The sequence below is a fragment of the Macaca fascicularis genome, chromosome 11 (assembly GCF_037993035.2).
Source record: "Macaca fascicularis isolate 582-1 chromosome 11, T2T-MFA8v1.1".
Taxonomy (NCBI): Eukaryota; Metazoa; Chordata; class Mammalia; order Primates; family Cercopithecidae; genus Macaca; species Macaca fascicularis.
This window is the reverse complement of record NC_088385.1, coordinates 60,033,750-60,170,930: the sequence shown is the minus strand read 5'-3', so window position 1 is coordinate 60,170,930 and position 137,181 is coordinate 60,033,750. Positions and strand designations below refer to the sequence as shown.

At 50.6% G+C, this 137,181-nt stretch overlaps 7 protein-coding genes across 31 annotated transcripts; 2 read left to right on the top strand and 5 right to left on the bottom strand.

Moving 5' to 3' along the window:
• The first annotated feature begins 32,327 nt into the window (after positions 1–32,327).
• On the top strand, positions 32,328–42,173 carry SP7 (Sp7 transcription factor). 2 transcript variants are annotated; one of them, XM_005571004.5, is made up of 3 exons: positions 32,328–32,570; positions 33,033–33,100; positions 39,300–42,173. In XM_005571004.5, the coding sequence occupies exons 2-3, from the start codon at positions 33,080–33,082 to the stop codon at positions 40,572–40,574; spliced, it is 1,296 nt and encodes a 431-aa protein (XP_005571061.1). In that variant the 5' UTR covers positions 32,328–32,570; positions 33,033–33,079; the 3' UTR covers positions 40,575–42,173. The 2 variants fall into 2 exon arrangements, with proteins under 2 accessions (XP_005571061.1, XP_065380341.1); XM_065524269.2 differs by lacking the exon at positions 33,033–33,100.
• Positions 42,174–47,146: 4,973 nt separating this feature from the next.
• Positions 47,147–61,861, top strand: AAAS (aladin WD repeat nucleoporin). 7 transcript variants are annotated; one of them, XM_005571001.3, is made up of 16 exons: positions 47,147–47,364; positions 47,949–48,076; positions 53,451–53,506; positions 53,837–53,928; positions 54,123–54,169; positions 54,743–54,841; positions 55,150–55,293; positions 59,603–59,723; positions 60,043–60,167; positions 60,304–60,364; positions 60,506–60,596; positions 60,793–60,886; positions 60,972–61,039; positions 61,188–61,269; positions 61,391–61,472; positions 61,604–61,861. In XM_005571001.3, exons 1-16 carry the CDS (start codon positions 47,242–47,244, stop codon positions 61,826–61,828), a joined length of 1,638 nt encoding a protein of 545 aa, XP_005571058.1. In that variant the 5' UTR covers positions 47,147–47,241; the 3' UTR covers positions 61,829–61,861. The 7 variants fall into 7 exon arrangements, with proteins under 7 accessions (XP_005571058.1, XP_005571057.1, XP_073863071.1 ...); XM_005571000.4 differs by having other exon boundaries at positions 61,388–61,472; XM_074006970.1 differs by lacking the exon at positions 53,837–53,928 and having other exon boundaries at positions 47,147–47,236; positions 61,388–61,472.
• Positions 61,862–62,143: 282 nt separating this feature from the next.
• Positions 62,144–70,276, bottom strand: MYG1 (MYG1 exonuclease). 2 transcript variants are annotated; one of them, XM_045365340.3, is made up of 7 exons: positions 70,025–70,276; positions 69,716–69,828; positions 65,873–66,032; positions 63,319–63,471; positions 63,060–63,182; positions 62,459–62,640; positions 62,144–62,349 (listed from the first exon to the last, which is right to left on the bottom strand). In XM_045365340.3, exons 1-7 carry the CDS (start codon positions 70,238–70,240, stop codon positions 62,166–62,168), a joined length of 1,131 nt encoding a protein of 376 aa, XP_045221275.2. In that variant the 5' UTR covers positions 70,241–70,276; the 3' UTR covers positions 62,144–62,165. The 2 variants fall into 2 exon arrangements, with proteins under 2 accessions (XP_045221275.2, XP_073863075.1); XM_074006974.1 differs by lacking the exon at positions 65,873–66,032.
• A 250-nt stretch (positions 70,277–70,526) lies between these two features.
• PFDN5 (prefoldin subunit 5) lies at positions 70,527–75,016 on the bottom strand. 3 transcript variants are annotated; one of them, XM_005570998.4, is made up of 6 exons: positions 74,920–75,016; positions 74,617–74,719; positions 74,283–74,314; positions 72,373–72,447; positions 72,147–72,252; positions 70,527–70,708 (listed from the first exon to the last, which is right to left on the bottom strand). In XM_005570998.4, exons 1-6 carry the CDS (start codon positions 74,989–74,991, stop codon positions 70,632–70,634), a joined length of 465 nt encoding a protein of 154 aa, XP_005571055.1. In that variant the 5' UTR covers positions 74,992–75,016; the 3' UTR covers positions 70,527–70,631. The 3 variants fall into 3 exon arrangements, with proteins under 3 accessions (XP_005571055.1, XP_073863076.1, XP_073863077.1); XM_074006975.1 differs by lacking the exon at positions 74,283–74,314; XM_074006976.1 differs by lacking the exons at positions 72,373–72,447; positions 74,283–74,314; positions 74,617–74,719.
• Positions 75,017–77,866: 2,850 nt separating this feature from the next.
• On the bottom strand, positions 77,867–104,434 carry ESPL1 (extra spindle pole bodies like 1, separase). 4 transcript variants are annotated; one of them, XM_005570995.4, is made up of 31 exons: positions 104,299–104,434; positions 103,858–103,950; positions 102,627–103,688; positions 102,230–102,334; positions 101,944–102,064; positions 99,837–99,973; positions 98,516–98,709; positions 96,677–96,916; positions 96,309–96,453; positions 95,934–96,072; positions 95,582–95,721; positions 93,375–93,509; positions 90,894–91,013; positions 90,080–90,251; positions 89,274–89,402; positions 88,994–89,150; positions 88,058–88,167; positions 85,062–86,050; positions 83,585–83,954; positions 83,227–83,388; positions 82,630–82,843; positions 82,339–82,529; positions 81,725–81,852; positions 81,466–81,588; positions 80,477–80,632; positions 79,620–79,790; positions 79,392–79,496; positions 79,104–79,219; positions 78,840–78,923; positions 78,528–78,692; positions 77,867–78,232 (listed from the first exon to the last, which is right to left on the bottom strand). In XM_005570995.4, exons 2-31 carry the CDS (start codon positions 103,936–103,938, stop codon positions 78,031–78,033), a joined length of 6,363 nt encoding a protein of 2,120 aa, XP_005571052.3. In that variant the 5' UTR covers positions 103,939–103,950; positions 104,299–104,434; the 3' UTR covers positions 77,867–78,030. The 4 variants fall into 4 exon arrangements, with proteins under 4 accessions (XP_005571052.3, XP_005571051.3, XP_045221270.2 ...); XM_005570994.4 differs by having other exon boundaries at positions 104,368–104,434; XM_045365335.3 differs by lacking the exon at positions 104,299–104,434 and adding an exon at positions 104,048–104,199.
• A 15,070-nt stretch (positions 104,435–119,504) lies between these two features.
• Positions 119,505–122,673, bottom strand: MFSD5 (major facilitator superfamily domain containing 5). Of its 6 annotated transcripts, XM_074006965.1 has the most exons (3): positions 122,280–122,673; positions 121,869–122,199; positions 119,505–121,094 (listed from the first exon to the last, which is right to left on the bottom strand). In XM_074006965.1, exon 3 carries the CDS (start codon positions 121,075–121,077, stop codon positions 119,725–119,727), a length of 1,353 nt encoding a protein of 450 aa, XP_073863066.1. In that variant the 5' UTR covers positions 121,078–121,094; positions 121,869–122,199; positions 122,280–122,673; the 3' UTR covers positions 119,505–119,724. The 6 variants fall into 6 exon arrangements, with proteins under 6 accessions (XP_073863066.1, XP_045221267.1, XP_045221265.1 ...); XM_045365332.1 differs by having other exon boundaries at positions 121,841–122,673; XM_045365330.3 differs by lacking the exon at positions 122,280–122,673 and having other exon boundaries at positions 121,891–122,197.
• Positions 122,674–126,638: 3,965 nt separating this feature from the next.
• Positions 126,639–132,559, bottom strand: LOC123567519 (uncharacterized). Of its 7 annotated transcripts, XM_065524264.1 has the most exons (4): positions 131,896–132,559; positions 131,737–131,804; positions 131,253–131,433; positions 126,639–128,383 (listed from the first exon to the last, which is right to left on the bottom strand). In XM_065524264.1, exon 1 carries the CDS (start codon positions 132,534–132,536, stop codon positions 132,018–132,020), a length of 519 nt encoding a protein of 172 aa, XP_065380336.1. In that variant the 5' UTR covers positions 132,537–132,559; the 3' UTR covers positions 126,639–128,383; positions 131,253–131,433; positions 131,737–131,804; positions 131,896–132,017. The 7 variants fall into 7 exon arrangements, with proteins under 7 accessions (XP_065380336.1, XP_045221269.1, XP_065380338.1 ...); XM_045365334.2 differs by having other exon boundaries at positions 131,737–132,559; XM_065524266.1 differs by having other exon boundaries at positions 126,639–127,348; positions 131,737–132,559.
• Positions 132,560–137,181: the final 4,622 nt, after the last annotated feature.

The window sequence follows — 137,181 nt, the reverse complement described above, 5'->3', positions numbered from 1 at the left end:
ACTTCCGGGCTCAAGTGATCCTCACACCTCAGTCTCCTAAGTAACTGAGACTACAGGCACTCACCCCCTGCACTCGGCTAATTTGTCTTTTCTTTCTTTTTTTTTAGAGACAGAGTCTCACTCTGTCGCCCAGGCTGGAGTGGGGTGGCACGATCCCAGCTCACTGCAAGCTCCGCCTCCCAGGTTCATGCCATTCTCCTGCCTCAGCCTTTCGAGCAGCTGGGACCACAGGCGCCCGCCACCACGCCCGGCTGATTTTTTGTATTTTTAGTAGAGACGGGGTTTCACCATGTTAGCCAGGATGGTCTCAATCTCCTGACCTCATGATCCGCCCGCCTTGGCCTCCCAAAGTGCTAAGATTACAGGTGTGAGCCACCACGCCCAGCCGCAAGCGGCAAATTTTTGTTTTATAGAGATGGGGTCTGGCTCTGTTGCCCCATGGCTGGTCTTCAACTTCTGGCCTCGATATCCTTCTGCCTTGGCCTCCCAAAGTACTAAAATTAGAGGTGTGAACTGCCATGCCTGACCCCAACAGTATTAGTTTTATTTAACTTTAATTTTTTTTTTTTTTTTTTGAGATGGAGTCTCGCTCTGTCACCCAGGCTGGAGTGCAGTGGTGCGATCTTGGCTTACTGCAACCTCCCCCTCCTGGGTTCAAGCAGTTCTTTGCCTCATCCTCCCTAGTAGCTGGGATTACAGGCACCCACCATCACACCTGACTAATTTTTGTATTTTTAGTAGAAACGGGGTTTCACCATCTTTGCCAGGCTGGTCTTGAACTCCTGACCTCGTGATCCACCTGCCTCGGCCTCCCAAAGTGCTGGGATTACAGGTGGAAGCCACCGCACCTGGCCTTAATTTTTACTTTTTGAGGCAGAGTTTCACTCTGTCACTTAGGCTGGAGTGCAGTGGCACCATCTCGGCTCACTGCAACCTCCACCTCACAGGCTCAAGGCATTCTCCTACGTCAGCTTCTGGAGTAGTTGGGACTACATGGGTGTACCACCATGCTGGGCGAATTTTTGTATTTTTTGTAGAGAGAGGGTTTCACCGTGTTGACCAGGCTGGTCTGGAACTCCTGGCCACAGGTAATCTGCCCGCCTCAGCCTCCCAAAGTACTGGGATTACAGGTGTGAGCTATTGCACCCGGCCATTTTTAATTTTTTTTTTCTTTTTTTGGAGATGGAGTCTTGCCCAGGCTGGAGTGCAGTGGCACGATCTCAGCTCACTGCAACTTCCATCTCCTGGGTTCAAGCGATTCTCGTGCCTCAGCTTCCCTAGTAGCTGGGACTACGTGTGCACACCAGCACGCCTGGCTAATTTTTTGTATTTTAGTAGAGACAGGGTTTCACTGTGTTGCCCAGGCTGGTCTTGAACTCCTGAGCTCAGGCAATCTGCCGGCCTCGGCCTCCCAGAGTGCTAGGATTACAAGTGTGAGCTACCGCACCCAACCCATTTAAAAAAAATTTTTAAGACAGAGTCTCGCTCTGTCACCCAGGCCAGAGTGCAGTGTCATGATCATAGCTCACTGCAGCCATGTACTCCTGGGCTCAAGCCATCCTTCTGCCTCAGCCTCCCAAAGTGCTGGGATTACAGCTCTGAGCCGCCACGCCTAGCCAAAATGTTTAAATTAAATAATAATAATCATAACAATACAAATCCCCACTGGCTTCTTTCTCCTTTCACATCACAAGCCTCAGGCCCATGGCCTCCTTTCCTTTTCGCTGGAGTTCAGCACCTTCTCAGCTGCCCTCTTCTCTTACCCCCTTGCCAAATGAGCCTGTGGCACAGAGCCAAGGACATGCCAACTTTTGCCATATATGTCAAGGCTTACTGGTTTAGAGAAGGGAAGTAGAAGTCCGAGGCTTCTCCCACACAGTGCCTCTTTAGAATCGGTTTCTGGGTTGGGTGCAGTGGCTCACGCCTGTAATTCCAGCAGTATGGGAGGCCAAGGCGGATGGATCATCTGAGGTCAGGAGTTTGAGACCAGCCTGACCAACATGGTGACACCCCGTCTCTGCTGAAAATACAGGAAGTTAGCTAGGCATGGTGTCAGGCACCTGTAATCCCAGCTACACAGGGGGCTGAGGCAGAAGAATCACTTGAACCTGGGAGGCAGAGGTTGCAGTAAGCCGAGATTGTGCCATTGCACTCCAGCCTGGGCAACAAGAGCGAAACTCAAAAAAAAAAAAAAAAAAAAGAATGGCTTCTGTGCAGTAGTAGTAGAATTTAGGTGAGACCCTCTCCCCCATACTGAAGACATCCATGTCCCAGCTAGTCAGCATCTATCACACTGTGTGGCTAGTCCAGAGAAGGAAAGGACTCAGAGAAAATTGAGCAATCCTCCATAGGTCAGACTTTTGACTAAGGCTGAGGAGGGAGGGAGTAGCCTGGAGAACTTCCTATCTTCCAAGTGGTGTGATTATTTACACCCCCACCATTCTCTGCTCTCCTTACTACCACCCCAGACTAAGGCCACTCTTGACTGATGTTCTTTCATCAATGTTGAACATACTGTGTGCAAGACATTGTGCCAGACACTAGGGAAGATGAGGGGGATGAGACATGGCCCTGACTCATGGCCTACTAGAGGAAGCAGATGCATACACAGGTAATCATAATCTACTGTCCTACTTGCAATGAAGGAGATACATACACAAGTTATCCCTTTTTCAGGGAACTTCTGTCTGGTTTACTCCCCAACAAACTTCTACTCTCTCCTTCTCAAACTTCCATCATCCCCGTCACAGCATATGTAATTAGTCATCAAATCTCATCAATTTAAAATAAAATAATAAATAAAAGAAGGCTGGGCATGGTGGCTTATGCCTGTAATTCTAGCACTTTGAGAGGCTGAGGCAGGCAGATCACTTGAGCCAAGGAGTTGGAGACTAGCCTGGGCTACATGGTGAAACCTTGTCCCTAATAAAAATACAAAAATCAGCCAGGCGTGGTGGCATGTGCCCGTAGTCCCAGCTACTCAGGAGGCTGAGGCAGCAGAATCGCTGAACAGGGAGATGGAGGTTGCAGTGAGCTGAGATGGTGCCCCTGCACTCCAGCCTGGGCAACAGTGAGTGAGACTTTGTCTAAAAAAGAAAAGAGGCCCAGCACGGTGGCTTATGCTTGTAATCCCAGCACTTTGGGAGGCCGAGGCAGGCGGATCACGAGGTCAGGAGATGGAGACCATCCTGGCTAACATGGTGAAACCCCATCTCTACTAAAAATACAAAACAATTAGCCGGGTGCGGTGGCGGGTGCCTGTAGTCCCAGCTACTCAGGAGGCTAAGGCAGGAGAATGGCATGAACCGGGAGGCGGAGCTTGCAGTGAGCTGAGATCGTGCCACTGCACTCCAGCCTGGGCAACAGAGTGAGACTCCATTTCAAAAAAAAAAGAAAAAAAAAGTTCCATCAATTTTATTCCATGAGTATCTTTCAGACCCATCTCTTCTGCTCTCTCCATACCCCTAGTGACTGCTTTAGTAATCCACAAGCCCTAACCCCCTCATTGCTTATTTGCATTGCTCCTGTGTATGCATTTAACAGATTCGTTGTCTCCCGGTTGATCTTCTTCAAAATAGGCACCACATTGTGGCCTCAGGGACTCTTACTGAACACCTGAACACAGACCTCATCAGATGGTAAAATGAAATCAAGGCTGGGCGCGGTGGCTGACGCCTGTAATCCCAACACTTTGGGAGACCAGGGTGGGCAGATCACTTAAGGTCAGGAGTTTGAGACCAGCCTGGCCAACATGGTGAAACCCTGTCTGTGCTAAAAATACAAAAATGAGCTGAGATAGTACCACTGCATTCGAGCCTGGCAACAGAGACTCCGTCTCTTAAAAAAAAAAAAAAATAGACCAAGTGCCTTCCTCTGTGACGTTGCACTGATGCACACAGGTGTGCCCTTCTGGAGTGCCCTTCTCTTATATGTCAAGAACTCACCTTTCTTTTTTTTTTCTTTTCTTTTTTTCTTTGAGGTGGAGTTTCGCTCTGTCGTCCAGGCTGGAGTGCAGTGGCGCGATCTCAGCTCACTGCAAGCTCCACCTCCTGGGTTCACGCCATTCTCCTGCCTCCGCCTCCTGAGTAGCTGGGACTACAGGTGCCCGCTACCAGGTCTGGCTAATTTTTTTGTATTTTTAGTAGAGATAAGATTTCACCGTGTTAGCTGGGATGATCTCGATCTCCTGACCTCGTGATCCGCCCTCCTCAGCCTCCCAAAGTGCTGGGATAACAGGCATGAGCCACTGCGCCTGGCTGATAAATTTTGTATTTTTAGTAGAGATGGGGTTTCTCCATGTTGGTCAGGCTGGTCTTGAACTCCTGACCTCAGGTGATCTGCCTGCCTCAGCCTCCCAAAGTACTGGGAAGAACTCACCTTTCAAGTCTTAGATTAAGCTGCAGTTCTGGAGTACTTTCCAAAAACATCTCTTTTCTCTTTGAATTGGCCACACTACTGCAGGAGCCCCCATTGCAACCTCTACTGTCTTATTAAGCATGCAACTGTTAACACTTTGTTGCCCTTACTAGTCTGTACCTTTATACACACAGTGGAGGCCTGGCACAGTGGCTCATGCCTGTAATCCCAGCACTTTGAGAGGCTGAGGTGGGTGGATCACCTGAGGTCAGGAGTTTGAGACCAGCCTGGCCAAAATGGCGAAACCCAGTCTCTACTAAAAATACAAACATTAGCTGGGAGTGGTGGTAGGCACCTGTAATCGCAGCTACTTGGGAGGCTGAGGCAGAAGAATGGTTTGAACCTGGGAGGCAGAGGTTGCAGTGAGCTGAGATCGTGCCATTGCACTCCAGCCTGGCGACAGAATGAGACTCTGTCTCAGAAAAATAAATAAAATAAAATAAAAAACACACAGTGGAATGAAGTGAATCTAGGTGGTGGAGCCACAGGTCAAGGTTCACATCCAAGCTTATTTATTTATTTATTTATTTATTTATTTATTTATTTATTTGAGACGGAGTCTCGCTCTGTCGCCAGGCATGATCTCAGCTCACTGCAATCTCTGCCTCCCAGGTTCAAGTGATTCTTCTGCCCCAGCCTCCTGAGTAGCTGGGACTATAGGCGCGCGCCACCATGCCCAGCTAATTTTTTGTATTTTTAGTAGAGACGGGATTTCACTGTGTGAGCCAGGATGGTTTCGATCTCCTGACCACTGAGCCACTGAGCCCGGCCATGTTTTTATTTTTATTAAAAAAAAATTTCTTTTTAACTGGACATTGTGGTGCACACCTGAAGTCCCAAGCCACTCCAGAGGCTGAATGAAGTGGAACGGTCGCTTGAATGTGGGAGGCAGAGGTTGCAGTGAGCCCAGATTGTACCACTGTACTTTAGCGTGGGCGACAGGGCTTTTGTCTTAGAACAAAAACAAAAGAAAAGCAAACAAGGCCGGGCGCGGTGGCTCAAGCCTGTAATCCCAGCACTTTGGGAGGCCGAGACGGGCGGATCATGAGGTCAGGAGATCGAGACCATCCTGGCTAATACGGTGAAACCCCGTCTCTACTAAAAAATACAAAAAACTAGCCGGGCGAAGTGGCGGGTGCCTGTAGTCCCAGCTACTCGGGAGGCTGAGGCAGGAGAATGGCGTGAACCCGAGAGGAGGAGCTTGCAGTGAGCTGAGATCCGGCCACTGCACTCCAGCCTGAGTGACAGAGCAAGACTCCGCCTCAAAAAAAAAAAAAAAAAAAAGAAAAGAAAACAAACAAACAAAAATAAATAATTTGTTTGTTTTTGTTTTTGAGATGGGGTCTCACTGTGTCACCCAGCCTGGAGTGCAGTCGTGGGATCTTGGCTCATTGCAGCCTCCACCTCCTGGGCTCAAGCAATCCTCTTGCCTCAGCCTCCCAAGTAGCTGGGATCATGGGTGCCTGTCACCACACCTGGCTAATTTTTTTTTTTTTTTTTTTTGTAGAGACAAGGTCCCACTGTGTTTTCCAGGCTGGTTTTGAACTGCTGGGCTGAAGGGATCCTCCTGCCTTGGCCTCCCAAAGTGCTGGGATTACAGGAATAAGCCTGCCCAGCCTTAAAATGAATTTTTGAGACAGGGTCTTAGGTGTCATCCAGACTGGAATGCAGTGATGCAATCATGGTTCACTGCAGCCCCGACCTCCTGGGCTCAAGTGATCTTTCTGCCTCAGCTTCCTAAGTAGCTGGGACTACAGGCGCAGACTACCACACCCAGCTAATTTTTAAAATTTTTTTCTAGAGATGGAGTCCCAATATGTTGTCCAGGCTGGTCTCAAACTCCTGGACTCATGTGATCTTCCTGCCTTGGCCTCCCAAAGTGCTGAGATTACAGACATGAGCCACCACGAGTGCCCAGCCAAATGTTTTTATTTTTTTTGTAGAGATTGGGTCTGTGGGGCCGGGCGCGGTGGCTCAAGCCTGTAATCCCAGCACTTTGGGAGGCCGAGACGGGCGGATCACGAGGTCAGGAGATCGAGACCATCCTGGCTAACACGGTGAAACCTCGTCTCTATTAAAAAATAGAAAAAAACTAGCCGGGCGGGGTGGCAGCGCCTGTAGTCCCAGCTACTCGGAAGGCTGAGGCAGGAGAATGGCGTGAACCCGGGAGGCGGAGCTTGCAGTGAGCCGAGATCGTGCCACTGCACTCCAGCCTGGGCGACAGAGCGAGACTCCGTCTCAAAAAAAAAAAAAAAAGAGATGGGGTCTGTGCTCAGCCTACATTTTTTTTTTTTTTTTTTTTTTTTTTTTTGAGACGGAGTCTCGCTCTGTCACCCAGGCTGGAGTGCAGTGGCCGGATCTCAGCTCACTGCAAGCTCCGCCTCCCGGGTTCACGCCATTCTCCTGCCTCAGCCTCCCGAGTAGCTGGGACTATAGGCGCCTGCCACCTCGCCCGGCTAAGTTTTTGTATTTTTAGTAGAGACGGGGTTTCACTGTGTTACCCAGGATGGTCTCGATCTCCTGACCTCATGATCCGCCCGTCTCGGCCTCCCAAAGTGCTGGGATTACAGGCTTGAGCCACCGCGCCCGGCCTCAGCCTACATTTTTGTATTGAATTGTTTGACTTAAAGAAGCTTGTTATGGCCGGGCGCAGTGGCTCAAGCCTGTAATCCCAGCACTTTGGGAGGCCGAGACGGGCGGATCACGAGGTCAGGAAATCGAGACCATCCTGGCTAACACAATGAAACCCCGTCTCCACTAAAAATACAAAAAAATTAGCCGGGCGTGGTGGCGGCGCCTGTAGTCCCAGCTACTCGGGAGGCTGAGGCAGGAGAATGGCGGGAACCCGGGAGGTGGAGCTTGCAGTGAGCCGAGATCGCGCCACTGCACTCCAGCCTGGGCGACAGAGCGAGACTCCGCCTCAAAAAAAAAAAAAAAAAAAAAAAAAAAAAAAAAAGAAGCTTGTTATGTGTGGCTGGGCACGGTGGCTCACGCCTGTAATCCCAGCACTTTGGGAGGCCGAGGCAGGCGGATCACAAGGTCAGGAGATTGAGATCATCCTGGCTAACACGGTGAAACCCCATCTCTACTAAAAATACAAAAAATTAGCCGGGTGAGGTGACAGGTACCTGTAGTCCCAGCTACTCGGGAGGCTGAGGCAGGAGAATGGCGTGAACCCAGGAGGCGGAGCCTGCAGTGAGCCGAGATCGCTCCACTGCACTCCAGCCTGGGCAACAGAGCGAGATTCTGTCTCAGGAAAAAAAAAAAGAGCTTGTTATGTGTATTATATTAATTATTTGTTTAAAATGTGACAAATATTTTCTCCCTGTGGATTGTCTTTTTTGAAATTCCACACATACTGCAGGTGTTGTTGTTGTTTTGTTTTTTTTGACACGGAGTTTTGTTCTTGTTGCCTGCTACCACGCCCGGCTAATTTTTTTTTTTTTAAATTGAGACGGAGTCCAGGAATGCCTCTAAAAATTGTATTTTATCTACTGTTCCTTGGGTAAGAGCATGTACTTATTATAAATCCTGCCCTTAGGTCAAGACCACCTTGACCATGAATCTTGCCCTTAGGCAGATTCACAGAACATTCTTGCCTTTCCTGTAGAGGTCAACTTCAATTGTCCTACACATTCCTTCCCTATGGTATATAAATTCTGGATCTGGAGATTAATGGCACAGGGATACACTGTCTTGTCTCAACGCCGCCAGAGATACAAACATGGCTTCTGTTCGTAAGTCTCTGTTGAATGTTTCTCCCTTTTTTTGAGATGGTCTTGCTCTGTCACCCAGGCTCTTACTGCCTCAGCCTCCCCAGTAGCTGGGACCATAGGCAGGTGACACCACACCCAGCTAATTTTTTTTTTTTCTTTTTTGAGACGGAGTTTCGTTCTTGTTGCCCAGGAGTGCAGTGGCACAATCTTGGCTCACCTCAACCTCTGCGTCCTGGGTACAAGCGATTCTCCTGCCTCAAGCTGCCGAGTAGCTAGGATTACAGGCATGCACCACCTCACGTGGTTAATTTTACTTTTTTTTTTTTTTTTGAGACGGAGTCTGGCTCTGCTGCCCAGGCTGGAGTGCAGTAGCCAGATCTCAGTTCACTGCAAGCTCCGCCTCCCGGGTTCACGCCATTCTCCTGCCTCAGCCTCCAGAGTAGCTGGGACTACAGGCGCCCGCCACCTCGCCCGGCTAGTTTTTTGTATTTTTTAGTAGAGACGGGGTTTCACCGTGTTAGCCAGGATGGTCTCGATCTCCTGACCTCGTGATCCGCCCGTCTCGGCCTCCCAAAGTGCTGGGATTACAGGCTTGAGCTACCTCGCCCGGCTAATTTTACATTTTTAATAGAGACAGGGTTTCTCCATGTTGGTCAGGCTAGTCTTGAACTCCCGACCTCAGGTGATTCACCCACCTCGGCCTCCCAAAGTGCTGGGATTAAACAGGCGTGAGCCACCGTGCCGTGCTTTTTTTTTTTTTTTTTTTGAGACAGAGTCTCACTTTGTCACTCAGTCTAGAGTGCAATGACTTGATCTTGGCTCAAGGCAGACTTTGCCTCCCGGGTTCACGCGATTCTCCTGCCTCAGCCACCCATGTAGCTGGGATTACAGGCACCTGCCATCATGCCTGGCTAATTTTTGTATTTTTGTAGAGATGGAGGTCACCATGTTGGCCAGGCTGGTCTTGAACTCCTGACCTCAGGTGATACGCCTGCCTCACCCTCCCAAAGTGATGGGATTATAGGCGTGAGCCACTGTGCCTGGCCCATACAACCTCCGCCTCCCAGGTTCAAGCAGTTCTCCTGCCTCAACCTGCCAAGTAGCTGGGATTACAGGCATGTGCCACCTCATCCAGCTAATTGTATATTTTTGGTAGAGACGGGGTTTCTCCCTGTTGGTCAGGCTGGTGTCCAACTCCTGACCTCAGGTGATCCGCCCACCTCAACCTCCCAAAGTGCAGGGATTACAGGCGTGAGCCACTGCGGCCGGCCTGGATGTTCTTTTTTTTTTTTTTTGAGACGGAGTCTCGCTTTGTCGCCCAGGCTGGAGTGCAGTGGCCGGATCTCAGCTCACTGCAAGCTCCGCCTCCCGGGTTTACGCCATTCTCCTGCCTCAGCCTCCCGAGTAGCTGGGACTACAGGCGCCCACCACCTCGCCCGGCTAGTTTTTTGTATTTTTAGTAGAGACGGGGTTTCACCGTGTTAGCCAGGATGGCCTCGATCTCCTGACCTCGTGATCCGCCCGTCTCGGCTTCCCAAAGTGCTGGGATTACAGGCTTGAGCCACCGCGCCCGGCCGTGGATGTTCTTGCTTATATGTGGGACCTAAACATGGACATAAAGCTGGGGACAATAATCACTGGGGACTCCAAAAGGGGGAAGGGAAGGAGAAGGGCTAAAAAATACCTGTTGTGTACTATGCTCACTGTTTGGGTGATGGGATCAGTAGAAGCCCAAACCTCAGCAATATTTTTGTTGTTGTTGCTGTTGTTGTTGTTGAGACAGGGTCTTCTTGCTCTGTCACCCAGGCTGGAGTGTAGTGGCATGATCTTGGCTCACTCCAATCTCCACCCACCAGGCTCAAACAATCTTCCTATCTCAACCCCCGAAGTAACTGGGACCACAGGCTCACACTGCCATTCCCAGCTTTTTTCCTTTTTCCTTTTTCTTTTCTTTTCTTTTTCTTTTTTTTTTTTTTTTTTCCTGAGACGGAGTTTCACGCTTGTTGCCCAGGCTGGAGTGCAAAGGCACCATCTCGGCTCATGGCAATCTCCTCCTCCTGGGTTCAGGTGATTCTCCAGCCTCAGCCTCCCAAGACTGGGGTTACAGGCGTATGGCACCATGCCCAGCTAATTTTTGTATTTTTTTTAGTAGAGATGGGGTTTCGCCATGTTCACCAGGCTGGCCTGGAACTCCTGACCTCAGGTGATCTGCCCGCCTCGGCCTACCAAAGTGCTGGGATTACAGGCATGAGCCACCACACCCAGCCTCTTTTTTCTTTTTTTGTATTTTTAGTAGAGATGGGGGGCGGGTCTCACAATGTTGTTTAGGCTGGTCTTGAACTTCTTTTTTGTTGTTGTTGAGACAGAGTCTCGCTCTGTTGCCCAGGCTGGAGTGCAATGGAACAATCTCAGCTCACTGTAACCTTCACCTCCCGGCTTCAAGTGATTCTCCTGCCTCAACCTCCCGAGTAGCTGGGATTACAGGCACCCGCCATCACGCCCAGCTAATTTTTGTATTTTTAGCAGAGACGGAGTTTCACCATGTTGGCCAGGCTGGTCTCATACTTTTGACCTCTGGTGATCCACCCACTGTGGCCTCCCAAAGCGCTAGGATTACAGGCGTGAGTCTTGAACTTCTCAGCTCAAGTGATCCACTAGCCTCCCAAAATGTTGTGATTACAGTCATGAGCCACCGTGCCCGGCCAGCATCATGCAATATGCCCTGGTAACAAATCTACACTTGTACCCCCGAATCTAAAATTAAAAATAGCTGGGCGCAGTGACTCACGCCTGTAATCCCAGCACTTTGGGAGGCTGAGGCAGGCGGATCAGGAGGTCAGGAGATCAAGACTATCCTGGCTAACATGGTGAAACCCCATCTCTACTAAAAATACAAAAAATTAGCTGGGCGTGGTGGCAGACTTCTATAGTCCCAGTTACTCAGGAGGCTGAGGCAGGAGAATGGTGTGAACCCAGGAGGCGGAGCTTGCCGTGAGCCGAGATGGCGCCACTGTACTCCATCCTGGGCGACAGAGTGAGACTCCGTCTCAAAAAAAATAAAAATAAAAATAAATTAAAAATAAAATAAAATGTTTCAGTAGGTTGCAGTGGCTCACGCCTATAATCCTAGCACTTTGGGAGGCCAAGTGGGGGACCGATCATGAGGTCAAGAGATTGAGACCATGCTGGCTAACATGGTGAAACCCTGTCTCTACTAAAAATACAAAAATTAGCCAGGCGTGGTGGCATGTGCCGCCTGTAGTTCCAGCTACTTGGGAGGCTGAGGCAGGAGAATCACTTGAACCCGGGAGGTGGAGGTTGCAGTGAGCTGAGATCGTGCCACTGCACTCCATCCTGATGACAGAGCAAGACTGGACTCTGACTCAAAAAAAAAAAAAGTTTCATCCAGCAAAAAAAAGATTTATCCATGTTTCTATAGGTATATCTAGTTTATCAGTTCATTTATTTTATTTTTTATCGTAGAGATGGAGTTTCACTATGTTGAGCAGACTGGTCTCTTAACTACTGGCTTCAAGCAATCCTCCTGCCTCAGCCTCCCAAAGTGCTGGAATGCTGGAATTGCAGGTATGAGCCACTGCACGTGGCCTAGTTTATCACTTCTTTTTTTTTTTTTTTTTTGAGACGGAGTCTCACGCTGTTGCCCAGGCTGGAGTGCAGTGGCGCGATCTCGGCTCACTGCAAGCTCCGCCTCCTGGGTTCACGCCATTCTCCTGCCTCAGCCTCCTGAGTAGCTAGGACTACAGGCGCCCGCCACCACGCCCGGCTAATTTTTTGTATTTTTAGTAGAGACGGGGTTTCACTGTGGTCTCGATCTCCTGACCTTGTGATCCGCCCGCCTCGGCCTCCCAAAGTGCTGGGATTACAGGCTTGAGCCACCGCGCCCGGCCTTTAGTTTATCACTTCTAACTTTTGCATAGTATTCCCTGCAAGATGGAGAACTAGCTTCTTTTTTTTTTTTCCTTTTGAGACATAGTCTCACTCTGTCACCCAGGCTGGAGTTCAGTGGCACCGTGTTGGCTCACTGCAACCTCCATTTCCTGGGTTCAAGCAATTCTCCTGCCTCAGCCTCCCAAGTAACTGGGATTACAGGCACTCACCACCACGCCCGGCTAATTTTTATATTTTTAGTAGAGATGGTGTTTCACCATGTGGGCCAGGCTGGTCTTGAACTGCTGTCCTCAGGTGATCCACCCACCTCGGCCTCCCAAAGTGCTGGGATTACTGGTGTGAAGCCACCATGCCCGGCCAAGAACTAGCTTCTTGAACCAGAAAGCTGTCGTGAATATTCTCAAACATGTTATCTTACAGTTCTGTGTAATACTTTCTCATGGTGACGATTCTGATATAAAAGTCTGGTCATTTCACCTCCCTACTCCACATCCTTCAGTAACTCTTAATTCCTTTTTCTTCTTTTAAGTTTCTGTGGGCTTTCTGAGAACAAAGATTAGACCTTGAGTGCAGTGACAGGACGTCAGCTCACTGCGACCTCAATCTCCCCAAGCTCAGGCGACTCTCCCACCTCAGCTTCCCAACTAGCTGGGACTATAGGTGGATGCCATCACGCCTGGCTAATTTTGTGTGTGTGTGTGTGTATTTTTACTAGAGGTGGGGTTTCACAAAGCCTTCCAGAGGCCAAGGCTGGGATTACAGACATGAGCCACCGTGCCCAGCCTCTTTTTTTTCTTTCTTTTTTTTCTTAAGACAGGGTCTCGTTGGGTGCAGTGGTTCACGCCTGTAATCCCAGCACTTTGGGAGTCTGAGGTGGGTGGACCGCCTGAGTTTAGGAGTTTAAGACTAGCCTGGGCAACATGACGAAACCCAGTCTCTACCAAAAATACAAAGAAATTAGCGAGGTGTAGTGGTGCACACCTGTGATCTCAGCTACTCAGGAGGCTGAGGTAGGAGGATTGTTTGAGCCTGGGAGGCAGAGGTTGCAGTGAGTCAAGATTACACCGTTGTACTCCACCCTTAGTGACAGAATGAGACCCCATCTCAAAAAAAAAAAAAAAAAGAGGTCTCATCATGTTGCTGATCTGGAACTGGGCTCAAACTGGACTCCAGCAATCCTCCTGTGGGACTATAGGCATGTGCGAGCACATCCAGCCCTTCTTTTCTTTTCTTTTGTTTCTTCTTTTGTTTTTTTCTTTTCTTTTCTTTTCCTTCCTTTCCTCCCTCCCTCCTTCCCTTCCTTCTTTCCTTTCTCCCTCCCTCCCTCCCTCCTGCCTTCGTTCTTGCCTTCCTCCCTCCCTCCCTTCCTTCCATCCATCTTGCTGTGTCACTCAGGCTGGAGTGCAATGACATTATTATAGCTCACTGCATGTTTGAACTCTTGGGCTCAAGGTCTCCCCCTGCCTCTGCCTCCAGAGTAGCTGGGTCTATAGGTGTGCATCACTGTGCTTAGCTGCCGGCTCTTTATTTATCTTCATTAACTCTTGTTTTTTTTTTTTTTTTTTTTTTTTCTTTTTGAGACAGGGTTTTTGCTCTTGTTGCCCAGGCTGAAGTGCAGTGCTGTGATCTCGGCTCACTGCAACCTCCGCCTCTCGGGTTCAAGTGATTCTCCTGCCTCAGCCTCCCAAGTAGCTGGGATTACAGGAATGTGCCACCACGCCCAGCTAATTTTTTGTATGTTTTTAGTAGAGACAGGGTTTCATCATGTTGGCCAGGCTGGTCTCGAACTCCTGACCTCAGGTGATCCACCCGCCTCAGTCTCCCAAAGTGCAGGCATTATAGGCATGAGACACTGTGCCCAGCCTTATCTTCATTAACTCTTATAACTTTTTTTTTTTTTTTTTTGAGACGGAGTTTTGGTCTTCTTGCCCAGGCTGGAGAGCAATGGTGCGATCTTGGCTCACTGCAACCTCTGCCTCCTGGGTTCAAGTGATCCTCCTGCCTCAGCCTCCCAAGTAGCTGGGATTACAGTCGCGTGCCACCACACCTGGCTAATTTTGTGTTTTTAGTAGAGATGGGGTTTCACCATGTTGGTTAGGCTGGTCTCGAACTCCTGATCTCAGGTAATCTGCCCCCCTCAGCCTCCCGAAAATGCTGGGATTACAAGCATGAGCCACTGTGCCCAGCCAACTCTTACAACTCTTGAAAGAAGTTCCTAACAGGTGCTCACCAAATGCATGTTGATTTGAGGAGACAATCCAGACCATGCTAGCCTCCACTATGGGAAGCTGGGCCTATCCTGTCCCTGTGCTGGTGAAGTAGGGCGTGTACATTCATCTTCTCTAGAGTTTTGTCTGTCTTACTCCTCCTGGCCCACTTTCCCCTACCGCTACCTTTTCCCCTCCAGACTGTTATGCATCTGCCATTCATCTTTCACAGTTCTTTTTTTTCTTTTTGAGATGGAGTTTCGCTCTTGTTGCCCAGGCTGGAGTGCAATGGCACGATCTCAGCTCACCAAACCCTCCGCCTCCCTGGTTCCAGCGATTCTCCAGCCTCAGCCTCCCAAGTAGCTGCAATTACAGGCATGCGCCAGCACACCCAGCTAATTTTGTATTTCTTATTTATTTATTTATTTTTTTCGGAGACAGAGTCTTGCTCTCTTGCCCAGGCTGGAGTTAGTGGCACGATCTCAGCTCACTGCATCCTCCACCTCCCTGATTCAAGCGATTCTCTTGCCTCAGCCTCCCGAGTAGCTGGAACTAAAGGCACATGCCACCACGCCCAGCTAATTTTTGTATTTTTAGTAGAGACGGGGTTTTATCATGTTAGCCAGGATGGTCTCGATCTCTTGACCTCATGATCTGCCTGCCTTGGCCTCCCAAAGTGCTGGGATTACAGGCATGAGCCACCGCATCCGGCCAATTTTTGTATTTTTAGTAGAGACAGGGCTGGTCTCGAACTCCTGACCTCAGGCAATCCGCCCGCCTCAGCCTCCCAAAGTGCTGGGATTACAGGCATGAGCCACCGTGCCTAGCCTAATTTTGTAGTTTTAGTAGAGATGGGGTTTCTCCATGTTGATCAGGCTGGTCTCAAACTCCAGACCTCAAACAATCCGCCCACCGTGGCCTCTAAAAGTATTGGGATTATGGGCGTGAGCCGCCGCGCCCGGACTCATCCTTCACAGTTCTACACAGTGGTTCCCTTCTCTGAGAAGTCTCCTCAAGACTGAGGTGGGGACTGCTACCCCAGCATTGGCATTTGTAGTAACTGCCACGTGGCAGGCAATGACCTTTATGTTTTCTCCTTAGGCAGTGAATTTTTTTTTTTTTTTTTTTTTGAGACGGAGTCTCGCTTTGTCACCCAGGCTGGAGTGCAGTGGCCGGATCTCAGCTCACTGCAAGCTCCGCCTCCCGGGTTTACGCCATTCTCCTGCCTCAGCCTCCCGAGTGGCTGGGACTACAGGCGCCCACCACCTCGCCCGGCTAGTTTTTTGTATTTTTTAGTAGAGACGGGGTTTCACCATATTAGCCAGGATGGTCTCGATCTCCTAACCTCGTGATCCGCCCGTCTCGGCCTCCCAAAGTGCTGGGATTACAGGCTTGAGCCACCGCGCCCGGCCGGCAGTGAATTTTTATACATCATCTTAGTCTACTATTAAGGTGTTCTACCCCCATTTTATACACAAGGAGACTGAGGCTCAGATAGATGGTGCAACTAGCAAGCATTGGTACTTTAATTCACACCCTACTCTGACTTCTAAGGGAGTGTACTTAAGCACTACTCAAACTGACTCTCAGTGTCATACAAGTGTAGTGTTTACCAAGCTCTCTTCCACTAGGTTGCACACGTCTTGTTAAATGCTATATTGTACACTTCTAGCACATACCTGGCACACAGTAAATGCTTAGGAAATGTCTGTGAAAGGCAGTCAGGTAGGCTAGTGGGGCAGGAAATAGACCAGCACTTGCTGAACTCTGATTAGGAGTCAGGATACCTTGTGTTTGCCCTCTCTGTACCAAGACTGTAGGGAACGATAGAATTAAGTACCATAACTCTGAGACTTTTCCCACCTCAGCCCTTGCCTCAAGCGCTGACAACTCTGCCACTGTCCCCCCGCAGAAAAGGTGGCAACACTCTGCCTCCCGCCATGAGCTCCAAGCAGTCGGTAATCGGTGTTGTTGAGCGGCTCACTTCTGCCACCTGGTGGTAGTAATAAGCCTTCCTCATTCTCCAGGGCAGTGGACCCAAGGGAAGGTCTTGTCTAGAAAAGGGTGGAAGAAGCTCTTTGCACACTGCCCGTTCCCCTGAGGGTTTCGTTTTTGTGGAATCCTTTCTCATTTGCAGCACGCCTTGACATTCCTGTTTTCCGATATGCTGAATTGGATAGAGTTAAGACCCTTAAAGATCCTAAGCTCTGAAAAGATTATGGTGCACACCCCCACCATGAGGGCTTCAAGACAGAAACAATACAAAAAGCGCGGCAGCTCACGACTGTAATCCCAGCACTTTGGGAGCCCGAGGTGGGCGGATCATCTGAGGCTAAGAGTTCGAGACCAACATGGCGAAACCCCCGTCTCTACTAAAAATACAAAAAAAAAAAAAAAAAAAAAAAAAAAAAAAAAAAAAATTAGCTGGGCATGGTGGTGCGTGCCTGTAACCCCAGCTACTCAGGAGGCTGAGGTAGCAGAATAGCTTGAACCCGGGAGGCGGAGGTTGCAGTGAGCTGAGCTGGTGCTACTGCATTCCAGCCTGGGCAACAAGAGCAAAACTCCGTCTCAAAGAAAAACAAAACAGGCCGGGCGCGGTGGCTCAAGCCTGTAATCCCAGCACTTTGGGAGGCCGAGATGGGCGGATCACAAGGTCAGGAGATCGAGACCATCCTGGCTAACATGGTGAAACCCCGTCTCTACTAAAAATACAAAAAACTAGCCGGGCGAGTTGGCGGGCGCCTGTAGTCCCAGCTACTCGGGAGGCTGAGGCAGGAGAATGGCGTAAACCCGGGAAGCGGAGCTTGCAGTGAGCTGAGATCCAGCCACTGCACTCCAGCCTGGGCGACAGAGCGAGACTCCGTCTCAAAAAAACAAAACAAAACAAAACAAAACAGGGCCGGGCGGAATGGCTCACACCTGTAATCCCAGCACTTTGGGAGGCCGAGGCAGGTGCATCACGAGGTCAAGAAATCGAGACCATCCTGGCCAACATGGTGAAACCTCATCTCTACTAAAAAAAAAAAAAAAAAAAAATACAAAAATTAGCTGGGCGTGGTGGCACGCGGCTGTAGTCCCAACTACTCGGGAGCTGAGGCAGGAGAATTGCTTGAACCCAGGAGGCAGAGTTTGCAGTTAGCAGAATCCCGCCACTGCACTCCAGCCTGGGCGACAGAGAGAGACTCCGTCTCAAAAAAAAAAAAGATTCAGACACCTACCCACTGCAAGCTCCGCCTCCTGGGTTCACGCCATTCTCCTGCCTCTGCCTCCCAAGTAGCTGGCACTACAGGCGCCCGCCACCACTCCCGGCTACTTTTTTTTGTATTTTTAGTAGAGACGGAGTTTCACCGTGTTAGCCAGCCAGGATGGTCTCCATCTCCTGACCTCGTGATCCACCCACCTCGGCCTCCCAAAGTGCTGGGATTACAGGCGTGAGACACTGCGCCCGGCCTCCCTACCCACCTTCTTATCCCTCGCTCCCACCAACTCTAAGAAAACACATTTCAGGCTGGGCGCCATGGCTCACACCTGTAATCCCAACACTTTGGGAGGCTGAGGCGGGTGAATCACCTGAGGTCGGGAGTTTGAGTCCAGCCTGACCAACATGGAGAAAACCTGTCTCTACTAAAAATACAAAATTAGCCAGGCGTGGTGGCACATGCCTGTAATCCCAGCCACTCAGGAGGCTGAGGTAGGAGAATTGCTCGAACTCAGGAGGTGGAGGTTGTGGTGAGCCGAGATTGTGCCATTGCACTCCAGCCTGGGCAAAAATAGCAAAACTCCGTCTCAGAAAAAAAAAAAAAAAAAGAAGAAGAAAAAGAAAACACATTCCACTTTCAAAGAAGGATCCTAAAATGGTAATCTCTATCATTTGTTGAATAGCCATCTTTTTTTTTTTTTTTTTGAGACGGAGTCTCGTTCTGTCGCCCGGGCTGGAGTGCAGTGGTCAGATCTCAGCTCACTGCAAGCTCCGCCTCCCGGGTTTACCCCATTCTCCTGCCTCAGCCTCCGGAGTAGCTGGGACTACAGGCGCCCGCCACCTCGCCCGGCTAGTTTTTTGTATTTTTTAGTAGAGACGGGGTTTCACCGTGTTAGCCAGGATGGTCTTGATCTCCTGACCTCGTGATCCGCCCGTCTCGGCCTCCCAAAGTGCTGGGATTACAGGCTTGAGCCACCGTGCCCTGCCAAGAGTAGCCATCTTGACTTTTATCAAATGTCTTCTTAGCATCCATTGAATTGATGATGTGATTTTTCTTTTCTTTTATTTATTTATTTTTTTGGAGACAGAATCTCGCTCTGTCCCCCAGGCTGGAGTGCAATGGTGTGATCTCAGCTCACTACAACCTCTGTCTTCAGGGTTCAAGCGATTCTCCTTGAGAAGAGCAGCTGGGATTACAGGCGCCTGCCACCACGCCCGGCTATTTTTTTTTTTTTTTTTTTTTTTTTGAGACGGAGTCTCGCTCTGTCGCCCAGGCTGGAGTGCAGTGGCCGGATCTCAGCTCACTGCAAGCTCCGCCTCCCGGGTTCACGCCATTCTCCTGCCTCAGCCTCCCAAGTAGCTGGGACTACAGGCGCCCGCCACCTCGCCCGGCTAGTTTTTTTGTATTTTTTAGTAGAGACGGGGTTTCACCGGGTTAGCCAGGATGGTCTCGATCTCCTGACCTCGTGATCCGCCCGTCTCGGCCTCCCAAAGTGCTGGGATTACAGGCTTGAGCCACCGCGCCCGGCCATATTTTTTGTATTTTTAGTAGAGATGGGGTTTTGCCATGTTGGTCGGGCTGGTCTCGAACTCCTGACCTCAGGTGATCCACCTGCCTCAGCCTCCTAAAGTGCTGGGATTACAGGCTTGAGCCACCACGCCCGATTGATTTTTCTTGCTTAACATATTAATGTGTTTTATTTATTTATTCATTTTGAGATGGAGTCTCAGTCTTGTCGCCCAGGCTGGAGTGCAGTGGTGGGATCTGGGCTCACTGCAACCTCCGCCTCCTGGGTTCAATCAATTCTGCTGCCTCAGCCTCCTGAGTAGCTGGGATTACAGGCTCTTGCCACCACGCCTGCTTAATTTTTGTAGTTTTGGTAGAGACGGGGTTTCACCATGTTGGCCAGGCTGGTCTCGAACTCCTGACCTCAAGCAATCCGCCCGCTTGGGCCTCCCAAAGTGCTGGGATCATAGGCATGAGCCACCGCGCCCGGCCTATTTTTATTTTTTAAGACAGAGTCTTGCTCTGTCACTCAGGCTGGAGTGCAGTGGTGCAATCTTGGCTTACTGCAACCTTTGCCTCCTGGGTCCGAGTGATTCTCCTGCCTCAGCCTCTTAAGTAGCTGGGACTACAGGTGTATGTTAACATGCCCGAATAATTTTTGTATTTTTAGTAGAGACAAGGTTTCGCTACGTTGGCCAGGCTGGTCTTGAACTCCTGACCTCAGGTGATCCACCCACCTTGGTCTCCTAAAGTGCTGGGATTACAGCCGTGAGCCACCATGCCTGGTCTAATATGTTCTTTATTAACTAATTCCTGTGGTAAATCAGAAAGGGACCTAAAAGATCATGGAAACTAGTTGTTCTCAATTAGACATAGCCAAATTACTACTTCTTCTTTTTTTTTTTTTTAGAGATGGCCTTCTCGGAGGTTGCAGCGAGCCAAGATTGCGCCACTGCACCCCAGCCTGGGTGATCTGTCTCAAAAAAAAAAAAAAGTCATGTTGTGCAGGCTGGTCTAGAACTCCTGGCCTCAAGCCATCCTCATAACTCAACCTCCTGAGTAGCTGGGATTACAGGCACATGCCACTACGCCCGGCAAATTCCTTCATTTTTGAATGAGGAAATAGAGGCATTGAGAAGTAAAGTGAGTCATCTATGCCTTCAAATATGGTCCCTAGTTTTTTCTTTTCTTTCTTTCTTTTTTTTGTTTTTTGTTTTTGTTTTTTTGAGACGGAGTCTTGCTCTTGTCACCCAGGCTGGAGGCTGGAGTGCAATGTCGCGATCTCGGCTCACTTCAACCTCTGCCTCCTGAGTTCAAGTGATTGTCCTGCCTCAGGCTCCTGAGTAGCTGGGATTACAGGCACTCGCCACCAAGCCTGGCTAATTATTTTGTATTTTTAGTAGAAACGGGGTTTCAGCATGTTGGCCAGGCTGGTCTCAAACTCCTGACCTCAGGTAATCCACCTACGTTGGCTTCCCACAGTGCTGGGTTACAGGTGGGAGCCATTACGCCTGGCCCCTAGTTTTTTCCTGTATCTCTTTTCCGTAACCACACTACTAAACTCCTAAAGAGCAAGGACTGAGAGTTGTATGCAGCATTTTCTCTATAGTATTTCACCCAAGGGGCCACTCAATAAATGCCATTGACTACCAAATTGATGAATAGTCTTCTGTATTGGAGCTACAGCAAAAAGTTACAAGCTGAAAGGAAGATAGACAATGATGGTTATACCACATAAAGGACTTCTGGGCAAGGCATGGTGGGTTATGCTTGTAATCCCAGCACTTTGAGAGGCTGAGGTGGGAGGATCGGTTGAGCCCAGGAGTTCAAGACCAGCTGGAGAACATAGGGAGACCCTGTCTCTACAAAAATATAAATAAATAAATAACTTCTGGATAGTTGGAGGCAAACCATTAAACATGTGAGTAAAGCTGGCTTGAGGTATTGCCTCCCCAGGTGAGCTTGGGAAAGGAAGATATACCTTCTAACAGGGCTACAAAACTGAAGAAAGAACACAAGGACTTTTGGCCATCCTGATTAGCTTTGGTTCTTATGATTATATAGTCAGTCCCTCATCCCTTCATGGTAACCATGCATCCCAGATTTTCTGGAACTTTCCAGTTTCAAATATTTCCCTAAACCAGTGATATGTTCCAGGAAAGAGGAGACTATGTATCTCCATCCTCAGCTTTTCCATAGCTCTGTTCCATATTGTATCCATGCACAAATCTGTGCCCTTTCCAGCAAAGGACAAATGAGGGATGTAAAAATTAGGGTCATCAGGGCCGGGTGGTGGCTCACATCTGTAATCCCAGCACTTTGGGAGGCCGAGGTGGGTGGATAACCTAAGGTCAGGAGTTCGAGACCAGCCTGTCCAACATAGTGAAACCCCATCTCTACTAAAAACACAAAAATTAGCCTGTAGTCCCAGCTACTCGGGAGGCTGAGGCAAGAGAATTGCTTGAACCCAGGAGGTGGAGGTTGCAGTGAGCTGAGATCATGCCACTGCACTCCAACCTGGGTGACAGAGCAAGACTCCATCTAGAAAAAGGAAAATTTAGGGTCTTGTACTGGAAATGTGCTCGGATTACTGGCAGAAGATAATATGGTTGAAGAATGGGCTGAGCTGGGGGCACAATCCCTATCCTCTTCTTAATCACCAGGGCTGAGATATAAGAGATCAGGAGGATCAGTGTTGGGGGCAATATGTCACCAGTAAGACCATAAAATCCCTAAGGTTCCTCTCTGTCCCCAGGAGTTACTCTGGTTCTCCTTTCTCCTCCAGGCTCTCAGAGCTCCCTGCAGCTGCACACATTATTCCCCTTTCTTTGTCCTTTGGCTGCCATGAGTGAGCCCACTAGACATCGTATGCATCTTCTCCAAGAATCTGGAAGCAACTAGAAAGTCCTCTGAAGGTAGCACTTGAGAAGAAGCCCCCACAGCTTTCCTCTACCCCAGTTCCCAGGATCCTGGAGAGATGGGTTAGGCAGGCCTGAGCACCATCTAGAAGTAGAATGGAATGGTGGGTGTTGTCTGGCTGGACACATTAGATGTCTCTGTCTCCTCTGTTAATTGAGGTCCTCCTGTTATCCTGTGCCAGTGTTCTTGGATTCCTAAGGTCTCCTTATCTGGCAAGGAAGGCCTAGGGTCCAAGGACACTTTAGAGGGCCAGGTAGAGAGAGAGTGTGATCATCTACGGGTGTGTTAACTTGACCTGACCTCTGTGGTTCATGTGTCCCCATGATTGCCCATGGTGTGACTGTGACATGTGGTATATGCCTGTGTCAGCCTCTGTGTGTCAGGGCAGGGGCTCCTGTGGTGTGCATATGTGTTGGGAGGGGGTGATGGTGAGAGTCTGGCTCCTTCTCCTCCTCCCCCATCCCTGCTCCCATCTGGCCTTGATCAGCCGGTCCCTGGGGAGGGAGCCGCGGTTTCGGATACAGGAAAATGTTCCAGGAAGCGGCCACTGTGCTGGGCCCTGCTCTGGCTCCCCCAGCGGAAATTGTTCCAGGAGGGAGGGAGGAAGGGAGTGTTGAGATAGGATTAAGGGAGGAGGGGGTTGGCTCTTGGCTCCCCTTTCCACAGGATAAAGCTGGATAAGTTGATAGGAAGCTCAGGTCAGCCAGGAACCTGGATGCTGCCACTGAAATCATTGAATGCAGGAAAATGGGCCAGCAAAAGAGGGTCCCCTTGACTATCTGCTTCTCTTTTTAATTAAGTTTCAGGATTGGGACGAGGGTGGCCCCTGAGGGTCCCTCTTCTGGCCTTGCTATCATGTACACAAGCTGGAGACCAGAGCACCTGGGTTTTGTCTGAAAGTAGTGTGGCTTGGTGGGGAGGTAGGGGGCATATGATTCAGCTCCCTTTTCTCCCAACTGAGGGGGCTTTGAAGCTTGGATCCAGGACTGGGAGGGCTGCCTAATTGGGATAATGGAGGTTAATGGGGCGCCTGGAGGGGGTTGCCACGCTCCTAGATCAAAGGAGCCAGCTCTTCTCAGCCACCACAGCTGGAGATCACAGCTGGAGGGGGAGGGGTAGGGACTTCGGGCCAGCCAGCAGGGGGTGCTCTGGCCCTGGAAAGCCCGTCCTCTGCGTCTCTGACCTCCTTCTTCGCTTGGAAGGGCTTTTGCCTAGAGAGTGCGTTGGGGAGCGGAGGATACGAGAATCGGGGAGCTCTGAGATCCTGACTCCTCTCTGTGTGGGTTGATGGGGAAGAGAAAGGGCATGAGAGACTGGCAGGCTGGGGTCAACGGGATGTTAGCACCGTCGGGACCTCGGGCACTGCAGGATCCGGAGGAAGAAGCTTGGATGCAGCCTCGAGAAAGCTACAACCGAAGACGCAGGACTCCAGTCCTGGGTTCGGGCGGCTGAGAAAGGACTGGGCCGGGCAGCGGGGGGCGCTGGCTGGGCGGAGGCGAAGGGGCATCCGGAGCTCCCCCGCCGCCGCCCCCTCCCCCGGGCTGGCGCTCCCTCTCGGGCTCTAATCGGCGCGGCGGCCGCAGCGGGCAGAGTCAGCGCCGCCAGTCTCCGGGACGCGACTCCCAGCAATTGTGGTCGGGACCGCAGATATGCAGCTGCCTCCTGCCCGGGCGCCTGGCCCGGCCGGCCCCGCCCGCGCCCCGCCCCCCGGCTGCCCGCCCCTCGGCCGCGCGGGGACACTGAGGCACGGGAGGGAGGCGAGATCCCCAGCGGCCCTGAGCCGGGCCTAGGCCGCGAGAGACCTCCCAGCAGCCCCGGAGCTCACGACCTGTCCTGTCCGTCTGAGGGTGCCTATCTCTCCCACAGCTGTGGCTGGGGGCTGAGACCGCCCCCATCCTGCCTCAGCTTCAACTGTGCTTCTTGCCTCACACGTCCACGTGGGGTTGGGGGTGGATGGGGGACGTTGAACAGTGCTTTGAAATCCAGAGAGGGGCGTCCTATTGAGGCTGTGCGGGGAGGAGGTAGTAATGTTGGTAGCTGAGTTCCAAGGACCCTCATTAACTGAGGCAGTGGAAAAAGGAAGGAGGGGAAAGAGTGGGCCTAGGTAGGCTTAGAACTTACAGCCGGTTCCTATGTAGGGGAGGTGATGGAATGTGGGGGGAGGGAGACATGGGTGAAAAGGGGGAAAGGAAATAGTTCAGGAGGGATTGGGGCGGAGGGCAGAGGCGGGGGTTCTTCTGGGAGACTGCAGGCCAGGTCCTCAGATACTGCCCTGGCCCTTCACTCTGTTGGCCAGATCCAGCAACTGTCAAGAGCCATTCTCAGAACTGAATAGACATACCCCTAAAATGCCTGCACCTCCTGTGTGCAAGTGCACACATCAACACATAGATCAAGGGAAGTGTCGTCTGTGACTACTCACCCCTCACATCCAATTGGACACCAAGTCCTCTCCACCTCACATCTTCAATATCACCCCTTCATTGACATTTTTTTATTTTTATTTTTTTGAGACAGTCTGGCTCTGTCGCCCAGGCTGAAGAGCAGTGGCGCGATCTCTTACTCACTGCAACCTCCGCCTCCCAGGCTCAAGCGATTCTAATGTCTCAGCCTCCCAAGTAGCTGGGATTACAGGCATGTGCCAAAAATTGGCACAGCCAATTTTGTATTTTTAAGTAGAGAAGGGGTTTCACCATATTGGCCAGGCTGGTCTGAAACTCCTGGGCTCAAGTGATCTGCCCACCTTGGCCTCTCAAAGTGCTGGTGTGAGCCACCATGCTGGCACCCTTCATTGACTTCTGCTCATCCTCTCTGCTACTACAGGCCACACCTTCCCACATCTTGCTTGGACTGCTGCAACAGATTGTTTCCTTACCTCCAATTTTGCCCTTCTCCCAACTGTGACAATACTGATAGACACCATTTATGGAGAAACTACTAAGTGCCAGACACTGTGCTAAGAACTCTACATGTATTATTGCTAATCCTTGTAACAACCCTGGGAGGTTACCATATTACATTGTCCCTTTCAACAGGAGAGGAATCTTAGGCCTCAAAGGTTAAATAGGTTACCCAAGCTTGCACCATTGTAAATGCCTGATTTACCCAGAACCGCCTGGCTCTAAGCCCCTATTTCATTCTCCTCTCTGAAGTCAGTTGTTTCTCTAATATACAAGTATTCTCCTATGTTGCCTTTGGATCAAGTCTAGGCCCCTTGCATAGCTGATTAGAACTTCTCCATCAGCCTGCACTCTGTGTTGCACTCACATTCAATTTTCAGCATCTCGAAAGTTGTTAATCCCTCGTACCTCTGAGCCTTTGCATATACTCTTCCCCCTGCCTACAACACTCTTCCTTTTTTTCTTTTTCTGAGACGGAGTCTTGCTCTGTTGCCCAGGCTGGAGTGCAGTGGCCGGATCTCAGCTCACTGCAAGCTCCGCCTCCCAGGTTTACGCCATTCTCCTGCCTCAGCCTCCTGAGTAGCTGGGACTACAGGCGCCCGCCACCTCACCCGGCTAGTTTTTTGTATTTTTTAGTAGAGACGGGGTTTCACCGTGTTAGCCAGGATGGTCTCGATCTCCTGACCTCGTAATCCGCCCATCTCAGCCTCCAAAGTGCTTTACAGGCTTGAGCCACTGCGCCCGGCCCTTTTTTTTTTTTTTTTTTTTAGACAAGGTCTCATTCTGTCACCCAGGGTATGGTTTTTTGTTTTGTTTTTTGTTTTTGTATTTTTTGTAGAGACGGGGTTTTGTCATGTTGCCCAGGCTGGTCTCAAACTCCTGGACTCATGTGATCCACCCACCTCAGCCTCCCAAAGTGCTGGAACTACAGGCATGAGCCACTGCGCCGGGGCCACGCTTCCTTTTTTTACTTGATAACTCTGATTCATCCTTTAGTTTCTTTACTTAGTCATCCTTTCTTCCAGAAGTCTTCCTTAATTCCACCCCCCGTCCAACAACTGGCTTAGGTTTACCCTTTTGTCTCCTATAACATCCAGTACTTATTTTTTATTTTTATTTATTTATTTATTTATTCATTTATTTTTGAGATGGAGTCTCGTTCTGTTGTCTAGGCTGGGGTGCAGTGGCATGATCTCGGCTCACTGCAACCCCCGCCTCCCAGGTTCAAGCAATTCTCTGCCTCAGCCTCCCAAGTAGCTGGGATTACAGGCACCCGCCACCACACCCAGCTAAGTTTTTTTGTATTTTTAGTAGAGATGGGGGTTTCACCATCTTGGCCAGGCTAGTCTCGAACTCTTGACCTCATGATCTGCCCGCCTCAGGCTCCTACAGTGCTAAGATTACAGGCATGAGCCACTGCGCCCGGCTCCCCTTATTCTATCGAGGTACTTCCTACTCTTCTGTATTAGCTGCTGGTTAGTTTCTGAGGTGAAGGGATGAGTCTGTGTTGCTTGTTATCGCATGCCTAAGTCTAGCCCAGTGTGCTTGACACAAAGTAGGTGCTTTCTGAACATTTGTTGAAAGAAAGAATGTTCTTTAGGTTCATTCCACATCCCAAAAATCTGTGCTCCCACGAAGAACACAGCAGGCCAGAGAAAGCGGGGAGAGGTGTGTATTTAGGATTTTTTTTTTTTTTTTTTTTTTTTTTTTTTTTTTAGATGGAGTCTCGCTTGTCCCCTAGGCTGGAATGCAGTGGCGCGATCTCGACTCACTGCAACCTCTGCCTCCTGGGTTCAAGTGATTCTCCTACCTCACCCTCCCGAGTAGCTGGGATTACAGGCACATGCCACCACACCCAGCTAATTTTATTTTGGCCAGGCTGGTCTCGAACTTCTGACCTCAGGTGATCCACCCACCTCAGCCTCCCAAAGTGCTGGGATTACAGGTGTGAGCCACCTCACTCAGTCTGTATTTAGGATTTTGAAGGACCATCCCCTTGAGTTGCTCAGCCTCACTCCTAGGGATGATGTGATCAGAACTCCATCACCCCAAGTTCTTCTTATGAAAGACACTAGTATATTTCATGGATCAGATTCTAGGGTCATTTTTACAAAGGGTCATTTTCTAGAGATGACTAGGTTCTTACTTAATTCAATGTTGTCCCATTTTAGACACAGGCATCCAGGACAGGTCCCTTGTTTCAGAATCAGACCTCAGTCTTCCCCTTCCTTTCATTTTCCTCTTTGTCCCCTGCCATCCAGTTTCCTTCCTCCTCCTTACATGGTACTTCTGTTTCTGATTCTGATCTGCCTCTCCTAAAGCTGCTGAATTATATCAGGGCTCAATATCAATGAAGGAACCCAAGGTTCAGGGAAGAGGGGAGCCAGAGCCAGTCCCAGAAGTCCTGCCTTGTAGCCCTGGTGCTGGAAGAGGGGATGGGGAGACCTAGTAGAGAGGAAGGAAAGTTGTAGTCTGTCTGTACCTGTAAATTTGTGTACATATTTGTTGGGATGAGGAGCTGCTTTTCCAAGCTGTCCTATACAAGTTTGCCAGCCTCTTAAAAGCTTTCCTTCTACCCCGTGTCCTCAGCTTTGCCTCCTAAAATTGGATCCTCTTCCCCAAGTACGCTGAGCCTAGTGTCAGAAATGCTGGGTCAAGGCACTCAGCAGTCTCTAAATCCTGAGGCCATGAGTGGATGTTCCTTCCACCCAAGGAGCAAGCTTTCCTGGTCATCAGCCCCATTGCTCTTGGAAGACCCAACAGACTAGTAGCTGATCCTCAGGGTCTCTCATCTGTATGCCCACCATTTGTTTCCTCTTTGTCTCTCCTGTGTCTTTCTGTTTCCCTGTCTCTGGGTGCCTTCTTCTTTCCTGTCCCCTCTATGTTCTCTGTCGCTGGAGTATCCACTGGAGACAAGGGCTGGGCTGGGTGCATGGGCGGGTAGTGGCCAGACCAGGGGCCCGGGACATGAGCGCAACTTTCCAAGCTTCTCTTCCAGGCCCCTGTGGTTGGGGAGCTCCACAGAGGGAGAGATGAGTCAGCGGGGCCGCAGAGCAGCGGGGGCCTGGGTGGGGGTAGGGATGCTGGGGTTCCCCAGGGCCAGGGAGTTTGCTGGGCCATCTGCGTTTCTGAACTCTGGTGTATGTGTGTGGAGGATTGGATCAACAGTACCTAAAAGTACACTGGAGCTTCTTATACTAGTAGGAGTTGGAGGCAGCAATTTGCAGGACTGGCATTGGCCTCCATATCACCCTTATCCCCAGATCCTTATAGGGAGAGGGGTTCCCAAGTGCCCTTTAGGAGACCTCAGAGATCTCCAGAGCTGTAAAGTTGTAATGATAGCCCTGGGTGTATGTATGTGACATTTGCCACATGTGTAGATGTGTGTGTTGATGGGTGTCTGGGAGTCCATGTGGGGAGTAGTCTAGGTGGCTGTGAGTCTGTACGATGTATATATATATACTGGTGTATGCATTTTTATGATTGGGGGTTAGGGTGTCTTGGGGTAAGCATTATTTGTATATGTATATATCAGTGTCTATCAGTATGGATGCCTGCATAGTACAAATGTGTATGAATTATGTGTCACCTTGTGTGTGTGCAAGTATGCAGATATGAATGTGTCCCTCATCAGGTATGTATTAGTGCATGTGTCAGTCTCTGTTTCAGTGACTCTGCTCACTATTCTCTGGTGATTCTCCCTAGGATAGTCAAACCTTCTATAACAGCAACAATGAAAAGTTGGGAGTCCCTTTGGACGAGGCTCTTAGAGACAGCCCAACCTAGAAGAGTGGTAGAGGGCGATGGTGTGGATGACGGAGATAGCATTCCTTGGGAGTAGGGGGTACAGGTCTCCCACTCTCCCCAGTTTTTTTTTTTTTTTTTTTTTGAGATGGAGTTTTGGTCTTGTTGCCCAGGCTGGAGTGCAATGGCGTGATCTCAGCTCACTGCAATCTCCACTTCCTGGGTTCAAGTGATTCTACTGCCTCAGTTTCCCAAGTAGCTGGGATTACAGGCACCCGTCACCACGCTCAGCTAATTTTTGTATTTTTAGTAGAGACAGGGTTTCACCATGCTGGCCAGGCTGGTGTCAAACTCCTGACCTCAGCTGATCCACCCACCTCGGCCTCCCAAAGCGCTGGGATTACCGGCGTGAGCCACCGCACCTGGCCCCACTCTGCCCAGTTTTCATTCTGTTTTCACCCCACTGATCTTTCCAAAAAGATCTAAAATCATTTGGAGAACTGAGGCAGGTGCCAGATTCAACCCCCTCTAACCTAGAAAGCCCACCCTGATTCTCCTAGGGGAGGGCGGGAAGGGAGTGGTTCCTGTGGTTCAGCCCAGTCCTGGCATTGGGATATCAGAAAGGCATCATCCCACCCCTTCCTTCTGGGGCATCCATCCCTTGGAGCTCAGCGTCTGGGTGGCCGTGGGCGGAGGCTGAGGGGCCCCCAGGGTGGTGGGGGGTGGTGGATAGAAACCAGATGCCTAGGGGGTTTATACTGGAAGGACCAGAGCCGCAGCCTCTACCCGCCCCTGCCACATGGCGCCTCTGCCGGGGGCTGCCCCACCCCCTGGGAGGCTGGGCTGAGGGGAGGCCTGAGAGGGTGGAGGTAGGTCCTTGGTTAGGACTTCCAATTGCTGCCCCCAGCCCCTCAGGGCCCTGGGAAGGAAACTAGGGAGCTGGACCCAGGAACACCAGAGCCTCAGCTTGGCTGCAGGACTATTTTTTATTTTATTTATTTATTTATTTTTTTTTTTTGAGACGGAGTCTCGCTCTGTCACCCGGGCTGGAGTGCAGTGGCCGGATCTCAGCTCACTGCAAGCTCCGCCTCCCGGGTTCACGCCATTCTCCCGCCTCAGCCTCCCGAGTAGCTGGGACTACAGGCGCCCGCCACCTCGCCCGGCTAGCTTTTTGTATTTTTTAGTAGAGACGGGGTTTCACCGTGTTAGCCAGGATGGTCTCGATCTCCTGACCTTGTGATCCGCCCGTCTCAGCCTCCCAAAGTGCTGGGATTACAGGCTTGAGCCACCGCGCCCGGCTGCAGGACTATTTTTTAAAAGGACATGGAGAAGTCAGAACCCAGGGGGTCCTGAGGGCAGCAACTGGGGACTTCAGGCAGCCCCTCTGCCTATCTTTGGCGCTGATCTCTGGTGAGGAACAGGCTCTGTGTCCAGAGGGTGTCCTATGTTGACACATCAGGGGCCCTGGCTCACATCTTCCTGGGACTCTGCTCCTCCTTTTTATTTCCCAAGCACTCTTAGGATCTGCCCCTTCCCGGGTAGGGTTAGGGATTAAAGCCCACACGGGGAGTGAGAAGGTGACCCTTCCTTCCAACCCCTCTCCCCAGCCCTGTCTGTCCATTCATCTTTCCATCCTTCCTCCTTTTCCCCTTCAGTCTCTTTCTTTCTTCCCTCATCTAATCTGAGTCCCAATCCCCTCCTCACCTGCTATCTCTTCTTTAGAGTCTAGACTTTCTCCTCTGCCTCAGTTTCCTGCCTGATCTAACTGGGCTTGGGCTTTTCTGCTGGTGATACAGAATTTCTCTAAAGCTTATCTTTCCCAACTTCTGAGTTCGGGGCCCCGGAAATCCATCTGGCACCTTAGTCTCAGACTCCCCCCACAAGGGGGAGACCGCGAGGTCACAGGGACACCCCACCACGGGCACTTCCTCTCAGGCAGACGGGTGGGGTGGCCCGTGTAATCAGCGGACACAATTATGTGCTATTTATACTCCATCCCCGCCCCCCCACCTGCCTGGCAACACAACACAACCACCCTCCTCCTCCTCCTCCTCCTTCTTCTCCTCCTCCTCCTCTGGACCTGGCTATGCCTCAGGCTATTTTCCCTGTCCTTCCCAAGCCATTGTCTCCCCATCTTTGTTCCTCTGGGCCTGTTTCTTTACCTTTTTAGTTTCTTTCCTGCTCTGTTTTTGTTGTTGTTGTTTTTGTTTAAAGCCACACATCTGACCTTCTGTTTTCTTCTCTCCTCTATCTTTCTTATACCTGGTGATATCTCTTCTGATTCTCTTGGACTGTTTCATTTGCTCTGTTTCTTCTTTTGCTGCCTTTTCTCTGTCTATCAGTCACCTGGTTCCCAAACCCTTCCCCTAAACCTTGGGTTCCCAGAGTTCCTTGGGGTAAATCAAATCATGGGGCTAGAATCCAGAACTCCTGGGCCCTACCCTGAAATTCGTCCCTGCCTGCTGGCGAAACTGCTGTGCAACCCTCCCTGGACCTCCATCTGCTCCTGCCACCTACCAGCTTTTTCTGTGGAGATCTGGGAGAGCAAAAGGAGCAAGGAAGTAGGCACTCCGAGAAAGTGAGGGATGGTGTTGCGGAGTGAGGAGAGTGGAAATGATGGGGCTTTATTCCCCTGACAGGCAGAGCTGGGAGGGGGAGAGGTGTGTGTTAAGGAATAACCTGCAAAACAACCCCAGCAGGCTAAGCCCCCCTGTGGGAGAGCTGCCGGTTCTACCACTTAGCTGCCCAGTCCTCTCTCTCCCATAAACACCTCAGGGCCCAGGGCCCAGGTTTCAGGTAATAGACTTTTTGGGTTTCTCTTCTTAAGACCTTCCTTCTCTTATTTCCTATTTTGATGGGAAGTCAAAGTTGGGAAGTCCTTATTAAGTTATAACTTCAGCTCTTTCTGTGGAAGAGGGAATTGATGTATGGCAATGAGAAAGGGAACCCGGAGTTCCCAGGAAAGTCAGATCACTCAGGAGAACTGTCCACCAAAGGATGGAGATTAAACCCATGGCCTCTAAGAGATGGTAACTTGGTTACCCAGGGATGGTAACTGACAAGGAATGATGGCTGTTAGGGCATTTCTTTTTGGGGGAAATAATCCAAAGGGGCTAGGTGTCGGCATGAATGAGTTGACCCAATGACCTTCTACCGCCACCCTCACTCCTGCCTGTCTTAAATTTTCTCTTCATCAACAAGATCCAGGTTCTGCCCCACAAAGTGAGGTGGGCCTAGGTATGACCTCCAAACAGTGAAACTGAGGCACTGGAAGACTGAGGGACCCCCAAGCCAATACCAAGCCTTTCCCAACTCTTCAACCCTTCCTCCAGGCCTTGCTCTGGAACCTACCTCAGTGACACTAAATGTTTAGGCAGCAGAAACCTCCACCTCAGAACCTTCCATCCCTCTTCACACAACATACACAAACACACAACATGCACACACACACGGGCACGTACACACACACAGGGGCACGTACACACTGCTGTCCTGACCTAGAGGCAGGTGGGTGACTGGGGAAGCAAGCCTCTGCATGGTCAGCTGGGGCGGGTGTGGTGCGTGTGCTTCTAGTGTGTCACTGTGTGCATTTGCGTGTGTCTGTCTGTGTTCATTCATGATAGTGGCTGTACCCATGTGAGTGGTACTGTGTGTACGTGTGCATGCATCACCCCTGTGTTTGGCCATGAGTGTGTATGTCAGTGCGTTCCAGTCTCTGTGTGTGAGTGTCGTCCCCAACCCCCCATCCCCCCCCTGGATCTCTAATTAGTGGTTTGGGGTTTGTTCCTTTTCCCTCCTGTTCCTTTCCTCAGCAGCGGCGGGCAGCAGCAGCCTAGGCAGCAGCAGTAGCAGAAGCAGCAGCCGCCGAGCAGCAGCAAGGACTCTGGAGTCAGAGTAGAACTGTAGGACCGGAGCCTGAGTGGGAACAGGAGTGGAGCTGGCCTGGGAGACAGCGGATCCCTTCCAGCACCTTCAGGCCACCCGTTGCCTGCACTCTCCCTGCCAGACCTCCAGAGAGGAGAGACTCGGGACAGCCAGCCCCAGGTTCCCCAGGTACATGACACTGGGGAGCTCTGGGAGGGGTGCCCACAGATGCCTATGGGACTGCTGCCACGTGTAGGACACCGGGGTCCACCATCCCTTTAACCTCTCCCCTCAGCAGCCCCCCCCCCCACCGAGGAAGCCCTGACAACTTGCCCGTGTTGCTCTCCCCTCTTCCTGCTTCCCACCCCTTCCATGGGTGCCCCTTTTTCTCCTCTCCCTCCCTGATCCCTTCTTTGGGGAGCTCAGCAAATGGAGCAGGAAATTTGGACCCTCTGCCTCCCTCTCTCGCCCTCCTCATTGGATCCGGAGCCTTCTCCACTGGGAAAGCTGTAATTAGAGGGTGGATCCCTACAGACAGAGAGCAGCCCCCCACCCCCCACCCCCCACCCCGGTCCCTTCTAACTTTAGATCTCTTCTCTCCCATTCTCCCATTCTCCCTCCCTCTCCCTTCTCTCTCTCTCCCCGGCTCAGCTCTCTCCATCTGCCTGGCTCCTTGGGACCCGTTCCCCAGCCTCAGGATGGCGTCCTCCCTGCTTGAGGTAACTGTCCCCTCTTCTCCCCAGGAAACCAGCCACAACATTAATGGTCCTAGTCCTTGCCCACCTACCTCCTCCAACTCACATAGGTAGTAGCTCTGGTGCTTGTCAATTCCAGGGGTCCTTCTGATGCGGAGAGAGGAGTGGGGTCCAAGAAAGGGGAAGCAGAGGGCAGGAGAAAAGGGAGGGAAGAATAGGGCCAGGGTTCAGAGGGCAGTGAAAAGAGGGTGAGAGGGGATTAGGTCAGAAGACGGCATGGACCCCTACCTAAGGTCAGCTAAGCACACTGACTGTGAGGAGTGGAAAAGGGATGGAGAAAGGAGGGGGAGGGGGACGAAGGGTAGTGAGGAGAGAGAGGTAGGAAATTCATAAGCTGGCAGCAGAGATAGAAGGCAGAGAGGACTGGCTGAGTGGGCACAGAGCAGCAACTGGGTATAGCTCTTTAGGGGTCCTGTCTCCTGGGACTCATAGCCCAGGCAGGATCTTGCCTGGTTGTGTGGGGAGGGGGCTGGGCCTGTGAGCTGGTGTGTGGAGGAGAGGAGGCAGGCTATGAGAGAAAGGAGGAGGCCAGCCTGTGCATGTGGGGGGGCTGACCAGGGGAACTGAGCCCAGGCCTGAGAGGGAACCAAGGAGGAGGGACGGGGTCTGAGGCCGCTTGCCCGGCTCACAAATATTTAGCTTTCAGCCAAAGACAAACTCAGCTCTATTTTGGGAGTGGGAGGCTCCAGGGCGGACTGGGCCACTTCCCCTCTGGGCTGGGACCCCAGCATCCCTTGCCTCTGGCACTGGGGACAAAGGGAATTGGGGTACTATCGGGGTCAGGGTTTGGTGTCTTGAGAAATTTCTGACTCTACCATGGCTTCTAGGAGACCCAAGGCACAGAGTTGGGAAGGGAGGGCTCACAGCCACTCAGGGCCAGACTCCTCCCTGCTTCTGGGTCTCTGACACTGTTCTTCTGTCACCATCTCTGTCCTGCTTTCTAGGTCTCTCTGCAGAAATTGAGGGCCAGAGGGCCCTCCCCGAAAGTCAGCCCCCTGCAGTAGCCTTGACTCTGCCCTATTCTTGGGTCTCACATCTCACTTCCCAGTGCCCTAGCTCAGACCCAGGGGTGCGGGGCCAAACAGGAAGCCGACTCACTCAACCTGTGGGAGAGGTGTGTGTATGAGAGATGGGGCAGGAGTCTTTTACCACCTGTGTTCATTGGCCGTAGTATAATCGTTAGGGTGCAGTTGAGTGTGCTGCGGGCTCTGAGAGAGAGAGAGAGAGAGAGTGTGTATGTGTGTGTGTAAGTTGGGCCATCTGAGTGCTGTGAGTCCAAGTGATAAATGGTGTGTGCACAAGGCTGTGAGATAGTGAGTTTGTGGCTGAGTTTGGGGGAATAGCATGCAGACCAACCAGATGGACACCATGTCCCTTGTCACACTCTGTATCCAGCCAGGGGTCTACCTGCAGATGCAATGGGTGCAGACTGTTGTCCTGCCACCTCCCCAACAGACTCTATTTTGAGCCATCGTTGAAACACTGTGGTCTTGAGGAATAAGATGCATGGAAATCCTGGGTCCACCCAGGGCAGGGACAGTGTCAGTGGGCGTGGGCATCATGCCAGTGTTGCCAACGTGGCGCTGGTGCCTTGGGAGGGACTGGCCCAGAGGCCTGCTGGAAAGACATGGGATTGGGATAGTGCATGGCGAAAGGAGAGTGTCGTGGAAGCTAGGCTTTCATGTCCCCTCATTCCTGTGAGCTAGAGATGCCTGCAACACAAAGGCACACCAGTCCCTCCTATCCCTCGACCACCTGCACCTAGTTTTTGGGTACCTGGGCCCTTAACTTCCTCCCCACCTCCCCAGGAACCTCTCTGCCTGGTATGGGTGGGCTCTCTGGCAGTGGGAAGAACGTGGGGGTTCAGAGAGGGAAGCAGCTGCTGCTTGATGAGGGGCTCACCTCGGCCAAATGAGATGCAGGGAACAGGGAGGGGGAAGAAATGGTTGGGGGCCTAGGTGGGAAAGGAGAATTGGGAAGCTGGGAGAACGAAGAAACTTGGGAGAAGGCTGAGAAAGTTGAGAACTGGAAAATGGGAACCTAAGGCCAGTCAGCCCTGAGATGTCTAGTGAGCATTTCCACTGGGAGGCCAGGCTGGGCACAGCACCACGAGCTCCCTGGGAGGAGGGGTCCCCCTCCCCTGCTCCACATCTGGGTGAGAGTTGGGACAGCTCCAATCTTGTTCTTTTTCCAAACACTCCCACTTCAATACTTTAATTCTGTTTGTTTTGTTTTAAGGGTGGTGGGGTGGAGGTCGGGAGGGAACAACTCGAAGGTGGGACTGCTGGGCCCTGGAAAGGGAACACATTTGATCAGGTATGGGAACACATACTTAAAACTCTTAACCAGGACTCTTTCCCTGAGTTCTCAGGAGAGAACAATCAGCAGGAGAAGGAAACTGAGGCCGTGGTGAAACTTCACCACGTGCTCAGCCCGTAGCCCCCCCAGCACTGGGGTCTGGTTCCTTGCTCCCCCTTCCCTGCCTTCAAGGGCCCTCTGGGCCTCCACTCCCCAGGGCTGGGGTCTCCTGTTGGCCTGGGGCTGGCTGCCTTCTTTCACCCCTCCTTCCCTCCCCACAGCTGGGTGGGGTCCCTGGGCTTGGCTGAGGCCCCTGTGGCCGCAGTGTGAGGGCCGGGCGGGGGACGGCGTCGGCGTTTTTAAAAATAAACCGACCGCAGGGAAACCATCGGAGCCGGGCTGGGCAGAGGGAGAGGGGGCGGTCAGGGGGGAGAAGAAGGGAGGAGTGGCCTGGTCTGGGGGTTTTCTGGGGCCCAGCACCATGGTGGTTTTCTCTTAGGTAGGAAGGCTGCCTTCTTCCTTCTCCCCCACTTTTCTTTTTTCCGCTCCTTTCTTTTCGTCTCTGCTTTTCTTTGCTTTTGTAGCCCAGTCTCTTTTCCATCATCTCTCCTTCTTAGTTTGTGTCTTTTTACCTTTCTGCTCTTTTAGGTCCCTGCCTATTTCTGCCTCTTTTTTGTTGTTGTTGTTGTTGTTTTTGAGACAGGGTCTTGCTGTGTTGTCCAGGCTGGAGTGCAGTGGAGCAATCATAGCTCACTGAAGCCTCTAACTACTGAGCTCAAGTGATCTTCTCATCTCAGCCTCCTGACGAGCTGGGACTACAGGCATGCACCACCAAGCCCAGCTAATTTTGAAATCTGTTATACAGATGGGGTCTCACTATGTTGCCCAGGCTGGTCTCAAACTCCTGGCCTCAAGCAACCCTCCTCCACTTGACCTCTCAAAGTGCTGGAATTATAGCTATTTCTGCCATTCAATGCCAGTTTTTCCTCTCAGGTCCTCCTTTCCCCATTGCTATGGGTCTTTTACCTCAATCACACCCTACGCAGGTTCTTTGTGCCCCATGTCTCTGGGTATCTACATCTCTCCTTTGAACTCCATGTTTCTACCTCTTCTTTCTGCTAGGATTTGAGTCCTCCCCATCAGCTGCCTTGCCATAGCTCAGCAACTGCTTGGAAGATCAGGGGTTCCTGGGAAATCCTGACTAGGAGGAACCGTGAGTGTTCACTGTGGTTAGACTGGAGAAAGCTTTTGGTGGCTCAGTTTGGGAGTCAACAGGACCTTCGAGAGAGGTAACTGCGCAGGAGGAGCAGCAGGTTTGCACTTGGGGAGCAGTGCAGGAGTGGGGACTGCACACACACCTCATGGCAACCCTAGGGCCTCAGGCCCACCTCTCAGATTGGCATCGTACACATACTACATGCTAAGAGCTACCAGGCAGGTGTGAGAACTCTGAATTCTCGAGTTCTTTTCTCAGCTTTACTGGGAAAGGATCAGGCATATCAGTTTGTGAAGAACCCAATCCTCAAAACATGTTCTTCTAGCCCTTTCATACCCATATAACTGTATAGGGGTAGATGTTGAGGGCATCTTTTTTGGTGGGATTCCCAGCAATGAATGAATGTCTATGCCAGCCAGCAATGCTGTAGGGCATTTCCTCCTTGGATGCCTTCCCCAGGGAGAGGTACCATGATTTCCTGAGAGGCGGAGATCTTGAGAGTGGTTTGGCATGGTAGCAGCAGCATGGTGGGCATTAAGAAGATACCTTTGTATTTCTTTTTTTTCTTTCTTTTTTTTTTTTTTTTGAGATGGAGTCTCGTTCTATAGCTCAGGCTGGAATGCAGTGGCGCCATCTCGGCTCACTGCAACCTCCACCTCCCAGCAATTAGTAGCCTCCTGAGTAGCTGGGATTACAGGCGCCCGCCACCACACCCGGCTAATTTTTTTTTGTATTTTTAGTAGAGATGGGGTTTCACCATCTTGGCCAGGATAATTCTGAACTCCTGACCTCGTGATCCACCCACCTCAGCTTCCCAAAGTGCTGGGATTACAGGCATGAGCCACTGCGCCTGGCCAGAAGATACCCTTGCATTTCTAAAAGACTCCCAGACACTACATCCATGTCTTCCTTCATTCACGGTACTAGAAGGGCTACATGTTAGGGGATACTGAGGCATGAAGCAGTGTGGCTGTGGGCCAGTGTCTTAGTCACCCCATTCCTTGCCTTGGAAGGGCATGATGACTTTGGGCTCTTCCTGCCTCTCAAAGGGGTACCAGCTGGCACCACAAAGCAGGAGGTGCTCACTGCCTGCTTGAAAGGCATTCTTGTCTCAGCCACAGTTCGGGCTTGGCGGCAGCCCTGTTCCCTCTCAATGTCCCAGTGTCTCCACCATCACTTCCTCTTGCTCCCCAGCCCGAGTCCCTGCCAAGAGATTCCTTACCAGGGACATGAGGATTGGACCTCAGGGAGACCAGACCACTGCCTTAGTCAGGAGCTGAAGCAGCGACAGGAAATGGAATATGGGGTATGGGATGAAGCTGGGAAAATCTGTCATGGGAGCAAATATAGTCCCCTAATACTTTGACCTTCTTCCTACACTGCTCTTCGAGCCTCATCTTTCCTCTCCAAGGCCCTGACCATGGCCTTGGTCTGCTCCAAACCTACTTCCAAGGGTCAGGATCCCCAATTCTCACTTCACCTAGCTGCTGTCTCTATCTTCAGTTCTTCTCACAGCCATTTTAAAAGAGCCCCTGGCATGTGCCTGTAGTCCTAACTACTCTGGAGGCCGAGGGTGGGAGGATCGCTTGAGCCCAGAAAGAAGTTTGAGGCTACAGTGAGCTGTGATGGTGCTATTGCACTCCATTCAGCTTGGGAGACACAGTGGGACCCTGTCTCTAAAAATATTTTTTTGGCTGGGCGTGGCCGCTCACGCCTGTAATCCCAACACTTTGGGAGGCTGAGGTCAGGAGTTTTGGGTCACTTGAGGTCAGGCGTTCAAGACCAGCCTGGCCAACATGGTGAAACCCCGTCTCTACTAAAAATACAAAATAGCTCAATGTGGTGGCGTGTGGCTGTAATCCCAGCTATGCGGGAGGCTGAGGCAGGAGAATTGCCTGAACCTGGGAGGTAAAGGTTGCAGTGAGCCGAGATTGGGCCACTGCACTCCAGCCTGGGTGACAGAACAAGACTGTCTCAAAAATATATATATATATTTTTTAAATGAAAAGAAAAGGCTGGGCGCAGTTGCTCATGCCTATCATCCCAGCACTTTGAGAGGCCAAGGTGGGTGGATCACCTGAGGTCAGGAGTTTGAAACCAGTCTGGTCAACGTGGCGAAACCCCATTTCTACTAAAAATACAAAAAAAAATTAGCCAGGTGTGGTGGCAGGCGCCTGTAATCCCAACTACTTGGGAGGCTGAGGCAGGGGAATCTCTTGAACCCGGGAGGCGGAGGTTGCAGTGAGCTGAGGTCACACCATTGCATTCCAACCTGGGCGACAACAGCGAGACTCCATCTAAAAAAAAAAACAAAAACAAAAACAAAATGAAAAAGAACCTCCTGTTCCTTGGAGGCCCCTAGTACACCCCTAGCAACTCCAGAATGAGCTCTGCTTCCTGCCTCCCGGGCTGGGATACTGAGCTGCAGTCTTGGGCCTCTGCTCTTCTTCCCACGACTCCATGTGAGTCTGCCCTGAGGTCCAGTTCTCACTGGCCAACCTCTTTTACCTGTAATTCTCCACCCTCTTCAACTCTTGCCTGACCCCTCTGTTCTGCTGTGGATGTCTCTAGGTCACAGACCTAAAGTGTTGCCCTTCATTCTGCACCTCTCCTCTCCTCTCCCTAAGCAGTGCGTCCCTCTTTCCACAGGAGGAAGTTCACTATGGCTCCAGTCCCCTGGCCATGCTGACGGCAGCGTGCAGCAAATTTGGTGGCTCCAGCCCTCTGCGGGACTCAACAACACTGGGCAAAGCAGGCACAAAGAAGCCGTACTCTGTGGGCAGTGACCTTTCAGCCTCCAAAACCATGGGGGATGCTTATCCAGCCCCCTTTTCAAGCACTAATGGGCTCCTCTCACCTGCAGGCAGTCCTCCAGCACCCACCTCAGGCTATGCCAACGACTACCCTCCCTTTTCCCACTCATTCCCTGGGCCCACGGGCACCCAGGAGCCTGGGCTACTAGTGCCCAAGGGGCACGGCTCTTCTGACTGTCTGCCCAGTGTCTACACCTCTCTGGACATGACACATCCCTATGGCTCCTGGTACAAGGCAGGCATCCATGCAGGCATTTCACCAGGCCCAGGCAATGCTCCTACTCCATGGTGGGACATGCACCCTGGAGGCAACTGGCTAGGTGGTGGGCAGGGCCAGGGTGATGGGCTGCAAGGGACACTGCCCACAGGTCCAGCTCAGCCTCCACTGAACCCCCAGCTGCCCACCTACCCATCCGACTTTGCTCCTATTAATCCAGCCCCCTACCCAGCTCCCCACCTCTTGCAACCAGGGCCCCAGCATGTCTTGCCCCAAGATGTCTATAAACCCAAGGCAGTGGGAAATAGTGGGCAGCTGGAAGGGAGCGGTGGAGCCAAACCCCCACGGGGTGCAAGCACCGGGGGCAGTGGTGGATATGGGGGCAGTGGGGCAGGTCGCTCCTCCTGCGACTGCCCTAATTGCCAGGAGCTAGAGAGGCTGGGAGCAGCAGCGGCTGGGCTGCGGAAGAAGCCCATCCACAGCTGCCACATCCCTGGCTGCGGCAAGGTGTATGGCAAGGCTTCGCACCTGAAGGCCCACTTGCGCTGGCACACAGGCGAGAGGCCTTTCGTCTGCAACTGGCTCTTCTGTGGCAAGAGGTTCACTCGTTCGGATGAGCTGGAGCGTCACGTGCGCACTCACACCCGGGAGAAGAAGTTCACCTGCCTGCTCTGCTCCAAGCGCTTTACCCGAAGTGACCACCTGAGCAAACACCAGCGCACCCATGGAGAACCAGGCCCGGGTCCCCCTCCCAGTGGCCCCAAGGAGCTGGGAGAGGTCCGCAGCACAGGGGAAGAGGAGGCCAGTCAGACGCCCCGACCTTCCGCCTCGCCAGCAACCCCAGAGAAAGCCCCTGGAGGCAGCCCTGAGCAGAGCAACTTGCTGGAGATCTGAGCCGGGTGGAAGGTCTCCCACCCCAGGGCTGTCCTGCCAGTCTCTCTTGGCTCTCTAGACCACTGCTTGCCAATCACTCTCTTTATCCCATGCATGCCATCCTTCAGGGCTCTCTCTCTCCCTCTGTCTCCCTCCTGGCCATTCTGGGCTTGGGTATCTCCTTGCATGCCTCCTCAGCTCACCTCCCTTCACCATGAGACTGGCTTTCTGCAAACTCTCATCTCAGGCCCTCCCCTTGTGCCTGATTTCCGCACCCCGGCTTCCTGGACTCTGGCCCTGCCACATCAACACACTTTCTTTCAATTTGGGCTCCCAACACAATTTCTCCATCTCACTCCTTGACATGTACCCTTTCTACTTCTCAAGCTTATTTACTGCTGTCCCTCAGCCTCTAGGCTTCAGTCTTCCCAACTTCTTACATCATTGCTTTCCGTTCTCCAGAACTTTTTTTCCTTTTTACAAACACAATGATAATGATAATTTATTGCCCCCTGGTGGCCTCTTCATCAGGGACCATGGTTGGGGGATTGGGGTTAGTGACCTGGCCAGAGGCAGGGTGCCAAGAGGGGGGCAGACCAGCGGGGATCTGATCCCAAAGATGGGGTGACCCCAGGGTCAGGGAGGCTGCCCCCAGGCCTTATATTTAACCCTATGTACCAGGAGTAATGAATAGTAATAATAATTCTATTTATGTAAGTTATGATGATGGGTCAGGTAGAGTGAGCTGGGGAGGGAAGTGGATCCATTTCTACTAAGGATATTCTAGTCAAATGCATCTCTGTATAGACAAAATGTTAGTGGAGAAGATCTTGCCAATAGAATGTCTATCATCAGGATCTCAGTTGATGGGGTTTCTCTTGTAATGAAGTCTCTACAAATTGAGTTAGCTAGATCTCTGCTAAAGAGTTGATGGGGTATCTCTTGATTAGGGGGATCCCTAACATCCCCAGCCCCAGCCAGAAGCTGTGAAACCTCAAGTCCTATGGAGGGGAGAAGTACTGGAATGTACCCCAGCTCCCTTGACCCCAGAGCAGGTTCTTCCACTGCCCCTCCCCTTAGACACCATGACCCCATCAGGTTAATCCCCTGTTGCCATGGTTATGGAGAGCTTGCAGCTGTCATCTTAGATGTGCTCTTTGGGGAAGCCCATCTAACAGGAGGACATTGGTTTGGAGGTGCACCTCCTGAAGAATCAGTGGGGAAGGCTTTCTCTGGGATCAGATTCAAATAAATCAAGTATTTATTGAGTACCTACTCTGTGCAAGGTACTGTGCTAGACCTGGTGCCTAGAAGCCCTGAGAAAGAACAACTTACAGAGCTAGGAAGACAGAGGCCCCCAAGCTGATCTGGGGGTGCATCCACACACCCCCACCCTGGGACTTCGGATGCTCCCATCTCCACCACCAGTGACTTTTAAAGCCGCTTCGTGCCTTTCCTGTAACTTTGGATCCTCCTTTTCTGTCCCCTGCTGTCTCAAGGCCCCAAGTTAAAGGGTTAAAGCCGCTGGAGCTTGGGGAGAGAACATTGTGGAATGGAAGGGATCATGCCCTTTGTGGAGTCTTTTTTTTTTAATTTAATAAATAAAAGTTGAATTTGAAATTTTGTCCTGGTGAGAAAAGGAGAAGAGGAAGGGCGAAGCGAGGGCCAATGAGCTTTTTTCCCTTAGCAAATTGGGGACCACTCATGGGCGAATATTCTATTGTGCACGTTTGCTTATTATGCTCGCGGCGAAATAGAAATAGTTTATCTGCCGGGCGCGGTGGTTCACGCCTGTAATCTCAGCACTTCGGGAGGCCAAGAAGGGCGGATCACCTGAGGTCAGGAGTTCAAGACCATGCTGGCTAACATGGTGAAACCCCGTCTCTACTAAAAACACAAAAATCAGCCGGGCGTGGTGGCAGGTGCCTGTAATCCCAGCTGCTTGGGAGGCTGAGGCAGGAGAATCGCTGGAACCTGGGAGGCGGAGGTTGCAGTGAGCTGAGATCGCGCCACTGCACTCCAGCGTGGGCGGCAGAGCGACTCCGTCTCAAAACAAAACACAAAACAAAATTGTTTCTCGGTCAAATCCTCTGGCGGTGTTGTTTTTGGGCGTGCAGTGCTTTCTGCAGAGTTGCGAAGACTCACTGGTTTCTACCCTGGCCCTTTCTGGACTGCACCAATTGAGCCTGGTCAGGGCAGTGACGCGACCGAGCGCTGGCACCGCGGTTGCAGTGCGGACTACTGCGCGGCCCCAGTCGGGCGGTGGTGCGGCTCCCGGCGGGCAGACTGGGCCTGGCACGTAACCCGCCCCCTGCCCGGGGCCTGCAATCAGTTGTGCCCGCCACGGAGTTAGCCGAAGAACAAAAGCCACTCTGTGGCGGCCATCCCCGAGCTACAATAGGGCTTTGTGCGGCCCCCGCCCCCAGGGTTCCCCTGCTGGGCTGAGGGGACTCACAGGCCACTCCCCCCGGCCTGGGCCCAACTCCCAGCTGCGACCCGCGTCGGACTGTCCACCGCGCGGGTTGCAAGAGGCGCTACTCCGGGTGGGAGGGGGCCGGCGATCCTGGGCGGGCTCGGGTTACGAGTCCCCCCATCCCCTGACGCCACTCCCGCCCCCGCCCAGGTGCGAAATCTCCTGCCCTCTGGCGGGGCGCGCTGCTTCAAAGGCGCTTTGAAGAAATCCGAGTTCCGAAGACTTCTTTAGTGGGCTGGGGGCTGTGACAGAAGAGACACGGGAGACGGGGCTGGGGCGGAGGAAGGGCTGGGGGCGCCTTGGAGCTGGTCTGAGCGAGGCGACGGCCTGGATGGAGTGGACCCCCGGGACCCCGCCCCAACCCCGCCGGGCGGGCTCCTCCGGACCCCCCAGAGTCTGGCCCTCTCGCCTCCCGGTCTCCGCCTGTCCGGTGCCAGCTCTCGCCCGCCGCAGCCTCGCGGTCCTCCCCTCCCCAGCCCCTCGGCCCCTTTCATCTTCCCTAGACTCCGCTTGGGGTTTTGCTGGTTTCTGGGAGATAAAAACCGCTTCAAATAGCGGCGGCGCGCTGCCAGGACAAACAGGGCCGGGCGGGCCATGTGCGCCTGGTTACCGGCCCCGGGTCGGGACGCCGGGCTCCAGCGGGCCCGGGAAGGGGTGGCGGGCGGAGCTCCAGGCACCCAGGCTCCGGCGATGACTCCCAAAGTGGGGGGCCCCTTTTAGAAGCGGCCTGCGCGCTGTCTCGGTTCCCGCCCAGGTCGTAGGGAGGGGCAGGCGGAGACCGCCCGCTAAGCGCTCCGAGCCCATAGGGTCACAGTCGCTGCGTCGCCGGGCCCGCCGCGCCCCCTGGTGAAGTTACTGGGTGAGCGCGCTAGGCCTGGACTTGGGCCTTTCTAGAACCCGCAAATTGTGAAAAGCGTTCCACAAACGTTAGATAAGCAGCATGGGGGAGGGGACAGTACTTGTGCCAGGCCAGGGAGGGGGGGCAGCGGGCGGAACAGCACTGTTCCTTCTCACCGGTTCACCTTACAGGGTAAAATGCAGGCACCTAAACCGATCATTATAACCTGTTGGTGAAAATCGAGGTTTCATCGAAGGATGCAAGTTGCAGGCCGGAGTGATTTTTCCTAGGGGTATCTGGGTTTGGATGGTGTTACCACTAAGGTACAAACGGAAACTATCGTAGGTCTTCAGTGCTCTCCACTAATCTGTCAGTCACCTATTCCCTCTTTTCCTCAAACCTGCCCACTTCCCTTTCTCAGAGAGAGCTTTCCCAGCCAGGTTCCCCAAACCATCCCTAGTGTATACCTTATGCTCTTCAAGCTTTCTGTGACTTCCCAGGTGACGGTGAACTCATTTAGGAAACTAAATGGGGCTATGGGAAAAGGTTAGAGCAGGAGTCCCGCCGCCCGTAGTGTTAATGGCCTGTAAAGGAAGCGCACAGCAGGAGGTGAGCTGAGCAAGCTGAGCTCCGCCTCCTGTCAGATCAGCGGCATTAGATTTGCATAGCAGCGCGAACCCTGTTGTGAACTGCGCACGTGAAGGACCTAGGTTGCTCGCTTTTTATGAGAATCCAACTAATGGCTGATGATCTCAGGTGTAACAGTTTCATCCCGAAACCATTCCCTCCCCCGCTCCCCGTGGAAAAACTGTCTTCCACTAAACCTGGTGCTAAAAAGATTGGGGACCCCTACGTTAAGAGCCTTGCTACTTAAAATGTCGTCTGTGCAGTATCAGCTGGGGATTCTTTGGAAATATAGCCTCTGAGCTCCACCCTAGAAGATGCCCAGGAGATTCATATGTCCCTTAACAGTTGAGAAGTACTAGATTAGAGGAGATCCACTTGCCTTCTCAGGTGAAGTACATTTTCAGGAGACTGCGGAGCCCTTTGTTTTCTGACCTAGGAATAACTCTCTTGGGGGGAATTCTTCAGGTGAAAAAGAAGGGCAGACACGGAATCCAGAATACTAGAACTAAATGCCCCCTAGATTATTCAATGAGACTGGTAGCTCTTGGGAGTGGAGACTGCCTTCTACTTCTTCAAATCACTTAACATTTGTTAATGAACTCTGACCAAGGTCACCTAGTTGATGGCACAGTTACAGCTATTAACCTCTGACATTTGTTTAGCACTTTAAAATTTATTAAATAGCTTCACTTCATTATTTTGTATGGAAAACAACCATATGAAATATTTAGGACACTGCAAATGAGAAAAGTGAGACTCAAAGAATTCAATGTTTCTTTCTCCCTCTCCCTTTTTTTTTCTTTTTCTTTTTTTTTTTTGAGACGGAGTTTCACTCTTGTTGCCTAGCTTGGAGTGCAGTGGCGTGTTTCTGCTCACCGCAACCTCTGTCTTCTAGGTTCGAGTGATTCTCCTGCTTCAGCCTCCCAAGTAGCTGGGATTACAGGCATGCACCACAATGCCCCGGCTAGTTTTGTATTTTTAGTAGAGACAGGGTTCCTCCATGTTGGTCAGGCTGGTCTCAAACTCCCGACCTCAGGTGATCAGCCCACCTCAGCCTCCCAAAGTGCTGGGATTACAGGTGTGAGCCACTGCGCCTGGCTTTTTCTCTTTCCCTTTCTTTCTCTCTTGCTTGCTTGACAGGGTCTCGCTTTTTGCCCCAGGCTGGAGTGCAGTGGCGCAATCTTGGATCATTGTAGTCTCGATTCTCCCATCTCAGCCTTCTGAGTAGCTGGACTACAGACGCTTGACACCACCACACTGGCTAACTTTTGAATTTTTTGTAGATACAGGGTCTTGCTATGTTGCCCAAGCTGGTCTTGAACTCCTGGGCTCAAGAGATCAGCCTCAGCCTCCCAAAGTGCTGGGATTACAGGTGTGAGCTACCATGCCCAGCCTCACTTTTATTCTTAAATCAGAATAACTGGTTTGGGTGTATCTAGGTCCAATCTCTCTGTGACTCACTTTCCTCGTGGTGACAGAACAGCACCCACCTTATGGGGTTGTAAAGATTATAAGAGCACTTATCATAACAAGTGCTCAGGAAATAGTTTTGCAGCCTGGCAAGGTGGCTCAGGCCTGTAATCCCAGCACTTTGGGAGGCCAAAGCGGGCGGATCACTTGAGGTCAGGAGTTTGAGACCAGCCTGGCCAACATGGTAAAACCCCGTCTGTACTAAAAATACAAAATTAGCTGGGCGTGGTGGCGCATGCCTGTAATCCCAGCTACTCCAGAGGTTGAGGGAGGAGAACCGCTTGAACCCAGGAGGCAGAGGTTGCCTTAAGCCGAGATAGCGCCACTGCCTTCAGCCTGGGCAATAGAGTGAGACCCTGTCTCAATAAAATAAAATAAAATAAAATAAAGTTTTCCTTTCTTTTTTTGTGAGACAAAGTTTTGCTTTTGTTGCCCAGGCTGGAGTGCAGCACAGCCATCTCGGCACACTGCAACCCCTGCCTGCCGGGTTCAAGAGATTCTCACGCCTCAGCCTCCCGATTAGCTGGGATTACAGATGCCCGCCACCACGCCCGACTAATTTTTGTATTTTTAGTATAGATGGGGTTTTCAACATGGCCAGGCTGGTCTACGAACTCCTGACCTTCAGGTGATCCACCCACCTAGGCCTCCCACAGTGCTGGGATTACAGGCGTGAGCCACTGCGCCTGGCAGGAAATGTTACTTTTCCACCCGTCCCCACCTCCCTTTCCAGGAGTCCGCCTAACCTTGTGGGTGCAGCACTGAAAATCCTCTCTGAGGTTTTTCCCTCAGCTTTCCAGCCAGCTGCCTGTGACATAGCCTGTATTTTCCTCTGGGTGATCCACAGGCCTGGGAGGGTTAATTTGGTACTTCCCTGAATGTACGTTATTTTGGGCTTTCTAAGCGTTAAGAGAGTGAGTGGGAAAAGGCGTTGGGGAATTCGGAGCTGGGAAAAACAGTAGTCGCATGGAAAACAACAAAAAAAACCCCGCTCCAACCTGGTAACCAACGATTGGCCCGAGGACGTGTCCGCGCTGCTCCCCCTCCGGCCGCCAGGGGGCGCAGGAGGAAGCTTTGGCGGTCTGTCCCGGGACCGTACTTACTCGTACTTCTTTCCTGTTAAGTCTTTTCTTCACTTCCGTCGAGCTCCGCCTCGCCGTTTGTCCCTTGCGGCTACCCGTCTGCATACGAATCTAGCCCGGGAACCGAGTTGCGGGAGGGCGGTCTGTGCCGTTCCGGCTAGGAGTTTGCCGACTCCAGACGTCCTGCGAACCGGCAAGATGTGCTCCCTGGGGTTGTTCCCTCCTCCACCGCCTCGGGGTCAAGTCACCCTATATGAGCACAATAACGAGCTGGTGACGGGCAGTAGCTATGAGAGCCCGCCCCCCGACTTCCGGGGCCAGGTGGCCAGGGCGAGGAGGGAGGGGACCTGCAGGCATGGGGGCAGAGTCGGGGAGAATTGGGGAAGGGAGGCAGTGTGACAGGGGCAGGGTCGCAGAGTCTGGTGGACTGGAAACAGCTTGGCCCCGGCAGGAGAATAGAAGGGCTGGAATCTGTTTTAGGGCAGGGATTGGAGTATAAGGGGGGGTTAAGGAGCTGTGGAGAAGTCCTAGAGGGAATGGAGAGAATGAGGGAGAATCTAGGGAGTGTGAGGATGCGGGAGAACTATCCAAAAGTTGGGGACAGTATCTGAGGAGGATCAGAAAGGTACAACTTGGAACATTTTTTCCGTGGTGTACCTGGGAAGGACAAGGAAGGGAAACTGACATTTACTGAGCGTTTGTTATGTAAGAAAGAGGATGAGTCAGGTGTTTTCTAAAAATGTTATGTGGTTTCATAATCACAACCCTATGAAATATTATTCTAGTTGCACAGATACGGGAGCTAAGACTTGTTTCCCATACTAACAAGTGTTAGCTTTGTGGAAACGGAAAACAGACCTCTGGAATCTTGACTCACCATCACACCCCTCACTTTTGTGCTATAGTGGATCAATCTTCCTGTCCTACACCTGACCAAGGATCCCCTAAAGACCCCTGGAAGGCTGGACCATGGCACAAGAACTGCCTTCATCCATCACCGGGAGCAAGTGTGGAAGAGATGCATCAACATTTGGTGAGGCATGGTAAAGCGTTTTCTGGGTCATAGTCTGCAGATCCTGGAAAATGAGTGACCACTCTTTACCTTGGGGTGTTCTTCAAAAGACTTATTCAGGCTGTCTCCATGAGAGCTGTATATCTAAAATCATATGAAATTTTTAGTCCTTATTGTAGAAATCAAATGCTCAATAAATATCAGGTTCCCTCCCTTGCCCTTCCCAGGAACACTATGGAAAAAGTACTTCTATTTAATCTCTAGTAACTTGCCTTGCTTTCTGGCTTGATTAGGTGAACCTGCTCCCTGCCCCGACCTCATGTCATTAACACTTCTGAGCTTTTACGTAAAGCTCAGCAAGATTAGATATAAGGTTGCATTGAATAATCTCCTACATAGGTCATCCACTTTACACCTGTAGGAGTGGAGCCACACTACCTGGTTTCATTTTCTTTTCTTTTTTTTTTTTTTTTGAGACGGAGTTTCACTCTTGTTGCCCAGGCTGGAGTGCAGTGGCACGATCTCAGCTCACTGCAACCTCTGCCTCCCAGGTTCAAGCGATTCTCCTGCCTCAGTCTCCCGAGTAGCTAGGATTACAGGCATGTGCCACCACGCCCAGCTAATTTTGTATTTTTAGTAGAGACGGGGTTTCTCCATGTTGGTCAGGCTGGTCTTGAACTCCCGACCTCAGATTATCTGCCTGCCTTGGCCTCCCAAAGTGCTGGGATTACAGGTGTGAGCCACCGCGCTGGCTCATTTTCTTTTTTTTTCTTTTTTCTTTTTTTTTGAGACAGAGTCTTGCTGTGTTGCCAGGCTGGAGTGTGGTAGTGCGATCTCAGCTCACTGCAACCTCCGCCTCAGATTCAGGTTCAAGCAGTTCCCCTGCCTCAGCCTCCCGAGTGGCTGGGACTATAGGCACGTGCCACCACACCCAGCTAATTTTTGTATTTTTGTAGAGATGGGATTTCACCATGTTGGCCAGGCTGGTCTGGCCTCCTGACCTCAGGTAATCTGCCTGCCTTGGCCTCCCAAAGTGCTGAGATTACAGCTGTGAGCCACTGCACCTGGACCTATTAATGGCACATATTAATGCCTTTAAGGGTTTTTTATGCCAGGCACAGTGACTCATGCCTATAATCCTAGCACTTTGGTAGGCTGAGGCCGGCAGATTGCTTGAGCTCAGTGGTTCGAGACAAGCCTGGGGAACATGGTGAAACCATGTTCTTTCCTCTACAAGAAAAGTACGAAAATTAGCCGGGTATGGTTGCATGCACCTTTAGTCCCAGCTACTCAGGAGGCTTATGTATAGGAGGATTGCTTGAGCCTGGGAGGTGGAGGTTGCAGTGAGCCAAGATTGTGCCAGTGCGGTGGCACTGAGTGAGACCTTGTCTCAAAAAAATAAAAAAAGTTAATATTTTATTAATACCATTACTATTTGTAGGATGAATTCCTAGAAGTTAAGTTGCTGGTTCAGAGGGTATGTTCATCTGTAATTTGTGAGCTGTTCCAAATAGTCCTCTGTCAAAATCGTACATGTATATGGTCCCACCAGCAGTGTATGAGAGTGCCTGTTTTCCAACACGTGCTGTTAAGCTTTGATCTTTGGTACTTTAGTACAGTTTAATGGGCATGTGTGTGTGAAGTTGAACATCAGTTTGTTGAAAAGCCATTCATTCCCAGGCTCCTCCTTGTCTCCTACTTCTGCGGCTGCTGCTTCTCAGGCTTTTTGGTGGCTCCTCTTCCTGATGTCCCTTGAATGTTGGTGTTCTTGGGGCTAGATTTCCAGTCAATGCATCAGACCTGGTGTTCACTTTTTTGTCAAATTATTCTGCTTGAATATTTCAGACTTCATATATTCAGCATGCTCAAATCCAGTCTCTTTATTTCTCTCTCCAAATTTGCTTCCCTGGATGGTTCACGTTAAGGAATGATCATATTACTCATTCAGGAAAAAGTGGTTTGAGTGTAGGTTCTGGGGTAGATAGATGGTTGAATCCTGACTACTACTTTCTACTTAGATTACCTTGTTCATATTAATTAACCTCCTCACACCTTTGTTCTCTCATCTTTTTTTTTTTTTTTGAGACGGAGTCTCGCTCTGTCGCCCAGTCTGGAGTGCAGTGGCCGGATCTCAGCTCACTGCAAGCTCCGCCTCCCGGGTTTACGCCATTCTCCTGCCTCAGCCTCCCGAGTAGCTGGGACTACAGGCGCCCGCCACCGCGCCCGGCTAGTTTCTTTTTTTTGTATTTTTTTAGTAGAGACGGGGTTTCACTGTGTTAGCCAGGATGGTCTCGATCTTCTGACCTCGCGATTCGCCCGTCTCGGCCTCCCAAAGTGCTGGGATTACAGGCTTGAGCCACCGCGCCTGGCTGTTCTCTCATCTAAAAATGCAGTGATAGGTTGGGCGCGGAGGCTCACGCCTGTAATCCCAGCACTTTGGGAGGCCGAGGTGGGTGTATCACTTGAGGTCAGGAGTTCGAGACCAGCCTGGCCAATGTGGTGAAACTGTCTGTAATCCTGATTACTCAGGAGGCTGAGGCACAAGAATTGCTTGCACCCAGGAGTTAGAGGTTGCAGTGAGCCGAGTGCACACCACTGCACTCCAGCCTGGGTGACAAAGTGAGATTCCGTCTTACACACACACACACACACACACACACACACACAGTGAAACCCTGTGTCTACAAAAAATTTAAAAATTAGCTGGGCATGATGGTGTGTGCCTGTAGTCTCAGCTCCTCCAGAGGCTGAGGTAGGAATACCTGAGTGTGGGAGGTTGAGGCTGCAGCGAGCCATGATGGTAATACTGCACTCCAGCTTGGGTGACAGAGCAAGACCCTGTCTCAATAAAATAAAAATAAATGCAGTGATAACAATACCTATCTTGTAGAATTGTCATAATGGCTTGATTAGTTCATGTGAGGCACCTAGTCCAGAGCTGGCACATTGTAAGCATATTAGCTGATGTAATTATTACCTAGGTGTTTTTCTTGTATTGATTGCTCTTTCCTTTACTAATGTCTGATTAGTCTTCACATCTTGTTCTTGCTACTTCCTAAGTCTCTCAAATCTGTCTCTTTTTCTTCATCCCACCAGTTCAGGCCACTTTCACCTTTTCCCTAGATTCCTGAAGTAGATTCTTTTTTTTTTTTTTTTTTTTTTTTTTTTTGAGACAGAGTCTCGCTCTGTCGCCCAGGCTGGAGTGCAGTGGCGCAATCTCGGCTCACTGCAAGCTCCGCCTCCCGGGTTCACGCCATTCTCCTGCCTCAGCCTCCTGAGTAGCTGGGACTACAGGCGCCCGCCACCGCGCCCGGCTAATTTTTTTTGTATTTTTAGTAGAAACGGGGTTTCACCGTGGTCTCGATCTCCTGACCTTGTGATCCGCCCGCCTCGGCCTCCCAAAGTGCTGGGATTACAGGCTTGAGCCACCGCGCCCGGCATGTAGATTCTTTTTTGTTTTTTTTTTTTTTTTTTTTTTTTGAGGCGGAGTCTCGCGCTGTCGCCCAGGCTGGAGTGCAGTGGCGCGATCTGGGCTCACTGCAAGCTCCGCCTCCCGGGTTCCCGCCATTCTCCTGCCTCAGCCTCCCGAGTAGCTGGGACTACAGGTGCCGCCACCACGCCCGGCTAATTTTTTTGTATTTTTAGTGGAGACGGGGTTTCATTGTGTTAGCCAGGATGGTCTCGATCTCCTGACCTCGTGATCCGCCCGTCTCGGCCTCCCAAAGTGCTGGGATTACAGGCTTGAGCCACCGCACCCGGCCTCTTTTTTGTTTTTTTGAGACAGTCTCACTTTGTCACCCAGGCTGGAGTGCAATGGTGCAATCTTGGCTCACTGCAACCTCTGCCTCCCAGGTTAAAGCAATTCTTCTGCCTCAGCCTCTGGAGTAGCTGGGACTACAGGTGCACACCACAATGCCTGGCTAATTTTTTTTTTTGAGACGGAGTCTTACTCTGTTGCCCTTGCTGGAGTGCAGTGGCGCGATCTCGGCTCACTGCAGGCTCCGCCTCCTGGGTTCATGCCATTCTCCTGCTTCAGCCTCCCAAGTCGCTGGGACTACAGGCGCCCACCACCATGCCTGGCTAATTTTTTCTATTTTTAGTAGAGATGGGGTTTCACTGTGTTAACCAGGATGGTTTCAATCTCCTGACCTCGTGATCCGCCCGTCTCGGCCTCCCAAAGTGCTGGGATTACAGGCTTGAGCCACTGTGCCAGGCCAATTTTTGTATTTTTAATAGAGATAGAGTTTCACCATCTTGACCAGATTGATCTCGAACTCCTGACCTCGTGATCTGCCTGCCTTGGCCTCCCAGCATGCTGGGATTACAGGTGTGAGCCACTGCACCCGGCCCTAAAGTAGATTCTTAACTGATTTATTTTTCTCTTATTCTTTTTTTTTTGAGACAGCATCTTGCTCTGTTGTCCAGCGTGGAGTACAGTGGTGCAAACATGGAACACGGCTCACTGCATCATCAGCCCCCAGGGCTCAAGTGATGCACCCTCCTCAGCCTCCTCAGCCTCCTCAGTAGCTGGGACTACAGGTGTGCGCCACCATACTTGGCTACGTTTTGTATTTTTTTGTAGAGACAGCATTTATATTGCCTAGGCTGGTCTCAAGCTCTTGAGCTCAGGTGATCCACCTGCCTTGGCCTCTGAAAGTGCTAGGATTATGGGTGTGAGCCACTGCACCTGGACTTTTTCTATTTTTTCTCTTTTTTTTTTTTTTTTCTGTGAGACGAAGTCTCACTCTGTCGCCCAGGCTGGAGTGCAGTGGCATGATGTCGGCTCACTGCAACCTCTCCCTCCCGGGTTCAGACGATTCTCCTGCCTCAGCCTCCCAAGTAGCTGGGATTATAGGCATGCATCACCACGCTTGGCAAATTTTTATATTTTTAGTAGAGACGGGGTTTCACCATGTTGGCCAGGATAGTCTCGATCTCCTGACCTCGTGATCCGCCCACCTCGGCCTCCTAAAGTGCTGGGATTACAGGTATGAGCCACTGCGCGCATCCTGGTCTTTTCTATTCTTATCACTCTCTAATCTGCAACTAGACTGCTCTTTCTAAAATGCTGCTGTGTGATCTGTTTATTCCTCTCCTTAGAACCCTTCCATGGCTTTCCATTCACTGTCTTAGAACAAGTCCCACTCCTTAACCTGCTCACAAAGCCCCAAAAGTCCTCTGAGGCTTGGTTGCCTCATCCGTAAATGTTTAGAATCTCTTTCAGCTTTGTGAGGTACATAAATGAAAGGACAACATGTAGAGTGCCTGGTACATAGTTGGCGCTCATTAAAATGTGTCTGTATTTTTAATACATGTGTATTGAATGAATAAATGAAACTAGTAGAGGGGGACATGGGATCAGATAAATCTGACCCACATTTTCCTCCCTTATCAGGCGTGATGTGGGCCTTTTTGGGGTGCTAAATGAAATTGCAAACTCAGAAGAAGAGGGTAAGTATTTTTCTCTCCAGCCTTCGCTTGTTTTGTGGTTATCTTCCCCTCCATATTCTTGAACTCACCTGACATCTGTTGGCCCAGCCTCTTTTAGCTGTATTTTTCCTGTCATCTTCTCTCCTCTGCCTACCCAAATAACCCAGAGTGGGTGTCCAGAGTGGGTGTCCAGAGTGGGTGTCCAGAGTGGGTGTCCAGAGTGAGATATTGAGAGTACTTACTGGGCAGAAGGACCTGGGGAGTGCCTGTCTTTCCTTGTCTTTCACCTAGAGGGTACCTGGTAAGAGGCCTCTGAATGGTTTAATCAGAGCTGCTTCCTCAACCCTACAGTGTTTGAGTGGGTGAAGACGGCATCCGGCTGGGCCCTGGCACTCTGTCGATGGGCTTCTTCCCTCCATGGGTCCCTGTTCCCCCATCTGTCTGTAAGTTTGGCTTCCTCCCCAGCCCTCTGCAGTTGCTGCGTCCCCATCCTACTCTGCCCCCATTCCTATCCTTGCAGGTCAGGGTTGGGTGTGATGACTTCAGAAGGTAGGAGTGGTCCAGCTCCCAGGTAGGAATATTGAGGGGATGGGCTCCTTTTGCCCCAGTGTGTCCTCTGTCTGCTTTGTTCTTACAGCTCAGGAGTGAAGATCTAATTGCTGAATTTGCCCAAGTCACAAATTGGTGAGTGCACAAGCCCTGGAGCTTTGTGGGAAGGAAGTCCTGAACCTCGAAACTTCCTCTGGGGAGAAGGCAAAGACTCCTACTCCTTTTCTTTTTTTTTTTTTTTTTTTTTTTTTTTTTGAGACGGAGTCTTGCTCTGTCACCCAGGCTGGAGTGCAGTGGCCGGATCTCAGCTCACTGCAAGCTCCGCCTCCCGGGTTTACGCCATTCTCCTGCCTCAGCCTCCCGAGTAGCTGGGACTACAGGCGCCCGCCACCTCGCCCGGCTAGTTTTTTTGTATTTTTTAGTAGAGACGGGGTTTCACCGTGTTAGCCGGGATCGTCTCTCGATCTCCTGGCCTCGTGATCCGCCCGTCTCGGCCTCCCAAAGTGCTGGGATTACAGGCTTGAGCCACCGCGCCCGGCCTCCTACTCCTTTTCTGATTGCTCACCATGTTCTCATTCCTTCTGTCCCCCCAAAAAAGAGAATACAAGAAAAAGTAGAGAAAAACCATGTCCTTACTGGAAATGAATGTGAGCTTCTGGTCTAGGGTAGGGGTAGGTGCAGGAACTCTTCATGTTAACCCTTCCTTAGGTCCAGCTGCTGCTTGCGTGTCTTTGCGTGGCACCCCCACACCAACAAGTTTGCAGTGGCCCTGCTAGATGACTCAGTCCGTGTGTATAATGCCAGCAGGTGTGTGTGGAGACACCAGGTGGGCTCTGACTTGTCAATATCATCTTCCCTTGCCAGCCTTGGTCCCGGGAAGTCCTGTAGTTCTTGAACCTGGTTCATAGGGCTCCTTCCAGAACTGGGGTCAGAGAAACTCGATAACTGGATATATGCTTTTTCTAGACCTAACCTTTATCCTTTCCTGTCCCATAGTGCCCCTGGCCCCTAAATGAATCCTCCTCCTTCTCTCTGACTTTCCCTTCTTAACTGCATTCTGGTCGCTGGAGCCTTAGTGTTCCTGCCTTGATCAGTTTCTTATCCCTTCACCCTAGCACCATAGTCCCCTCCCTGAAGCACCGGCTACAGCGAAATGTGGCGGCTCTGGCCTGGAAACCTCTTAGTGCCTCTGTCTTGGCTGTGGCCTGCCAGAGCTGCATTCTCATCTGGACCCTGGACCCTACCTCCTTGTCTACCCGGTAAGTCTTAGTAGCCTGTCTTATCTTGGCCTGAGAGTTATGCAATGCTAGGCATGGTGGGTGGTGAGGAGGTCTGAAAGGAGAAGTTCTTTGTCCTCACAGCACTTCCCAGGGCTATGGGAAAAGCAGATGTAAGATAAAAGTGGGTTGCTGAGAATAATCTGGAGAAAGAGACAGAACTAGGGGCTTTTGGGATTGTGGGGACAATGTGTCTGTGGGTTATGGGGTGGAAAGACTGTCTTTCAGAGGACTATCAGGAGACTTGAAGGAAGTGTGAAGAAAATTAGTGCTGATAAGATCAGAAACTAATGAAATTAGAAAAAGCATACCTGTGAGAACTAACTAAAAATAAAACCAGAAATTGGTTCTTTAAATTATGAATAAGCTGGGTGCTGTGGCTCATGCCTGTAATTCCGACACTTTGGACTGTGGAGGCGGGTGGATCAGCTGAGGTCAGGAGTTCGAGACCAGCCTGGCCAACATGTCACTACTAAAAATACAAAAATTAGCTGGGCCTGGTGGTGTGCACCTGTAGTTCCAGGTACTTGGGAGGCTGAGGGAGGAGAAACGCTTGAATCTGGGAGATGGAGGTTGCAGTGAGCCGAGATCATGCCACTGCACTCCAGCCTGGGCAATGGAACAAGACTCTGTCTAAAAAAAAAAAAAAAAGAAAAAAAATTAGGAATAAGGCTGCGGACAGTGGCTCACACCTGTAATCCCAGCATTTTTGGAGGCCAAAGCGTGAGGATCACCTGAGGTCAGGAGTTTGAGACCAACCTGGTCAACATGGTAAAACCCGTCTCTGCTAAAAATACAAAAATTAGGCCAGGCACAGTGGCCCATGCCTGTAATCCCAGCACTTTGGGAGGCCAAGGTGGGTGGATTTCTTGAGGCCAGGAATTTGAAACCATTCTGGCCAACATGGTGAAACCCCATCTCTACTAAAAATACTAAAAATACAAAAAATTAGCCGGACATGGTGGTGCATGCCTCTGATCCCAGCTACTCGAGAGGCTGACACACAAGAATCACTTGAACCTGAGAAGCGGCGGTTGCAGTGAGTTGACATCACACCACTGCAGCTGCACTGTGGTCTGGGTGACAGAGTGAGACACTGTCTTTTTTTTTTTTTTTTGAGACGGAGTCTCGCTCTGTCGCCCAGGCTGGAGTGCAGCAGCGCCTGCCACCGACAGTGTCTTAAAAAAAAAAAGAAAAAGGCTGGGTGCGGTGGCTCATACCTGTAATTGCAGCACTTTGAGAGGCTGAGGCAGGTGGATCACGAGATCAGGAGATCGAGACCTTCCTGGCTACCACGGTGAAACCCCATCTCTACTAAAAATAAAAAAATCAACCGGGCGTGGTGGCGCTCGCCTGTAGTCTCAGCTACTCGGCAGGCTGAGACAGGAGAGTCACTTGAACCTGGGAGGCAGAGGTTGCAGTAGTGAGCCGAGATCGTGCCACCGTACTCCATCCTGGGCAACAGAGCAAGACTATCTCAAAAAACAAAGTGTGTATGTGTGTGTGTGTGCGGTACATATATATATGTACATATATATATATGAATAAAGAAGAAAACCTTTTGGTCAGCCTAATTAAGGAGAAAAAACCAAAGTATACTATTTTCAGAAGTGGAAAGATATAGATATGGTAGAAAATAGAAGAATTATAAGAGTATTATGGACATGTTTAGGCCAACAAATTTGAAAATCTGAAGGAAATGTTTGATTTTTTTTGTTTGTTTGAGATGGAGTCTCGCTCTGTTGTTCAGGCTGGAGTGCAGTGGCGTGATCTCGGCTCACTGCAGTCTCAGCCTCCCGGGTTCAAGCGATTCTTCAGCCTCAGCGTCCCAAGTAGCTGGGACTACAGGCATGTGCTAACTAATTTTTGTATTTTTATTAGAGAGAGGGTTTCACCATATTGGCCAGGCTGGTCTTGAACTCCTGACCTTGTGATCCGCCCGCCTTGGCTTCCCAAAGTGCTGGGATTATAGGAGTGAGCCACTGCACCCTGTGGAAATGTTTGATTTTCTAGCAAAATATAAGTTACCAAAGTGGATTGTAGAAGAAAATAATGAGTTGTTTTTTTGGGGGGGTCAGAGTTTCACTCTTGTTGCCCAGGCTGGATGGAGTGCAATGGCACAATCTTGGCTCACTGCAACCTCTTCCTCCCGGGTTCAAGGGATTCTCCTCTTGACCTCATGATCCACCCGCCTCAGCATTCCCAAGTGCTGGGATTACAGGCATGAGTCACCGCACCCGGCCTGTCCTCCCTTTTTTTGTTGCAGGATCTATCCTGATTTATTTTTATAAAGCTAATGTAACACTAATACCTAAACCTTGACAGTAGGTACTATAAGAAAAAAATACGTAATAACAGATTTTTTTTCTTTTTTTTTTTTTTTTTGAGATGGAATCTCACTCTGTCGTCCAGGCTGGAGGGCAAGTGGCGCAATCTCAGCTCACTGCAACAACTTCTGCCTCCTGGGTTCAAGCGATTCTCCTGCCTCAGCCTCCCAAGTAGCTGGGACTACAGGCGCATGCCATCACAGGCCAATTTTTTATTTTTAGTAGAGGTGGGGGTTTCACCATATTGACCAGGCTGATCTCAAACTCTTGACTTAAGGTGATCCGCCCGCCTTGGCCTCCCAAAGTGCTGGGATTTCAGGCATGAGCCACCACACCCGGCCTGTTTTTTGGTTATTTTAGAGATGGGGTTTCATTATATTGCCCAGGCTGGGATGAAGTGGTTATTCACAGACTCAGTCATCGCACATTACAGCCTTGAACACCTGGGCTCAAGTAAGCCTCTAGCCAAGTAGCTGGGACTACAGGTGCATACACCACGCCTGGAAAGTTGTTGGTTTTTTTGTTTTTGTTTCTACTAAAAATACAAAAATTAGCTGGGTGTGGTGGCGCGTGCCTGTAATCCTGGCTACTCAGGAAGCTGAGGCAGGAGAATCGCTTGAACCCAGGAGGTGGAAGTTCAGTGAGCTGAGATGATGCCATTGTACTCTAGCCTGGGCGACAAGAGCGAAACTTGATTTTTAAAAAATTTTTAAAATAAATACATGAACCAAAAACAAGGCCAGGCACGTGATGGTTCATGGGTGTAATTCCAGCACTTTGGGAGGCTGAGGCAGATGGATCACTTGAGCCTAGGAGTTTGAGACTAGCTTGGGCAACATAGACACTATACAAAAAATAAAAATGAAAAAACTAGCTGGGCGTGGTGGTGTGCATCTGTAGTCCTTGCTACTTTAGAGGCTGAGGCTGAGGCAGGAGCCTCAGGAGTTTGAGGCTGCAGTGTGCTATGATCGTGCCACTGCACTCCAGCCTCGAGTGTGAACCACCATGTCTGGCCCAGGAGATATTTTTTACAGCATTATGTATAATAAAAAATTACAAACAAGTCAAATGTCCATTTGTAGAGGCAGGACTGAATAGATTGTAGTTCATCTATTGAGTGGTATACAGTGGAGCCACCGAAAAGAATGAGATGAATCTGAACCCACCTGCAAAGGCAGCTGTGATTTATTGTAAAGTTCAAGATAATTAAATTGTACATCTGTGACTAAGACTTCACTGGAGCTGAAGGTGGTTATAGTTAGGTAGAAAGAGAAGGTGGCATTAATTCAGGTAGTAGCCTTCATCTGTCAGTCCAGGCACATGACTCTGGAAATACACAGCTGACACACAGCTGCAGACACATGGCAGGCGCCCTCAGGTAGTTCCCTGCTGGTGATGGAGGCTGAGCCACATGCAGCATCTTTATGATAAGCAGCAAACGCAGGAGTGCAAAGGTGGGAGGCGCTCTGATAAGGCAAGGCAGGAGGGCTGTTTCGGAGCACAGGGTGTGTTCTGAGGAGTGTTAGATAACTCTGGAGAGAAAAGGTTGGAACCCTAAAGTAAGGTCATAGATTATCCCTGGTTGGATGGATGGCCAGGCTGGATGCCCCTGGGCAGATAGCTGTGTTCTGGGGTGGGGCCTAATACCACCCCAGGGCAGTACCTTCTAGGTTTCTGGTTAGGTTTTGCCTCCTCATGGCCTATGGTGAAAGCACTCTCTTTCACCCTGGCCTGAAATCTTGCAAATCACCTCTTCTCTGTTGACCTGCTCGTGATTTGGCCTTTTTTCCCCTTCACTGTTTTTTTCTTTTAACTTCCACAATCCTTATTCCTTTTTCCCAACCTGGATTTGAGTCCAGAACAGGCCATCACGATAGGAAGTTTTAGCAGGAGGCAAAGAAATAGAATTTTGGGGATGGTTTCTTGTCATCTCCTGACTCCACATCCTCTGTGTTCCCCTGCAGACCCTCTTCTGGTTGTGCCCAAGTGCTGTCTCACCCTGGGCATACACCTGTTACTAGCTTGGCCTGGGCCCCCAGTGGGGGGCGGCTGCTCTCAGCTTCACCCGTGGATGCTGCTATCCGGGTGAGTGGGTCCCTGCCCCTCATGTGCATTTCAGTCCTGGCAAAAGCGTTCCTCACTCGGTGGTGGAAACATCTTGGGGGAAGGAGGAGGGACCTTGGTTCATTCAGTCTTAAACTTACCCAGAGAGGAGCTTTGCCATCAGACTCATGAGGTTTAAAATTCCATTCTCTGTAATCATTAGCATGAACCTGTGCCTCATGTTTCACAGTCCCTCTCCTGCTTCCTCTCGTTTCTGGCTCTGTGTACATTAGAGAGGCCAGCCCTCTGAGAGATGATAGGGTGCTTGAGTTTTCCCTTATCTTTTGCCCCACTCTCCTAGGTATGGGATGTCTCAACAGAGACCTGTGTCCCCCTTCCCTGGTTTCGAGGAGGTGGGGTGACCAACCTGCTCTGGTCCCCAGATGGCAGCAAAATCCTGGCTACCACTCCTTCAGCTGTCTTTCGGTGAGTGGGAGGAGGATGGAGGGAGGACAAGGACCTAGAGAAAGGCACTTAGCTCCCGGAAGCTCTGTCAAGGGAGGTGGGTCCAAGTTTTAGAACTTAGAGGTCCTGAGCTGTAATTTGCTTTTCTCTGGCTTAGAGTCTGGGAGGCCCAGATGTGGACTTGTGAGAGGTGGCCTACTCTATCAGGGCGCTGTCAGGTAAGAGGGGACTCTGATTGACAGACGCTGGGGAGATGATTCCAATGGGCCCCTGATGCCCCCAAGCCCGGCCACCTCTACTTTCCCTCCTGCATTCTACTGTAGACATACCTTCTCCTGCCTTTTGCTCCCTGACCCCAGACTGGCTGCTGGAGCCCAGATGGCAACCGACTGCTGTTCACTGTATTGGGAGAGCCACTGATTTACTCCCTGTCTTTTCCAGAACAATGTGGTGAGTTAGGGCAACATTTCAGTATTTGGGGTGGTCAGAGGGAGGCAGCAACCTTTGGTAAGATGCAGCTCTGAGGGATAAAGGGAAATATAGAAGCTTAGGAAATTTCGAGGTGTTGATGCCTTTGGTGAGCTGGCGGGGGACCAGTGAGAGGCCTGTTTCTTGCAAGAACCTCTCTGCTCTTATCCATCCACAGGTGAGGGAAAGGGGCGCGTTGGAGGTGCAAAGTCAGCAACAATTGTGGCAGATCTGTCTGAGACAACAATACAGACACCAGATGGTGAGGAGAGGTGAGCTGAGTGGTTCAGGGAGTAGCAGTGAAAAGCAGATGGGAGGGACCACACTGAAACTCTCCTAATCTGTCCTCACTCACAGGCTTGGGGGAGAGGCTCACTCCATGGTCTGGGACCCCAGTGGGGAGCGTCTGGCTGTGCTCATGAAAGGTAAGAGGCAAGGATGAAGGGCTCAGCCTACAGCCATCTTCCCAATTAATCTAGTGAGGCCATGCCCTGGCTTGGAGTTCTCCTCTGCCCCTGTCCTGGGACTCTGTCTTCAGAGTTCCTCCCCTATCCCTGGATCCATTTCTTACAGGAAACCCAAGAGTACAGGATGGTAAACCAGTCATCCTCCTTTTTTGCACTCGAAACAGCCCTGTGTTTGAGCTCCTTCCCTGGTAAGTGCCATGTGGGCCCTTAGGTCTGGACTTCTCACCAGCCTTCCTGCACAAAACCCACATCCCACTACATGCAGCTCCCTTCTGCCTCCGGTTGCCTGCTCACCTTTTCTTCTAGTGGCATTATCCAGGGGGAGCCAGGAGCCCAGCCCCAGCTCATCACTTTCCATCCTTCCTTCAACAAAGGGGCCCTGCTCAGTGTGGTGAGTGCGCCAGGCTGCTGGGGCTTCCAGGAGTTGGATGGAGAAGCTAAGGGCCTTGGCTGCTGTATGGCTCTGCCAGATGGCCCTTCTTTGGGCCCAGGCTCTGATCCTTTTCTTTCCCTTCTCTGCAGGGCTGGTCCACAGGCCGAATTGCTCACATCCCGCTGTACTTTGTCAATGCCCAGTTTCCACGTTTTAGCCCAGTGCTTGGCCGGGCCCAAGAACCCCCTGCTGGGGGTGGAGGCTGTATTCATGACCTGCCCCTCTTTACTGAGACATCCCCAACCTCTGCCCCTTGGGACCCTCTCCCAGGGCCACCACCTGTTCTGCCCCACTCCCCACATTCCCACCTCTAATAAAAAATAAGTTTTCCTTTTGTTTTCCACTCAGTTACCAGTCTGTCTTTTCCAGGGAGTTGCATTGGGGTAGAGTAGGGGGAAAAAGCATGGACTTTGAGTTAAGGCCCTGTTCTGTCACTTTTTAGCCACTTGTGAATTTGGTCACATTAACCCTAGAAACTGTATGGATTCAAATGCTTTGGAAAGCAAGACTGAGAAGTTACTGTGAAGAAAATATATCTAACACAGGGTCTTACATATAAATAGTTGTTTCACTTTTCACAAGTTTCCAGAATGGTGTAGGGCAAGAATGAGTCAAGGACTGGGTCAGTATGAGGTGGAAGGTTTTATTACACTAGGACATTTGTGGGAGGTATGAGCGCTGGGCCAATGTGGCACGGGCCATGTTCAAGGCACCCTCTCGGGTGCGGTGACCGCCAATGAAGCCACTTGCATGGACGAAGATGCAGCCAGGGATCCCACTGACCTGGTCCAGGGCCTCGTCCCGAAGACCCCGCCATGGCTCTGGTAGGGGCAGCCTACAAGCGGGCAGAAAGAGGGAGCAGAGCAGAGGTCAGAATTGGCAGCCTTCTCTTAACAAGGCTGAGACAGGCCTGAAGGTCAGTAGGGTGGTTCCCTAGGGCTCACCGGCTTTGGAATGAGTGGGGCTCCTTGGGCACAGACTGTACTCGCCACTGTCCAGCCTGGTCAGTGTAGATAACAAAGATGATGGCCACTGGAGGGGACAGCCCAGATTCCAGGTGGTAGAGATGCTCCTTCCAGGGACATCCACCTTTCGCCAGTTCCACAATCTCCCCACTTGGGTCCACCTGAAAGAGGGAGAGGATAGCTAAAAGGTTTAAGGTAGGCTGGGCATGATGATTATGCCTGTAGTCACAACACTTTGGCAGGCTGAGGTGGGAGGATCAATTGAGCTCAGGAATTTGAGACAAGCCTAGGCAACAAAATGAGACCCTGTCTCTACAAAAAATACAAAAATCAGCTGGGTGAGGTGGCATGTGCCTGTAGTCCCAGCTACTCAGGAGGCTGAGGTGGGAGGATTGCTCGAGCCCAGGAGGTTGAGGTTGTCTGCCACTGCACTCCAGCCTGGGTGACAGAGAGAGAGAGATCCCATCTCAAAAAAAAAAAAAAAAAAAGAAAATGTTTAGGGTTTAGGGTAGAAGCAGGAGCACCTGTTGATTGGCAGTCAGTAATCCCCAAGCCACAATGCCTCCTCCAAGGCCTATACCTGGAATCGCTGGGCAAGGGCCTCTTCCACCAAGGCCCGGGCTGGCAGCCAGCTGTGTTGGTAGAAATCTAATCTCTGCAGAAACTCCTCTTGAACCAGATCCATTGCACGCTTGAACCCTGCCTGGGAATGATGAGAATCAGAACCAGGGTGCTGGCGCAAACTTGGAATTTGCTAGGGCTTAGGAGGAATAAATGCTCCCATTTCCCCCCGCCCAAGGTTCTTACAGGTCTCAGGGTTTCCTCCCACGCCACCTTACCTCAGTGTCTTGGTCAGGCTGGTTCCAGGTAGGATTAAGTCGAGCAACTCGTGCACTCAGGGTAGTGGTCAGTGCATATCGAGGCTCCCCCTCTGCCCACTGGGAGATCCCATTGTCCACGGCATCCACCTCCTCCACAAAGTTCTCATACATCTAAGGCAGCAGCAGGGGAAACTTTCTTGAGGCTACCTACTATTTATGTGAAGTCTTAACATGATTCAAAGTATGTTCATACACACTCAGCCCTGTGAGGATCTCTCAACATAACTGGATGAGAAAAGGGAGAACTGGCAAGTTCAGCAGCTTGCTGAAGCTCAGGAGTCTCACTGTGCTGTGACTGGAATTCAGATCACCTGGTTTCTAATCCATGCTCATTCTGCTGCACAAAGCCCAAACCAAAGCCAACAAGTGTGGGGAGGGGACTGCTAACTTTTGAACAAGGAAGAGGGTCTTCCAGGTGCTAGAGGGTCTCTGTGGGAGTGGGTCCCTGTGGTTGAAGGCTGGTAAGTCTCCAGGTGGGGTGAGTAGGTATTCAGTGACATGGTTAATGAGGTGCAGGAGGGGCTCTGGTTGAGAACACAAGTCAAGAGGGAGAAAATGAGTCTGAGATTAGACACCAAAAGCTGGTTGCTGGGTTAGGGTTCCAGGGAAGCCCATAATGTGCCACATGACATCAGCAGTTGTCTCCTGGGTCTGAATAAATGGTAGGATAATGCCTCAAGAGTCTCGGGGCAGAAACTTTATGCAAAATTGCCCGACAAAATAGGCCTCCATAACACTACACCTGTGGTATGTAGAAAAGTGCTACTCTCAGAGCACTGAGAAAGTAACTTCTATGCCCAGCACTTCTTGGTTTGGACCCCAACCTGATGCTCAGTTAAAACATGGGTTTAGGCTTAGGTGGGAGGATCACTTGAGCCCAGGAGTTTGAGTCCAGCCTGGGCAACGTAGCAAGACCCTCTCTACAAAAAATTAAGACATATCATTAGCCAGGCATGGTGGCATGCACCTAGAGTCTCAGCTACTTGGGGGGCTGAGGTGGGAAGATTGCTTGAGCCTAGGAGTTCAAAGCAGCAGCAAGCCATGATGGCACCATTGGACTCCAACCTGGGCAACAGTCTCTCAAAAATAAATACATAGGCCGGGCGCAGTGGCTCACGCCTGTAATCCCAGCACTTTGGGAGGCCGAGGCAGGCGGATCACGAGGTCAGGAGATCAAGACCATCCCTGGCTAACATGGTGAAACCCCGTCTCTATTAAAAAATACAAAAAACTAGCCGGGCGAGGTGGCGGGTGCCTGTAGTCCCAGCTACTCAGGAGACTGAGGCACGAGAATGGCGTAACCCCAGGAAGCGGAGTTTGCAGTGAGCCGACATCCGGCCACTGCACTCCAGCCTGGGCGACAGAGCGAGACTCCGTCTCAAAAAAATATATAAATAAAATAAATAAATAAATAAACACAGGTTAAATTTAGTCACTTGTTAGGGCCAGGCGCAGTGGCTCACACCTGTAATCCCAGCACTTTAGGAGGCGAAAGCGGGTGGGTTACTTGAGGTCAGGAGTTCGAGACCAGCCTGGCTAACATGGTGAAACCCCGCCTCTACTAAAAATACAAAAATTAGCCAGGCGTGGTGGCAGGCGCCTATAATCCCAGCTACTCAGGAGGCTGAGGCAGAATTGCTTGAACCCAGGAGACAGAGGTTGCAGTGAGCTGAGATCGTGCCACTGCACTCCAGACTGGATGACAGAGCAAGACCCTGTCTCAAAAAAAAAAAAAAAAAAAAAAAATTGTCAGTTGTTTAGAAACCCTTCAGCAGTGGAAGGGAAAACTGACCCAGGCAGTCTAAAATCTTGATATTCCAAAAATTCTGTAGTTACAGAGGGCAGAAGATGGGCAAGCTAAAACTGAAAACTGAACTCAACAGCCTACCTGCAAGAAATACAGCTGACTGAACCTAAGCTTTGACTTATAAACAAGTAAGTGTCTGTCCTCAGTAATGTGAGACCTGACTTGCATGCCAGGGCCACTAGCCATATTCCTCCCCAACAGCAGGAAGCTGCTTGCAGGGGACACTGGTGGAATCCAAAGACAGTTTCATAATACAACTCTTCCCAGCTGAGCTTCCCAATATATGTGCCACTAGTGAATTACAGGAGTGCCTAATATACGCTTCCCTCAACCTTCAGGGCAGCCAGAACCTCTGAGCCATCTGCTTCTACATATAAGCAGTCTCCCCTCTGTTTACCCAAAGGTGCTGAGCAATTGCTGTTTGTGTTTGTCAAGAAAAAGACGGGGTCATGCTGCTTTATGGTTTTCAAAGCCTTTTTCCATATATTACAGCACCCACTTCTCACAACCACCCCAGGATGTAGGCAGGGGAGGTATCACCATGCCCTTGTGAGATGAGCCTGACTGAGGGAGAGGATGAGTGTTGGGCCTGCTATAGGCCAGGAACCCTGCCCTGAGGCCCAGTGCTGAGTGCTGTGTGAGCACTGCTCCCAGGTGGTCTGCCGGAAATGCATGTGGGGGGCATCTCTGTCCTCAGGTCCCCACCTTGTCATAGAGGGTGCCCACCATGCTGTCCTCTTCACTAGTGCCCAGCAACTGGGCCAGCAGCTTGTGCCCGAAGTGCAGATAGATGAGTCCCGCACTGCTCAGCTTGGTCTGCCACGGCTTCCCAGGGGACAGGGAGCTCATGGTCTCTGTAAAAGACCTGAGGAGCATAGGGAGGTGGGGCTGAGGTGAGGCACCTTGGCTAGACTCTCCATGCATTCATTCAATGGTTAATTCAATGCTTCCTATCTGCCACATTTTATGTTTTATTAGACATTAAGGATAAAAAACCAAGACACTGGCCTGGCGTGGTGGCTCAAGCCTGTAATCCCAGCACTTTGGGAGGCCGAGACGGGCGGACCACGAGGTCAGGAGATCGAGACCATCCTGGCTAACACGGTGAAACCCCATCTCTACTAAAAAAATACAAAAAAACTAGCCGGGCGAGGTGGTGGGCGCCTGTAGTCCCAGCTACTTGGGAGGCTGAGGCAGGAGAATGGCGTAAACCCGGGAGGCGGAGCTTGCAGTGAGCTGAGATCCGGCCACTGCACTCCAGTCTGGGCGACAAAGCAAGACTCCGTCTCAAAAAAAAAAAAAAAAAACCAAGACACTGTCCTCGCCTTTAGATTCATCTGCCGGAGGCCGACAAACACAACCCCCCGAGTACTCTCACTAGACAAGACGAGGGAAAGGAAGGAAGGGATGAGGAAAGGGTTCAGAGGAGAGCCTTCAGGTCAGTTCTGAAAGATGAATTAGTGGGTGTCCACCAGATAGACAAGGCGTAAAAGAGGAAAAGCATTCCAAGTAGAGGGAACAACATGAATGATGGCTGAGACACAAGTCTCTTGATAGAACTTCAGGAAAGGCAGCTCAGGTGTGAGACGTGAATGGCAAAAGAAAAAGCTGGAAGGGCAGGCAGGGCCAGACCACTGGACTTTATCTGTGGGTAATCGAAGTCACTGAGGGATTTTAAGCAGGCAGGTGCATGTTAGAGCATTGCACCAGCCAGCATGGAGAACAGATGCAAGATTACCAGCAATGGTCAGGTGAATAAAGAAGGCAAGAATTTGAACAGCAGTGGGGCAGAAAATAGAGAAAAGATATAACAGATGTTAGGGAAGTAGAAACTACAGCCGTGATTTCTAAATACCAGTCCATCTCAGAATTACCTAGGGAGCTCCATTTGTTAACTGACTTTTATTATTAAATCTTGAGTAAATACAGGCTGGACTCAGTGGCTCACACCTGTAATCCCAACACTTTGGGAAGCCAAGACAGGTGATTGCTTGAGGTCAGCAGTTTGAGACCAGGCTGGCCAACATGGTGAAACTCTGTCTCTACTAAGAACACAAAAATTAGCCGGACATGTGGCACACGCCTGTAGTTCCAGCTACTTGGGAGGCTGAGGCAGGAGAATGGCGTGAACCCGGGAGGCGGAGCTTGCAGTGAGCTGAGATCGTGCCACTGCACTCCAGTCTGGGCGACAGAGCGAGACTCTGTCTCAAAAAAACAAAAAAAAAACACAAAATATGTATGCTAAAAAAAGAAAAAAGGAGAGAGACTTAAAACATCATAATCCCTCTCTCCAAGATAATTACTTTTTGTGGTGTGGTATAATTGAAGAAGGGTTTTGTTTTTATACCTTTGTTTCTTTTCAAGATAGAAGACACTTGAGAAGAGTTTTAGGCTGTAGAGAAGGAGAGGCAGAGACACTAGTGGAACTGTGACAGGACATCCCAGAGGATAGGCTGACGGTGGCTCACACCTGTAATCCCAGCACTTTGGAAGGCCGAGAGGGGGTGGATCACAAGGCCAGGAATGCGAGACCAGTCTGGCCAATATGGTGAAACCCCGTCTCTACTAAAAATACAAAAATTAGCCGGGTGTGGTGGTGGGCGCCTGTAGTCCCAGCTACTCAGGAGGCTGAGACAGTTGAATTGCTTGAACCTGGAAGACAGAGGTTACAGTGAGCCGAGATCGTTCCACTGCACTCCAGCTTCAATGACAGAGGGGGACTCCGTGTCAAAAAAAAAAAAAAGAAAAAAAGAAAAAGGAATCCCAGAGGAAAGTAATAGACTGGAAACAGGACAGAGGATTAACCTCCAACAGAAGGGAAGAAATTTCCCTTAACTGGTAGGAGGGAGCTGAGGATGTTTGAGGTGGGAGACTGCAGAAATGCTCAACTTCTTTTGCGAAGAGGCAGGGACGATCAGTTTGATGCTGTAGAGGCTTCACGGGGAAGAAAAGGATTGGAATGGGCTACCCTTGAGCAAGAAGGATTTCCCTTTGGAAGGGTGTAGATGAAGTAGAACACCTCACACATCTGAACTGTCATGAACTGCCACAATCATGTGGGCCCAGCAGTTAGGTGCAGCAGCAAGGGCACCAGAATGGATTAATCACAGATGGGTTTATTTAGTTGGGGTGATGTGGGGAAAAGAGATCAGACTGTTACTGTGTCTATGTAGAAAGAAGTAGACATACTCCGGGTGCGGTGGCTCAAGCCTGTAATTCCAGCACTTTGGGAGGCCGAGACGGGCGGACCACGAGGTCAGGAGATCGAGACCATCCTGGCTAACACGGTGAAACCCCGTCTCTACTAAAAAATACAAAAAAAAAAAAAAAAAAAAAAAAACTAGCCGGGCGAGGTGGCGGGCGCCTGTAGTCCCAGCTACTCAGGAGGCTGAGGCAGGAGAATGGCATAAACCCGGGAGGCGGAGCTTGCAGTGAGCTAAGATCCGGCCACTGCACTCCAGCCTGGGCGACAGAGTGAGACTGTCTCAAAAAAAAAAAAAAAAAAAAGAAGTAGACATAAGAGACTCCATTTTGTTCTGTACTAAGAAAAATTCTTCTGCCTTGAGATGCTGTTAATCTGTAACCCTACCCCCAACCCTGTCCTTACAGAGACTTGTGCTGTGGTGACTCAAGGTTTAATGGATTTGGGGCTGTGCAGCATGTACTTTGTTAAACCAGTGCCTGAAGGCAGTATGCTTGTCAAAAGTCATCACCATTCTCTAATCTCAAGTACCCACGGACACAAACACTGCGGAAAGCCACAGAGACCTCTGCCTAGGAAAGCTAGGTATTGTCCAAGGTTTCTCCCCATGTGATAGTCTATTTACTGAGATAGGAGAAAACTGTTTTAGGGCTGGCGGTGGGACTAGGGCTGGAGGTGGGACGTGCTAGCCGCAATGCTGCTCTTTATGCACTGAAAATGTTTATGGAGATGTTTGCATATGCACATCAAGGCACAGTACTTTTCCTTAAACTTATACATGTCATAGAGATCTTTATTCATATGTCTTTCTGCTGACCTTCTCCCTACTATGACCCTATTGTCCTGCCACTTCTCCTTTTTCTAAAAGATAGTAAAGATAATGATCAATAAATACTGAGGGAACTCAGAGACCGGTGCCGGCGCGGGTCCCCTGTATGCTGAGCACTGGTCTCCTGGGCCCACTTTTTCTTTCTCTATACTTTGTCTCTGTGTCTCATTTCTTTTCTCAAGTCTCTGGTTCCATCTGACAAGAAACGCCCACAGGTGGGGCGGGGCAGGCCATCCCTTCAGGGTGATGAAGTCGCTGGTGGGAAAAAAGCCTTGGCTAAGGAAGGAGATGAGATAAGGGGCCTGAGGGACTCCCTGAGAACCAAGGGAGGTCCCAGGCCAAGGAGATGGGTGAAGAACAGGCAGGGCGGAAGGATGGTGTAGTCCTAGTGGAAGTTTGATTTCAACAATGAGGCAGTTATTTTCGCTGACGCGGACCACTGCAGTGGATGGCTGAATTGGAGCACAGAGGAAAGCTGAGGTCAAGGAAGTTAAATAAATGGTATCTGAGAACCTACCTCTGGTGATGGTCATATCGGTGTCTCCGAGGGTCGTACTCACCCCCCACGTCCACCACGATGTCACAGGAAGCGAGTTTTTCGGGATCCCGGGTCCGCACAATCTCTGCATCCTGCGAGGTACACAGGGGTGAAGGGGCTGCCAGAGGTCGCCGGGTAGGAGATTAAAGCTGGACTTCAGGGAGACAGGGCGGGTAGGAAGGGTGCTTGGGATGCCCCGCGCTATCGGAGGGACCCTGTCAGCGGAATGCCATCCACCCTGGAGGCATGCATGCACGCAGTGTCAGGGTCACTTTTCGCGGACTGTACCCGGTACTCCGGCAGGAGGCGAAGCAGTGCGCATGCCAGTGCCTCGTCGCAGTGGAAGGTGCCATTGTGCGTCCCGATTCGGGGCGATGCCATGAGTTTGCTGCGGGGTCGTTTTGGGGGCGAGACGGACTCTGGGCCGAGCATGCGGTGCCGGGTATACACGGGTGGCGGCGGCAGCAGCAGCGTTAAAAGACCGCGCAGGAAGCGGTATCCCATAAGACTCTCCCGGTAGGGAGGCAGGAGGGCCGACCCGGAAGGGAAAGCGCCAGCGGAGCTCCACTTCCGCTTGCCAACCGTTGCCTTGGCAACCAGCTCCGCAGAGTGAGCAGCAGCTCACACCCAGCCTAGGATTTCTTCCAGCTGGTCAAAGGGCCCTGCGGTGGAGCCTTCAAGAGGAGCACCGCATCAACCCTGTGCATCAGGCTCTGGGGCGGGGCCCACACTCTCGACCACCCCCCCATCTCATCACCAGTCCCTTGCTTAATCCAAGAAAAGACCAACATTCTGCCCAGCTGGCACATTTATTGGCATTAAACACAAGACCCTTCCCAGCACCAGGAAGCCATGCCCAAAACCGTGTCCCTCTGCCCCATTTGTGCAAAAACTCTCAGGCCTTAGCAGTAGCCTGAGCTGCTCCCAGGGCTGTCAGCTGCTGAATCTTCTGACTCATCATTTCCATGACAGCTGTGGAAAAAAAGAAGCGTCAAAGGTTAGGAGCAAAAAGGAGAACCTAGAGTTAAGGAGAAGTTACAGGCAAGTTTAAGGACAGGTGGACAACTAACTACAGTTTGTTAATAAAACGTTTTTTTTTTTTGTTTTTTTTTTTTGAGACGGAGTCTCGCTCTGTCGCCCAGGCTGGAGTGCAGTGGCCGGACCTCAGCTCACTGCAAGCTCCGCCTCCCGGGTTCACGCCATTCTCCTGCCTCAGCCTCCCAAGTAGCTGGGACTACAGGCGCCCGCCACCTTGACCGGCTAGTTTTTTTGTATTTTCTTAGTAGAGACGGGGTTTCACCATGTTGGCCATGATGGTCTCGATCTCCTGACCTCATGATCCGCCCATCTCAGCCTCCCAAAGTGCTGGGATTACAGGCTTGAGCCACCGTGCCTAGCCAACTTTTTTGTTTTTTTGAGATGGAATCTTGCTCTTGTCATCCAGGCTGGAGTGCAGTGGCACGACCTTGGCTCACTGCAACCTCTGCCTCCGGGGTTCAAGCGATTCTCCTGCCTCATCCTCCCGAATAGCTGAGATTACAGGCATGCACCACCATGCCCAGGTTAACTTCGTATTTTTAGTAGAGACGGGGGTTTCACCATGGTGGCCAGGCTGGTCTTGAACTCCTGACCTCAGGTGATCCACCTGCCTCGGCTTCCCAAAGCGCTGGGATTACAGGCGTCAGCCACCGTTTCTGGCACTGTTAATAAAACTTTAACTCAGTGATCCACTGTGGGGTCGCTAACACAAATTTAGGGTCTACAATGCATCAATCAATATGTTAACCACAGCTGGGTGTGGTGAGAATGAGACTGTCTCGGGGAAAAAAAAAACCCTGCTAATCAGAGATATAAAAACGAACACACTTGGTATTAAATGAGTCTGACATAATCAGAAAACTATAATGTGGAAAGATTTTTACCTTCGGAACACTGGTTCTGAATCCTGATTGTAACAGAGGGGAGCTTTTTTAAAACAAAAAAACATACCTTGGTACAACTTCCCTTCCCTTGACTTCCAAGTTGATTTAGTCAATCTGGCATGGACCCAGGCTTTCTTTTTAAACTTCCTGAGTGATTCTCATGTGCGGTCAGGGTTATAATTGCTGGTATTTAGTTCATTTGGATCATGATTCCTTCCTGTGTGTTCATCTCATTCCCCCATTCCATCCTCATTAAAAAGGAGCTCCACCAAAGCACAAAAATGATTTCCTTCCTCTAAATTTCTCAAACACTCAACCCAGGAATCTACAGATAGTGATTATGCAATACACAGATTCTAAAGATTCCAAAGAGAAACTAAGACGTAGTTTTACTCCAGCAAAGGGGACACCCCCGTGGTTCACTCTGCAATCCACGTTCTTTATCATGGAGATAGACAAGGTCAAGAGGTGCCCCAGGAAAAACTTACCCTGTTTCATGGCGTGCTTTTCCTGAAGAGCTGGTTGGATTTTCTCCATCTGTTTGGTTAGAAAATCTATCTTCCTCTTGAAAAAGTCCTTGGCATCCTCAGCTGTCTACAAGATCAGAGGTGAATGAGGGGCTAAAAGGAGACTCCCTCTGGCCATGTTGCACTCTAGAACTTCCCCTAAATTTCCCTTCCCTGTTCAGAGGGGCATCCACATGCTCTCACTCACCTTCTCTACATAGTACCCAGTTCCCACATCGATGAGCACATGTTCCACATCATGCAGCTTCCCAGGGACATACATCTGAGAAGCAAGTATTAAGGCAAAAACTAGCCCAGCATGAGCCATGATTCCGCCAGCCAGTCTGCTTGGCCTCCAAAGACCCTTTTCCAAAAAGCTTCAAGGCATAAGGACTGAATAATCTGGAGGCCTTAGAACAATAACTCCAAATGGAAAGAAGACAGAGAAGTTGGTTCTTTAAGGAGAAAATGATGTATGCTGGAACACCCTTTTGTTCTGCCTCATCCCATCTCTCACCCTCTAAGCAGTTCTTGCAATTCTTCTCATTAGCCCCATCAGAAAGACTAGATATAATGTTTTCCTACTGTTGTAGAGTACTACAAGTGGAAAGCCAGCCTCATTTCCCTTAACACCCTCAATCATGAAGTAGATAATTCCTACCGAAGTTCATTTTTTTTTTGTTTGTTGAGACAGAGTCTCGCTCTGTCGCCCAGGCTGGAGTGCAGTGGCGCGCTATTGGCTCACTGCAACCTCCGCCTCCCGGGTTAAAGTGATTCTTCTGTCTCAGCCTCCGGAGTGGTTGGGATCACAAGTGTGTGCCACCACGCCCGGCTAATTTTTGTATATTTAGTAGAGACGGGGATTCACCATGTTGGCCAGACTGATCTTGAACTCCTGACCTCAGGTGATCTGCCAGCCTTGGCTCCCAAAGTGCTGGGGATTACAGGCGTGAGCAACCGTGCCTGGCTAATTTTTTTTTTTTTTTTTTTTTTTTGAGACGGAGTCTCGCTCTGTAGCCCAGGCTGGAGTGCAGTGGCCTGATCTCAGCTCACTGCAAGCTCCGCCTCCCGGGTTCACGCCATTCTCCAGCCTCAGCCTCCCGAGTAGCTGGGACTACAGGCGCTGCCACCTCGCCCGGCTATTTTTTGTATTTCTTAGTAGAGACGGGGTTTCACCGTGTTAGCCAGGATGGTCTCGATCTCCTGACCTCGTGATCCGCCCATCTCGGCCTCCCAAAGTGCTGGGATTACAGGCTTGAGCCACCGCGCCCGGCCTAATTTTTTTTTTAACCATTCCCTACTACACTACTATTCCTGTGCTCCTTTTAGCCTGTCAGTTCTCAGACTACAGATTAAAGGTGCCCTACTGCCATAACTTGTTCATTCAAGTAAAACACTGAACAAGTGGACACAATCCAGGTTTCTTAGTGACAGTTTAGAAATGAGCCACAATTAACAGAGCCAACCTCCCTGTTCCTATATCCTCCTATTTTTGTCTATTACCTATATCTTCTAAGATATTAGCAAAGTGTAAACCACCAGCTTTATCTCCATATTAATGTTCTCAAATAGCAAAGGGAAATATTACATCTCAACTATACATACTCCTTGGTGTTCACAAGGCATTAGCTGGATGTTGGTGTGAAGTTAGATAAAAGAGCTACAAAGTGTGTAATAAGAGTACTCTTGGTCGGGGGCAGTGGCTCACGCCTGTAATCCTAGCACTTTGGGAGGCCAAGGCAGGCAGATCACGAGGTCAGGAGTTCGAGACTAGCCTGGCCAATATGGTGAAACTCCATCTCTACTAATAATACAAAAATTAGCCAGTCGTGGTGGCGCGTGCCTGCGGTCCCAGCTACTCAGGAGACTGAGGCAGAAGAATCTCTTGAACCCAGGAGGCGGAGGTTACAGTGAGCCGAGATCGCACCACTGCACTCCAGTCTGGGCGACAGAGCAAGATTCCGTCTTTAAAAAAAAAAAAGGGTGTTATCAAAATCATTGTGGGGAGAGGATAATCTGAAGTACTGAAGTAATCAAAACAATCCCCCTCCCTGCTTTTTGGAGGAGTGAGGGAGAAAGGGAGAAGGCAGCAGGTAGCCGTTCCTGTGGAAAGGATACAGAACTCGTCAGTGGGACAAGTAATTCTTTCCCTGTGAAAGCAATGAAGACAAACACCTGGGGAAGGTTAGTGGCTCCAATGTAAGACGTTAAAGAGAGTTCCAAGAGGGCACAGCACCCACAGACAGTGTGAAAAGAACGGAAACAGGGGCAATAGAAGCAGAGGAACGTCTTGTACATTTCAATTCTAGGTAGGCAACATGCAAAGGGTTCATGAAGCGGTATACGATATGTAATGGATTTTCTCGTTTCAGGTAAGAAAAACTGGATTAGGAGGTGGGACGAGAGAAGCAGGCTTGCCACTTTAGGTTGCCCTCACCCCCCTACCCCATACCCTCGTTGCTCTTGTTCAGCACGTTCAGACAGTCCTTGGCTTCCACATACTTGGTCTGTACCACTTTGAGCTGGGCAATGGACGTGGACAAGAACTCCACTTCCTACAGAGGACGGGTATAGCGGGTCAATGAGAGGGCTATGGGGAAAAGGGAGAGCGGCCGGGGAGGGGGCGGGTCCTGGGACCGGATAGAGGTTTCGCCTGGGCAAGGTAGGCTCCCAACTTGGGACCGGGCGCAAGGAAGTACGCGTGGGCAAGGGGGATGTAGAGCGGGAAAGAGGTGCCTATGGGGCCCGTCACTACCTGGTCCAGCTGGTTCTTGAGCATTTCTAGCTGCGGCAGATTCAGCTCCGTGATGTTAATAGACTGCGCCATGTTGGGAAGGAGGACTAACGAAGAGGAAGTCCCTCGGCGAGCAACGCTCTAGCCGTCCTCTGCGCGTCTCGATGGCGCCAGGAGGCCTCGCTGCGCCATACAGCTCTATGATCCTCCGTCCCGGAAGGGAAGGAGGGGCTTGAATTTCTCAGAGGCTGATCTGTCAGTTATTTTCATAAAATATTCTAAGCCTAGTACAGTAAAGTAGCAGCAAACAGGACTCCTGCCCATAGGGAACTGCAAAATCTTAAAGTTCTCACGATACAACCACGATATTACAAAGTAGTGTATGCTACTCCACGTGGGTGGTATAAGCTACTAGATAGCAGGCTGGGTTGCTATGGTGACGGCTCCTGGGGCCTCGTCCTGCCCCTCTCTACCCCACCTGCTTGTGCTGCCTGCTGGTACCCCGCCAGGTCCGATTTCAAATATTCCTCCCCGCACAGCAGGGAAATGGCAGGGAAATTCTTTATTTTTTATTTTATTTTTTTTTTTTTGAGACGGAGTCTGGCTCTGTCGCCCGGGCTGGAGTGCAGTGGCCGGATCTCAGCTCACTGCAAGCTCCGCCCCCCGGGTTTACGCCATTCTCCTGCCTCAGCCTCCCGAGTAGCTGGGACTACAGGCGCCCGCCGCCTCGCCCGGCTAGTTTTTTGTATTTTTTAGTAGAGACGGGGTTTCACCGTGTTCGCCAGGATGGTCTCGATCTCCTGACCTAGTGATCCGCCCGTCTCGGCCTCCCAAAGTGCTGGGATTACAGGCTTGAGCCACCGCGCCCGGCCATGGCAGGGAAATTCTAAACTATTTTTCCCAGATGGCCTCTGAGGCCGAAAGGCAGGGAAAAAAAAACAAATAACAACAACAAAAAAATCCCTTGTCAGACCGTTCTGAATTGTTCTTGAAAAAATCAGGCATGGCCGGGCGCGGTGGCTCAAGCCTGTAATCCCAGCACTTTGGGAGGCCGAGACGGGCGGATCATGAGGTCAGGAGATCGAGACCATCCTGGCTAACACGGTGAAACCCCGTCTCTACTAAAAAATACAAAAAACTAGCCGGGCGAAGTGGCGGGCGCCTGTAGTCCCAGCTACTTGGGAGGCTGAGGCAGGAGAATGGCGTGTACCCGGGAGGCGGAGCTTGCAGTGAGCTGAGATCCGGCCACTGCACTCCAGCCTGGGCGACAGAGCATGACTCCGTCTCAAAAAAAAAAAAAAAAAAAAAAAAAATCAGGCATTAGATTGAAAGCTTGTTGAAGGCAGGAACCAACCATGTTCTCATCACTGAACTAATTCTTCCCCTCTAGCTATGACCATCTTCCCCCAGCCGGAAGTAGGCTGACACCTAGTAGGATCTGAAAAAGGGTTTATAACCCGTTGCCAGTGAGTTGGTGGGAGAACAGCAAGGAAGCACCATTGTCAACACATAGAGCACAAATTAATCAATAAAATGTTTTGGCCAGGCATGGTGGCTCATTCCTGCAATCCCAGCACTTTGGGAGGCCGAGAAGGGCAGATCACTTGAGCCCAGGAGTTTGAGGCCAGCCTGGGCAACATGGCGACACCCCGTCTCAACAAAAAATACAAAAATTAGCCGGGCTGGTGGCATATGCCTGTAGTCCTAGCTACACGGGAGGCTGAGGTGGGAGGATTGCTTGAGCTGGAGAGTTGGAGGCTGTAGTAGGCTGTGATTGTGCACTCTAGCAACAGAGCTAGACTCTGTCTCTAAAAAAAAAAAAAAAAACCTGGCACAGTGGCTCACGCCTGTAATCCCAGCACTTTGGGAGGCCGAGGCAGGCAGATCACGAGGTCAGGAGATCGAGACCATCCTGGCTAACATGGTGAAACCCCATCTCTAATAAAAATACAAAAAATTAGCTAGGCATGGTGGCGAGCGCCTGTAGTCCCAGCTACTGGGGAGGCTGAGGCAGAATGGCGTGAACCCGGGAGGCGGAGCTTGCAGTGAGCTGAGATGCGCCACTGCACTCCAGCCTGGGCAACAGAGCCAGACTGTCTCAAAAAAAAAAAAAAAAAGTTTTACCATGTGCTATATGTGAGGAATACGTGAGAGTAAGACATTTGCTTCCCTTGAGCTTAACAACTGGAGAGAAAAACCACACTAGAACTCCACAGATCCACAGACTCTACTGCTAAAGTTACGCATTGGTAAGTGTAACATGTGTACATGGGCAGACAGCAGTAGCCTTTAACATCTACTTAGGAGGGAGGCAGGGCAACTGAGGCATTAAAACTAGTGCCATGGCTGGGCACGGTGACTCACGCCTGTAATCCCAGCACTTTTGGAAGGCTGAGAAGGGCGGATCACAAGGTCAGGAGTTTGAGACCAGCCTGGCCAATATGGTGAAACCCTGCCTCTACTAAAAATACAAAAATTAGTGGGACATGGTGGCATGTGCCTGTAGTCCCAGCTACTCGGGAGGCTGAAGCAGGAGAATCGCTTGAACCCGGCACGCAGAGGTTGCAGTGAGCCAAGATTGTGCCACTACACTCCAGCCTGGGCAACAGAGCAAGACTGTCTCAAAACAAACAAACAAAAAAAAACACTAGTGCCACTCCAAGGATACCTGAGGCAGGAAGAAAGGATGGACGGATGGTACCTGGCCAAAACACTCAACGGGTCTATTACTACCCTTCATTGGGCCTGTCTCTACTTAGAATTTTGATGCCCCTTTCTCCTCCAGATTTGTCTGCTGAGGTCCAGCCAGGCCCAGCAGGCTTTGTCCTGTGTCTTTGTCTTTCTTACCTAGGCACTCAAACTTGATCTCCTATAAGCTGTTCCTGTCAGCTTACAGTACCACATAGCAGGAAGGGGGGCAGTCATGACATGTCTTTAAATGTTCTCAGATAAACTACACAAAACAAGGTTTAAGTGATGTATCTTTATTATATTGAAGTTAAATCAAAAGGAAATGTTTCATATAAAACACTGGGGAAAGTCACTTTAAAAGAGTTATCCTAAGGATTAAATCTAACCTTGGAGGTAGAACAGGTATGAGGCTTCTAGCATCAATAAGACAACTCCATGGGGTTACCGCAGAGAGACAGGCAAGCCATAGGCTATAGGTGCAGCCCCAATAAGATACTTGAGTCGGGGAGCCTGGCGGGCCTGGTTTACATAGTACAAAAGGGGGGCCCCCGGGCCTGCTCCAAGCCAGCCCTGCAGCAGAGCTTCCGTGTAGCGGTCAATATCACGATCAGTCACATCCCAGAGATTACCCAGAAACAAGGGGCTGGGAAAAGAAAAGAAATACAAAGTAAGGGCTCTAAAACAGAATACATAGGAAAACACCATTGGTGGTGGGGTGGGTGAGTAGAGAGGACTGAACCAATGAGAAATTCCTTTGGCCCTTGGTTACAAGAGAAGAATAGACGGGAGCTAAGGGTTAAATGGTCCAGGCATGCCAGGGAACTAGAGATAGGAGGAAAATGGGGCACAAGAGAGGCAGGATTCAGACCTGGGAAAGAACCTGGGGTGAGGGCAGGAGTCTTAGTGCCCTAGGATGGGTCTTGCCCTTGGAGACTCACCAACCAGCCATGATGTACTTGAGCACGATGCCAGCCCCCTCCAGGTTTCCATGCACAGCCAGGGCCGCACTGCTACAGCCAAACAGCAGGGCCACTGCCCGGCAGCTCAGCCGCAGGACAGCCTGCCCGTCAAGGAAGCGGGCACCAGCCCCATGCCCTGCATAGCTAAGGCAGAAGGAGGTGAGATGAGTCTTGAGCTAGCAGTACCTGGCCTCTGCCTTTGTCTCCAGAGGCTCTCAAGTCCCAAAGCGACCCATGGTGATACCATCCTCAGGACTGCCCTCTCCCCACATCCCTGCCTTAAGCACTCACATATACAAATCATGCTTTGTCAGGGCTTCCTGCACCTGTTCGGGTCTCGGCACCTCCCCAACCACTCCTCGCCAGCCAGCTTCACTGCAGGGAAAAGGCGGGAGTGAGAATAGGGAAATGCATGGCAGGGGTCAGATGGCAAAGACGGCAGAGGGATCATTAAATAGAAGGTGGGCTGCAACAGCTGTTTCTGGAGAAAAGGCTTGCTGCCCCTGTATGTTGTCTACCCTTCCCCACTCCTCTTCTTGTCTTTGTGCCCCTGACCTGCTGAAATTGGCTCGAAATTGCTCCTCTGTGCTTGACAGGTTATTGTGAGGGTTCAGGACATAGAAGGTACTTCGCGGATCCACCCCTTGACTCAGCACTGGCGAGGCCCCATACTGAGGAGGAGACACTGGTGATTAGGATGCTTGTCTCACCAAGAGGCCCAAGCCCCTTTCCATGTCTGAGCCATTCCTAGAACCCTCTCCTCTCTTCCCAGGTTTCTCTGCCCTTTTGTTGAGGTCTTCCCCAATTGCCAGTCATCCCCAGACACCACTCCCTGAACCTCACCTCTTTGATGATGGAGTAGCTGAGTAGGAAGCGGAAGGAGGGCAGCCGGGTGACAGGCAGTGTCTGGAGGCTGGGCATGCTTTCCCACGGCAGCTTCTGCAAGTCCTGGGCAAAAAGCACTAAGAGGTTACTGTCCCCAGCCAGGTATATGCAGAAGTCAGAAGGGGCATGGGGATGAGTTGGTACTTACTCCCCACTAGACACTGCCCCTCTGCCCCAGCTCCTTACCTTGTCTAGGACCAAGACAAGGTGGCTATTGCTTGGTACTGTCAGGCCCTGTAGATGTCCTACTGCCTCATTCAGGAGCTCCTGGGCTCGCTCTGGCTGGGTTGGGCACAGCCCGTAGGCCAGGGCCTGAACGTCCTGAGGGGTGAGGGCACTGGCACCACTGAGCATGATCTGCAGGGGAACAGTGGTGGTGAGCACCATCTTCATTCATGATGGCTGCTGGGAAAGGATTAAGTCCAGTTTCTTCCCCTTCCCTGCTTTATTTTTTTTTGAGACAAAGTCTTGCTCTGTCGCCCAGGCTGGAGTGCAGTGGCGCAATCTCAGCTCACTGCAACCTTCACCTCCCGGGTTCAAGTGATTCTCTTGCCTCAGCCTCCCGAGTAGTTGAGACTACAGGCACGTGCCACCAAGCCCAGCTAAGTTTTGTATTTTTAGTAGAGATGGGGTTTCACCCTGTTGGCCAGGATGGTCTCCACCTCTTGACCTCAAGATCCACCCGCCTCGGCCTCCCAAAGTGCTGGGATTACAGGCCTAAGCCACAGCGCCTGTCCTTTTTGTAGATGGAGTCTCGCTCTGTCACCCAGGCTGGAGTGTAGCGATCTCGGCTCACTGCAACCTCTGCCTCCCAGGTTCAAGCAATTCTTCTGCTACAGCCTCCTGAGTAGCTGGAATTACAGGTGCCGGCCACCACGCCCAGCGAATTTTTGTATTTTCGTAGAGACAGGGTTTCACCATGTTGGCCAGGCTGGTCTCAAGCTCCTGAGCTCAAGCAATCCACCTGCCTTGGCCTCCCAAAGTGCTGGGATTACAGGTGCAAGTCACTGGGCCTGGCCCCCTTCCCTGCTTTCCTCACTCACTTTCAGCAGAGTGGGGTCAGGATATTTCCAGCCACATTCCTGTAGCAGCTCCTGTAGGCGGGAGGCCTCCTGGGCAGGGCTGGGGTCCTCACTGGACGGCAGCAGCAGCCCCTTCCAGCAGCCCAACACAGACTTCTCTAGGGAAGCGATGAGAACCTGAATGCAGAGGGCAGACCCTTTAGTTGGAGAGGAAACTGAGCTTCTTTCTCATAGGCACTGACATTCTGGAGATGAGAAAGTGCGTTTTCCAACGTGTATATCTGTCTTACGTATCTTTCTGTTAGTCATAGAAGGCAAGAATCTAGAAACTTTTTTCATTTTCTGAGCCTGGGAGAGTATAGACTATTATCTATCCCTCTGTTGTGACAAACATTAACAGGTGGGCAATGAAAGCTAAAACTGGGAAGCTGATAGTTGGGTTTAAATCCTTTTTTTTTCTGCGTATCTTTAAATATCCATTCCCATATATTCTTCAAGTTCTGGGCTCTGAAGTTCTCCCCAGGTGACATATTTTTATTTTTTTTAATTTTTTAATTTTTTTATTTTTATTTTTTTTTTTTGAGAGATGGAGTCTCGCTGTGTCTCCCAGGCTGGAGTGCAGTGGCGTGATCTGGGCTCACTGCAAGCTCCGCCTCCCGGGTTCATGCCATTCTCCCACCTCAGCCTCCCAAGTAGCTGGGACTACAGGCGCCCGCCACCACGCCCAGCTAGTTTTTTGTATTTTTAGTAGAGACGGGGTTTCACCATGTTAGCCAGGATAGTCTCGATCTCTTGACCTCGTGATCCACCCGCCTCGGCCTCCCAAAGTGCTGGGATTACAGGCTTGAGCCACCGCGCCCGGCCGGTGACATATTTTTAAATTTAGGTCTACACTTCCAGAAAGGATTTGAAGTGGCTTTAGCACTGACCCAGGCCCTCTGGTAGAGAAGACACTGGGACCCCCCGGGTCGTTCCTAGGGCAGGCCTGACCCCACCCCAGGAGCACACACCTCCATCCTGTGGTCCAGTGCCAGCCGCCCCGTCCACCATTCTCGCTTGTCAGTACAGCTGCTGTTCTCTTTCTGTGCCTTCTGGATGGCATCAAACTCATTCAGGACTGAACGCAGAGGAAGCTTTGGGAGATGGGGCTGTGAGAGCTCTGCCTGTCCACGTGATCACCATCTCTCTCCCTCTCCCAACACAGAATGTGAGCAGCTTGACCCAAAGTCCAACCCAGCCCAACTTCGCTCCATGGCCCAGGAATCCTACCTTGTTCTGGCCAGTGGGAATCTGCACACTGACTGGGGGACTGTCCTTTTCCAGCCGGGTCAATAGGAGGGTGTTGCCCACGGTTCCGGGCTGGAGGGTGGCCAGGGCCAACACACACACGGTCACCCCTGACAAACAGGATACAGCCAGAATCATTCAGCTGTTGAAAGAATTCCCTTCTCTGTCTTGGGCACTCAATCACTGTCCATCACTCAAGACAGCATCAAGAAAGCTTCCTTGGTCACTGGAGGTCAAAGTGCTCTCCCTTGCCTAATAGCTCCCTGTGCACAGAGACTATGTCCTGTACTTTGTGTTTCTCACAGGAACTAACAAAGTGAGGTGCTCAAATCATGTGTATGTTTCACGTTAGTACAGAAGACCCCAGGCATCTGAACTCACCTCTGAGGAAAGACACTGAATTTGCTGGTAATTCAAAGTTGAGGTTTAAAAAAACAACAAACCTTCCTGATTTAAGATGCTAACAGGTGAAAAGGTATGACATAAGGGTCATAAATCTATGTAAACTAACCAATGCCTAAAACTCCTTCACCCAGCTCCTCAGTAAGAAGATGCAGAAGAGGACAGAGGAGCCGGCCAGAAGCCTGCCCGCATACCACTGGGGATCAGAGCCAGGCGCTCCTGGAAACTCTCCTTTTCAGGCTGGGGGAAATGGCCAGATCCCAAAGCCCTGAAGGAAAAGAGGCGCTGGATGCGGGCCAGGGGGACATCTCCAGGCGTCTCCTGAAGGCTTAGCCCCTGCAGCTGGTCTGCTATTTCAAGTGATCCTCGGTACTTCTGGGCCTTGCTGCAAGCAACACAGGGAGGGGTGAGGTCCCCTTCCTTCAAAGTCTGGACCCTCCCTCCAGTCTGCCCCAGCAGGAGTCTCGGGGATGGTGGGCACCCACCTGAGTTGTCTGTGGAGGTGGGTGAGCAGCTGGTGGCGACAGGTGATGGAGACAGACTCGGTGACAAGGAAAGCAGTGGCATAGGGATCCCGGTGGCCCAGGCACAGGGCCAGGAAGCGGCAGAGGTGGGCATAGAGCCCACTAGGAGGACAGTGACTAATGCCCCGGAAAGCAACACTCAGGGAGTCACAGATGGAGTCCAGGGTAGAAAGACCTAGAGGAATGTCAGGACACTTGGTACAGCTGAATTCCTTATTTCATAGTTGACAGGAACTTTCCAAGAAGGAAGAGTCCCTATCTCATCTCCCACATGGCAAATAGCAGCTACCATTTATGAAGAGCAACGTGCCAAATGAGGTGCCATGCAACTAACAGGCATCAACTCACTCCACCATGCCCCCTAAACCCCATTTTTACAGAAGGAATAGAAGCTTGGAGAGGTTAAGTGACCTGCACACAGCTCATAGACACAGGTTCAAACACAGGTTCACAGGCTACTGGATCCAGATCAGAATCCAGCCTGGAAAGACAGAGGGGTCAAAAGTCCTAGAAGCTCAGCCCTCTCAAAGTGACCAACATCAGGGATTGCATATTCACCAGTGGCTATGGGGGCTGAGGGGAGCCGGAGCTGAGGACCAAGGTCCTTGTCACTCTCCTTGTCTGGGCATGGGCTGGGCAGCTCCTTCTTGCTGGAATCCAGCCTCAGCAGCTCCCATTCTCCAGAAGCTGCCTCAGGGTCCGGCGCTGGAGCCTTCCTACCTGGGGAGAGAGCAGGCCTTTTTCACAGTGCTCCCTCCCCCTGCCATTCTCTTTGTTCTTCCTTCTGTAATCCACTCCCTTGGAGTCAGCAAAAGAGCATTCTTCCTGTACTTCCTTGGAAGCACTTACTGCTTGTGCTTTGCCCCAGAACAAACCCCCAAAACATGCACCTTCCATCTCACCCTTGCTGTCCTACCTGAGGCTGAGTCTTCCCCATCAGAGGCCCTGAGGATCTCAAAGCTCATTTCTCTCCAGTTGTCATTCAGTTCCTCCTCAGGGATGGTCCTCATGATCTCAGGGCCAGGCCTGGCCTGGTCACTGGCCCTCTGGGGATGCTGCTCCTCACAATGTCTTGATGCCACCTTCTTGGCCCTCCGGCTCCTGCCACTCAGGCCAGGATTCCCAGGGGCACTACCTGGGGCAACCACAGCATCTGTCTTTAGGCTCAGGACGTTCCTTGCTCGCCCCTGGCCCCGGGAAGCAGTGCCCCGTCTCTTAGGTTCCTCTGCCAGCCAGGCCTCAGCTGAGACAGGGTCTTCCAAGTCACTGTCTTCATTGAAGTTCACCTGAGATCAGACGGAAAGGGTGAAGGGCCAAGAGGTCTTCAGTGACAAGACACTTTGTGACAGCAGATGGCGCAGTGGAGGCACCATCAGCCACTGTCCCACAGGACCATGGAAGATTTCAGAACTAACTTCCCACATGACACCCAACACTCTAGATGAGGGGCAGCGACTCTTGGAAGGGGAAGGAGGGAGAAAATGAGCGAACAGAAGGTGGGATGAAAAGGTAAAAGGAACGTTAGAGTTAAGGAAAATGTCTCTGTCTGAAGCAAAAGGAGACTTGGAACTAGGTCTTGCTGTGAAAGATGTTGTCCTGGCGCAGTGGTTCATGTCTGTAATCCCAGCACTTTGGGAGGCTGAGGCGGGAGGATCACCTGAGGTCAGGAGTTCGAGACCAGCCTGGCCATCATGGTGAAACCCCATCTTTACTAAAAATATATAAATAAGATGGGTGTGGTGGCACCCGCCTGTAATCCCAACTACTCAGGAGGCTGAGGCAGAATTGCTTTAACCCAGGAGGTGGAGGTTGCAGTGAGCTGAGATTGTGCCATTGCACTCCAGCCTGGGTGACAGAACGAGACTCTGTCTCAAAAAAAAAAAAAAAAAAAAAAAAAAAAAAAAAAAAAGGCCAGGCACGGTGGCTGCTCACACCTGTAATCCCAGCACTTTGGGAGGCTGAGGTGGGCAGATCACGAAGTCAGGAGATTGAGACCATCCTGGCTAACATGGTGAAACCGCATCTCTACTGAAAATACAAAAAACTAGCCGGGCGAGGTGGCGGCGCCTGTAGTCCCAGCTACTTGGGAGGCTGAGGCAGGAGAATGGCGTGAACCCGAGAGGCGGAGCTTGCAGTGAGCTGAGATTGTGCCACTGCACTCCAGCCTGGGCGACAGAGCGAGACTCCGTCTCAAAAAAAACCCAAAAAAACAGAAAAACAACAAAAAACAAAAAAGCAAGATGTTGGGGTACTGCAGATAGCAGGAGATTAAGGTTCCACTAGGCCCTGGGGACCCCGCTATTCCACAGGGACACCTGCTCTATAAAACATTCTCCTCCAGGAATAACCCCATCCAACACCATCACCACCACATAGCAACAGTCCCACCTCACCTTGAGGCGCGTCTGGGCTCTCTGTTGTACTCTGGGGGCCTGGGGAACTTCAGGCGTGCTCTTTGTAGGGCAGACTTCCTCAAACACGGTGAAGGGGACATGAGGGCCAGCTTGCCTGATCCGGCCTGGGGGTCTAGGTGTGCAGGGTGGTCCTCTACCTTCCAGACCTTTCTGAGAGGTATTATTGAGGCGCAGGGGAGCAGAGGCTACCTGTTGGCGCCCTCGTCCAGAACGTTTTTGGCTCTGAGTCTTAGAGGGCTCTGAGCCAGGGACACTTTTTATTAATGGTGGCCACCAGCCCCAGGAGCTTGCAAAAAGTTCGGTAGTACAGCAGCTGAGGTCAGCTAGCTTTGTGAGGGCCCAAATCAAGAGCAGGCTGGCTCGCCAGGGCTCCAGGTGGGGTATCCGTGCTGCTACAAACTTCAGCCCTGACTCTAGAACCTTCTGCAGGGTCTTGTTTGATGGCTGTCTCAGGCCCTCCAGTGCCAACAGTGTGTATGCTTGAGCTAAGATCTCATCCAAGAGGCTTGGAACCAAGGAGGGGGGTGTTTTATGATTCAGGGAAGCTTGGAGAGCTTGGGTGAGGCGCTCGGTGGCTTCAGGACAGCCCTTCAGCACGACCTGCAGCAGATCCAGACCCTGGGCCTGGTGGCCCATGGCCAGCCTCACCCCTGCCGTGACTAATACCCAGCGCAGACAGACTGCTGTGAGGACAGGGCTGGCACACAGCGAGCAGTCACAGGTGGGTGAATGGGACAGGAAGTTGGGTATGGGCTGGGGCTTGGTTTTCAAGTCTGGGGAGGAATTTGTAGAAGGTGCTATGGGGCCAGGCTCCTTGGCCACAGTGGCTACCAGCTCTAGAGCAGGGCCTCTTAGGAAGAGCTCCTCCTCTGGGAGCTGTGGAGGACAGGGGACCTGGGCCTGTTGCTTCCCCTTCTGCAGGTGGACCTTCTTCACAGAGTCCAGGTGCTGAGTCACCCCACCAAACTCTGGGGAGAAGGCAGAACAAGAATTACAAAATGGGGAGAAATGGCATCAAGCACTTCCTAAGCGACTTTGGGGCCCAACTCTCTAATATACGTGTTTTATATACATACATGTGTATATATATATGTATTACTGTATAACATATCAAATATTAGTATGGCTTATTATTTTTTAGGTAAAAAAAAATTTTTTTTTTTTTGAGATGGAGTCTCGCTCTGTTGCCCAGGCTGGAGTGCAGTGGCGCGATCTCAGCTCACTGCAAGCTCTGCCTCCCGGGTTCATGCCATTCTCCTGCCTCAGCCTCCGGAGTAGCTGGGACTACAGGCGCCCGCCACCACGCCCGGCTAATTTTTTGTATTTTTTAGTGGAGATGGGGTTTCACAGTATTAGCCAGGATGGTCTCAATCTCCTGACCTTGTGATCCACCTGCCTAGGAGGTAAAATCTTTAATGTTTTCTTTCCAACCAATGGTAGATCAAATGCAGGCCACAATGCCCCCACACCTGCAGCTCAGGGGCCACATGGCTGAGAAGAGCAGGCTGGTCCCAGCAGGCCCACACCTGAATCCTGCCTCCTACCCTGTGGTCCTGGCCCCAAACATTGACTTCTCAACTTTCTCGTTTAACAAATGAAAATAATCTATGCTCCCACCCAGCTTTATGGGGTCTAGTGTGGGGGAAATGAAGTACTAGAAGTATATGTGATTGAGGAGACAAAATGTGCCATAAATGCAATATTTTATGATTAGCTTCAGCCCTCCTGAGGATGTTCATGCTACTCAATACAGTAGCCACTAGCCATCTGGCTAGTGAGCACATGAAGTGTGGCTAGTGTGACTGAGGACCTGAATTCTAAATATTATCTTTTTTTTTGGGGGGGTCAGAATCTCACACTGTCGCCCGGACTGGAGTGCAATGGTGCAATCTCGCTCACTGCAACCTCTGCCTCCTGGGTTCAAGTGATTCTCCTGCCTCAGCCTTCCGAGTAGCTGGGATACAGGTGCCCGCCACCACACCTGGCTAATTTTTGTATTAGTAGAGATGGGGTTTCACTGTGTTGGCCAGGCTGGTCTCGAACTCCTGACCTCGTGATCTGCCTGCCTTGGCCTTCCAAAGTGCTGGGATTACAGGCATAAGCCACCAAGCCTGGCCCTAAATATTATCTAAATCAAATTTAAAATAGCCAAAATGTATTAGGAAGCACTGAAAAGTAGAACTAGGGTAAGTCTGGGACAGGCTGTCTGAAGGAGACCAATGGTTGGACTAAAGTCAAGGGAATGCTGCCATGGGACCAGAAGTCAGTATCTGATTAAAAAGGGAACAAAGGGCCGGGCGCGGTGGCTCAAGCCTGTAATCCCAGCACTTTGGGAGGCCGAGACGGGCGGATCACGAGGTCAGGAGATCGAGACCATCCTGGCTAACATGGTGAAACCCCATCTCTACTAAAAAATACAAAAAACTAGCCAGGCGAGGTGGCGGGCGCCTGTAGTCCCAGCTACTCGGGAGGCTGAGGCAGGAGAATGGTGTGAACCCAGGAGGCAGAGTGCGCAGTGAGCTGAGATCCGGCCACTGCACTCCAGCCCGGGTGACAGAGCGAGACTCCGTCTCAAAAAAAAAAAAAAAAAAAGGGAACAAAGGCTGGGCGCGGTGGCTCATGCCTGTAATCCCAGCACTTTAGGAGGCCGAGGCGGGTGGATCACCTGAGGTCAGGAGTTCAAAACCAAGCTGGCCAACATGGTGAAACCTCGTCTCTACTACAAATAAAAAAAAATTATCCGGGCATGGTGGCGCTAGTCCCAGCTACTGGGGAGACTGAGGCAGGAGAATCACTTGAACCTGGGAGGCAGAGGTTGCAGTGAGCCAAGATCACACCACTGCACTGCAACCTGGGTAATAAAGCGAGACTGTCTCAAAAATAAAAAAAAGGCAATGAAACCTTTACACAGAAAGATGTGCTATAGTGTGTGTCATTTCAGCACGGCCTATGGGCATGGGGACATGGCTGCTCACCTGTGCAAGACTCAAGCAAGAACAGAACCTGCTGCAGGTCCGACTGACAGAGATCAATGTCATTGCGGGCCAGCTCCAGCTCGCCCTTCAGCACCAGGAACAGGGCACACCTTGTTGAGAGAGGAGAGGAGAACCAATCAGAGGAATCCTTTGTCTTCCTGGAGAGTCTTTCTCTTTGTTTCTTTCCCAGGCTGAGCTACCTCAATCCTTCTCTGCCTCCAAAAGGCATTCACTCCCTTAAGCTGACTTAAAGCCTCCCTGGAGAAAAACCCTCTACTCTTCTCTCTAATCCCAACTCTCCTTGTGCCTTGGGACAGGATTTCCCAAACTGCATTCCTCAATAAAAGGATCCGTGGGAGGCTGGGCGCAGTGGCTCACGCCTGTAATCCCAGCACTTTGGGAGGCTGTGGGTGGATCAGGAGGTCAGGAGATCAAGACAATCCTGGCTAACATGGTGAAACCCTGTCTCTACTAAAAACACAAAACAATTAGCTGGGTGTGGTGGCAGGCACCTGTAGTCCCAGCTACTCAGGAGGCTCAGGCAGGAGAATGGCGTGAACCTGGGAGGCAGAGCTTGCAGTGAGCCGAGATTGCGCCACTGCACTCTAGCCTGGGCGACAGAGCGAGACTCCGTCTCAAAAAAAAAAAAAAAGGATCCTGTGGGAAAACATTCTTAGGGAAACACTGTACACTAGATCTCCCTTTTGGAGATTTGCAAGGTATATCCACATACTGAAGGACATGAGAGTCCTACAGGAAATAAAAACATCTAACCTTGATTAACTCAGCATTTCCCACTTATTTAGCCGTGGAATGCCTTTTTCCACGAATGCATCTAAACATAGCATGTAATCTGTGGAACAGTTTGGAATCCATGTTCAAGGGTGCATGGCACTCTGGTGCCATCATTGCCATACCCTCTGGCCCTGTACTCACTGGCGTGGTATCTGCAGCTTTGTTGTAAGTTTTAGGGCCTCCAAGCAAAAGGCCTTGGCTTCACTCACACTACCCAGGCGGCCCAGGTGGCAGACCAGCTTCTCTGAGCAGCTCAGCACCTCTGAAAGAACCTGCCATTTTTGCACCAGATTTTCACCTGTAGCAAAGAGACAAGACAACCATCACTCAGCCACAGTGTGGATCCTCTGGAGAAAAAACTGCAGCCCTCTCATATAGCCTGTCCATTCTAACAGGGCCCTGCTGTCCTCCCCAGACTCACCATAGTCCAGAAACGATGTCTCCACAGCTGCTTTCTGAGTTGAGAGGATGTCACTGCCCATCAGCAGGAGGATGATGCTTCGGAGGAGCTTATGAGAGTCTATGAGAGCTATCTCAGGTGTCTGCCAGCCTGTGGTGGGTGTGGCAAAGAAGGGAGAGGATGCAGCCAGAACTTCACCACCTTCAGCTACTAAGGCAGCAAAGCCTGCTTCCCATGCTTCCTTCTGCATTTAGGCAGGCAGAGCTAATCAATCTCATAACTCCTTCCCTCTGAGATCCCATGGGGGTCTCAGAATCCTTTCAGCTGGCTGGGTGCAGTGGTCCAAGCCTGTAATCCCAGCATTTTGGGAGGCTGAGGCAGACGGATCACCTGAGGTCAGGAGTTCGAGATCAGCCTGGCCAACATGGTGAAACCCCATCTCTACTAAGAATACAAAAATTAGCCGGGCATAGTGGCGCATGTCAGTAATCCCAGCTACTCAGGAGACTGAGGCAGGAGAATCGCTTGAACCCAGGAGGCGGAGGTTGCAGTGAGCTGAGATTGCACCATTGCACTCCAGCCTGGGCAACAAGAGTGAAACTCTGCCTCAGGGAAAAAAAAAAGTCCTTTCAGCCTAGTATTCTAGGCAGTCACCAATTGTTTAGAGTCAGCAGGCAAACTGAAACCCATCTGTTATCCCAAGCCTACTCTGTGCAGGTTCTAGGTAGGCTGGGCCACACAGCTGGCAGAGGGGATGAGGTTTGAGAAGAGCTGACAGCAGACAAACCATACATATCCAAGGGGGGCCATCCACCCTATTCTTTCACCTTGGGCACAGAGCTGCTCCCACAGGGAGTGTGAGAGGCTGTCTGACGGGAGGCTAAGGTAAGCTGCCACCAACTGCAGGGCCTGGACACGCAGCAAGTACCAAGCCTTGGAGGACTTCTGGAGGGCAGGATCCTGAAGCACAGACAGTAGCAGAGAGACACCCTCGGTCACCTAAAGGAGAGAAGGGGCCAGAGGAGGTAGTAAGTGGAGTCAGACAGGCACTTCAGAGCTTGAGAGGCCCTGGAGATTACGTGGCCCCATCCCTGAAGGCCCTGGGTATTAGAAAGATTTTAGAATTTTCTGAGTATTTGCCTGGCTTTCGAGATCTCCCTGGAGCTAGGCAGAACGTTCCTGACCCTGAGAAGCAGTAACAGTTCCTAGCTTTGCCCTCACCGGTGACTTGTCCACCAATTTAGGAATGACAAAAACGTAGAGAAGAAACTAGAGCATGAGAGGGTAGAAGACATGCCCAACTCACACAACTAGTTTGGGAGAAAACTCAAGTCTTTGCGATCCCCTGGATTTCTAGTCCAGAGCCCCCATGCCTTTCCAGGATCACTATTGTCCCAGCTTTTCGTCACAGGACAGACTTTTCCCCTTGCCCTTGAAGAAGGAAAAGGACTGTATCTCTACCAGAGGAGGACTGGTGAGCAAATCGCTGGCGAGGGCAAGGCTAGGAAATATGCCTGCCTCTCAGGGTCAGGAACATTCTGCCTAGCTCCAGGGAAATCTCAAAAGCCAGGCAAATATCGAGAAAATCCTAAATTCTTTCTAATACCTAAGGCCTTTGGAGATGAAGAAAGTGAGAAATACCTTCTGGTGAGTCCAGTAGAGTTGACTTCGAAGTAGATCACAGGTCAGGGAAAGGAGCAGGTATGTGTCAGTGGTCTGATCGAGATGCTTCAGGCTCGATGCTGCCTCTTCCAGATATAACTAAGGAAGCAATCAGAGGGCGCATGAGGAAAGGCAGCCACACTCTTCAAACAAAAGTGGAGTAAATAAGGGTGACTGCGTGGCTCACGCCTGGGAGGCCAAGGTGAGCAGATCACCTGAGGTCAGGAGTTCAAGACCAGCCTGGCCAACATGGTAACAGCCCGTCTGTACTAAAAATACAAAAATTAGCCAGGCGTGGTGACACGCACTGTAATCCCAGCTACTCGGGAGGCTGAGGCATGAGAATCACTTGAACCCGAGGCAGAGGTTGCAGTGAACAGAGATCACACCACTGTACTCCAGCCTGGGCGACAGAGTAAGACTCTGTCTCAAAAAAAAAAAAAAGTGGAGTAAAGCATTTATAAACAAAATGCTCAACATGTCCAATAAATATTACATTATTTCAGATATTATAATCTGCATAGGAGTTATTGATTCACTCTCTAAAATGTTCATTTAACACTTGGTTAACCACTTTTTTTTTTTTTGGAATGGAGTTTCGCTCTTGTCGCCCAGGCTGGAGTACAATGGTATGATCTCGACTCACTGCAACCTCCGCCTCCCAGGTTCAAGTGATCTCCTGCCTCAACCTCCCAAGTAGCTGGGATTACAGGCATATGCCACCATGCCCGGCTAATTTTTGTATTTTTAGTAAAGACGGGATTTCTCCATTTTGGTCAGGCTGGTCTTGAACTCCTGAACTCAGGTGATCCACTGGCCTTGGCCTCCCAAAATGCTGGGATTACAGGTGTGAGCTACTGCGCCCAGCCTGGTTAACCACTTTTAGATTAAAGCTATGTACAGAGTAAGCAGTAGCTGGGCACAGTGGCTCATGCCTATAATATCAGCACTTTGGGAGGCTGAGGCGGGAGGATCACTTGAGCCCAGGAGTTCAAGACCAGCCTGGGCAACATAGTGAGACTCTGTCTCTACAAAACATTTAAAAATTAGCCAGGTGTGGTGGCATGTACCTGTAATCCCAGCTACTCAGGAAGGTGATATGGGAGGATCACTTGAGTGCAGAAGGTCAAAGCTGCCGTGAGCCATGATCATGCTACTGCACTCTGGCCTGGGCAACACAGTGACACCCTGTCTCAAAAAATGAATAAAATAAATTTTTAAAAATAGGCAGGCTGCTGGGCACAGTGGCTCATGCCTGTAATCCCAGCACTTTGGGAGGCCGAGGCAGGTGGATCACAAGGTCAGGAGTTCCAGAGCAGCCTGGCCAATATGGTGAAACCCCGTCTCTACTAAAAACACAATAAAAATTAGCTGGGCGTGGTGGTGCATGCCTGAAATCCCAGCTACTCGGGAGGCTGAGGCAGGAGAATTGTTTGAACCCAGGAGGCGGAGGTTGCAGTGAGCCAAGATTGCGCCACTGCACTCCAGCCTGGGCGACAGAGCGAGACTCCACCTCCAAAAAAAAAAAAAAAGAATTACTATATTTTGGCCAGATGCGGTAGCTCACGCCTATAATCCCAGCACCTTGGGAGGCCAAGGCAGGCAGATCACCTGAGCTCAGGGGTTTGAGACCAGTCTGGCCAACATGGTGAAACTGCATCTCTACTAAAAATACAAAAATTAGCCAGGCATTGTGGCAGGTGCTTGTAATCCCAGCTACTCGGGAGGCTGAGGCAGGAGAATCGCTTAAACTCAGGAGGTGGAAGTTGCAGTGAGCCGAGATCGCGCCATTGTACTCCAGCCTGGGCGACAAGAGCGAAACTCCATCTCAAAAAAAAAAAAAAGAATTACTATATTTTGTAAATGGAAAGACACCACTAAAAACGGAATGCTATAAACAGAATCATGTCTTCTGTTTTCAAAGTCAATATACTAGAGTGATGCAAAAATAATAACAGTGAGATATTTCGTGGCAAAGTTATCCAGGGGTAAACACTGCAACCATAAGCGCTGGCAAGTATTCTTGGGGCAAAAGGGAAAAGGGTTAAGCAGGAAAGAGATTAGATCACACCTGTGCCTACCAGTGGTCATTAAGAAGATGAAGTAGAACAGGGAGAAACTGGAGGCCAAGGAGACCAACCAGGAGACACTGTGATAGCTTTATGTGAGCAATGAAGCATCAACTAGGGCAACAGAACCAGTCAGGAAATACAAGACTGGCGGTATGTTCCTGCAGCAGTCTGTAAACTTAATGAACAACTGGTTTTGCAGGAAGGACAAAGATGACTCCCCTTCTTACAGCCGCCTCCAACTGCTCCACATTCCACAATTCTCCAGCCAATTGTGGTGGTAAAAGGCTGAGAAGCTGCCCCTTTGATATCCTGTCTTCTCAGAAAAGAGGTGGGCCTCTAAAGCTACAGGCCCCCTGCAGTCTCCAGACTAGGCTGGTTGGGCACTCACCTGGGCATAGCTGGGACAGCCGAGGGTCAGGAGGAGCTGGGTGATGTGGCAAGAGGAGCCAGCTGCCTTCGAGTGGTCCTTCAGTCTCTCAGAGACAATCCGTAGCAGCAGGAGGACCTCCAGAGCCTGCATGGGCTGGTCAGCAAGAGCAGCCAAAGTTTACTCCACCCCTGCTCAAGCCTCCATTTCTACCCTCTGGTCCCCAGCCCTTTGGGACCTTGGACTGTAGTTTGACCTCAGGGCCTGGGTGGAATGTGGTTACCCAGATGAAGCAATCATCACCCTGCCCCTACTGTTTTTTTTTTTTTTTTTTTTTTTTTTGACAGAGTCTCGCTCTGCCGCCCAGGCTGGAGTGCAGTGGCGTGATCTTGGCTCACTGCAAGCTCCGCCTCCCGGGTTCACGCCATTCGCCTGCCTCAGCCTCCCGAGTAGCTGGGACTATAGGCGCCCGCCACCTCGCCCGGCTAGTTTTTTTGTATTTTTTAGTAGAGACGGGGTTTCACTGTGTCAGCCAGGATGGTCTCGATCTCCTGACCTCGTGATCCACCCGTCTCGGCCTCCCAAAGTGCTGGGATTACAGGCTTGAGCCACCGCACCCGGCCAACCCCTACTGTTTTAAAGCCTAGATGCCATTCATCATCAATAGCCAGGATTTTCTGAGTTTTTACTATGTGCCAGGCACTGTGCCAAGGTTACATGCATCAGTGCATTTAACCCTCATAACAACTCTAATCCCAATTTTACAGTACAGGAAGTTAAGACTCACATGGGTTAAGTTGCTTAGACAAGCAGGTATGTGGCAGAACCAAGACTCAAATCTAGGGCTGAGGTAGCTTCCCCTGCTAGAAATATGGTCTAATGCTCACAGTTAACAGCATGTATAATGGCTTTTTTTTTTTTTTCTAAGTTTCCTAATGTGGAGTCTAGGGTAGAGCTTCAGGAAGTTTGTGAAACTCCCTGAAATAAGAATGTACATGGCCTTATAGGCCAGGCACAGTGGCTTATGCCTATAACCCCAGCAGTTTGAGAGGCTGAGGCAGGCGGGTCACCTGAGATCAGGAGTTCGAGACCAGCCTGGCCAACACGGTGAAACCCCATCTCTACCAATGATACAAAATTAGCTGGGTGTGGTGGTGTGCGCCTGTAATCCCAGCTGCTCAGGAGGCTGAGTGAGCCAGGAGAATCGCTGGAACCCAGGAGGCGGAGGATGCAGTGAGCTGAGATCACGCCACCGCTCTCCAGCCTGGGTGACAGAGCAAGACTATCTCGGGGGGGGAAAAAAAGTGGGGCGCAGTGGCTCATGCCTGTAATCCCAGCACTTTGGGAGGCTGGGGCGGGTGGATCACTTGAAGTCAAGAGATCAAGACCAGTCTGGCCAATATGGTGAAACCCTGTCTATACTAAAAATCCAAAAAAGTAGCCAGGCGTGGTTGCACGCCTATAGTCCCAGCTACTCAGGAGGCTGAGGCAGAAGAATCACTTGAACCCAGGTGGTGGAAGTTGCAGTGAGCCTAGATTGCACCACTGCACTCCAGCCTGGGCTATAGAGAGAGACTCCATCTCAAAAAAAAAAAAAAAAAGGCACACATAACAATGTAAGAATGTAAAATTGTGTATAAAGGCATCTATGTATTTTTCTGATAGGTGACAAATCATCTAATAATTGAAGCTAACTTTTTTTTTTTTTAAATGAAACAGTGTCTTGCTCTGTCCCCCAGGCTGGAGTGCAGTGGCGTGATCTTAGCCCACTGCAACCTCCACCTTCCGGCTCAAGGGATTCTCCTGCCTCAGCCACCTGAGTAGCTGGGATTACAGGCACATGTCACCACACCGGGCTATATTTTTTTTATTTCTTGTAGAGATGGGATTTCGCTATGTTGCCCAGACTTAAGCTAACATTTCAGCACACCATTACACAATACCTCTTCCATGCACTGCCACACTGAATAATAACGCCATGAGGCAGTAGTATGGCCCCTATTTTAGAGATAAGGAAACTTGGGCTTAGAAGGTTAAGCCACTTGCCCGAGGCCATACACTAATGAATGAGGGAGCTTGGATTTAAAATAAGACTGGTGATACAGGCCTGTGCTTCATCACTGGCTTTCATGGCTTCTCAGCAGGCTCACAGGCCAAAGAAGGTGAAGGAGCTGTTTCTGGTTTAGTCCTTATTTATATGGGTCCCCCTAAATGCCCCACCTCATTACCTTTGCCACCAGCTGGTAGAGGGCTGCTAGGATCTGCAGTGAGGCTGCTGTCTGCTGGAGACACCGTACAGCTGGGGCCTGCCCCTTTGTAAGCAGCTTCTTCCACAGGGCCAGGGCTTGGTCCAGGCATTTGGACTGAGCTGTTAAGCCAGAAGAAAATGACTGCTGTCTCAGCATGGGCAATCTGGAGAGAACTTGCCTTCCTCCGTAACATCCTCTGCCCTTTACATCAACCTCCCACTGCTTCCACAACCTCCTACCCTACAAGGTCAGGCTCTCCCTCACCAGGGGTCCCTGTTCCACTCTTAGGAAACCATGGAGATGCCCATACCATACTCCATTTACCCCTCACCAGCATCTGCAGCCAGGTTGAAGGCAATGTTACTGTATAGGAGACGATCTTCCTGGAGTTTATCTTCATAGTTCAGGTCATTGACTTCAAATTCCTCCAAGTTACCAGGAGCCTGGGCTCTCCGATCCCGCTCAATACCCTGGATGGGAAGACTGGAGTATAAAACAGGGCACAGTGGTGTGGGCCTATAGTCCTGGCTACTCGGCAGGCTGAGGTGGGAGGATTGAGCCCAGTTCAAGACCAGCCTGGGCAACAGAGAGACCCCATCTCTAAAAATAAAAACAACAAAAAAAGGGCTGATACCAACTTGTTGGGGGCCCAGGGACAATAATTCCTACACCCAGTTCTACTGAGCCCCACAGCAGCCACACTCACTTCCTGCATTTTGGCTTCCAGAGTACAGATGTAAAGCCACAGCAAGGCCTGTGCTTTATCATCCAGAAGCTGATCTCTGGCCTGGGCCTCAGGTCTCACAGACTCCAGAAGCTGCAGGGCTTCCCGGACAGCATCCAGAGCAGAGCTGCAGGGAGAAGATGTGCTTAAGCTGGGCCTACTATGAGTACCTGCCACAGTGCCCTGGGAAGGGCTGGCTGCATAACAGCTGGCCTCACCCTTTGCATGTGCTCCCATGGCCACAAGATGAAGGGAGCACTCAGGGATGTGGAGAGGGAAACTGGTTCTGAAGAGTGTGAGAGGACCTAGGGCAAGGAGCAAGAGTGGCCTCCACAGCTACTACTCCTTACCAGTTGGTCTGCTGGGCAAAGTCGTGGTAGCAGAGCACCTGAGCTAGTTCTACCAGGTGGGTGGCTCGTGCCCAGGCCCCGGCTGGTGTCTCCTCGGGGCTCAGCTCCAGGAGGTCACAGATGATGTTGAAGCGTTCCTGTCCAGTGTCAGCCCGCACTGACTTGTAGGCCTGCAGCTCCTCCCTCAGCAGGAAGGCCAGGGTCTCCCGGTCCCAGCCACTTAGGCTGTCTCGCAGAGTCCTGAGAAAGGGCATGCTCAGCACCAGGGTGGAGCCCAGAAGGCATATAGCCTCTGCTCCCATGCTGAGGAGCCCCAGCCTTGGCTTGCTGAAAGCTCAGTAAGTTTCCAGTCATGGCTTTAAAAATCTAAATCAGATTGCATTGCTCCTCTGTTTAACAAACAGCAGTGGGCTCCCACTAGGAATCATTTCCAAAGCCCTGACCATGGCCTATAAGGCCCTGTGTGACCTGGCCTCTTCCCACCTTGACCACCTCCATTCCATATGGCTCTCCATCCTATACCCCTATTCTACTACCCCCAGCATGCTGGCTTTCTCAGGCATGGTCCCAAGTTTATTCCCACCTTGCAACCTTTGTATTTACTACTCTCTCTGCAAGGAATTCTCTTCCCTGAGGTTTTTTTTTTTTTTTCCAGACAGTCTCATTCTATTGTCCAGGCTGGAGTGCAATAGCGTGATCACGGTTCACTGCAGCCTTGATCTTCCAGGCTTACGTGATCCTCCCACTTCAGTCTCCTAATTAAGTGTAAATAGAATATAGGTTCATGCCACCACATTCGGCTAATTTTTTTTAAGTAGGGACAAGGTCTCGCTATGTTGCCCAGGCTCCCTGAGATCTTTATAGAGTAGATTCCTTCACATCCTCAGGTCTCATCTGTCACTTCTTCAAAAAGGGCTTTCCTAAATAACCTACCTAAAGTTGCTCCCTCTTTTGGCAAATCACTGTTTAGTTGTCTTCATAGAGCATACATGAAGGCTGGGTGTGTTGGCTCATGCCTGTAATCCTAGCACTTTGAGAGGCCAAGGTGGGAGGATCACTTGAGCCTGGGAGTTCAAGACCAGCCTAGACAACATAGTGAGACCCTGTCTCTATTTAAAAAAAACAGACACAAAATGTCCTTTTTAAAAATATCTCCCCAAGTAGAATATAAGCTCCATGAAAGTAAGACCACTGTCACCACTATACCCGCAAGTACCTAGCACAGTGGCTAGCATATAGTAGGCACTCAATGAATAACTAATGAATGAAGGAATTACTGTCTTTTTAGACATAAACATGAAAGGACATGACCATGAGTACCAAAAGCCACCCTATCCGTGGGAGAAACATGGTTGACCCCCTTCCCACCTCACTTTTTTTTTGAGGCAGAGTCTCCCTCTGTCACCCAGGCTGGAGTGCAGTGGTGCGAGCTCGGCTCACTGCAACCTCCACCTCAGGGGTTTGAGCGATTCTCCTGCGTCAGCCTCCTGAGTAGCTGGGATTACAGGCACCTGCCACCACGCCCAGCTAATTTTTTTTTTTTTTTTTGAGACAGAGTCTTGCTCTGTCGCCCAGGCCACAGTGCAGTGGCACGATCTCGGCTCACTGCAACCTCCGCCTCCTGCGTTCACGCCATTCTCCTGCCTCAGTCCCCCAAGTAGCTGGGATTATAGGCGCCTGCCACCACACCTGGCTAATTTTTTGTATTTTTAGTAGAGACGGGGTTTCACCGTGTTAGCCAGGATGGTCTCGATCTCCTGACCTCGTGATCCGCCCACCTCGGCCTCCCAAAGTGCTGGGATTACAAGCATGAGCCACCGCATCTGGCCCCCAACTCACTTTAGCTGTAGCTCCTTGTCTCCAGCCCTGGACGCATCCATCTTGACCCGAACCCAGAAAGTGACTGGCTCAGCCATGTGTTCAGGGCTACAGGGTTGCAGGGCTGCCAGCCATAAAGTCACCATCTTGCAGCCCTGGGCTTGTTTACCCAGTTTCTTCAAACTCTCTACTTGTAGCCGGAAGCACCTGTGCAACTGACCAGAGAAAGGGAACAGACCAAACTGGAGAGGAACCAGTGTATGGTGGAAGGGGATGTACATGCATAGGTATATACACCACATGGCAGGGTGGGGTTGGCAGGTGGGCCTCCTGAGCCACCCCCATCCAAGACAGGAGACACCTAAGAATGAAATACTCTGAGTGCCTTCAACTCAGAGGCTCCAATCCACACCCTTGAAAACCTGCTTCTCCTCCTGTAATCCTTCTCAGCAAATGGCACTGCCTTCTCCTGAGTCAGAAATGTGAGGCCATCTCTGATGTTCCCTTCTCTCGCTCTCCCTCCTACCAGTCACCTACTAGGTTAATCCTTGGCTTCTTGCACCCATCCACTGCATTCCATCCCTTGTGCAGCTGCTTCAGTTCAGCCCACCCCTCCCTGCCTAGGTTACTATAGCAGCCTGATTACCCAGTCTTTTCTCCTGCACTCCGTTCATCACAGCGAAGTCAGGGAAATCCAAAATGCCTGTCTGCTGTCATGCCTTCACTTAAATCCTTTAGAGGCTTATCACCTCAGTCAAGATGAAACCCAAGCCCCTCTATGACCTATCTTGCTTGCTAATCCCACCAATGCATCAGTTCACAGGTATTCTTGCTTAAGAACACTGGTTCTTGCCCAGTGTGGTGCCTTGAGCCTGTAATCCCAGCGCTTTGGGAGGCCCAGGCAGGCAGATCACCTGAGGTCAGGAGTTCGAGACCAGCCTGGCCAACCAACATAGTGAAATCCCCGTCTCTACAAAAAATACAAAAAATTAGCTGGGCGTGGTGGTGGGCACCTGTAATCCCAGCTATTTGGGAAGCTAAGGCAGGAGAATTGCTTGAACCCGGGAGGCAAAGGTTGCAGTGAGCCGAGATGGCACCACTGTACTCCAGCCTGGGCGACAGAGCAAGCAAGACTCATCTCAAAAAAAAAAAAGTGAGTCAATCTAAAGAAAAACACTAAGTTACAGTACAGTGAGATTTGGGAAACACTGCTCCAAATACTGGTGCCAACATGCTGCTACTAACCCCCTACTCGAAGGGAGGGTGCTGGCTAGGCCCTTTCTTGCTCCCCCCACTCCCCAACCACATAAGCTCCCTTCCTGCACCTCTCATTTCCTTGTACCTTCTCAGGAGGCACCTCAGGATAAGTGCCTGGCTTCACCAAACCCAGGTGCTGACAGAGCGGCTCAGAGATGGCACAGGCCTCGGCATAGAGCTTGTGACTATAGAAGCTGTAGGCCAAGTTACTGGTGTAAGAAGCTGCAGGGGAGAAAAGGCACAATTGACTGTAGGAATGGCTCCCACCACCCTCTCCTCCTGGAGAGGCAGCAGAGATTAGCTCAATCTATGGTCAGCTCAGCAGCTTCCAGATCAGACACGAACCCCTACTGCTAAGAATGAGGAAGGGGTGGCTCTCCCCTTCCTGCTCCAAATAGGCCCATGCCCTTCATTCTAGTACGGTGAACCCACACCACTCAGCCCATCTGCACTTGTTTTACAAACCAGACCCCCTCCTGCCTCCGCACTGGCTGTTTCTTCTGCCAGGGATGTTCTTTTCCAGGAACCCACATGGCTAACTCCCTCACATCACCTTCTCAACGAGGTCTACCCTGACCACCTGATTTAAGGTGGTAATGTGCCCCCCATCATGCACCTTGGACTCCCAATTCCCTTTCTTATCCTGCTCTACTTTTCCTTTTCCCTCACATTTCTTATCACTTTCTAATATGTTGATAATTCACTTATTTACTGAATCTGTTTATCTTTTCCCCCAAACTAGAATGTGGCTCCATGAGGGAAGGAATCTTTGTTTTGTTTACTGACACATCCAAGTACTCAAAATAGTGCATCACACACAGTGAATACTCAACAAATATTTGCTGAATGAATAAATGATAATAACTTATTTATGCAGCTTCTTGGCCATCAACATAGATGACTGGGAAAAAATAAAGTCAGTCTTCAGTACTCTGTGGAAAGAATTTTCCTTTTTTTTTTGAGATGGAGTTTCGCTCTTGTTGCCCAGGCTCAAGTGCCCTGTTGCCCAGGCTGAAGTGCAATGGCGCAATCTCAGCTCACTGCAATCTCCACCTTGCAGGTTCAAGTGACTCTCCTGCCTCAGCCTCCCAAGTAGCTGGGATTACAGGCATGCACCACCCTGCCTGGCTAATTTTGTATTTTTAGTAGAGACAGGGTTTCAGGGAGGCCAAGGCAGACAGATCACTTGAGTCCAGGAGTTCGAGACCAGTCTGGACAACATGGTGTGACCTTATCTCTACAAAAAATACAGAAATCAGCCAGGCGTAGTGGCGCATGCCTGCAGTCCCAGCTACTTGGGAGGCTGAGGCAGGTGAGTCGCTTGAACTTGCAAGGTGAGCTTGGGGGGCTGAGGTGGGAGGATTGCTTGAGCCCAGGAGGTTGAGACTGTGTTGTGCCAGTGCATTCCAGCCTAGGCGACAGAGCAAGATCTTGTCTCAAAAAAAAAACAAAAAAAACCAACCACTTAAATATACAGAAAGGTCATTTGTAATGATTTCTGGATTCTGATAAGTGAAGAAAAAGAAAAAAAAGAAAACATCGGCCAGGCACAGTGGCTCACACCTGTAATTCCAGCACTTTGGGAGGCCGAAGTGAGTGGATCACAAGGTCAGGAGACCGAGACCATCCTGGCCAACACGGTGAAACCCCATCTCTACTAAAAATACAAAAATTAGCTGGGTGTGGTGGCACGTGCCTGTAATCCCAGCTACTCAGGAGGCTAAGGCAGGAGAATCGCTTGAACTCAGGAGGTGGAGGTTGCAGTGAGCCGAGATCGCACCACTGTGCTCCAGTCTGGTGACAGAACTAGACTCAAGAAAGAAAGAGAGAAACAGAAAGGAAGAAAAGAAATAAAGAAAGAAAGGAAGGAAGGAAGGGAAGAAAGAAAGAAAACATTAAAAAAATAGAAATAAAAAATATATTGAAAGGTCATAAGGTTGCATATTAGGTACAACTGTTAATGCCAAGTTAGATTCCAGTCAAGGAAATAGTGTCTGCTGCTATAAGTTAGCCTCATCACTTCTCTACTGGTGTTAAACATAGAGTAGCTGGTACTTATAAACATCTCTTTCACTGCCTCCTTGAACCATGAGGAACCCTCACAGTGGTCAGAACCATGCAGCAAGTACTATTCACCTGCCTGATGGGTGATGACCCTCCCACACTCTGTGCCTGGGACCCAGGGCACTAACCGGTCATCCCTATGTAGTCCGTCAGCTCTTGGCCCGACAGGCCCTCTAAGGCCTCCAGCATCCAGACAACGGTAGATTTGCAACTCTCCACTAGTTGGGCCAGGTCAGTCAAATCAACTATCTGAAGGGACAAGAAGGGTTTGAGGGTGAGGAGTCATGCTGGGTCCAAGATGACCTCCACTCCACTCCACACCCAAAGCCAAGCAACCCCAAAGCTGTTTGAGGGCAGTGGAGCAACCCCAAACCCTATGAGCCTAGTCCAGGTTCCTTGATTCCCAGACAGTACCTGACAGCCTTGGGCAAAGTCATAAACCACCACAGTGTAGAGGTGAAGTCCCTGAAAGTACATCTGAAGAAAAGACTGCTGTTGCTTGGAGGAGCCCCCACACACCTGAGGAACGAAGCAGAAGGTTGGTATGAGGAGCAGAGATAAAGAGGGCTCCAAGCTGAAGACTGACCCAGAGTCCTGGAGAGCTGACAGAGCCCAGGGAGCACGAGGAAGGATATCCAGAAGGGCCACTACCCTCTGAGGATACACTAGGCTGCTTCCTAGCTCACTAGGCACAGTCCAGAGAGCAGCTTAACAAGGAGGGAGCCAGGACTTCCAGATCTTGCCAAATACCCTAGGCTGGTAGTGAGTCCACAGACCATGTCCCCACCCTACCTCCAGGTCCTTAACTCACACCATCATCCCGCAGCTGCTGCAGAAGAGAGCAGTACCCTCCAAGAAAAGCAAAGAGGCTCAGAATGGCATCAAGTCTATAGCGCCTCTTGGTGCCTCGTTCCAGGCCTGAAAGGAAGAACTGGCAGCTCTCATACAGTGCCCGAAGCGGGGGTGATGGTGCCTCCATACTCTTGCTCAGGACAGCTGATGCCTTGATCAGAAGCTTGGCCACTGCCTGAGGTCCTTCCTCCCCAGCCTGCAGCAGCTTAACCCCCAGCTGACAGAGCTGAAGGCTAGGGGCTAGATTGGTGTTCCTTAAGTAACTATGAGCCTTTGCCACTGCGCTGATGGCTTTGTCATGGTGGCAGCTCCAGCATAAGCGACGGCAGTGTTCCAAGGTGAGCTCCAAGAGGCAGAGGGCCCTCTGGGGAGAAAGCAGCCCAGAAGAGCTCCCTCTCTCACCCACCAAGGCTCTGATCACGTGTCTGGAGAGCAGGTCATCTAGGAAATCAGCATCTGCTTCATTTAGACCAATGCCACTGGCATCGAATAGCTGATGCGCAGCTACCACTCGACAGGCTGTTGGAGAGGCAAAGTGAGGAACCTCACAAGGGGTACTTTCATCCTCCAAAAGTACTAGGAAGCTCAAGGCCTTCAGCCGAGCTGTGAATGCAGCTCGCCGTTCCAACAGGGCTTCTGCCCCCTTCCAAAGCAGAGAAAAGCTGCCCCGAGCCACGGCCTCATAGTCCTGGGGAGCAGCCTGGCGACAGCACTGCACCAAGCAGGCATGGAGGGGCTGAGCAAGGCGGAGTGTGGCCTCTGGGCTTCCTTGTGCAGCAGCATTCCGCAATAAGACGAAGAGAATTCGTTCCAGGTAGAGGGGAGGACGCTGGGGGGTAGACACCAAGTAGCCATCACAGGCCAGCTCTGCCAGCTCCAGCAGGCTCCCCAGATGCCTAGGGCAAGCTAGCTTAGCAGTCAGCTGCTGGTTGCAAGCCCTCAGGATGGCATCACAAGCTTGTCTCCTCTCAGCATCAGATCGGCTGCTGGGAAAACCAGCTGGAGGGTTGGACAGGAACTCCTAGAAGAAGAGAAAGATATGAATGGGGCTAGCAAAGGCAGTAAAGAGGTAGAGAAAGAAATAGGGTTGCTCAGAGAGGGTCCCCAACTTATCCATCTCTTCAAAAGGCAAACACAAAACAGCTCAGTTTGGAAAGCCAAGTGTACCCCGGGCCAGGCAGCACCCCCACCTTCAAGTCAGGCAGCAACTCTTCAGCCTCCTTCTGGCTGCTTAGCAGAGTCCCAAAGTTGACTCCTTTGAAGTTCCTCATGACACCGGAGAGCTAGGGAAAAAGAGACCAATTAGAGAAGATCGTTAATGAAGCTAACTGGAGGAAGGGAAGAGGGCTGAAGGTCGTGGAAGGAGGCAAAGAATCACACCAGAAATTTCATCGGGGAGAAAACCCACGCCAGGACGCCGTGCTCCCGTTATAAACGGACGATTCCGCTCTTCCTTCCTCCGGGCAGATCCCTGACCGCACTACCACACCACTCGCCGCACTACCCCAGAGGCCTCGGCCCAGCCCTTCAGCGCCCCGGGGCCGTCCCAAGGCCTCCCGACACTCCCTCCAGGAGCCACCCCCGCCTCTCCTCGCGTCAGCGCTGGGGATCCCCTTCACTTCGGCACGTACCCACGCTCACGAGTCCCTTCTGGCCTTACCGCTCCAGAGGTCACCCTCTTTCCTAAGTACAGGACTTACCCGCCTGACCAGTACTCCGCGAGGATCCAAAATGTAACCTTCGTTTTCCGCGCCAGCCCCTCCTTTCAAATATCCGCGACTGCCAATCAGCGGGCGCGGCGTAACGCCGGTCGCGCGGCACGCTGGGAGTTGTAGTTTACCCGCCGCGCTGCGCGCTCCCGCGGCGCCCCGGAGGGTCTTGCTGCTTTGTGCGTAAAGGCTGCTTGGAGTGCGGGTTTCCCCGTTTTTTCCAGTCAGAGCTCAGTTTCTCAGCTACCCGTCGCTTAGTCGCTATCGGTAATGCCACCCCTTTTCCTCCTTTATCTTCAGAGCTCAGGCAAGAGTTTAAGTTTCAAGAGAAGAGAAATAACAAAAAGAATTTAGTTGGGAACTCACGCGGTTTGGGTTACTAGAAGAAAAGGGTTTAGACTTCTATGCTTTTTTTTTTTTTTTTTTTTTTTTTGACAGGGTCTTGCTCTGACACACAGGCTGGAGTGCAGTGGCGCGATCACAGCTCACTGCAGCCTCGAACTCCTGGCTTAAGTGATCCTCCCGGCTTGGCCTGCCAAAGTGCTGAGTCTACGGGCGTGCACCGCCACGCCCAACTTCCTACGAAATTATTTTAAAGATGGTTTTCTAGGGGAACTAAAATTAGTACCCGTAGCGACCTCCAGCTCTCTCTCTGCCTTCCAGCCTTACTCCTTCTATCGGTTGTATGAGAAAGACAAGATCTGGTGCTCTTTGATTGGGGAGAGAGGGTAGTGGGGTGGGGTGGGAGTTGTGAGTGGCAGGAAGAACTCTGGAAATTCATTTCTTGGGATATTTCACAGTCTTTAATGGCTTATGTTTTGTAAGTACTAACCACTTCCCCAAACACAGATTCAGCTGTCTCTTTCCTTCCTCTACCAAAGGATTAAGCTCAAAAGTGGTTATCAGCTTGTCGCTGATGAACTCTACTGGATAATTCATCTTTCTGCATCATCATAGAGCTCTTTTATGAGTTAAGAATCTAGAAGGGAAGATTATTTTTGTAAAAAGAAAGAAAAGAAGGCCGGGCGCGGTGGCTCACGCCTGTAATCCCAACACTTTGGGAGGCCGAGGCAGGTGGATCACGTCAGGTCAGGAGCTCGAGACCACCCTGGCCAACATGGCGAAACCCCATCTCTACTGAAAATACAAAAATTAGCCAGTGTAGTGTTGGGGGCCTGTAGTCCCAGCTACTTGAGAGGATCTCTTGAACCTGGGAAGCGAAGGTTACAGTGAGCTGAGATCCTGCCACTGCACTGCAGCCTGGTTGACAGAGCAAGACTCTGTCTAAAAAAAAAAAAAAAAAAAAAAAAATTATTCGTCACAGTACTCAGTTCCTCTTACTTACACCTTAGCTATCAGTGTTCATTTACCTGTTGTTTAGCAAGCATTCTAGGACTTTTTCCCAATGTATTTTATTATATCTACAATTTTTTTTTTTTTTAAGATAGAAACGAGGTCTCACTATGATGCCCAGGCTGGTCTCGAACTCCTGAGCTCAAGTGATCCTCCGTGGCCTTAGCCTCCCAATGTGCTACAATTACAGGCATGAGCCACTATACCCAGCATTTTTTTTTTTTTTTTTTTTTTTTTTGAGACGGAGTCTTGCTCTGTGCCCCAGGCTGGAGTGCAGTGGCGCGATCTCGGCTCACTGCAAGCTCCGCCTCCCGGGTTCACGCCATTCTCCTGCCTCAGCCTCCCGAGTAGCTGGGACTACAGGCGCCCGCCACCTCGCCCGGCTAATTTTTCTTGTATTTTTAGTAGAGACGGGGTTTCACCGTGTTAGCCAGGATGGTCTCGATCTCCTGACCTCGTGATCCGCCCGTCTCGGCCTCCCAAAGTGCTGGGATTACAGGCTTGAGCCACCGCGCCCGGCCGCATTTTTTTTTTTTTTGAGACGGAGTTTTGCTCTTGTCACCCAGGCTAGAGCTCACTGCAACCTCTCCCTCCTAGGTTCAAGTGATTCTCCTGCCTCAGCCTCCCAAGTAGCTGGGATTACAGGGGCCCACCACCACGCCCAGCTAATGTTTGTATTTTTAGTAGGGATGGGGTTTCACCATGTTGGCCAGGCTGGTCTTGAACTCCTGACCTCAAGTGATCCACCTGCCTCAGCCTCCCAAAGTGCTGGGATTACAGGCATGAGCCACCATGCCTGGCTATGCCCAGCCTATTATACCTACTTAATTCTAAACTCTTCAAGGGCAGAGAGCTTATTCTTTTTTATTTATTTATTTATTTATTTTGGGTTGTTTTTTGTTTTGCTTTTTTCTTTTTTCTTCTTCTGTTTTCTTTTTTATTTCTTTTCTACTTCTTACAAGAAATACTTTAAGTATCAACAGATCAATAAAGGCTGACTAATATGAACTTGAGTCACATTATTTCCTCATGTGAATCACAAACTTATAGAGGCAGCACAGGATGGTTGAAAGAGCTTTGAAAATGAGACAGGACAGAAGAGCCAGGTTCTAGTGCCAGTTCTAATTTGTTCCTTCTCAGTGAAATGGGAACAGTAACATCAATCCTCACTACCTCCAGAAGTTCTGTTAGCCTCAAATAGGAGAAGGCCTCAGATAGCCTTGAAGACCCTAACGATGCACGGCAGTCATTAAAAAACATGTTTTGGGCCGGGCGCGGTGGCTCAAGCCTGTAATCCCAGCACTTTGGGAGGCCGAGACAGGCGGATCACAAGGTCAGGAGATCGAGACCATCCTGGCGAACACGGTGAAACCCCGTCTCTACTAAAGAAACACAAAAAACTAGCTGGGCGAGGTGGCGGGCGCCTGTAGTCCCAGCTACTCTGGAGGCTGAGGCCGGAGAATGGCGTGAATCCGGGAGGCGGAGCTTGCAGTGAGCTGAGATCCGGCCACTGCACTCCAGCCTGGGCTACAGAGCGAGACTCCGTCTCAAAAACAAACAAACAAACAAACAAACAAACAAACAAACAAACAAAAAAAACATGTTTTGGGCCAGGCGCAGTGGCTAACGTCTTTAATCCTAGCACTTCGAGAGGCCAAGGCAGGTGGATCATGAGGTCAGGAGATGGAGACTATCTCCTAACTAACACGGTGAAACCCCATCTCTACTAAAAATACAAAAAATTAGCCGGGCGCAGTGGTGGGCACCTGTAGTCCCAGCTACTCGGGAGGCTGAGGCAGGAGAATGGCATGAACCCGAGAGGCAGAGGTTGCAGTGAACCGAGATTGCACCACTGCACTCCAGCCTGGGCGATAGAGCGAGACTCCGTCTAAAAAAACAAAACAAAACATGTTTTGGCCAGGAGCAGTGGCTTACACCTATAATCCCAACACTTTGGAAGGCCGAGGTGAGAGATCCCTTGAGCCCAGAGTTTGAGACCAGCCTGGGCAACATAGTGAGACTCTGTCTCTACCCCAAAAAATAAATAAATAAATAATGGCCGGGTGTGATGGTGCATGCCTAACATCCCAGCTACTCAGGAGGCTGAGGCTGGGAGGAGGCTGAGGCAGGAGGATTGCTTTAGTCCAGGACTTCAAGGATATGGTGAGCTATGATCTCACTTGAGAATAGCCACTGCACTCCAGGCTGTCCAACATAGCAAGAGCCCGGCTCAAAAAAAAATAAAGCATGAGGCTGGGCGCGGTGGCTCACGCCTGTAATCCCAGCACTTTGGAAGGTCGAGGTGGGCACATCACCTGAGGTCAGAAGTTTGAGACCAACCTGGTCAACATGGTGAAACCCCGTCTCTACTAAAAATACAAAAATTAGCCAGGCGTGGTGGTGGGCGCCCGTAATCCCAGCTACTTGGGAGGTTGAGGCAGGAGAATGGCTTGAACCCAGAGGTGGAGGTTGCAGTAAGCTGAGATTGCACCATTGCACTCTAGCCTGTGTGACAAGAGCGAGACTCCATCTCAAAAAAAAAAAAAAAAAAAAAAAAATTGGCTGGGCACAGTGGCTCACACCTGTAATCCCAGCACTTTAGGAGGCCAAGGTGGGTGGATGGATCATGAGGTCAGGAGATTGAGACCATCCTGGCTAACATGGTGAAACCCCATCTCTACTGAAAATACAAAAAATTAGCCGGGCGTGGTGGTGGGTAGCTGTAGTCCCAGCTACTCGGGAGGCTGAGGCAGGAGAATGGCGTGAACCCGGGAGGCGGAACTTGCAGTGAGCCAAGATTGCGCCACTGCACTCCAGCCTGGGCAACAGAGCAAGACTCCATCTCAAAAAATATATATATATAGACTAATGATAATAGCACATATACACCATGGACTACCATGCAGCCATAAAAAAGGGTGAGTCCTTTGTAGGGACATTGATGAAACTGGAAATGATCATTCTCAGCAAACTATCACAAGAACAGAAAACCAAACACTGCATGTTCTCACTCATAGTGGGAGTTGAACAATGAACACACGGACACGGGGAGGAGAGCATCACACACGGGGTCCTGTTGAGGGGTGGGGGGCTAGGGGAGGGATAGCATTAGGAGAAATACCTAATGTAGATGACGGGTTGGTGGGTGCAGCAAACCACCGTGTTATGTGTATACCTATGTAACCTGCACATTCTGCACATGTATCCCAGAACTTAAAGTATAATAAAATAATAATAATAAAATAAAAAGCATGTCCTATATCAAGCATATTATCATATAAAGATGTCAGAGATGCATGAATGACTGTTACAGTCTTCCTGTGGACTTTTAAGGAAAGAAAAAAAGATATATAGAAAACAAGTTGCAGAAAAGTATGAATGGTATGATCCAATTTTTGTTAAAAAAAAAAAGAAAAGAAAAGAAAAGAAAAAAGACTGGCCAGGCGTAGTGGCTCGCGTCTGTAATCTCAGGACTTTGGGAGGCCAAGGCAGGGGGATCACTTGAAGACAGGAGTTCAAGACCAGCCTGCTCATCATGGCAAAAATACAAAAATGAACTGGGTGTGGTGGCTTATGCCTGTAATCCCAGCTACTTGGGAGGCCGAGGCGCAAGAATTGCTTCAATCCGCGAGGCAGAGGGTGCAGTGAGCTAAGAACACACCACTACACTCCAGCCTGAGTGACAGAGTGAGCAGAGTGAGACTGTCTAAAAAAAAGATTTGATATTAAATCTGCTGCTGGTCTAGACCCAAAACATTTAACAGTAGTAATCTCTGATGAGCAGGATTTTTTATTTTTTTTATTTTTATTTTTTGAGACGGAGTCTGGCTCTGTCGCCCAGGCTGGAGTGCAGTGGCCGGATCTCAGCTCACTGCAAGCTCGCCTCCCGGGTTTACGCCATTCTCCTGCCTCAGCCTCCCAAGTAGCTGGGACTACAGGCGCCCGCCACCTCGCCCGGCTAGTTTTTTGTATTTAGTAGAGACGGAGTTTCACTGGGTTAGCCAGGATGGTCTCGATCTCCTGACCTCGTGATCCGCCTGTCTGGGCCTCCCAAAGTGCTGGGATTACAGGCTTGAGCCACCGTGCCCGGCCTGATGAGCAGGATTAAGGGAGCCTGTCATTTTTTACCTTTTATATTTCTACATGCATATATGTATATTTATAGTACAGTTGACTCTTGAACAATATGGGCTTGAACTGCACAGGTGAACTTATGTGAGGATTTTCTTCCACTTCTGCCACTACTGAGATATTAAGACCAACCCTTCCTCTTCCTCCTACTCATTCTACTCAATATGAAGACAATGATGATGATGATCTGCTTCCACTTAATGAGTAATAAATATATTTTCCTTATGATAAGAGTCCTTATGATTTTCTTTTTCTTTTTTGAGACAGAGTCTCACTCTTTTTTCCAGGCTTGAGGGCAGTGGCACACTGTAACCTTTACCTCCTGGGATCAAGCAATTCGGATGCCTCAGCCTCCCAAGTAGTTGGGATTACAGGCATCAGCCACCATGCCCAGCTAATTTTTTTGGTATTTTTTGTAGAGACGCAGTTTTGTCATGTTGGCCGGTCGCGAACTCCTGGCCTTGAGTGATCCACTCACCTTGGCCTCCCAAAGAGCTGGGATTACAGGCGTGAGCCACCTTGCCTGGCATATGATTTTCTTTTTTTTTTTTTTTTTGAGATGGAATCTCACTCTGTCGCCCAGGCTGGAGTGCAGTGGCGGGATCTTGGCTCACTGCAAGCTCCGCCTCCCAGGTTCACACCATTCTCCTGCCTCAGCCTCCTGAGTAGCTGGGACTACAGGCGCCTGCCACCACGCCCGGCTAATTTTTTTGTATTTTTAGTAGAGACGGGGTTTCACCATGTTAGCTAGGATGATCTCAATCTCCTGACCTTGTGATCCGCCTGCCTTGGCCTCCCAAAGTGCTGGGATTACAGGCGTGAGCCACCGCACCTGGCCATGATTTTCTTTTTTTTTTTTTTTTTTTTTTTGAGACGGAGTCTCGCTCTGTCGCCCGGGCTGGAGTGCAGTGGCTGGATCTCAGCTCACTTCAAGCTCCGCCTCCCGGGTTTACGCCATTCTCCTGCCTCAGCCTCCCGAATAGCTGGGACTACAGGCGCCCGCCACCTCGCCCGGCTAGTTTTTTGTATTTTTTTTAGTAGAGACGGGGTTTCACCGTGTTAGCCAGGATGGTCTCGATCTCCTGACCTCGTGATCCGCCCGCCTCGGCCTCCCAGAGTGCTGGGATTACAGGCTTGAGCCACCGCGCCCGGCCGATTTTCTTAATAACATGTTCTTGACCAGGCACAGTGGCTCACGCCTGTAATCCCAGCACTTTGGGAGGCTGAGGTGGATGGATCACGAGGTCAGGAGTTCGAGACCAGCCTAGCCAACATGGTGAAACCCATCTCTACTAAAAATACAAAAATTAGCCGGGTGTGGTGGTGGGTGCCTGTAATCCCAGCTACTCGGGAGGCTGAGGCAGGAGAATTGCTTGAACCTGGGAGGTGGAGGTTACAGTGAGCTGAGATCATGCTACCGCACTCCAGCCTGGGTGACAGAGCAAGACTCCGTCTTGAAAAAAAATATATATGTGTATATATGTTCTTTTCTCTACTTTATTGTAAGGATATATAATATCATACATATTATGGAATATGTATTAATTGGCTGTTTATATTATTCATTGGTAAGGCTTCAGGTCAACAGTAGGCTATTAGTAGCTAGGTTTTTGCGGAGTCAAAAGTTATACGTGGTCAGGCGCATGGTGGCTCACGCCTGTAATCCCAGCACTTTGGAGGCCAAGGTGGGCAGATCACCTGAGGTCAGGAGTTCATGACTAGCCTGGCCGACATGGTGAAACCCTGTCTCTACTAAAAATACAAAAATAGCCAGGTGTGGTGGCGCATGCCTGTAATCCCAGCTACTCGGTAGGCTGAGGCAGGAGAATCACTTGAACCCAGGAGGCAGAGGTTGTGGTGAGCCAAGATTGTGCCACTGCGCTACAGCCTGGATGACAGAGCGAAATTCCCTCTCAAAAAAAAAAGGTCAGACATGGTGGCTCACGCCTGTAATCCCAGCTCTTTGGGAGACTGAGGCAGGTGGATCACTTGGCCAACTTGCCAAAACCCCATCTCTACTAAAAATACAAAAATTAGCTGGGCATGGTGGTGCACACCTGTAATCCCAGCTACTCGGGAGGCTGAGGCAGGAGAATTGGTTGAACCTGGGAGGCAGAGGCTGCAGTGAGTCAGGATCACCACCGTTGCACTTCAGCCTGGGCAACAGAGAGAGACTCTGTCTCAGAAAAAAAAAAAGTTATACACAATCACTGGGCATGGCAGCTCATATCTATTATCTCAGCTACTTGGGAGGCAGAGGCAGGAGGATCACTTGAGGCCAGGAGTTTGAGACCAACCTAGGCATCATAGCAAGACTCCATCTCTATAAAAAATTGAAAAATTAGCCAGGCATGGTTGCTCCAATGCCTGTAGTCATAGCTACTCAAGAGGCTGAGGTGGGAGGATTGCTTGAGCCCAGGAGTTTAAGACTCCCATGAGCTATGATCTTGCCACTGCACTCCAGTCTGGGCAACAACATGAGATTCCATGTCTAAAAAAATTAAAGTGGCCGGGCGTGGTGGCTCACACCTGTAATCCCAGCACTTTGAGAGGCCAAGGCAGGTAGATCACCTGAGGTCAGGAGCTCAAGACCAGCCTGACCAACATGGTGAAACCCCACTTCTACTAAAAATACAAAAATTTTGCTGGGCATGGTGGCATGTACCTGTAGTCCCAACTACTCAGGAGGATGAGACAGAAGAATTGCTGAACCCAGGAGGCGAAGGTTGCAGTGAGCTGAGATCATGCCATTGCACTCCAGCCAGGGTGACAGGGTGAGATTCTGTCTCAAAAAATAAATAAAAATTTTTTTAAAATGTAAAAATTAGCCTGTAATCCCAGCACTTTGGGAGGCTGAGGCGGGCGAATCACGAGGTCAGGAGATCGAGACCATCCTGGCTAACACGATGAAACCCCGTCTCTACTAAAAATATAAAAAATTGGCCGGGCGTGGTGGCGGGCGCATGTAGTCCCAGCTACTCTACTCAGGAGGCTGAGGCAGGAGAATGGCATGAACCCGGGAGGCGGAGATTGCAGTGAGCCGAGATCGTGCCACTGCACTGCAGCCTGGGTGACAGAGCGAGGCTCCCTCTCAAAAAAAAAAAAAAAAAAAAGTAAAAATTAAAGTAACTTTAAAGAATTATCTTCAGGCCAGTCACAGTGGCTCACACCTGTAATCCCAACACTTTGGGAGGCTGAGGTGGGAGGACTGCTTGAGCTCAAGGGTTTGAGACTAACCTGGGCCACATAGTGAGACCGTCTTCTCTACAAAAAATTAAAATTAGCTGAGTGTGGTGGTGTGCACCTGTAGTCCCAACTACTCAGAGGTGGGAGGACTGCTTGAGCCCAGGAGGTCGAGGCTGCAGTGAACTGTTATCATGCCACTGCACTCTAGCTTGGGCGACATAAGACCTTGTCTTAAAAAGAAAAAGAAAAAAAGTGAATTATTTTCAGAGGCAGCAACAGAAGGCAAAATTAAAAAAAAAAGCCAAGCATGGTGGTGTTCGAGTAGTTCGAGTAGTCCCAGCTAGTCTGGAGGCTGAGGTGGAGGTGGGAGGATCGCTTGAGCTCAGGAGTTAGAGACCAGCCTGGGTGACACAGCAAGATTCAGTCTCAAGAAAAAGCCGGGCATGGTGGCTCACTCCTGTAACCGCAGCACTTTGGGAGGCCAAGGTGGATGGATCACTTGAGGTCAGGAGTTTGAGACCAGCCTGGCCAGCATAGTGAAACCCCGTCTCTACTAAAAATGCAAAAATTAGTCAGGCATGGCGGCACACACCTTGCAGTCCCAGCTACTGGGGAGGCACAGGTAGGAGAATTGCTTGAATCCAGGAGGCTAAGGCTGCAGTGAGTCAAAATCGTGCCACTGCACTCCAGCCTGGGTGAAAGAGGGAGGCCCTGTCTCAAAAAAAAAAAAAAAGGAAAGAAAGGAAGGAAGGAAAGAAGGAAGGAAGGAAGGAAGGAAGGGCCATACGCAGGTTTTGAACTGCGCCATGGGTCAGTGGCTTGCTGTTGTTCAAATGTTAACTGTATATTTAGATAGCAATACAAATATATGTATTTTAATATACTACTATAACATAATTAGCACATACTGATATTCACATATGTGTATTAAATATGCATTTCTGTTTTTGCATTTGACCATTTTACAATGAGACCCTATAACTTTATGGAAAAAACAGTTAAAGTAAATGTGAGGTATTTTTATAACTTCAGATCTGATTCCAAGCATGACATTTGTTTGTGTTACATTTTCAATCTGTGGTTCTATGGGGAGGCAGAAAATAATAAAAAGGACAGGGAAAACCACAGGATCGGGGTTAGGGGAATAGCAATGAGGAGAGTACCTAGACTCCGCTGACCATTAGCTGGGAACAGCCCCTCCCCTCCCAGGGCAGGGACTGAATTTCCAGGAAGAGGTCATCCTCCAGGCCTTAGAATCCTGTACTGTCTTCCTGCCCCAGTCCTCCTGCCTCCTCATCCATTGGCTCCTGGGTCCTTGGGATGTTTCTCTTCTCTCCTCAGGATCGCTTAAAAGCTCCAGATCAAATAATCATGTTTCCAGCTGGATGGAAATTCAGAAAATCAGGAGCCTCTTAGTGAAAGATGGTGGTTGTATCCAGTCTAACCCCAAGCTGACCTTCCCACTAGAGGAAGAGGAAATGGGTTCAAGTGGAACACACTGACACCCAGCTCAGATGCTCACATACCCCAGAGTAGAAGCCTTTTCAAATAGCTCGATAATTCCATCTGGACCAGTACTGAGGATAAACGCTGCTGGGAATCCCCCAATCACTGAGATGCATTGGAAAGTTCTGCACCCCATTACAGTCCTGTCCACTCATTCCCACACTCAAATCCAGATAGGCTCAACTGGATTGGAGAAGTTAAGAAATAAAATATAAAAGCAAACACTTATGTAGTGCTTATACTGTGGGCCAAATACTGTTCTAAGCACTTAAGTACAATGATGCATTTAATCCTCACAGGAACCCTTAGGGGTTGAAACTATGCTATCCTCCCCATTTCACAGACGAGGAAACTGAGGCACAGAGTTGTTGAGCCAGATTCAAATCAGGCAGTTGGGCTCTTTTTTTTTTTGAGATGGAGTTTCACTCTTGTTGCTTGTTGCCCAGGCTGGAGTGCAATGTCATGATGGCATGATTTCAGCTCACTGCAACCTCTGCCTCCCAGGTTCAAGTGATTCTCCTGCCTCAGCCTCCTGAGTAGCTGGGATTACAGGTGCCCACCACTATGCCTGGATAATTTTTGTATTATCATAGAGATGGGGTTTCACCATGTTGGCCAGGCTGGTCTCGACTCCTGACCTCTGGTGATCCACCTGCCTTGGCCTCCCAAAGTGTTGGGATTACAGGAGTGAGCCACTGTGCTGGGCCAGATCCACATTGTTTTCTGTTTTTTCAGACGGAGTCTCCCACTGTCACCAAGTCTGGGCTCCGTCTCCTGGGTTCATGCCATTCTTCTGCCTCAGCCTCCCAAGTAGCTGGGACTACAGGCGCCTGCCACCACACCCGGCTAATTTTTTGTATTTTTAATAGAGATAGGGTTTCACCATCTTAGCCAGGATGGTCTTGATCTCCTGACCTTGTGATCCACCTGCCTCGGCCTCCCAAAGTGCTGGGATTACAGGCATGAGCTACCGCACCCGGCCCTCAGATCCACATTTTTTTTTTTTTTTTTTTTTTGAGACGGAGTCTCACTCTGTTGCCCAGGCTGGAGTGCAGGGGCGCATCTCAGCTCACTGCAAGCTCTGCCCCCTGGGTTCACGCCATTCTCCTGCCTCAGCCTACCGAGTAGCTGGGACTACAGGCTCCCGCCTCCTCGCTCGGCTAATTTTTTTTGTATTTTTAGTAGAGATGGGGTTTCACCATGTTAGCCAGGATGGTCTCGATCTCCTGACCTCGTGATCCGCCCACCTCGGCCTCCCAAAGTGCTGGGATTACAGGCGTGAGCTGCCACACCCAGCCTCAGATCCACATTTTTAATCACTTCCCTTATGGGGCCTCTTGGTGGAGCATCATGAGCAGCATTTTGCAGGGAATATGCACCTGGTGAACCGATCCCTCGTTTGAATAATCTGGACAGATACCCCTAAGTGGATCAGATAGCCAAATGCTCCTACTCTCTTGCTGTTCTCCAGGGACAGAGCTTCAGATGGGGAAGCAGGGATGGAGGCTAAAAGACAGGTAAGTGAAGGCCCATGGGACAGAGGCAGCATGTGTCATAGAGGGGGCACTGGGTTGGCAACCTGAGGCAAGGTTTAGTCTTAGTTTCATCACTCACTTACTACATGCCCTTAGGCAAGTTATTTGCTTTCTTTAAGTGGATTTTCCTCTTGGGTAAATAAATAAATAAGTCCAGGCGCGGTGGCTCACGAGTGTAATCCCTGTAATCCCAGCACCTTGGGAGGCTGAAGTGGGTGGATCATGAAGTCAAGAGATTGAGACCATTCTGGTCAACATGGTGAAATCTGGTCTCTACTAAAAATACAAAAATTAGCTGGGTGTGGTGGGGCATGCCTGTAGTCCCAGCTACTCGGGAGGCTGAGGCAGGAGAATCACTTGAACATGGGAGCCAAGATCATGCCACTGCACTCCAGCCTGGCAACAGAGCGAGACTCCATCTCAAAAAAATAAAAAATAAATAAATAAATATATCACTGGTACCTAGCAGTAAAACACATGGCATAGTAGGTGCTCAATAAAAAATGTTTAAGGCCAAATGGATAATCTCTAAGATGCCTTCCAGCTCCTAACATGCTGTGAGTCTGACAGGAAAGAACCCTCTCCACTCTATTTGCCACCAGCCCCTTTGAAGCAAGCTCAGCAGGGACAAAGCTAAAGGAATCTCATTAATCTCCCCTAGCCCTCTGTTTCCATATCACTTAGGAAGGTGAGGGCCCCTAAATAATTACCGTCAGGCCAGGTGTGGTGGCTCACACCTGTAATCCTAGCACTTTGGGAGCCTGAGAAGGGAGGATGGCTTGAACCCAGAAGTTTCAGATGAGCCTGGGCAACATAGTGAGACCTTTGTCTCTACACAAAAATTTTAAAAATTAGCTAGGTGTGGTGGTGCTGCCTGTAGTCCCTACTATTCGGGAGGCTAAGGTGGGAAGATTGCTTGAGCCCAAGAGGTCGAGGCTGTAGTAAGCCGTGATCCTGCCATTACACTCTGGCCTAGGCGACAGAGCAAGACCCTGTCTCAAAAACAAAATAAAACAAAAAACAATAATAATGATAATTATTGTCATCCAAAACAACAAATTATCAAGTGTCTCCTGAAAAGCCAGGTGTGAGCTAGCCTGTCTCCTCTCCGGATATGTACTGAGCACAGCCATGAGGAAAGCATCCACTTGTGTGTATATATGCAGGAGATAAAGGTAGTAAGACTGTTTCCTCGTCCCCTCAAGATCATAGCATGATAGAAAGAGACGCAATGTCTACAAATAACTAACTATAAAGTATATCCAGGTCTAGCCCAACAGGGCAGAAAGAGGAAGTGGAGTTATTGCAAGACTCTGTCTTTAGTCTTTTTTTTTTTTTTTGAGACGGAGTCTTGCTCTGTCACCCAGGCTGGAGTGCAGTGGCCGGATCTCAGCTCACTGCAAGCTCCGCCTCCCGGGTTTACGCCGTTCTCCTGCCTCAGCCTCCCGAGTAGCTGGGACTACAGGCGCCCGCCACCTCGCCCGGCTAGTTTTTTTTTTTTGTATTTTTTAGTAGAGACGGGGTTTCACCGTGTTAGCCGGGATCGTCTCTTGATCTCCTGGCCTCGTGATCCGCCCGTCTTGGCCTCCCAAAGTGCTGGGATTACAGGCTTGAGCCACCGCGCCCGGCCTGTCTTTAGTCTTGAGATGATGAGTGGCAGGAGTAGGGGTGTAGTAGAAAAGATACCCTTTCTTTTTTTTGTTTGTTGAGACAGAGTCTCACTCTGTTGCCCAGGCTGGAATGCAGTGGCATGGCTCAATCATCACTCACTGCAGCCTCGATCTCCCAGGTTCAATTGATCCTCCCACCTCAGCCTCCCAAGTAGCTCAGACTATGGGCACATGCCACTATGCACAACTAATTTGTCTATTTTTTGTAGAGATGGGGTTTTGCCACGTTGCCCAGGTTGGTCTCAAACTCCTGGGCTCAAACTCCTGCCTGCCTTGGTCTCCCAAAGTGCTGGGATTACAGGTGTAAGTCACCACACCTGGCTGATACGTTTTTTCTTACTTAATCTCAACCTCTATTCCCTGAAGCTTGGGTGGGGCAACATGTTTTTTTCTGGTCTGAGAAGGGAACTGAGACCACCACCCATTCCTCCCCTTGGCCTCACTCTGCAGAAGCCCTTCCACCCTGCATTCCACCAGCACCTGCTGATGCTATCTTTCCACACAGGTTGGGACCTGCAGTTCTTGGAACATCCTGCATCTTTCTGTCTGAGAAGTAGTCTGGGACCCAAGGAAAGGTCATCAACCCCTTTCCAGAAGGGATAGGTGTCCCCCATGCCCATCCCAAGCACATTCCAGGACACATCCTTGAGCCTACCCTCCTTCCCTTCCTACCCTTCTTAAAGCTGGCTGTGCTTCCCCTGAGAAGCCCAGGTTTTGGTGGGAGGAGGAAAGGCAGATACAATCAGAGGTGAGGCAGGGAGGGACCCACAGAACTGGCTCACTAGTACTGTTTCCTGCCCTGATGGCTCCCTCACCCTCATTCAGGCTGGGTGGGGGAGAGTCAGGTATAGACAAGATATCCTAGTCCCTCAGCAATGCACCACTCTCTCCCCTTGGCAGCCTTTCACTTCAGTTTCATGCAGGGATAAAGGATCTGGTAGACCCTGATGATGCTGGACAAATGGTGCATTCACAGCCACAGAGGCAAAAGGCAGGCAGCAGGCCTGTGCTGAGCTGCAAGCTTACTTTGGTAGGAAGGGCCCTGGCTTTGCCGAAGAGGTGGTCACAGCAGCAGCCCAAGCCCCTGGAATCTTTGCTCAGTGGCCTGGCATACTGGGCATCTACCCCATGTGCTACAGAGATCATCTTACCCTGGATGTAAGCAAGGGTTCTGCTTGACAACTGGGGGCAGTGCCTGTCCAGCAACAGAGGCATGTGGAGGACCTAGGAGCCTCAGGCCCTTCCCACACAGCTCTGCTGAGAACAGTTCCATAGTTCTCAGTCTGAACTGGAGACAGCCTTGGAGAGGTTAGAAATAGAAAACTTTTGCTGATAATCCCACCTCAAAACCTCTAGCTGGGCCTGGCGTGGTGGTTCACGCCTGTAATCCCAACATTTTGGGATGCCGAGGTGGGTGGATCACCTGAAATCAGGAGTTCAAGATCAGCCTGGTCAACACGGTGAAACCCCATCTCTACTAAAAAAAAAAAAAAAATTAGCTGGGCATGGTAGCAGGCACATGTAATCCCAGCTACTTGGGAGGCTGAAGCAGGAGAATCACTTGAACCTGGGAGGCGGAGGTTGCAGTGAGCCAAGATCGCACCATTGCACTCCAGCTTGGGTGACAGAGCAAGACTCCGTCTCAAAAAATAAAAAAATGAAAAAACAAAAAACAAAAAACCTCTAGCTGCCCACTCGCCAGAAACCACTGAGAAGGCTACAGGTAAGGATGAGTAAATCAAATCAATGATCATTTAAAAGTGTTTATTTTCTAAATGGGAGTAACACAGAGGGAACTTTTGGCACCTTCTTTCCAGTCCATCACCCCCATCATGTCCTCCCAAACACAAAGCAGTGGCAGGAGAAACCACAGGACAGAGTCACAAAGTCAGTCACAGAGAGATCTGTACAATCCTGGATAGCTGGAATTCAAGAGTCTGTCCCAGCTATCCTGTCCTGGCATGGGGTTACAGCTCAGGGGCATAGGGCTCCTCAGTAGGTGAGGGTACCCGCAGCTCAGCATCATGCCTTACCACGGTGAAGAGTCCCACCACCGCCAGCAGAGCCATCACCATGACAGCAGAGCAAATGCTGAACATGTTCCGAGTACCTGTTTTTCTATCACTGTCATGGAGGACAAGGAGCCCTAGGCAAGCCAGTAAGTGCAGAGGTACCCGGAACCAGTTGAGTACACCAGCCTGCTCTGTCTCAGGGATCACCTTTCTCCGTAGGAAGCTCATGCTGGGAAAGTATAGTCCACAAGCCAACTCAATAAGTAGAAAGGCTATGAAGGACTCCACTGGACTCTCCTGGCCTGGACTGGTAGAGAAAGTCAACATGAAGAGAGAGAAGACGACGATGAGCACAGCAAGGGACAGCAGGTGCATGGGCTGAAGGTGGTACCTCTTGGAGGTGGCAATACGGTACAGGGAAGAGCCAAGCAGGCTGGCTGCCATGAAGCTGGAGAAGACAATGCCCAGAGGGGCGCCATGTGGGTCCAGCACAGGTGTCCAGAGGAAGACAAAGATGAAGATGACACTCTCAAATAGAGCTTGTATGGTGCCCAACAGCAGCACGCGGCGGTCCGAAAGGAGGCAGCGCAGGCCTCCAGCACAGGTCCTTGAGAAGGCACGCTGCCGGTCATAGTTCTCCCCCCAGTTTCGAAGGGCCAAGGCCCCTGCCAGAGCCAGGAGAGGGATGGCAGCCACAAAGGGCGCTACAGGCCCCAGCCCTATCCAGCTTGCTACAGCCTCAGCTGTCACACCTGCCACTACAGCCAGCACATGGTTCCAGAAGGCAGCTCGAGCAAAGGTAGCTGGGATCCACTCGGCAGGGAAGTCATGCCGTTCCACGTGCTCATGGATGTACCAGGCCTCGAAGGCTGAGAAGAGCAGGGCTGTAGACAGCCCACCAAGTGCTCGGCCCACTAGCAGCACAAAGTAGTCTTGAGAGAGTTTGGTTAAGCAGCATAGTGAGTAAGTGAGAGAGAAGAGCACACAAGAATTCTTGCGACCCAGCCAATCCACAAGGGAGGAGGCCACCAGGCCAAAGAGGACTGTAGAGGCAAGGCCACAGACATACAGGATGGCAATTTGACCTTCCAGGAAGTAGTAATGCTGGTAGAGTTTATAGAGGTAGGGGGCCTGGAGCCAGTCAGCTGCCAGGGCCAGGAAGTAGACTTGATAGAAGTCCAGTTGAAACCGAAGGAAGGAGGGATTGCTGCAGGCCCTTCCAGGGGGCTTAGCCCGGCACCTTGACAGTTCCAGCCCCAGGCAGGAGGCCAGGAGGCCTACAAAAGCAAGGTAGGCAGTCACCAGCATGGTGGGCCCCCGACGACCTGGGAAGAGAGGTGGGGGTCAGAGTCATATCCATCCTTCGGGCAGCACGGTCAAGGGGCCGACTGTCTTAAACAGAAGGCAGCTCCACCCAACCCCGTCAACTCCACTCCCCAAGATCTCAGACCGGAGGGACCAGTTGGGTGGGTGGGAGGAGTGGCCCCGCCAGAGCTGTCTCCTAGGACACTGTGGGGCAGGGAGGGGTAAGAGGACAGGGGAGAGGACTGAGCACTCACCCCATCCTTGCCTGTAAAGAGGGAGTCCCTTCCAATAATCCCGGTCCCCCAAATTCTACTGCCCTTTCCCACAGCACCTCCCGCACACGTCCTTCTATTACCTCCCATCCTCGCTGGGGAGCCCCTTTTTGCCCTCAGTGTCTCATCCTCTGTCCCGGGCATCCCTCCCACCCGCGCAGGCCTCTCGAGTTGTTTCAGGGTCATGCGTGTGCATCTCAGATGCCCACTCCTCCAGGTCACTGGCGCCCCACTGCGCCCCCTAGCCCCTGCCCAGCGATGCCACATCCGCTTGCACCTCGCCCAGACTCCGTCTCACCTGCTGTCCCGGTCTGCGGGGACACCCCGGACACGTCCGGCTCCAGGCCGCCCGGCCACCCTCCCCGCTGTGGCTGCGGCTCCAGCTCGGGTTCCAGCAGCGCTCCCGCCCCTCACAGCCTGCTTCCGGGAGCCGGGCAGGCCTCTGGCCGCCGCCATGATGGCTTCGTCACGTGACGGGGGCGCGGCGCCAAAACCCCGCCCCGTCCGCCCTCCTTCCCCTACCCGGGCGCGGAACTCCGGACACCTGGGGTGGGTCAGGAAGGGGCGACCGTGGGCGGCTGCGGTTGCTCCTCCTGGCCTGGCCTTGCTCGCCGCTCTCCCGTGACACCTGCTCCTCTGGCTCTTGGATGCCTGCTGGGCCACCCCGAAATAAAGGCCAATTTTCTTTTCTTCCGTGCCTTGCTCGGGAAAGATGCCCGCAGTCCGGTAGAGCCAAGGACTGGAGCTTCCTAAGGAACAGCACCGCCGCCCGAAGCCGAGACGGTCTCCTCGGTTTGCCTCCTCTCCCACTTCAGTGACCTCCATGCAAGAGAAGCCAGTATGGTCCAGACACCTGAGGGAGGCGGTGTGGTGTAAAGAACTTGGAGTGGGGCTGCAGACAGATTAAGGCGCAATCCCGCCCCTGTCACTTACCAGCTGTGTGGCCTTAGGCAAGCCGCATAACTTCCCAGTGTCCCAGTTTCTTTGAAGTCACAGGAGAGCAATGCCCAAATGCAGCATAGGGTTAAGAACTTCAGCCTTGGCGCTTAACTCCCTACCTTCTGCCACTCAAGCTGTTTTACCTTGGAAAAGCTATTTAACCTCTCTACAGCTTCCGTATTATCTCCTCAAGAGCCTCCAATGACTTCCCATCTCACTAAGGGTAAAAGCCGAAATCTTTATAATGGTCTACAAGACCCTCTGTCCTCTGACCTTCTGCCACTCCTCTGACTTCATCCCCTGCTACTCTCCCTCCTACTCCATCTATATTGGTTACCACCAGGGCCTTTGCACACTGTTCCCTGTACAATTCTTCTCCAAGATATCCACGTGGTTCCCCCATCACCTCCTCCAGTTCTCTGTTCAAATGTCACCTGATCTTGGCTGGGCCTGGTGGCTCATACCTGTAATCCCAGCAGTTTAGGAGGCCGAGGCAGGTCGATCACTTGAGGTCAGGAGTTCAAGATCAGCCTGGCCAATATGGTGAAACCCTGTCTCTACTAAAAAAATAGAAAAATTAGCCAGGCATGGTGGTGGAAACCTGTAATCCCACCTACTCAGGAGGCTGAAGCAGGAGAATCACTTGAACCGGGGAGGCAAAGGTTGCCATGAGCCAAGTTCACGACACTGCACTCCAGCCTGGGTGACAGAGCGAGACTCTGTCTCACAAAAAAACATAAAATAAAACAAATTTTTAAAAAATGTCACCTGATCAGAGAGGCCTTCCGTGGCCCTTCTGTTTAAAATAGCAACAACACCACCTCCAGCACAGTAATCTACCTATTTTCCTTTCAATTCTCTATTCTCTCTGCTGCTTTTACTCCACAGTACACTATGTATTTTCCTTGTTTATTTATTTACTATCTCGGCCAGGTGTGGTGGCTCACACCTGTAATCTCAGCACTTTGAGAGGCCAAGATGGGTGAATCACTTGAGGCCAGGAATTTAAGACCAGCCTGGCCAACATGGTGAAACCCCATCTCTACTAAAAATACAAAAATTTGCTGGGTACGGTGGCTCACACCTGTAATTCCAGCACTTTGAGAGGCCGAGGGGGGCGGATCATGAGGTCAGGAGTTCAAGATCAGTCTGGCCAACATGATGAAACCCCATCTCTACTAAAAATACAAAAAAATTTGCTGGGTGTGGTGGTGTGCACCTGTAATCCCAGCGACTTGGGAGGCTGAAGCAGGAGAATCGCTTGAACCTGGGAGGCAGAGGTTTCGGTAAGCTGAGATTGCACCACTGCACTCCAGCCCAGGGCAACAGAGCAAGACTCTGTCTCAAACAAACAAACAAAAAGATTAGATGGGCCTGGTGGTGCGCGCTTGTAATCCCACCTACTCAGGAGGCTGAGGGACGAGAGGAGGCGGAGGTTGCAGTGAGCCAAGATTGCACCACTGCACTCCAGCCTGGGTGACAGAGCAAGACTTTGTCTCTAAGTAAATAAATAAGTAAATATTTACTATCTCTTCTCCCTACAGATTTTTATCTGTTTTGTTCACCTGTATTCCCAATACTTAAAACAGTCATTGATATGTATTAATCATAAATATTTCATAAATATTCTATGACTAAATGAGTAACTTATGTAAATTAATATCGAAAGTACTGGCCCATATTAACTGTTAACACGTATCAGTTATGATGTACCTAAGGAGTTTTAAGAAGGTTTAGTCCAGGCCGGGTGCGGTGGCTCATGCCTGTAATCCCAGCACTTTGGGAGGCCGAGGCGGGTGGATCACGAGGTCAGGAGATCAAGACCATCCTGGCTAACACGGTGAAATGCTGTCTTTACTAAAAAAAAATACAAAAAATTAGCTGGGCGTGGTGACGGGTGCCTGTAGTCCCAGCTACTCGGGAGGCTGAGGCAGGAGAATGGCTTGAACTCGGGAGGTAGAGGTTGTGGTGAGCCGAGATCACGCCACTGCACTACACCCTGGGCAGCAGAATGAGACCCTGTTCCAAAACAGTCTTGAACTTCTGGACTCAAGGGATCCACCCACCTTGGCCTCCCAAAGTGCTGGGATTACAGGTGTGAGCCACCACATCCAGCCTGAGAAATACTTTCTTATGATAAAACAGCTGGTTTATATCCTACAAGTTCCAAAGCGCTTTCATCCCCAGCTGGCAAACTAGTGAAGAGTAGAAAGGGGTGATGGTTCCCATGCCTTTTTTTTTTTTTTTTTTTTTTTGACACGGAGTCTCGCTCTGTCGCCCAGGCTGGGGTGCAGTGGCCGGATCTCAGCTCACTGCAAGCTCGCCTCCCGGGTTTACCCCATTCTCCTGCCTCAGCCTCCCGAGTAGCTGGGACTACAGGCGCCCGCCACCTCGCCCGGCTAGTTTTTTGCACTTTTTAGTAGAGACGGGGTTTCACCATGTTAGCCAGGATGGTCTCGATCTCCTGACCTCGTGATCCGCCCGTCTCGGCCTCCCAAAGTGCTGGGATTACAGGCTTGAGCCACTGTGCCCGGCCCCATGCTTTCATCTAGAAACACTAAAACAGAAAATCGTGATTTCCGACTGGGCGTGGTGGCTTGCGCCTGTAATCCCAGCACTTTGGGAGGCCAAGGTGGGCGGATCTCTTGAAGCCAGGAGTTCAAGACCAGCCTGGCCAACATGGCGAAACCCCATCCTACGAAAAATACAAAAAAAATAGCTGGGTCCTGGTGGTGCATGCCTATAATCCCAGCTACTCAGGTGGCTGAAGCAGGAGAATCATTTGAACTCTGGAGGTGGAGGTTGCAGTGAGCCAAGATTGCACAACTGCACTCCAACTTGGGCAACAGAGTGAGACTCTGTCTCAAAAATAAATAAATAAATAAATAAAAATTTAAAAAATCATGCTTTCTGCCAGGCTTGGTGGCTCATACCTGTAATCTTAGCACTTTAAGAAGTTGAGGTGGGAGGATCTCTTGAGGCCAGGAGTTTGAGGCCAGCCTGGGCAACTAGGGAAACCCCTGTCTGGGCATGGTGGTGGGTGCCTGTAACCCCAGCTGTTCCTGAGGCTTAGGCAGGAGGATTGCTTGAGCCCAGGAGTTGGAGACTGCAGTGAGCTCTGATGGTATCGCTGCACTCCAGCCTGGGTGACAGAACAAGCCCTGTCTTTAAAAAAGGAAAAAGCCATGTGCGGTGGCTTATGCCTGTAATCCCAGCACTTTGGGAGGCCCATGTGGGTGGATCACCTGAGGTCGGGAGTTCAAGATCAGCCTGACTAACACGGAGAAACCCCATCTCTACTAAAAATACAAAATTAGCTGGGCATGATGGCGCATGCCTGTGGTCCCAGCTACTTGGGAGACTGAGGCAGGAGAATCGCTTGAACCTGGGAGGCAGAGGTTGTGGTGAGCTGAGATCGCGCCATTGCACTCCAGCCTGGGCAACAAAAGCGAAACTCTGTCTCAAAAACAACAACAACAACGAAAAAAAAAAAAAAAGAAAAAGAAAAAAAAATCATGATTTTCCCAGGGTTACTCAGTAAGTGCCCTCCATCCCAGTCCTGGGCTTCAGCCTCTTGAACTCATGACAGTGAGTCTCTGAATTCTTTTTCTTGAGACGGAGTCTTGCTCTGTTGCCCAGGCTGGAGTGCAATGATGCAATCTCAACTCATTGCAACCTCCGCCTCCCAGGTTCAAGCGATTCTCCTCCCTCAGCCTCCCGAGTAGCTGAGACTACAGGCGCATGCCACCACGCCTGGCTAATTTTTGTATTTTAGTAGAGACGGGGTTTCACTGTGTTAGCCAGGATGGTCTTGATCTCCTGACCTTGTGATCCTCTTGCCTTGGTGTCCCAAATTGCCAGGATTACAGGTGTGAGCCACTGCACCCGGCCTGAGTCTCTGAATTCTTAGTGGTATTTCCTTTGGGGTGCAGATCATCCTGGATGAAGGCAGTGGATGAGACAGGATGACCTTACATCCCTTGCCTTCTATTTCACAGGATGGAGGCCAGTTTTCTACCATTATTGCATTGTATTTTGCTCAGAAGCACCTAATAGGGACCAAAAGCAATATTATATTATTTTGGTTTATTTTTGTTTATTGTAGGACCTATTCAAAATATGTATACTCCTTAAGGTCTCTCTGGCCCCTCAGACCTGTGAAGCACAGCTGGGAAAGGTCCTAAATGTGGGGACTGTGCTAGCAGAGAACTACAGGGGATAAAGGATGGCCTGGGTGGAGGGGAGAAAGGGCTGGGATCTGTGCATGGGGAGCCAAAGGGTAAGTCCTGGCTTTCAGAGCAAGTGGGAAGGATGCTCTGGGAGTTACTGGAAACCATACTTACCAGAGGAACATCATTTAAAACTCTTTTATTATGGAAATGTTCAAACATACACAAAGGTAGAGAGCATAGTTCTATGAACTTCCATATTTTTTTTTTTTTTGAGACAGAGTCTTGCTGTGTCACCCAGGCTGGAGTGCAATGGTGCGATCTCAGCTCACTGCAACCTCCACCTCCCAGGTTCAAGCGATTTTCCTACCTCAGCCTCCCGAGTAGCTGGGATTACAGGCGCCTGCCACCACACCTGGCTAATTTTTTGTAATTTTTGTAGAGATGGGGTTTTACCATGTTGGCCAGGCTGGTCTCAATCTCCTGTACTCAGGTGATCCACCCACCTCGGACTCCCAAAGTGTTGGGATTATAGGTGTGAGCCACCGAACCAGGCCAGAACTTACATATTCTTTTTTTTTTTTTTTTTTTTTTGAGACAGTCTCACCCTGTTGTCCAGGCTGGAGTGCAATAGTGCGATCTCGGCTCACTGCAACCTCCGCCTCCCGGGTTCAAGCGATTCTTTTGCCTTAGCCTCCTAAGTAGCTGAGATTACAGGCGTGCACCTCCACGCCCAGCTAATTTTTGTATTTTTAGTAGAGACGGGATTTCACCATGTTGGCCAGGCTGGTCTCGATCTCCTGACCTTGTGATCCTCTTGCATCGGCCTCTCAAAGTGCTGGGATTACAGATGTGAGCCACCACGCCCAGCCCCTTTCTGTCCTTTTTTCTCTGCTGAAATATTTAAAATTAAATAGGTCACTTCACTCCATACTTCAGCATACATCTCTAGGAAATAACAACCTTCTCTTCTATAACCCAAGAGCCATTTTTATATCTAACAAAATTAGCACTGCTTCCTTGTTATCATAAATACCCAGTCCATAATTACATGTCCCCAACTGTCTTTACAGTTGAGTTGTCCAAATTAGGAACCAAACAAGGTCCTTGTGTTCCATGTAATGGTTGTCTTCTTAAGTCCCTTCTCACTTTTTTTGCCCAGCCATTCACTAGTTGAAGAAATGGGGTCAGATTTCCTTTAGAATGTTACACATTCTAGGGGCATTTACCTACTTCCTTTTTTTTTTTTTTTTTTGGGATACGGAGTCTCGCTCTGTCGCCCAGGCTGGAGTGCAGTGGCCGGATCTCAGCTCACTGCAAGCTCCACCTCCCGGGTCTACGCCATTCTCCTGCCTCAGCCTCCCGAGTAGCTGGGACTACAGGCGCCCGCCACCTCGCCCGGCTAGTTTTTTGTATTTTTTAGTAGAGACGGGGTTTCACTGTGTTAGCCAGGATGGTCTCGATCTCCTGACCTCGTGATCCGCCCGTCTTGGCCTCCCAAAGTGCTGGGATTACAGGCTTGAGCCACCGCGCCCGGCCTACCTACTTCCTTATTGTGTCATTTTATTTGTTCCTTCATTCCCTGTATTTCCTGTTAAATGGAAGTCAGCACTAGAGGTTTGATTAGGTTTATGTTCAATTTTGTTTGTTTGTTTCTTTGGCAAGATTCCTTCATAGGTGGTGGTGAGTGCTTCAGATTATGTCACATCAGGAGGTACACAGTGCCTGGTTGTGTCACTTTTAGTGAAGCTAAGATTCATCCGTGGCGTTAGGTTGTGGCAGCTCAATTTCCATTGTAAAGTTCTCCATCACCCATCATCTTTGGTTTCATCCATTAGGTGAGTCTTGCTTTGATCGGTTACTTCATTAGGAGTTACAAAATGGTGATTTTTCTAATTCCATATTCCTTCCACATTAGCTGGAAGTATTCTGTAAATAAGAAGTTGTCTTCACCAATTAGAGCTATTTGGCTATCCTGAAATATAGTTTATACATGCAGGCAGCATAAGTGCTTAATTCTTTTTTTTTTTTTTTTTTCTGAGACGGAGTCTCGCGCTGTGTCACCCAGGCTGGAGTGCAGTGGCGCGATCTCGGCTCACTGCAAGCTCCGCCTCCCAGGTTCACGCCATTCTCCTGCCTCAGCCTCCCAGTAGCTGGGACTACAGGCGCCTGCCACCAGGCCGGCTAGTTTTTTGTATTTTTTTTTTTTTTTAGTAGAGACGGGGTTTCACCATGTTAGCCAGGATGGTCTCGATCTCCTGACCTCGTGATCCACCCGCCTCGGCCTCCCAAAGTACTGGGATTACAGGCTTGAGCCACCGCGCCCGGCCTTTTTTTTTTTTTTTGAAACGGAGTCTCGCTCTCACCCAGGCTGGAGTGCAGTGGCATGATCTCAGCTCACTGCAAGCTCCGCCTCCTGGGTTCACGCCATTCTCCTGCCTCAGCCTCCCAAGTAGCTGGGACCACAGGTGCCTGCCACCACGTCCGGCTAATAACTGCTTAATTCTTTTGCTTAATTCTTTTTTTTTTCTTCATACGGAGTCTCACTCTGTTGCTCAGGCTGGAGTGCAGTGGCGTGATCTCAGCTCACTGCAGCTTCTGCCTCCTGGGTTCAAGTGATTCTCCTGCCTCAGCCTCCCAAGTAGCTGGAATTACAGCCACATGCCACAACGCCCCACTAATTTGTGTATTCTTAATAGAGATGGGGTTTCACCATGTTGGCCAGGCTGGTCTCGAACTCCTGACCTCAAGTGATCCACCCACCTCAGTTTCCCAAAGTGCTGGGATTATAGGCATGAGCCATTGCACCCAGCCATTTCTTTTTATTTTTTAATTGCCAACTTCCAGAATAAGAATTTGGGAGAAGTATCATTAAAAAAGAAAGACAAGGCCGGGCGCGGTGGCTCAAGCCTGTAATCCCAGCACTTTGGGAGGCCGAGACGGGCGGATCACTAGGTCAGGAGATCGAGACCATCCTGGCGAACACGGTGAAACCCCGTCTCTACTAAAAAATACAAAAAACTAGCCGGGCGAGGCGGCGGGCGCCTGTAGTCCCAGCTACTCGGGAGGCTGAGGCAGGAGAATGGCGTAAACCCGGGGGGCGGAGCTTGCAGTGAGCTGAGATCCGGCCACTGCACTCTAGCCCGGGCGACAGAGCCAGACTCCGTCTCAAAAAAAAAAAAAAAAAGAAAGACAAAAAAGAAAGAAAAGAGGCTTGGGCTTAAAGCTGAGCAGGAATGAATGGCCTGGATAGTGAGTGGGGAAAGGAAGGGCTATTCTGGTAGACATGTCTACCCCTGGCTCACTCCAAGGCATGGACTGTGTGTCCATGACAGACACTGGTGGAGAGCTCAGTGCTCTGGCCCTTGGGCAGCAATGACAAAGACATGAGACAGGCATGGTGTGCTCTGTTGTGTAGGACCCAGGGAGATAGGGAGATGGGGGGATGGGGCAGTACAAGAGCAAACCAGATATGGGGAGACAGAAAGAGAGATAGGAAGTGAAAAAGCAGCTAGATAGAGAAGACATAAAGAGAGACAAAGAAAGGGAAATAGAAATAGAAGGGATCAAGAATGAAATGTGGCCAGGTGCAGTGGCTCACACCTGTGGTCCTACCACTTTGGGAGGCTGAGGTGGGAGGTTTGCTTGAGGCCAGGGGTTTGAGACCAGCCTGGGCAACATAGTGAGAACCTGTCTCCAAAATAATTTTAAAGAATTGTCCAGGAGTGGTGGTGCATGCCTGTAGTCCCAGCTACTTGGGAGGCTGAGATGGATCACTTGAGCCTGGGAGTTAGAAACTGCAATGAGTTCTGATTGCACCACTGCATTCCAGCCTAGGTGATAGAGCCAGCCCTGTCTCAAAAAACAAACAAACAACAACAAAAAACGAACAACAAAAAACAAAAAGAATGAAATGCACCCAGAAGCAGAACAGGACAGAAAAACAGAGAGATATGAGGGAAAAGGAAAGACCAAGGAAGAAAATAAGCATGAAGACAAGGATTGAGACAGACAAGGGGGAAGAAAAACACATATGCTAATTTTTTTAACCTTTCCTAGAGTGCTGAAGACATATGTTAAATTGATTTCAAATTAGATAGAGCAATAGAGGGATAGAGAGTGGGGAAAACAGATGTAGTGATACAATTAGGTGAAGGCAAAATGTCCCAGTGACAGAGAGTGAGGAGGAAACAGAAATGGAGACAGTGAAGTAGAAAGACAGAAGGAAAAATAAACAGCTAGAAAGACAAGAACGAAAGGAGTGCTAGAGAAGGCAGCTAAGAAAAAGAAGCTTGAAACAGATTAGTGCGGGAGCCAGAAAACTGGAGAGACAGGGAGCGGTGCTGAGGGGCTCTCAGCCTAGGAGCTCGTCCCAGGCAGGTACCAGAGTCTCCCACTTCCACTTCCAGCTCTCTCTCTTTTTTTTTTTTTTTTTTTTTTTTGAGACAAAGTTTCACTCTTGTTGCCCAAGCTGGAGTGCAATGGCGTGGTCTTGGCTCACTGCAACCTCCGCCTCCCCGCCTCCCCGGCTCAAGCGATTTTCCTGCCTCAGCCTCCCTAGTAGCTGGAATTACAGATGCGCGCCACCATGCCCAGCTAATTGTGTTGTATTTTTAGTAGAGATGGGGTTTCACTATGTTGGCCAGGCTGGTCTCGAATTCCTGACCTCAGGTGATCCACTCGCCTCAGCCTCCCAAAGTGCTGGGATTACAGGCATGACCCACCGAGCCTGGCTCTCAGCTATCTCTGGGTGGCTTGTCTCATCTCCCAGTCCCACCCCTGGGGACAGGAGACTTACAGATAGCTATGTGTGGATGCCATCCTTAGGAGCCTGAGTCAAGGGTTCCCAGCTTTCCTCATCCCCACGCCAGATGAGCCTGTATGTCACAGATGGGATCACTGCTGCAAGATTGAGGTCACGAGGCTGAGTGAACTCTCAGAGATTTGAAAGACAAGACATCCAGGCAAAGGGTTCCTGGCTAGAAACAAAAGACCACAAAGGATGCCAAGGATTTCCAAGTGGAGGGAGGAACCAAATATATTCCACTCAGCCTCTTCTTCTGGTCCAAAAGCCACTGACCCTTTCTGCCTGACTCAAGGTGAGAGGCCAGGGATTCAGAGACTCTTGGGTCAATCTTGGGTGTAGGTCAGAGGGAGAAGAAGTGGCCTCTGGACCAGGATCCTCCAGCTCCTCTAGAGGAAGAGTCCATTTATTCATGTGAACTGCAGAGGAGACTCCAATGGAGGCTCAGTGGAGGGGAAGAAATGACGAACTTGCTCACCTTCAGGGGCCGTGGGGGAGGCCCTGAGAAGAACACTTTCCATTCCAGAGGTTGCAGAGGAAGAGGTTCTGGAACCAGCAGGAGCACACCCAGAAACTAACTTCAAAGCAGAGTCCCACTGCCACCTCCCCTGGACTGGGGGAAGCCAGCTGCCTCTACCTGCTTGAGGGAGGGGTCCAGCTGATCCTTCTCCCACTCCACCCAGCTTCTGCCTCCTTGCCAGGGCAGCAGTGCGGAAGTGCTCCAGGAGACTGGCAGTCTCCTGGTGGGCAACAGTCCACCTAAATTATCAGACAGCGCCCCTGAGAACTGCGTTGTTGTCCCCTGAAGCAGCAGCTACAGCAGCCAAGGGAGCCTGGAGGCCCCCAGGCAGCCCCTCGGCCACAGCTACAGCTGTCACTGCAGCCTAGACGGGAGCTCAAACAGGCAGCTCGGCTCACGGAGCAAGGGTAAACCGGGCAGGGTGAGGGGTGGCAGCAGGTCAAGGGTGGACCGGAGCATGAGACACAGGAGTTATGGGGACAAGTCAAGGGAGGACAGGCAGGGCAGCGGGGGCAAGAGCAGGTGCAGGATGGGCCCAGGAGGCTAGGACAAGTTGGGCAGGGAGTTGCACTAGAGGGACAGGCAGTGCAGGAACAGGGGGGTGGGGGACAGCCAGGGCAGGGGAAGGCACAGGCAGAGGGGGGACAGGAGAGACAAGGAGAGGCAGCAGGTGGACCATGCCTGGAGCGGGCAGGAGGCTCTTGGTGGGCAGGCTTCTTATTCCGAGGCCCCAAGCGTAGGCCCAGAGAGAAGTCCATTCAGCTGCAGTTGTGGTCAGGCTGGGGGCTGGGTGAAGGGGAGGACAGGGTTGGAGTAGGAGGGGCGGACGGTTGGGGGGAGGATTAAACCTAAGACATGCTGAGCCTTGCTGATCCTGCAGGGAGCTCAGCCCTCCACATCCAGCCCTCCTCTTCCAGCCCTCCCCTTCCAGGCCGGCAAAGTTCTCCTACAACCCCCCTCCCTTGAAAATCCTCCAACAGCACCAGATCAGAACACGTTCTTCAAATATGACGTGTACTCCCAGGCCTCCAGTCCTTTGTTCACACTGGTCCTTCTGCTCTGAGTACCCCTGCTCCCTTCTTCACCTGGCGAGGCCCTGTCATCTCTGAAGTCTTCTCTTTTACTCAATCAAAAAGCATTTCTTGGCCAGGCATGGTGGTTCATGTTTGTAATCCCAGCACTTTGGGAGGCTAAGGTGGGCAGATCACCCGAGGTCAGGAGATCGAGATCAGCCTGACCAACATGGAGAAACCCCGTCTCTACTAAAACTACAAAATTGGCCGGGCGTGGTGGCACATGCCTGTAATCCCAGCTACTCGGGAGGCTGAGGCAGGAGAATCACTTGAACCCAGGAGGTGGAGGTTGTGGTGAGCTGAGATCACGCCGTTGCACTCCAGCCTAGGCAACAAGAGTGAAACTTGGTCTCAAAAGACCCCAAAAAAACAAAAAAACAAAAAAAAATTTATTGAGCTCTAGGATCCTGATGCCTGAGTCTCTCCAACACCAACCTCCAGAGCTGCTGTTTCAGGGCCCCCAAACAGCTCCCATAAGGGACAGGGAAGCAGCAGCAGGCAATAGCAGTGGCCACAGGAGGGCTCTAAGAGACGGAGTCTGGGATGTAGTTGGGAGCTGGCAGAGGAGGTGGGATGCCTGGGTTCTAGGAACTTCCAGGGAGACCAAGTCCCAGATGTGAGTGTAGGGGGTGCCCAGCTTTCTCTGGGAGACTGACAACCAGCCTGGTCAACTATTATTTGAGACCTAGTATGCATCAGGCACTGGCCTTGGTAATGGACAAGAATGCTAAGTTTCTTCTCTTACGGAGTTCCCATAAAAGTGAGGGGTGGAGTGGGGTGGGGACAAAAAGCAAACAGGTAAACATATAACTAAGCTTATTTCAGAGCATGAGAAAGGCTATTCTTTTTTTTTTTTTTTTCCTGAGACGGAGTCTCGCTCTGTCGCCCAGGCTGGAGTGCAGTGGCCAGATCTCAGCTCACTGCAAGCTCCGCCTCCCGGGTTTACGCCGTTCTCCTGCCTCAGCCTCCCGAGTAGCTGGGACTACAGGCGCCCGCCACCTCGCCCGGCTAAGTTTTTGTATTTTTTAGTAGAGACGGGGTTTCACCGTGTCAGCCAGGATGGTCTCGATCTCCTGACCTCGTGATCCGCCCGTGTCGGCCTCCCAAAGTGCTGGGATTACAGGCTTGAGCCACCGCGCCCGGCCTGAGAAAGGCTATTCTTATCCCAGGGTGATGTGATAAAAAGTGACTCTATCAGAAGTGACAGTTAGACCAGCCCCCAATCAGGTATGACCACCCTTAAGGGCTTTGGGGGAGATGCAGTCTATCAAAACTTGGCAGAGGAGGCAGAGCGGACCCGGACCAAGGCTGAATGGAACCCGAGTGGCTGGGTTGTGGAGAAAAATAAAGCTGAGAAAGAAATAAGGAAGGCTGGAGGTGGCAATCTAAAATTCGGTGGTTAGGGAAGGCGTCACTGAGGCAAAGACCTGAAAGAAGTGAGAGAGCACGCCATGGAAATATCTAGTGGAAGAACATTCCAGAGAGTGGGGATGGCAAGTGCCAGGAGCAAAGAGGAGAGTCATAGTGGCACAGGTCAGAGAGTAAGGCAGAGGTCCTACCACGCAGGGTCTTGTGAGCCATGGCAGGGACTTGGATCTTATTCCAAGTAAAAAGGGAAAAACAGCTGGGCGAGGTGGCTCCTGCCTGTAATCTCAGCACTTTGGGAGGCCTAGGGGAAGATCGCCTGAACCCAGAAGCTCAAGACTAGCGTGGGCAATATAGTGAGACCACATTCTCTACAAAAAATTTAAAAAATTATCCACCTTGGTGGCATGAGCCTGTAATCCCAGCTACTCGGCAGGCTGAGGCAAGAGGCAGAGGCTGCAGTGAGCCAAGATCACATCACTGCGCTCCAGCCGGGAGCACAGAGCAAGACCCTGTCTCAAAAAATAATAAAATTAAAACTGAAAATAAAGGCCGGCATGGTGGCTCACGCCTGTAATCCTAGTGCTTTGGGAGGCTAAGGTGAACAGATACGTTGAGCTCAGAAGTTCAAAACCAGCCTGGACAACATGGCAAAATCCCCGTCTCTACAAAAAAAATACAAAAAATTAGTTGGGCGTGAGGGTGCATGCTTGTAGTCCTGGCTACTTGGGGGACTGAAGCAGAAGGATCACTTGAGTCTGGGAGGTCAAGGTTGCAGTGAGCTGTGTTTGGACCTCTGCATTCCTGCCTGGGTGAGAAAGTGAGACTCTGCCTCGAAAATAAAAAAATAAATAATTTAAAAAAATAAGATAAATAGAAAACCTCTGAGGATTTTAGGCAAGAAATTGTGTGGGTCTTCTTGGCCCTATGCCTGCTCCTGGTTAGAATGTTCTGCTTCGGCCGGGCGTGGTGGCTTATGCCTGTAATCCCAGTGCTTTGGTAGGCTGAGGTGGGCGGATCACCTGAGGTCAGGAGTTCGAGACCAGCCTGGCCAACATGGCAAAACCCATCTCTACTAAAAGTACAAAAACAAATTTGCCAGGTGTGGTGGTGGGTGCCTGTAATCCCAGTTACTCAGGAGGCTGAGGCAGGAGAATCACCTGAATTCGGGAGGAGGAGGTTGCAGTGAGCTGAGATTGCACCACTGCACTCTAGCCTGGGCCACAAGAGTGAGACTCTGTCTCAAAAATAAATAAATAAATAAAGAATGTTCTGCTTCCTGGCCGGGTGTGGCCTGTAATCCCAGCACTTTGGGAGGCCAAGGCGGTTATGGTTAGATCACCCGAGGTCAGGAGTTCAAGACTAGCCTGGCCAACATGGTGAAACCCCCGTCTCTACTAAAAATACAAAAATTAGCTGGGTGTGGTGGTGGGCACCTGTAATCCTAGCTACTCAGGAGGCTGAGGCCGAATCACTTGAACCCAGGAGGCAGAGGTTGCAGTGAGCCGAGATGGCACCATTACACTCCAGCCTGGGCGACAAGAGCGAGACTCTGTCTCACAAATAAGTAAAAGAAAAAAGGCTGGGCACGGTGGTTCATGCCTGTAATCCCAGCACTTTGGGAGGCCAAGGTGGGCAAATCACGAGGTCAGGAGTTCAAGACCAGTCTGGCCAACATGGTGAAACCCCATCTCTACTAAAAATACAAAAAAAAGCTGGGCGTAGTGGTGGGCACCTGTAATCCCAGCTGCTTGGGAGGCTGAGGCAGAAGAATCGCTTGAAACTGGGAGGCGGTGGTTGCAGTGAGCTGAGATTGCACCACTGCACTCCAGCCCTGGCGACAGAGTAAGACTCCGTCTCAAAAAAAAAAAAGAAAGAAAAAAAAGAAAAAAGGAAAAAAAAAAGGAATGTTTCTTGTATAATTGATACAGCCACTTTGGAAATCAATTTGGTGCTATCTAATAAAATTGAACCTGTATATACAGTTTGACTCTTAATTCTATATCCTAGAAAAACTCCTGCATCTGTGACTGGGAAACATGTACAAGAATGTTCATGGCAGCTGGGCGCAGTGGCTCACACCTGTAATCCCAGCACTTTGGGAGGCTGAGGCGGGCGGATCACGAGGTCAGGAGATCAAGACCATCCTGGCTAACGCGGTGAAACCCCGTATCTACTAAAAATACAAAAAACTAGCCGGGCGTGGTGGCGGGCGCCTGTAGTCCCAGCTACTTGGGAGGCTGAGACAGGAGAATGGCGTGAACCCAGGAGGCAGAGCTTGTGGTAAGCTGAGATGGTGCCACTGCACTCCAGCCTGGGCGACAGAGCGAGACTCCCTCTCAAAAAAATAGTAATAATAATGTTCATGGCTACATTGTTTATAACAGTCCAAACTGAAAACAACTCAAACATTCACCAACAGTAGAATGAAAAAAATAACTTGTGGCATATCCATGCAATGAGTACTATGCAATAATAGGAAGACAGCTATGTGTAACAACTTGGATATATCTCACAAGTTGAACAAAATAAGTAGGAAGCAAAAAGTAATAGAGTATCATTCCATTTATAGAAAGTTCAAAAACAGGCAAAGTTGAGCAGTATTGTTCATGAAGGCATACACAGGTGCTAAAACTATACAGAAAAACAAGTAATTTCTGTGTTTACGATTATTACAAACGTCAGGATGGTGGTTTCTTTTTAGGGGACTGAGGGAATTGTGAAAAGGATGCATGGGGAATTTCTTTTTTTTTTTTTTTTTGAGACGGAGTCTCATGCTGTTGCCCAGGCTGGAGTGCAGTGGCGCGATCTCGGCTCACTGCAAGCTCCGCTTCCTGGGTTCACGCCATTCTCCTGCCTCAGCCTCCTGAGTAGCTAGGACTACAGGCGCCCGCCACCACGCCCGGCTAATTTTTTGTATTTTTAGTAGAGACGGGGTTTCACTGTGGTCTCGATCTCCTGACCT

Bases quoted from the DNA above. Each gene is read 5' to 3' on its own strand.
- MYG1 (XM_045365340.3), bottom strand. From the start codon at position 70,240: ATGGGATACCGCTTCCTGCGCGGTCTTTTAACGCTGCTGCTGCCGCCG. The intron at 69,829-70,024 runs GTACAGTCCGCG...TGTACCTCGCAG, and splicing joins GCCTCCTGCCGGAGTACCGG to GATGCAGAGATTGTGCGGAC. The intron at 66,033-69,715 runs GTAGGTTCTCAG...TATGCTCCTCAG, and splicing joins CGATATGACCATCACCAGAG to GTCTTTTACAGAGACCATGA.
- ESPL1 (XM_045365335.3), bottom strand. The intron at 96,454-96,676 runs GTAAGGAGTAGT...TTCTCCCTGCAG, and splicing joins TTTGCCCAGCAGACCAACTG to CTCTGCTCTGGATGCTGTCC. The intron at 80,633-81,465 runs GTGTGTGCTCCT...CTCTGCATTCAG, and splicing joins CACTGGACCACAGGATGGAG to GTTCTCATCGCTTCCCTAGA.
- PFDN5 (XM_005570998.4), bottom strand. From the start codon at position 74,991: ATGGCGCAGTCTATTAACATCACGGAGCTGAATCTGCCGCAGCTAGAA. The intron at 72,448-74,282 runs GTATCCTTTCCA...CTTGCTTCTCAG, and splicing joins TTGTCCCACTGACGAGTTCT to ATGTATGTCCCTGGGAAGCT. The intron at 72,253-72,372 runs GTGAGTGAGAGC...CTGATCTTGTAG, and splicing joins CTGGGTACTATGTAGAGAAG to ACAGCTGAGGATGCCAAGGA.
- SP7 (XM_005571004.5), top strand. From the start codon at position 33,080: ATGGCGTCCTCCCTGCTTGAG. The intron at 33,101-39,299 runs GTAACTGTCCCC...CTCTTTCCACAG, and splicing joins TGGCGTCCTCCCTGCTTGAG to GAGGAAGTTCACTATGGCTC.
- MFSD5 (XM_045365332.1), bottom strand. From the start codon at position 122,171: ATGGAGGTCACTGAAGTGGGAGAGGAGGCAAACCGAGGAGACCGTCTC. The intron at 121,095-121,840 runs GTTTTGGCGCCG...CTCTCTTCCCAG, and splicing joins AGGAGGGCGGACGGGGCGGG to GTCGTCGGGGGCCCACCATG.
- AAAS (XM_005571000.4), top strand. From the start codon at position 47,242: ATGTGCTCCCTGGGGTTGTTCCCTCCTCCACCGCCTCGGGGTCAAGTC. The intron at 53,929-54,122 runs GTAAGTTTGGCT...TTGTTCTTACAG, and splicing joins CCCTGTTCCCCCATCTGTCT to CTCAGGAGTGAAGATCTAAT. The intron at 54,170-54,742 runs GTGAGTGCACAA...ACCCTTCCTTAG, and splicing joins TTTGCCCAAGTCACAAATTG to GTCCAGCTGCTGCTTGCGTG.
- LOC123567519 (XM_045365334.2), bottom strand. From the start codon at position 132,536: ATGGACTTCTCTCTGGGCCTACGCTTGGGGCCTCGGAATAAGAAGCCT.